The following is a 114,700-nucleotide window of genomic DNA, read 5'->3' as shown; positions in this document are numbered from 1 at the left end:
TCTTGTTACAAACCTCACTATCTACCTTAGAAAATTACAACTCAATAATATTTTTAAGTAGAACTCAAACACAAGAATTAACCTTCGAAAGAAAAACCTAACTCTAGTTCTTCTTCCTTCAATATTTTGCTCATGAAACGTTGTCTTTGCTTTTGCTTGAAAGAACTTGTGATCTTTGATTTCATATTTACAAAGTTCTCGACATCCTTTGTATGCATGTCTCCTTTTATAGCATTGGTTTTTGAAGACTTAGTTGAGTCCTTCATGAAAAGTACAACTTTAATTTTATTGTTTTTCCTTATAGGAGTCCTATTGTGTCGTCTTTCCTTATTTCTGTGTTTTTGATTTTGTATAAGGATTTGTCCAGTTTTTTCACGTCTGCCTACTGCACCGTCTAACAAGTGAACTTGGTTCTCATTTTGTCATTATCAAAACTTGCTTGAATGCTGTTACCTGCTTGAATGTTGTAAAGAAATTTTCCCTTTTTGATGATGACAAACCTTTATACTTTCTGCACCTGCACATATGCTTAATACAAAACCAACAAAAACCAACTTTTCCCTTTTTGACATCTCAAAAAGGAATCATGTAAGACAACAACATAACATAAACAACCACAAGAGCAAGGTCAGAAGGGACCAACAACCCAAGACTAAAATAGACCAAGGAAGACATCAAATCTACTAATATTAGCAATCCAAAAACATTCCATAACAAGGATAAACATATGACAACTAGTTTGTCTGAACAAGACAGTAAAGCACACATACGTCACAATATAGACAATATGTTCAAAAACAAGAATTAGTTATTTAAGCATCTTGCACATTCAGAACAAAAATAAACTCAGGAACTGGGAATGACACTAAGAAGAGAGAGGCTTGGCTGGTGAAGAAGTCGGAGCAGAAGTGGAGGGGATTGGGGAGATGAGTTGGAACAGCCTATTCATACGAGCATTATTATCCAATTGCTGCTGAATCATCTTTTCCTTCAAGGCAACCACCTCAGCCTGTGACCCGACCGGGTCTCTCCTTAAGGCATCATTATCTGTCTTCAAACCAGCATTCTGATCCTTCACTAGATTGAATTCTGTCAATAGTTGGGCAACTAGAGCTACAACCCGAGGAGTAGGTGTGCAAGGCTGATGCACTACAGGCAAGCATTCACACTCAGCGAGAGTATTTCGATGAATCATATTTTTTTTAGTGATCACCCTCCCTTTTTTGCAAAGGCACACTAAACGCAGCGAAGATCAAGGTAAGAAGATTTCAAATGCCAACTGATAAGGACTAGGTTTAAGGTCAGATACCTCTTTTATATGGCGAATAATCAGAATAGATCAGTTGATTGGTTCCTCCTGATCAAGGGCATAAGCAATGCCCATATCTAGGAAGGTAGCCTCATGCTTGCGTTCGCTCTTGGAACCACACCCTTGTGAACTACTTTATAAAGCAACTTATGAAAAGGCTGCATTTCCATCTTGAGTACCTTCTTGGGGCAATTTGTAACATGCCCCTGTGTGAATTTGGTAGTAAGCAGACAACCTTCATCCTTTTTCCAAACATACTTAGATAGGCCAGTGGTGGGAATCTTCAAAATTTCACCTAAGTGAATGTGATCAAAGACAAGATCCACTCCTTTTACTAGAAAAGTAACAACATTATCCTCAAGGACAGCGAGATTTATGTAAAATTCAACCACCTTAGTCTCCCGCCAAAAAAAATTAAACAGGAGAGAGAAAAACACAGTTGTCATCCCGCCAAAAAAAATGATAGAGAATAGAAGGGAACTAGATTCCTCAGGGTTTTTTTTTGAGAAAATTAAATGTGAGGGTACCAGTCATAAAATTATTCTCATAAATGCATATTATGAGTATGAGTGCTAACCTGAATTTATGCAGATATCCTGGTGCTGACATGTTTGACAGCCTTCATGTGTGATTCCTTTGGACATGATTGAAAGCGCGCACATAGTCCAACACTGAACACTATGTCTGGTCTACTAGCTGTGAGTTATAGTAGGGATCCAATTATGCCTCTGTATTTTGTGTCACCAACTGGGGAACCAGTTTCATCCTTGCCAAGTTTAGTGATGGAGGCAATATGTGTATTATGTACTTTGGCATCGTGCATGACAACTTTCTTCAGTAATTCTTTGATGTATTTTTGTTGATAAATCAGTGTTCCTGATGGTGACTGATGGATTTGGAGTCCAAGAAACCTATACCACCTAACAAATTCAAGAATCAGGTTCTTGAACAAGTAACACGAAAGTAAACAGTAAAGACAAGACACAAAATTTATTGTGGAAAACTTCCTTGCTCAAGGGAAGAAAAAATCACAACCTAAACTTGTAGGATTTTCATCAAACTTCACTAATCTTTCAAAGAGCAGTTTTAGATTACAACTCAATAATCAAGGTACTAACTCAAGCACCTAAACTCTAACGATTACCTATAATCGCAACTCAAACTCTCCAAGAAATTAAACTCACTTCTTGTTACAAACCTCACTATCTACCTTAGAAAATTACAGCTCAATAATATTTTTAAGTAGAACTCAAACACAAGAATTAACCTTCGAAAGAAAAACCTAACTCTAGTTCTTCTTCCTTCAATGTTTTGCTCATGAAACACTGCGTTTGCCTTTTGCTTGAAAGAACTTGTGATCTTTGATTTCAGATTTGCAAAGCTCTCGAAATCCTTTGTATGCCTGTTTTCTTTTATAGCATTGATTTTTGAAGACCTAGTTGAGTCCTTCGAGGAAAATGCAACTTTAATTTTATTATTTTTTCTTATAGAAGTCTTACTGTGTCGTCTTTCCTTATTTCTGCATTTTTGACTTTATATAAGAATTTGCCCAGTTATTCCACTTCTGCCTCAGCAAGTGAACCTGGTTCTCATTTTGTCATTATCAAAATCTGCTTGAATATTGTTAACAGATTGCATATCAATCAATGTTATTTCATACATATATACGCAATTATAGTATCTTTTAGGTGATTTAATTATGTAAATGTTTTTGGTTACATCCTATATGCATACAATTTAAAATCATTAATTATTCATCGTCCTGTTTTAGATAATATATAATAAACGACTGAATTCGGTTTATACAAACTAAATTGATTTAACATTTTCATTTTGAAGACTAACTAATCTAACTTTACAAATTAAATTCTAGAGATATGGCAATCGACAATATTGGAAAACATGAATTATAATTGTATTCTGAATGAAACCTATATATATTATGAACAGTAAGCATTGCATGATTGTTTAGAAAATTGAATGCTGCCAACAATAAATAACAGCGGAGACAATACAGGTGTAGTTATTGGAGTCCACCTGTCAGCTAATAAACTACTTAAATGATTTTAAATTGGCGGGGATCAAAGTGTTAGTAATAAGTAATAAGTTGTGTAGGGATTGACTAAGAGATGCTGCTCATTGGCAGACCACCAAATATCAAGGCTAATTAATTAATAATATTTTGTTCGTTTTATTTTATTTGACTTCTATAATAAAAATATATATTTATTTTAATAAATCAAAAAGAATTGTATTAGTCATTTTGAATAAAATAATTTTAAGAATTGTGTTAATTGGGATAAATAAAATGAAATGGAGGGAGTACTTAGTTAATTTGATAGGGGCAAATAAAACCAAAACTGAAGGTGAATGGTTGCATTTATGATATTGGAATTGATTGAAAGCTAATATAGTGCAGTGTAAGTAATGTAGGTGAGACTTTCTTGGCACAGTACAGGAAGCAAATTAAAGTTGCAAACTTGTCCTCTATAGTTAACGTACAAATGGAAAAAATATAATGGGGGGGAAGGTCTCTTTCTACTCATTATGGGTTTCCTTTTAAGATGAAAAAAATAAATAATGTTTGTCCCTTATGTGGTGTTCATGTGTAGGTTCAACAGAGTTGAAATAACCAGAGCTACTACTTCACGAATCAACTGACCTCAAAAAGTCAGATTGCAATTAAGTTGTGTACTTTAACCTTCTTTTTTTATGTACTAAAATCAGATTTTATTCATTGTAAAAATTAAGATGGCATGCAATATGTACAGTTTATAAAACCTGAATTAGATAAAACTTTCTGATTGAATAATTTACGTATCACTTGAATTATAGTATAATAAAGAGAATTTGTGGAAGAGTTTATAATGTAAGTATATATTTGCGAGAAATAGTGTGTAGTATAAAAAGAAGTCCATTAGAATTCCATAGGATACGTACGTGGTGAAAAACACTCCGCCGAAACACAAGTACAAAAAGTGTTAAATTAGCTCATACGCCTAACACACACTCCAAAAGTTAGCTCAAAGGAAGGAGGATTACTCAAGCCTTATAAGGAATACACTTATCTCATTAACCACCAATGTGGTTTGTCATTCTTTAATACTTCACCTCACGCCCAGTGCTTTGGCATCTGGTGCGTGGGCAATTTTAATTTCGGGAATTCAACATTGGGTGAGAAGGATTCTGCTCGGACACCATGTTAAATTAGGTTTTAGGTCTAATTTACACCAAAAGCTAGTTAAATAGAGAAGGCACCCATCTCATTAACTATCAATGTGAGACTTTTGTCATTTTTGAGAAAGTGTATTTGCATAGAGAGTCGTGACCGACCTAAAAATTAAGATCATAATTGCGTTGTTTAAGTTTCCAATTTAAGTAAGGCAGCAAATTAGAAAAATAAAACAATTAATTTACTCTCTACTTACTAGTTAAAACTGCCTAATATTGTAAAAGTTAATTCCTTAATTAATTTCATGTCATTGTCCTTCCTTTCCATCAAGTCATATCCATAGTGAGATTCAAATTCTTGACCATTCACCATTTATTCTTTTGTAGAATTCAAGGGCATACTACATTTTGAGTTGGTAATAGAATAAATTTTAGTATTATATATATCCTTTCGAAGGAGAGACCTTCATATTCCTAATTCGATAGGGTGGCTTTCTTTGCCCTAGCTAGGAAGTAGGCGAATTACATCCCACATAACAACACTCTTTCTTTTTCCAGCCTTCTACGAAGACTATCGCTACGCCATTTATCAAATTAAAATAATTCACATATGTTAGAAATATTATCTAATTAAAAGATTGTCTTCCATCATTAATTTATTTTTTAATTAAAACTAAGACATTAGTAGAGTTTCGACTATAGAAGCTTCTTCATATGATTATTATGTCGTTGAACGACTTGGAAATTATAGTAGTGCATGCATTTGGTCACGTATTAATTTGGTTTCTTGTAAAACTACAACATGTAAGGCTGTTAGCTAACTAGCTGAGGCACGCAATCCTCTTAATCTGCCTAATCACCTAATTAACAATTTGCTTTTCACAACTCTTGGTTTTTCTTTGACAATCCACATGGAAATATTTATATTTACCACTGTGCAGTTCCAGAATCACATTTTTATAGGTTCATTATTCGGGTTTTAAATACTAATTAATCAATCATCTTATTTTACTTGAGAATTGATCATATTTTCAATAATTTATTTAGAAAAATCATGTCTAGGATAAAAGTTACATATGAGTTTATTTGAAGTAATAACTATTATACTAGGTACGCCCCCATTTGAATGAACCCGTAAATAGTATACGCCTGTCAGGAAGCAGAACCATTGGTAGGTTGATTAGGATTGATTTATGGCAACTCATTTCAGGTGCTTATATTTACATATTTGCGTGCCAAGAAAATCTGAAAGAATCCCTCCGTAGGGATGTGTATCGATCGGTTCGCTTTGATTTACGTATTATCGGTTTGGTTTATCGATTTTTATTTTTTAAATATGCTAAACCGATAATAAAATCAATAAGATATCTTTTAGCGATTTTTGATTTGTTGATTTTTGGTTTTTAACAGTTCGGTTTCGATTTAACCAATAATAAAAAATACTTTCAAAACAAATATACAACTTCTTCAACAATTTGACGCAATACAGACATACATCGAAACAAGCAAATCGGACGTTCTTGTTGTAGATCAATGCATGTATGAACCCTAAAAAAATCCCGAAGGTCTAATCTAGAAAAAACCCGGATTTTGTTGGGTTAGCTTTTTGATAGGAAAGGTTGTCACAGGAAGAAATGCCCAACCCTAGACATTATACCTAACCCTTGCCCTTGTTGTTGTCGCTGCAAATCGTAGCCGTTGTCGTTCTTAGTTCTTTAGATTTTGATATTGTGAATCTAAAATAATACTCACGCCTAAAGGGTAAATACAGTGTGAACTGTGAATTGTGTAGGTTACTGATAATCTGATATAGTGATTATATTAATATTTTTTGTTTGATACTTTGATATTTATGTATGAATAAAAATTAAAATACTAAATTATTATAGTCTTAATAGATTATCGGTTTACCTAATAACCCATTGTTAAAAAATCAATACCGAACCGATAACCCAATAATTATTTTTTATAAAACCATTAAATAACTGTTAACCCAATAAGAGATTAAGAAAATATTTACCATTTATAGCAATAATTTTTTTTTCACTGGACACTTATAATACACTTTTAATGTATATTAGCGAGAATAATTTATAAAACTCATATAATACAAGTTTTATTCATGGATAATATATTTATCACACACTTTAATACATTTATAATACATTGTGTCAATTTATTATCAAATAAGTATAATATATTTTAAAACACTTATAATACATTTATATTGCATGCATAATTCACTTTAAATACATAGCAGATATATCATAATATTGTTATATGATAATAAATAAAAAGTACTACGTAGTAATTTTTTCTTTGAATAAAGTACGAATTAAGAAATTACTTAGGGAAGAAAACTACAAATCAAATCTCGGGTCGAACCAAAGACGAAGACAAATGGGTCGAAAAGAATGTGGCATATTGGGCTTTTCTGTGCATGTGTTGCTCCTAAACCGAAGAAATAAGGTTGGAAATTAGACATGCGAACACTTTGCCCTTGTCTACTCTTTTTGGGCTATAGCTAGTTTCCCTGTTCTAAGGACTAGTACCGAGAGTGTCAGCTACAAGTTTGGCTAAATTAGTAATTTTTATTATATACAAATTATTATCTTAGAATAAAATATATTTTTAAAAAAAAAATCAGAATTAATAAATTTTAAATCATGATTTCTATCCGACAAAGGGGAGTACTACAAAGCTTGAATTGAAGTGGATGAAAGGTGGAAGGCATTGGAAACAGCTGAAGAAATTAGATGTTGTGGCTGCAATATGGGTTGCTCTGATTTATTAATTGTACATGACTAGCAAGGATTGGAAGTTGTTTAAAGGGGTTATTGTAATTACACTCATTCTTCACCATGATTCAACATCAAATTATGTGCTATGCACTGTAGGAGCTATGGTAGGTTCACTTAATGTCATTATTACATGTTAGATTAGTTCATCTTGACCAAGTCAAATTTCAAATTCAAGATTTTTAGTTGATTTTGGCAAAATAATATCTCGAATTCTGAATTTGAGATAATAGATATTAAGTGATAGTGACTAATACAACAGGTTTTGCTTCAGTTAAGATGTTGTTCATGTCACGAAATTGAGACTATCTTATAGTTTGATCGTTTTATTCGTAAAGGTAGAAACAAATGCTATATTTGGAGGAATTTTTTTTTCTAAATACCATATAGAGATTAATTCAAGCACTTGATTTAATCTTGTAAATAATTAAACTAGAATTACTTCTAACAAACTAATAACCGTTATTTGATCTCAATAGTGTTCCCCTCATAATATCTCAAGTATCAAATTATTTTCTTTCAAAATAGAACAAAATTTTCAAAAATCCATAACCAAATTAATCATACGCACACTCCATTTTTCTTTTCTCTTAATGAGAAAACACACACTCTATATATATATATATATATATACGTAAAAAGAAAAATTATAAGCCGTTGCTTTATTTTCTTAAATATCACAACAAATCAAACTAAAACACATACATTAAAATAAGGAAATGAAAGTACTACTCTATTTTACTAGACTAGCAAAAAGGTTTGGCGTGCGCGCACTATCCAAATTTTATTCTGAAAGATACACTGAAACAAAATCACTCTTCTTGCCTCCTATTCTAAATTGCTACGTATCCAATATTGAATAAAGAGGAAGAAGCGGCGCAATATCATAATTCTCGATCTTCCCCATTCATTTCCCCGTGTGCCCTTCTTCTCCCAATTCTTACCATTCTACCAACAAATTCTCTATAATAATATGTAAATCTAAGTTAAGTTAAACTAATCAATAATATTTAAAGTACCGACCTTTAAAACAACGAAAAAGAGAAGAATGTATGGGGAAAAAAAGTAGCCGTAGGCGGCAAAACATTAATCATGACTTAACTTTGTGAGCATAACATATTTAAGGGCATCCTCATTAGTCACCAAATCAGGAACCCTAATCACAACATCTTGTAAACTCATGTCCTTCAAACTAGAAACACTTGCATGGCCAATTTGAAACTCCAACTCTCGCAACACGTTCATCAATCTCGTACATGGGAAGTTCACATTGGCCGATCCGAACTCGAACCATAGCTTCTGTTCCAATAAACTTGACCTCGACTTCCATTCCAAATGGTTCATTACCGCACCACGAATTAATATTATTCGCACCAACAACTACCGCAGACGATACCTTTTAAGCGCCATTAATTTCCATTACGTTATTATTTCTATTAGGTCTCTTGTACTGAAATTCTAATTCTTCAACTTTAGCCTTGAGCTCATTAATGTAAGTAACTGCATCATCTAGCAAAGAAGCTTTCTCCATTTTCAACACGTTAGGGAGAACGCTAGCTCCTTAGAGCGTAGAACCGATTATTCACCTTTTCCCTTCTCTGTCGCTCCACTTCAACACAATTTTTCGAGATAACTCGCTCTGTTGTGCTGCTGGAACATCATTTTCGTACTCGTTTTTTAAGTGAACTACTCCAATATTGTTCATCGCTGAGGAATTGGCTATGTCAAGCAGTGGACTGTTCGGTCCGAGAGTGGGTATTGTGATTTGTGGGTACTTATTGCATGGGGCCGAGCACTATTTTGAGCAGGCTGCGGAATTGGCTACGTCAAGAAGTAGACTGTTCGGCCCATGTAATGTCCAAAATGAAACGGAATATCTACTAATAGGACAACCAAAAACCTTGTACTTGTTTGCAGATTTAGAAAGTTTAGGCCTCATTTTAATGATGAATGAATCTATATCGTCACTTTCAAATAATAAAATATTGTTTTTGATTTTGAATATTGAATAATTAAGATCATTTGATTTTCTTATAATAGTTGAATGATGAATATGTATACTTAAAAAATTTATTAAATATAAATTCTAACAATTTAGTACATCAATAATATAATTGAAAAATATTAATATAACATAATAAGATCACTAAATGGATCAAATATGAAATATTTAATACCTATCCATCACAATTTGTTTGATCTAAATAAACATCGAAAACTAAATAAGAAGAGAGAGAGAGTATCAACTCTTTCAGAGTATACTAAATCTTACTAAATTCGACAAGGATGAGACTAGTTCCCCAGTCAGTGAAACAAAATCCAGAGGCATAATTGGATCCCTATTATACCTCACAGTCAGTAGACCAGACATAGTATTTAGTGTCGGACTATGTGCACGTTTTCAGTCATCTCCAAAAGAGTCACACATGAAGGCCGTCAAAAGAATACGACGATACCTTAAAGGAACTCAGAACCTGGTTCTCTGGTATCCTGCAGGAGACACCTTCAATCTAGTAGGATTTGGTGACGCAGACTATGCACGCTATCTTATAGATAGAAAAAGCACATCAGGTATGCCACATTTTCTTGGACCATGTCTAGTGTCATGGGCTACACGAAAACAAAACTCGGTTGCACTATCCACCGCTGAAGCGGAGGATGTGGTTGATGCGTCATGTTGTGCTCAACTTTTATGGATAAAACAATAACTCTTGGACTTTAGAATCATTGTAGGATGCATACCAATAAGATGTGACAATACCAGTGCAATGAAAATGGCTAAGAACCCTGTCCAACACAAACGAACCAAATATATTGATCTACGACATCACTTTCTTTGAGACAATATTGAAAAAGGATTCAGTGTCATGACGTGTTGTAAAATTGAAGATCAAGTGGCTGATATATTTACCAAAGCACTAGGAAGAGAACAATTTGAGAAAAACAGACTCGCCCTTGTTCTCATTTACCAGTCCAATTAACCATCTTCTCTCTTTCTCGGCAGATCAATTGATAAGTAGTGATTTGGTATTCCATATATAATGTGACCTACTGACTCACCTTTGTACTGTACCAAGTACACACTCATCTTCAGAGGAACACTACAGCTCAAGTCTGATGATATTACCCTTAGTTTTCTATAACAAGGCGAAGAAACAAATTGATTGCACATCTGAACGAGGTCATTCCCTTAATAGGTATGCACTCATCCTTCTAGTCTTTACTATTGCGACACCTCTTAAATGCATGATTCATGTATCTAACTGAACCTGGTCTCCTTCCATGTACTCTCCATTTCAAATGGGTGGGAAATTCATATTTCTTCTCTAAATATTAAATACCCAACACACTGATCTTGGGATATTAACCATCACTTCACCCACTAATCACTTGTCAAACTATTATCAGTTCCCATCAAATCACCCGTAGATCCCATCATTATCAGTTTTTATCACTTTCAAACCGCCAAACCCACTAATCTCCCTTCTCCACTACCATGCCCAAACTACATCCATGGTAGTCCCAACTTCTCCATCGACCACCTACCCAAAATCGACCATTTCCTACACCACAACTTCCCTCGTTTCAACCCTCGGCTATTACTCCGACGATGAGGACCCCACATCATCTCAAGGGGACTCACTAGCGATATCTACTCAGGGGGAAGATCAACCAAAATTGTTGACTAACACGTCACCACCCTCCCCTACTCAAACTCCTCCATCTCCTCCTTTACCACACACCACAACGGAATCCTTCTCCCTATCACCTTCATTGCCTCTCTCTGAAAACCCTAATCCCTCATCCAACCCTACCACCACTCAACCCTTCACCCTATCACCATCTCCACCAACCCTTGAAAACCTTAATTCTTCATCCATCCCTCTTTCTCCTATTGCAACCTCCAATGTGTCTTATACATATCCTACCGTACCAACTTCTCCGCCATCTTCCTCTCAGTCCCATTCTACCTCGAATGATAATGTTCCACTATCTCAGCTTTGTTAGTCTGCACACAAGAGACCTAGGAAACACATTGTTGTTAAAAGGGAAGCTCAAGAAAATAAATTAGAAGAAATGAGGAATAAAATTGAGTGTCAACAATCTGAATGATCGCAAAAATTGGCATGTTATCATGATTTCTCACATGGCTAGGTTGGTTGATCCTAAACCTAGTCCTCACCAGTTCGCCTATGGAAATTTGCTCACTCTTGTATTTCAGGCATTCAATGTGCCTCTGGGAGAAGGACGTAGGGCTACCAAGAAGGACATGATTGATAGAACCACTCTCACAGAGTGTGATTGCCTACCAGTTGTCAATCCTACTCCTGTACCTGGTCTAAGAGCGACCGGTCCAGTTGCCCAGCTGATGGCATCTCTCAATGCTACTCGAGACGAGAATAATGCTTTGCAAGCTAAGGTAAACACTTTGAGGGCTGACCTTGCTAGTGCACAAAGCGAAGTGGTTTTCCTAAAAGACTAATTGATTAGGCATCAACAGGAAAACAATGCTCGTATGGACAAGTTGCTTCTCCTTTTTGCTACCTCCCCTTCTTTATCTACTCCTCCATCCTAGCCTTCATAGCCTGTTCTTTGACTCTATCCTTGTTAGATTGTGAAAACTGTATTTTTGTTGTTTTTGCTTTGTAAAGACTATGTTGGTGCTCTTCTGGGATTAAATGCAGTGCTATCTTGCTATGTTTTTTGGCTCTGTTGCTTTGTGTTCTCTTTTGATATCTGATATTGTGTGGATGGCTAATATCCTCAGACTGTGAGTAGTTTATGTTTCCTCCAACAGGTGCTTGTGTTGCCATTTTTAGCTCTGATTCAGTATACTCTCATTTCCTTCTTCATGCAATCTTCACTTACTCTTCTTTTTAAGATGTCAAAATGGGGAAGTTAGTTTCTGTTTTTTGTTGGTTTTAACACATGTGCAGGTGCGAAAGAAAGGTACAAGGTTTGAGTTGCGATTATAGTTAATCGTTAGAGTTAGAAGTTTGAGTTAGTTCGTTGATCATACAGTTGTAATCTAAACTGTTCTTTGAAAGTTGGTGAAGTTTGGTGGAAATCCTACAAGGTGTAGGTTGTGGTTTTTCTTCCCTTAACCAAATAAGTTTTCCACACTAAGTTTTGTATCTTGTTTTTACTGTTTACATTCGTTTCATTAGTTCAAGAACTTGGTTCTTGAAATAGTTAGGTGGTATAAGTTTCTTCACAAAGAAAGTTGCTTTAATTTAAAAGGAGATTATATTTGATGCAACACGCACATGATCAACAAAATTTACAAAGGAGCACGTACGATGTCCTTCACACTTGCTAGAAAAACTTACTTGATATGAGAATTAAATTAAGCAAAGTAGGTGGCGACTTAATTTATTACTAACACTCAAGTAATGGATGCAGATACAATACTATTATGTACTATCAAATGTAAGCAACACTTAACTTTGTGACGATTATAGATTTGATAGCTTCCTCATTAGTCAAATTGTCCGGAACCCTAATCACAATATCTTGTAGCATCATGTCCTTCACACATGAAACACTTGCATAGTGAATTTGAAACTCCAACTCTCGCAATACGTTCATTAATCTGGAGCATGGGTAGTTCACATTGGGGGAACGGACCCGAACCGCAGCTTCTACTCCAATAATCTTGACCTCGACTTCCATTCCATATGCCCCATTACCGCACCCCGCGAACGATGAATTCGTACCATCAACTACTCCAGAAGATACATACATCTCCATAACATTATTAACATAATTTTTCTTAGGCTTTTGGTACTGATTTTTACTCGACTCTAATTCGTCAACTTTGGCTTTGAGCTCATTAATATAAGTAACGGCATCAGCTAACAAAGAAGCTTTATCCATTTTGGACACGTTAGGGACCACGCTCCTTAGAGCATAGAACCGATGATTCAGCTTTTCCCTCCTCTGTCTCTCCGCTTCAACATGATTTTTCGCGATTACTCGCTCTGTTGTGCTACTCGAACTTGATTTTCTTCCTCGTTTTTTAGATGAATTAGCATCCTTTATCGCCCAGGACTCATTATCATAGTCCGAGTTTCCTGAATCGGACGATTTGTTACCCATAATTATTTCCGGGTTATTTTTCGTATCCATTTCTCTCAAATCTCCCAAAGGAAATAAATTAAAACTCGAAAGACCTTGATGATTAATTTGTGACGGAGTATTATTATTATTGCTTAATCCAAATAAAGACTTTATTAATTGGACTAATTCCAAATTTTCTTGGAGAACTTGACAAGAACCCAATTCGACAACACCATGAGGAGTAGAAATACAAACCAGAGTCCGAATTCCGTGCAAGTGAGCTTCTTTAGCTCTATTGTAGTTGTAAAGTTGCAATTCATAATAATTGTTCAGCCAAACATAGGAACCGGAATTATAAGCGTGGACGATGAGGTCGTCCTCGGATACGAAACAATTCGGCGCTGACACCGCATAAAACATCTTCATATCGCTAAAGTTATTATCTACGTTAGCGATATGGACTTTGGCCGAAGCCAAATCTTTCGTGTCGCGGAAATGGCCGTCTCCCCAAGAGAAAATAAGACGGCCATTAGCGTCTTTCGATGCTTGCCAAAAGATGGCATAAACCCACCATTCTTGACGACTGTGGATTATATACTGAAGAAGTTTTTGAAGTTTATTAAGTAGTGAAGCTGAAGAAGAATTAGAAGAAGAAGTGGTTGAGATAATGTCTTGCATTATTACTAAAGTTTTAATATTGAGGAGAAGAAAGAATAATACTTTTTTGGTGAAAGTGCAATATGTCATATATACTACTTATAAAATATTAGGACTTTTCATACAAGATCTAAAATTTGGTGTCATTTTTCACGTGTTCTAAGTTATAGGCCTCAAATTTTAACAAACAACCTACGCAGGATTGACCCAAATTATACAGAGGTAAAGAAAGAAATGTGAAATGATTGAGTTCATATTAAATATCCATGGTGGACCCTCAATGAATGGACGGCTCAGTGACCATCTCAATGGTTCTGATTCATTAAATTCCAAATATAAGATTAAAAAACCCTACTCCTTTCTAAAGCCATTATAATGACATTTTTTTTCTCTATTTTAAATATTTGGACTGTTATGATAAATTTATGTTAAAAAAAGGACAAATGTCCATATTGGTGATTAGGGTGAATTCCTTATAAGGCTTAGGCAATCCTCCCCTTTGAGCTAATTTTTGAGGTGTGAGTTAGGCCTAAGACCTAATTTAATATGGTATCAGAGCAGGATCCGTCTCATTCAATGTTGAGACTCCGAAATTAAAATTGCCCAAATATCAGATGCTAAGCACTAGGCGTGAGGTGTGATGTTAAAGAATGACAAATGTTCCGCATTAATAATTAATAAGATGGATGGACTCCTTACAAGGTTTGACCAATCTCTTTTTTTTAAATTAACTTTTGAAATGTGAGTTAGGTTAGAGCTAATTTACTTTAAGACAAGTCAAATGTTGAAAAAATTACAGCTGATAAAAGTACCAAGTCATTTTTGATCTGCTCAAATTAATTCAACTCCACGCGCTTAATATATAACTTTTAGAACCCATATCTTGGATACTTGATGCATAGGACCAACTGTCATTTAAAGCAAGGCGGCGGAATTCTTGTACTATAGTACCAAATTGAGAACCAATAATCTTGTCAAATGTTCTCTGTCTGCAAATTTAGTAATTTTGTTCAACGTGCTGTAGGTTCAAATGAACGTAGCATTGTTATGAGAACGACATCATACAAAACAATACAACGAACCTCTACTCTTTCTAAAGACATCATACAAGAATTTGTTTTTTTTTTAATTTGTAATTGTTGGAAATAGTATCTACTCGAGATAAATATTTATTCACATCATGTGTGTGCTTAGTTAAGTGATTTAATAAAGTGAAGATATATGTTACTAAATCAATTATGGTTAAGTGCTAGAGGGCAATAGCCTATATATACATAAATATATACATTATGCATATATTGACTTGATATAAATATAAAGTACGAGTAAGGTTTATCACTCTTAAGTCTTAAGACCTATTAAAATAAATACAACAGTTTCAATAATTATTATTAATTTTAGTTACTCTTATATAAGTGTACTGGGTGTGATCAAAATATAAAGTAGTAAGCATACAATTGCAAGCTTTCACAACCCCTTCAACCATTGCACTAATTAACTCTTCACCTTGTGTCAAAAGATATCAACATTATTATAATGTAATTTTTCAATGAAGGGGTGTTACGTTGCTTGACACCCCTCAGACAAGGATAGCTCCGCTCCAGAATATACGTACGGTGTATGATTAACAATTTAACATAAAACTTTTTGGTGCTCTCTTCTCTATTGAATCAAAATTAGAGTTTAACTTATGATATAGGAAGATGCTCTTACATATCGTAAGAATTACCACAGACCAATAAAATTATAATCTCAGAGTAAATACGTTATATATACCAATGCAATGAACCTCTCAACTACAACAGAGAAAAAATAAAAATAAATTTTCTGTTTCATGTCAACTACATGAACAAAATAAAATATAAAATATAAAATATATGTATCATGGTACAGTATATCTGAGTGTATATATCCTAAAAAATCTAATAGATCAGACTCCATTTTTCTGTATTTGTAAAGTTGCATTTATCAGGCACAATCACATGGAAATCATGACCATTAATTTGAAAGACTTTTTTTTTACAAAAAAATAATAATAAAAACATATCTTTTGCGATTTCGTCCAAGTCAACTTCTCTAATAAGGATCGACTGACAATTTTTCAAAAAATAATTAGTGGTTTAGTTATATAAATCGAAAATTTGGCGATTAAAAATTTTCAATCATATTTTCATGCAGCTCCCTTTTTGCTTGCATCTCTTTGAAAAAACCTAATAAATGAAATTGATGAAGATATCCTTTTATATATATATATACATATATATGGTTAGGCCAGACTCAATTTTCTTAGGTTTTTACGAGTTCCAACCAAATATACTTATTTAATTGTCAAATATTAAGAGAAGGAAACGGACACAAATATATAACATTTTAATTCTTTGATTTCCATCAACTTTTTGTGCATTTAATATATTTGTCTAGGACCAAACTTCTTTCCTCTATTGCACTACTAAACGTTCAATGCCAACCTTGTTTGTTCATATTGACCTGACTTTATAATGATAGCTTCCTAGATGACACGAATCTACAATTTTAGAATTGAAGATGAGGGGTGCACTTAAATTAAAAATCCAGTTTGATTCAGTTGCATTTGATACAAATCGCGAGTAAAAAAAAGTATCAGCTATAAAGAAGTCATTAATTTCAAAATATCAAGCAATCGAAATGAGTTCTCTGAGTACAATTTTCAATCTTTAGAGAAAATAACTTGTCGAAGAAGTAGACAAATTTTGAATATGGTACACAACGTTAAACCTAAAGTCTTCAGTATCACGTGGAAATGTTCACAATGTTTTAATGTGAGTCACGGCGACCATTGAAATATATATATCTCTAATCATAGCGAATTATTTTAGTTAGACGGATCTAAAATTTTGATTTAATGGGCTCAAATTCAATCATTGGATTAACTCTTCATTTTGAAAAATTATGAATTTTAGAATTTAATATTTCTAAAAACATTATAAAATATATATTTATATTTATATCAAAAATTTATATTATTTCGCTGGACTCGTGTGATGCCCATTATGTGATCAAGATGCTGATTGACTTTGTTGAGTGCACGCTTGTCGTTTAATTGGAATTTGTCATTTATGTACACATGGTGTCCCCTGCTGTCTATATCAGCAATTTGTCATTATTAGCATATGAAAGACAAGGTTCAAATTTAAATTAATACAAAACCAGATCCCGGGTGAAAGATAAGAAATGAATTTTTTTTCCTCAAAATTTAATTCATTAAATGAAGAATATTGTTCATGATCATATAAAAACACAAATATTAACATCTTATTGATGTGAGACTAAATTCTCTCTAGCTCCCCTTTGATCCAAAGACTAAACACTTAGAATATGAACAATATAAATTAATACAAAACAATGAATTTAAATGAATCTGATATTCTAATATCATAACAAGAAGTACTTTTTAGATCCAACTCATCTTTAAAATCAGCCCATGATGTAAACATTGTCCAATAGCACTTACAGAGACAGGTCCCCCATCTTACCACTAATATGGGACCAGTAAGTAGTGTTTTATAAAACATAGTAATATTTTATCTATAGTACTACTGTCAATTATCACGAAAAAGAAAAGGGTGCATATACATTGTGATAACATGTATGATGAATAACTAGATCACTCTTCAAATTGAATCATCCTAAAATAGGAAGTCTTTTGGGGGTACCAAACTACTTGATTTGTAGTGGCGTAGTACATTAGATAGTTGAATAGTACGTACTATAGTTAAAAAGAAATTCGATGAATCTGGCCCTTCAACAGTTTGAACTATTGAGATTCATTCCAATATACGTAAAATATAATGTTTAGAAGAAGAAAAAAGTGAAGTATAATGTATATATGAAATAAGGAAATCAAGTTTCGAATGCGTGATGATGTGATGGATATGTGTATCTCAATTACTATCTCAGTTTCTTTATTTTTAGTGTGTTAAGATGAGATTAATCCCATCATTTCCACAGTTCATATGGTATCTTTAAGCGAATTTTATAACGAGAAAAGTTTTATTTTATAAATCCATGTGGTATGCATAATTTAGAGCTCGATAATGACATAATTCAATGATAAATTCGTCTGATCTAATGGGCAAAGGCGAACAATATTTATTGCCACTAAAAGTTGTTTTTGACGTTATAGCATTAATCAATTGTTAGATTGTAGTTTTGACGATTTGACAAACCGGGATCTGGTATGGGACTTGATCCCATGATAGAATCATTTTGTGCAAACTAAAAGTGACATATGTAAATAGTACACTGCCAGTAATTACCTTTTGTGAGTGCTCGGGATGTGCTAGTGTGGCACGCTTCTTGGCCAATAGAATTGCTCCAAAAGGACATCGTCATCCTATATTATGTTTAAAAAATATAGGCACAAACAAGCTTTTACACATCATCTCTTTCACAACCGAAGAAAGGCAGAATATTTACTCTCAAGAAATATTAACGAAGGAATAGCAATGTAGCACAAGATTGTCATTGTTTGCTGTTTCTAAGTTTTATTTCTTTGCTCATTTCATGTAAATTTCAAGTCCTGATCTATAAAGGAACTTGGAGTTTGAATCATTTTTCTCATTCTGTAATTCGTAGCTAGAGTTAGGGGTGTACATAGGCCGATTTGGTTTGGTTTTTCATTAAAAAATAATCAAACCAATTATGTCGGTTTATTAAACTTATAAACCAAATCAAACCAATCTAATATCAAATTGAAGAGGTTGTTCCCTTGATCGTTTAATTTAATGTCGCACTTGAAGTTCTTTTTTGAAGGTTGTTCCCTTGATCGTGTGATTATATTGCTTAAAGAGATCTCAAAGATACTTGAATAAATAAAATCGAAAAACATAAGATGTACAATGTCATTTTCAAGACATTGTCTTAGAAAAATATATCAAAAACTCACGAACAAACACAACACATGTCAGTTTTTTAAGTCATATTAGAAGCTCAAATATAAAATAATATATGTAAACATTGAAAGTTATAAACTAATTTTAAAAATACTTACAAAGCATATTATAATTAATATTTTTTTGTGTATAAAAAATATAAAATTATATATGTATTATGTCGGTTCGGTTTGGATTTGGTTTGACTTTTTCTCTATTAATACCAAACCAAACCAACAATGATCGATTTATTTTTTTCAACGCCAAATCAACTAAACCAAACCGTAAGTCAGTTTTTTTTGTCGGTTTGACTTGGTTCGTCGGTACGATTTGGCTTGTACACCCCTAGCCAGAATTAGCTAGGATGAGTTTTGAAGTCGAAATTTATCTGAGGGGATTAGTTTTAGTGGGCAACAGGGGTGTTGCTTAGTGGTTGAAGATTTCAGGTTATCATAATAAGGGGGAAGAGATTAAGAGTTTAATCCTTGGGATTGCATGAGTTTGTAATCAATGTTGCTCCTTGATGATGAGACAGGTCGTGATATTTCTTTCCTTGAGCAAGTTAGTTTCCATGAAAAATACTTGTGTTTTGATTTACTATTCTTTACTGTTATTGTTGTAGTAAGAGACCAAGTCAAGTGTTAGTCGTGAGAGCGTACAGACCATCATCAATTACATCGCACAACAAGATAACTTATTAGCCTTAATACTCAATAACGGATATATATATATATATATATGATTAATAAGTTACGGGTCTTCGAATCCAAGATTACTCATAAAAGCTCGTTTGATACGATTGATAAGAAATAATTAATGTAAAAATAAATTCATTCCATATTTAGTTAAATAAAATTGCGAGATAACTCATTTTGCGATTAATAATTTCAGAATTATATTATTATTTTTATCACACATAATAATAATTCTGAAATAATTAGTATGAAAATAAGTTGTTCTCCAGAGCCGTCCGTATGTATATATAAAAAGATTCACCAAGTACAGTGTGGCCGTAGCGACTTGTACATATGGGAACACATACAATTAAAGTGGACCAAAGCTAAGGCTTTAGACATACTTTGCATGTGGGCAGCTTGGCTTTTCTTATTATTATTATGCATTAAACGTGTTTAATCCCCAGTTACCTTAGTATTTCCTTTAGGCTCTGGTTGTAGGCTTCTAGAATGAGTAGACATTTATCCACATCAAAACGGCTGCTAAGTTAAATTGACATATAATATGTGACATCATTAAGATTTAAGATTGACATTCGGAAACAGACATATCTGTCAAACGGGTTGGACAGATATGTTTTCATAGGATAATAAAATTTCACAAACCAGGGCATTATATACCTGAACTATTTTCTATGCAATGAGACTTTAAATATTAACATAAATAGAGTAGCCTAGTTTCAAGACGGATACATTGTATGTCACGCGCTCGTATCTCTCCTCTATTTCTCTCGATCCCTCACATCTTTCCTCTCTAAATTTTTTAAATTTACCATTTACAAGTCCAGTTAGCCCAACATAAATGATATTGCAAACTGCAATGACACGGTCATATAGTCCAGAGGCTTTAATTGGGCCTAAAGGATTTTAATCAACTAGCGATATATCATGAAAAGAACTTATGTATTAAATCGCGATGTATCAACGTTATTCGTATGTATCAGAAATTTGTAAAAAGAGGAAATTCGGTTAATTACCATAAAAAGTCAAAATAAATTGTAATTGGACTTTTTCACTATACGATTTAAGTAAAATACCCTTCATTTAACATACAAAACGTGAGGTAAGACGTAACAAAAAAAAAATCAATTATTGTAAATTAAATAACTTCAATAAATCCAAAATTATTTATATCTTTGCCTTTCACAAGTTGTTGTAGACCAGACAAACTTTTATTTGTGTATGTTTGACCTAGTTTGATTTGCATAATATCATAATTAAACTCAAATATATAGATTGCAGATTGGACTATATTTATATGATTTGAGGTGTAATTGATTTTTTTTCATTACTTGCTTAGTTGACTAAATTTATTTATTTTGTTTTAAATAGCGGTAGTTTGCTTTCTCTAGCATATCCCAAATACAATCAGATCAAAAAATTCTACTCAATAATGAATTTAACAAAGATTGTAGTAGCATTATTTTTCATTGTGATTTTTGCAGCAAATGTTGAGGGGAAAATGTCTTGTAGAAAATTTTGTATCCCCAATAATTTTTGCAGGTATAAAAAATGCCTGAGACACTGTCATGATAATCCTCCTGTTTCTAGTAAGGAAAATCAATTGAATGTTGCTCCCAGTTCAATTGATCGGAAGCTGCTTCAATGAGCAATTTTATGCTCTTGTTCTTAATTTATTTATTTAACTAAAATATAAAGTATTGAAAACAAAACTATGGAAAACATGTTATCTTGATGACTCTAATTGTAATCAATATTTTATGCTTTTAATGAAGTAAAGTAATGTGTTTGTCATGACAACTCCATCTTTTCGTCTTCAACTTTCTTAATTTACGGTTTATTTGTCACCCCTAATAATTAAAGGGAAATTAGTCGTAAACAACCCCAAGGGAAGCGATGATCGATACAATATGTTTACATTTTGGTAAGCAAAACTCGATAGAGAGTTTGGGCTTGCTAGCTGTAAACTGACCCGTGAATTAATTTGCTTTCCTTTTTAGTAAACCAATGTCCAATTGGGCTTCCCAAAGTGGCCCAGTGTGCTCAACAGATTTACTTTCGTAAATTTTTCAAAAATCTACTTTTATATGTTTTTTTTAAAAAAAACTTCTAAAATTTGTCGGAGTAAATATAAGAATTTATAAATACTTGTTTGATTATTTAAGGGTAAAATAAAAAATAAAAAATAAAATTATTACTAAATATTTTTTATTATAACTAAAAAGAAAAGTGTCAAATTGTAGCGGAACAATAGTGGTTCTTGTTCTGCTGCCTGTTAGACTGTTAGTGATCGTGATTGCTTAGCTCTTGTCTATCAGTGCTCCGGCCTATCCACCGCTTCTCTGCCAGAGTTTTGCCAAATAGCAAATAAGTATAATTTATATCTTGATTTTTTTCTTTAGCGGAGTTTCTTCTTCGTTAAAATTTTATCCCACAAACGTCTCCTCTTCTTCTTGAACACTTAGGGGCGGCTCAAACAAATTAGTACCAAATTCGAACAAAGATTTTAAATTTTAATATATTTTTAATGAAGTTTATAATTATAGTCAACTCATTGAATCTTTCTTGAGACATAGTATTTTAGAGTTGTCAAACTTCTAATAATTATTTCCTCTTATATGAAACTTTAGATTTTCTACAAACAATATTTAATATTTATTTTTAAAAAAATATGATAACCTATTATTTCTTCTTAAATTAGGAGCTCTAAGGTTATTGCCTTTTTTATTAAATATAGCCGCCCCTGTGTACACTTGTATATCATTGTATTCTTTTAAATGAATGAGGATCATAACATATATCGGTTCAATCGGAAAGAAATTATTACACGGAAGCTTTGTAGAATTATCGTAAAGCTATCTAGCTAGAAATTAATCCCTTTTATGAAAGACGTTATTAGTTGGTTGAATTGTCAAGGTTGCATTTTCTACATGGATCTTATTTAAACTAGTTTCAAAAAGAATAGAAAAATGTACAGTAGTAAGCTAAGTAATTAAACTAGGTTGTGAATTTTTGTCTGGATTCTAGGAGAAAATTAGGGGCTACTCTAGGGATTGGAAAAGGCAAAGCACAGACATGCAGGACTCAGGCTGACATATTATGTAGGTACCATAAAAAGTGGCAGTGATTTTTGAAAACAATGAGAGGAATTAATTATTAAATTAGCCAGAAATATCATTGTGTAATTAAGTAGAGTCAAAAAACTCAGAGGGTAAAGTGAAAAATGTATTCATATATATTACTACTACTATACTACTACTTTAAAATTCATAGATACTATATGGGTGAATATTGATGTTGACTCTACTTGAATAGGAATTGCGTGATGAAAGAGAATGGTCTGACGATCTAGTAAAGCCAATAAATGTATATTGTGAGGAAAAATTAATGACACAATGAGAGAAGGCTTCACTATTTTCCAGGTTTGTCAGCTTTTTTATCGAGGGATAGGATGTATATGACTTCCCCTCTAATCAATTTATGGCGGCTTGTTATATGGTCTTGGACAATTCTCACTTCATAATTTAACTTTTAAGGTTGAGCGAGGTTCAAGTCAGAGTCAAACCCAATTCATGAATTTATTATATTTCATTGGATGTTGCGCTTATATTATATTGTTCATGCTTTAAATATTTAGTGCTTCAGATATTTAGTCTGCACATACGGAGGAGTGTTGAGTTCAACATCATGAGCATTAGGGCCATAAAGGCCTATATGAGATCCTAACAACGTGAGGGTGCGACGGTCAGTCTAGAGATTGAAAGAGGCAGCGCCTACCAAGCAAAGCTTTCTTGAAGAGGCAGGGTGTAGGGGGGCTGGGGCTTTTCCCCCACGACCCCTTTTAAAGGAGAACACTCCTTGGGCGAGGCCTTCTGTTCTATGAACACCCCACCACTGAATGATTCACTTTCAAGTTCTCGCCTCCGACCCGACCCGGGAGAATTAAACGAGTCAGCTTGTGTTTCAATGACGGATAAGGCGGTCAAGCTACCTGCGCCTGTCTGGTCCGATCGTTTAGCCGCTCTTTCTAAGTGTTGAACAATCCCTTCAACTAACTTTTAGAGTTAACTTAGTTCCAATGTTCATTACTTAATCAAATATTCATTCTTTTTCCATAGTCTTTTTTCAACAAAAAAATCTGGTTAAAATCTTGTTAAGACGATGACAATTCAATCCAGAGAGAAGGGTTACTGTAATTAATAAAAAGCATAGTAAAATCGGTGTATAATATATAAAAGCATCTCTTGTATGCTTATGAAGAAACGTCACAAGTCATCTAGCTTAGAGAACAAAAAAAGAGACGTTAATTAATTATCATTATGGTTCTTAGAATATTTTGGAAATAATCTCTCAATCTTCATGAAAAAAGATTTATAAAATCTATGTACACACTATCCTATGTAATTTCGCTTGTGAAAATACACGGGTATATATGTTGTTCTTCTTCATCATTTCTTGCATATGGACTTTTTCATAAATGTGCATACCCATTTTGTATGGTTTCTTAATTAGTTTTAATATTCTATTTAATTACTCGATGTCGCTATTGACAAGTACTTATTGAATCTATTTCTTAAGCTTACAATAAATTAAAAGTTGCTACTCAGCTAATGCTAACTCACAAGGATTTTGAACCAGTAAAATTCATCTTCTGAGTTCATAATAATCACTATTGATCAGTATTCTCCCAAGAAACAGCCTGAGCATTATACGTGATGTAAGAACAACGCATTACCTTCTGGATGAAATTGCGACAAAATGATCATTCTTCTTATCAAGAGAATTATTTAGTAACGCTACGAAAATTCGAAAAGTATTATAACATTATGATTTCAAGGTCCAGTACTCATTGTATTTATTTTGAATGCAATACAAAACGGCGATTAAGAATACATAAATGATTACCTTTTTAATTGAATTTCTACAATATTAGAATGATTCTTCTTAGCAATCGAATTTCCAATAGACTCCTTTTATTCGGTTTTCGTGTTGCTATCACTGAATTAGTTGAACTAATTTTGCAAAAGGTTGTATCACTTGAGTGAACATTTCAAAACTCAAATTTCCCAAAACAACAAATCCAAAGTCTTGTTTTCCTTTGTTATTTTTTTTCTTCATTTTTTATGGTGGGTGTTAGCACACAGTACAAAAGACATCCCATCAAACAAAAGGAGCAGATTACAAGAATGTAATAGAGCCAAGTAACGACAGAATTCAGCTTCAAATCCCAAAGTGCATATGCAATGTTGCATCCATGCCAGTTCATCCACAGATCCATTATGTAATTTCTACCATCTTATTGCTTCTTCTTTTCACATCAAAATATATCCAAGGTAATTGATATCGACAGTACAAATATTATTATCACCCAATTTTCGCTATCAATATGAAAGTTCAAGTAGTTACTGATAGTAAAAAAAAAATTACACTATTTTCAAGATTATCAATTTTACATTTTAAGGAAGCATACTAGAAGGGTAAATATATTTTGAATGACTGCTAATATAAAAAGAATTCTTAGACTAAAACAGCTTGTGTAACTTGAATTAGAACTCTGGTAAGCAATAGGTCATTGAAAAGATTATTCTCTGAAAGAAAAAGAAATCTTATGCCAACTTTACAAGAGCTTAGAATGAATTATATTCTTCCACAATTCCTATATTTTTAACCCAAAAGGTGAAACAAAAATGAGGAATGACTTCTTATTCATGTGAAGAGATTTATTAACAAATCTGTGTATGATGATGTCACAAGATCTAGTACACAATGCAAGTTAGGATATTATCTCAGATTTCAAGATTATTTTCCATATCCCTGTCATCAATAAAAACAGATATACATGAGAGAAAGATACATTAATGGAAAAGGAAAACAATAAATCACATGATGAACCAATACAAACAAATCTCTATATAATAACATTTTATGTCGATCAAGATATATATTTGTTTGTTCTTATAGCGAAATATTATTGTAGATCTAACATACAAACATAAAATGAAAAAGTAATTTCTAAAAAATATAGACTGTTGAAGTAAACCTTTACATTTTGATTTATGTGAAACCATTTGAATGGATAGTAGTAAGTTGATAAAGAATGAAGATTTGAAATGAATGTAAGGATTATGTCACATTATGGGAAGTAGGAAGTAAAACCCTAAATAAGAAATGATGAAAGTTAAAATTAAAGATAGTAGCAGAAAGAGACAGAAGAGATTCAAGAAGCCATCATGAGAAAAAAGAAGCTAATGATATGTAACACTAACTCAAAACAGAGAGAAAACTGACACAAGCATAGGAAAGTGGCAAATGGAGTCAAATATCTTCATCATTACACCAATCTGCTCTTGTCCACCAACAACACTGCCTAATAATGACCAAATCTCACAACCTACAAAATACAAATCCAAAAACTCCCCTCATATAAACCAAGATCTCACATTAAATTCGACAAAAAGAACGTACCTTTTTTCAAAATATGTGCATGTATATATATGCATATCCCACTATTTTTGTGACTAAAGTAATATAGTGACGGAGACAATATTTTTAACCAGAAAGTTCATCAAATGAACTCCTCTAGCTTGCCCCCCCTCTCCGAAAGAAGTAACAATTGGGGGGAATGAAGCCTGGTCCGAGAACACCAACATATGATCCATAAACCCTTTCCATATTTGAAAAGCATAAAATGGGACTAATGGATCTAGTTGGTGACCTCGAGCCAGACAACATTCCCCTCAACTGAGAGAACTTCCTCCATATGAATCTTGGGGATGAAGAGGAGGGATATTGTTGTAGTTAAGAAGGAATGAAGGAATGGGGGATAATAAATAAAGGATGGAGAAAGAAAGAGGGTAAGAAAAGGACAAACAAAGTCATAAAAGCATAGCAACAGACACTATGGGCCTTGACCCTACAATTTGCTCCACAAATACATCCCCACCCCCAGACAGACATATTATACCAATACCCACCCTTTCTTCATGTGTCACCATCTCTCCCCTTGACTTTAACCTAAGTATATATGCACAAGGTCATTCAACTTATAAGCATACACAAAATCATCAGTGAAACAACAACACATTCAATATAATCACAAAAATAAGTTTGGAAAGATAGTGTGTAGACATCTAAGACCCGGCTCATTTGGATCCCTTCGTACATTCAACATGTTATTAAGATGTATTCACATGCGATCAATACAGTTTCCGTTCAAAATTTTGGTACCATACACAAGAATCTGAGTATTCTAGGTCCAAATAAAACTTAAGATAAATGGGTGTAACCCTACAAAAATGTTTAATTAGATACCCTGATATATACTTAATGCCAAACATTCAGAACCTTAGCACTTAGCAAAGCGTAACATATATTGTAAAGTTGACCATAAAACAGTTGAATCACATGCTATTTTAGCATAATTGAAAGTTTTAAGTCAATTATTATGACTGCTTGTACCTAACATGTTATTTGACATTATTGGATTAATCGATCTATTTGATAAGCGCTATTGACAGCTTGCTTTTTTATAAAGGATGAAATAATTAATCTTGATTTTGATACGTATGTCGTAAACTTTTTGACGTGTGTAATATTGTCAAACCGAAAAAGTAGATAGTGAGGGAAAAAAAAAAGGGCGGGGGCGGTTCAAGGGAGACAATTATCAATACATGACCTAATATAAGCATCATGTAAACTTTTCTCAAAATAATACCCAGAAAGTCAGCAAAAAAAGGGGAAGGCAAAAGATGAAAAAAAGAATAAAAAAACATCTTATTCCAAAAACGAGGATATGGAAAGAAATAATGACAAAATAATAAGTAAATGTATATCACGAGATGTAAGATATATTATATAATATCATGAATAGGGTAAGCTTGACAGTGAAACAACAACACAGTATTTTGAACAAAAAAACTTGACAATTAGAAACGGGTCCAATTGAAGGATTTTGTTCAAGAAAAATAGAAAAAGGAATCTTTTACGTAGTTATGACAAATAAACATTTTTGTAGGGTTACATGTTCTTGTGTATAATACACTATAATTAAGAGTATACCAAAACCACATGCCACAATTTAAATTAGTTGAAATTGATGCTCAAGTCTTTGCTTTATTTTATTTGATATTTACAACTGAGTGATTAAGGAGTTGAAAAAAAAAACTGTGTTCACATACCAAAAGTAATAATAGAACTTGTGGCATAAAACATGACATTTTTATAGCTAATCATATCCAGACCCCATGTTGTGGGATTTCACTGGGTTGTTGTTGTTGTTGTTTTATAGCTAATCATTAAGAAAAAATAAAAGGTTTAAAATTAAAAAAAAAAACAAATTTAAAATGAAGCTAAAGGAGTAAAATTTTTAAAAATAATATTTCTCATTTATCTACGTTCAGAATCAGATTAATAAGTTTACAAAATAGGCACACATGAATAAAGAGTGGTTTTAAAGTTATATGGAACAATAATGTAATAAAATTTAATATTTTAAATTTAATTCAATTTGTCATAGCAGATTACTGTTACCTTTTATTATAGCTTGTAAAATGTAGGTCAAGAATCTACGTTTATCAAATGGAGTTTTTATCGTACGTTAATCTACATAACTTTAAGTCTTTTATATAGTCAATTATCTAAACTTATATTGTAAAATATTTTTACGTTATTTATGTAATTTAAGTTGGTGTAATAGATAACTTACCGTACTCTTTAAATAAAACTATTTTCATTTTTTATGAACAATTATAAATTGATAATTTATTTACTAAATAAGAGAAAACAAAAAACAATAAATGGAGTGACATGAAAAAAAAAAAAAGGGGACCCTCGTTCAGAGTGTAACTTCATTTTCTAAGCTTGCGGAGGACAGTCTTGGTCAGCCACAGTTTTATGGAATGACAGTATTACCCTTCCTTATTTTACTATTGCCACGTCACTCCAACTAATACTCAACTGGGATTAATTTCCTCATAAAACAACTCAAATCTCAACAAAAACTGATTACTTGCACCCGTTAATTACTTATATAATCAATAAATATATAACATGAGTAAGCATTTACAATTTATTTCGCTTATTCATTACATATTTTAATTTGATATAAACATGATTGATACATAAATTTTTAAAACAAGTCTCGGCTACTATATTTTATATTTCTTCTCTCCTAATATATGTTCGCTGAGAAAAATCTGTCACTGAGTGCACTTATAAACAAACATAAATAAATTAGTCATCTCTGCATAGAAGATTGTATTTCAAAAAAGAACTCCTCATGACTTGAAAATAAATCTTGAAGAGCTAAGATTATAGATTATTATTGATTATTGATGATCATTGAGCCGTTGGAATAGTGTTAATCTATTCATTTTGTTGTGGGACATATGTAACATTTTTAAAAGAGTCAACTTGAAAGGTTAAAAAGAGTAAAATCAATCAACTTTTAAGAAGAAAAAAATGTAGTAGTACAACATCTAGTGGTAGCCTTTTAAACATTTCTGGTTTTAAACTTTTTCTGTTCCCTAGCTTAATACTCAATTTTCTTTCTTCTGTATGCGTGAAATGGAAGAGACTTTTGTAGAAATTAATCCCTTTGGCTTATTATTGACAAGCACCTTTTTTGCTTTTTTGTTCTCTATTAAATTCAAATTTTCCATGGTAGTTCAACAACATTGCAGCTTTTTCTAAATTTTCTTAATTCCCTACCTAGAAGGTAATGTTAATGTGGTCCATTTTCCCTCATTTGCAAACAGTCTAGCTATTATCACCACAATCGTGATTTTTATGACATATATGTCTGTGTCTAAGAGCATATAAAGTTCATGTCCAAAGTAACACATAATTGGTTACTTTCGTTCTAGCTTTTTTCTACAATATGTATCGCCGTGTCTACCTAAGGGCATTATTATTTGTCCACAATATGGAAAAGAGTTACAAAATAATATAGATAACAAAATTGATTATTGTTTTTATACATTCTAGAGAAACTTACCAATTAATGCTATTCGAAAGGGTAATTTCTAAAAATGAAAAGATGTGTTTGACATTAAAAGAAAAAAATATAAACTATTATCCCGTCGTACATGTGACTTGACTTGATACTGAAATTTTTTCAAAGAGGCTGAAGAACTGATCAAAGATAAGACGGTCGACAATTTTTATATTTAATTTTAAAAAAAGTAGGGTTTGTCCCTAATAAAAGAAATAAAAAAGCATGAAATTACTTTTTCTCTTTTTCACGATTTGAATAGAATTGTATTTTTTTTTTCTTCATTGACTCGAGGTGCTGCACTGATTTTCACTATACCCTGCAGCAATTAATACTTGAATTTATTTTAGCAGTATATACATTCATTAATTACTTATTGAGCTGCTACTACTACATGAAAATCATGAATTGACAATGCTACTTTTTGACTTCATGTCTCCTATATTTCCATTTCATTTATTTATTGTGACCTACCAGCTCAGATTATACACAAACTCTGCCTTAATTTCCCCCCTTATTCTTTGCAAATTGCAACTACTAGCTAGCTAGCTACTAGATCTCCTCTTTCATATGTATGTGTATATAACTAGCTTTATATGTCTAAAGAATCCAAATTTGAATTATTTCAAATGCAAACTACTCCCACAGTTCATTTTAGTTATCATGCTTATTAGAAATAACTTGTTCAAAATAATTATTATTTTTAAAAAATAATAATATAATTAACTTGATTAAATCCGAATTTGATTTAAAAAGTTTCACATTAAAAGATAAAGTATTTTTTTAACAAAAGCGACTTGATTTCCAGAGTAACTAGAAGAAGTTGTTTAATACTCCCTCTGCGTTAGTTAAAAATACAAAAATCAACATTTGAGTGCTTTGTTACAAATTAAAAAATTAATTAATTTTGGACGTTTTTAATCATTCAGGGAATACCCTTGGGAAAAAATGGTGCATGGGAGTAGTTGGGAAAGTAGAGAAAAAGGTGGAGTCCTTTTTGATGCATGCTTTTTCACTACCCAAGATTTCACTTATTATAATAATTAAATTATATTACAAAGTGGGGGGATAGAAAGATTCGTTTGCATTATGTAACAAATGAGAAAAATCTAAGATAAAAAAATTTAAGATCCAAGTCTTTGATTTGGTAAACACAACTCTACCACGACACATTGATTTGTGTTTGTTTTTTTTCGTCCTTATATTAACAAAAATATTATGAATTGATATAAAAATACAAAAGATTCTAGTAAAAGTTATAATGAATGAATGCTCTTGATTCTTTTCCAAGAAGATACAAGAGTCAATTCCCTCCAACATTTCAACCAAAAATGGACTAACAGTGTCAACCTTTTACTTGCATTAGCTTTTGGCTTCACTAGCATTTTCGTACGTACTCAGAGATAATGATATTCCTCGTTGGAACACGATCACTTTATTACTTTTCTTTTTTGTTTAATCTAGCTTTTCATAATACACTAATTACTCCTTAAAATTGTATTTTTAGAACTTTTTGACCAAACACAAACTGTTTCTCATTAAAAGATATTTTTTTTAAGAAAATAAAAATTCAAAATAAGCTGATTTTAGAAATTTAACAAACATGCTATAAATATGTAATCCAAATTGATTAATATGAGAGAAAAAATGAAAACTTGGGTAGAGTTGAACGAGTTAGTTTATAACCCAATATTACCCATCTTGATCAAGCTCATCTCAACCCAATAAAATTGTTAATGACCAGCCAATTAATTGATTTTAACTTACTCAAATTTAACCCGACCTACTCTTTTAACATCTATAATTACCATTTTAAGGACTGTGACCTTTGATTGGTTGAGTGGAATTCCTTTTTCACTCTAATACTTAAGCTAAGCCTTTCAATGATGATATTTCATGACTCAATTCATACTTTTCTTTTGCATGGTAATTGTGGGCCGAAAGGATGGAAATGATGATACCGAAACTTACATAGATATGTTATATTAAGTCCAAATTTGCAAAATGGAGCGACAAACCCAGCAACTTATATAGGGGAAGCATGGAGTTGGTCCAGAATAATACTTGGTGGGCTTGACCCAATCATAACGTCCTTTGATACAAATTGTCTACTTGGTCTTGGCTTATACATCAAAGTGCCCAAGCAAGTTTAGTCCGACTATAGGAGTCTTTCATATTATCTAACTAATGTGCAGTATTTTGAAATTTTCTTAAAGTTAAACCACGTTTATGTTAGGTGATTTCGATTTTATATGTCTAAGCTTTGGTAGGCCGATACCAATGTCGGGCAGAAGGTAGCACACTACTAAAAAACCTTTCAAAATCGATCTCAAGAGGAGGGATCGAATCTCGATTGTGCATTTTATATTTGTGTAATTTTGAAACCAACCTCAGGGACCTAAGTTTATCTTTTTCAAATAAAAAAAATTAATTCAAAACACCAACCTCGTGAGGTCATTTTTCTTTTTCAAAATAATAATTATTTAAAAAGAAATAAATCAACCTCATGAGGCCTTCTTTTGCAACCTCCTGGGGTTATTTTCACATCGAAAAGCGATCATGCATTTTGCGACCAACGTTTGGAGTTGATATTTTATATTTTTATCTTTTGTTGTTTTTTAGTAATCACATATATCTGATAAAATAGCCGAAATGTGCGCAAAGTGGAATGAAAAAAATACCATTACGTTGATTGTTAACCTGCCTAAACTTTCTCCTTTACCAAATTATGGAACTATTCAACTAGCTATACTATGTAAAGATTTTAGAGAGGAATGGTAAAAATAAGGAAAAACAATAAGTTTGATAAATAGGAAAATGTAGTTCTTCATAATGGTGTCTGAATTTTAGAGAACAACATGAAAGAGTGGGGACCAATTGAAATATTGGGTAGAAAGAGGATAAAATTGTGACATACATATTTGGCAACTACCTCCTCCATAAATCTCTCTAATGCACAATTCATCACAAAAATAATACACATGTCCGAATCTTACTTCAATATTTCTACCTTTTCCTCTTATTCCTAATCAAGAGGAGGGCAACAATCACTTAATTGAGAGCTTACTTTTATTATTGGATTCCCTTGTAATAGTTTTTATATATTTTATGAATTTTTTAATTTATATATATGATCTATTAAAAAGTTACACGATTCTTTAAAACTCACACCCCAATCCCCTATCAGATATTTAGTATATGATTTATATGTATATATACATGCAAGTTTAAACTACGTAATTTGCACGCTTGCATTACGTCAATTAATATAAAACGATAAGAAGAAGAACCTTTTAAAAAATCTACTAACCTAATACTAAATGCATAACTTGTTCAAATAATGAAAATGAATGTTATAATAATAATACAACGATTGAATTCAATATATTTTGAACGTGTATGAATTAGTTATTGGAAAAATTATAGAGGAAGTAATTATGTGATATGTGTTGACTATACATAACTATAGTTTAAAAGAGTTATAATTTGCAGCTATAGTTAGGATTTTATAGCAAATCTCTCCTCACTCTCCCTCCCTTCCTCCCTCCCCTCTCTCCTCCACTCTCGCACGTCTCTCTAAAGATCTTCATGCTTTTAATAATATATAGATAGATAGATGTGCATGGCATGTATATATAGAGCAAATTAATAAAGAATATACATAACAAAAACATATATATTAAACTCGATTCACAACGAATAACGTACTTGATCCACCTTCAAATTTAATTAGTAAATCCCAAATTGATAGAGTCAATTATAAACCTAAATTTTTAGGTTCACATTCAAATAAAAATTCGGTTCATTATTCAAATAAAAGCTCTTGATATCAAGATTCAACACTAATTAACTATAACCTTGTATTTCTAATTTAACAAATAAATTTAAGTAAAAATTCAACTATAATACTAATGAATACTATACCAAAATATAGTTAAATGACATGATCAAAACTAAGTACCTATTTGGCTTAACTTTTTTTAAGCAGCTTATAGGCTAAAAAAAAATAAGTTGGATACTTCAATTTATTTTTTTCTTGCTTATAAGTTGTTTTCAGTTTATAAGCTGCTTTAAATAAGCTAAGTCAAATAGACTCAATTATTTTGGGGGGCTTATTTTAAGTACAAATTGATTTTAAGTTGGTCAGTCAAACACTCAAAAAAACCAAAAACAACTTTAAGCAACTTATAAGTCAATTCAAACGAGCTCTAAGTCACAATTAAACAAAGAAAGAAAAAAAAGGGATAAATTGTTAATTGTTTTTGGCTACTTCATTCTGCGATACCATACTTGTTTCATCCAATTTATTGATTAAAAAAATTAATTGAAAGAGAAACACGAGAAATTATCAAAAGAGGAGAATTCATTGTCAATTACTAATCATGTATAATTCATATACAATCTTTAAAACTATTAACTAAAAGAAATAAAGAAAGACTAAAAAGATGATAATAATGAATGCAACTTTAATCAAAATCAAAATAAGAAAAAAAAAAGAAATTGAAGAAGTTACGTTTCTTGTAAAATTTAATCCAAAATATTATTTAAATAGGATTATAGAATTTTTTTATATATATAAGATAAAATTTTAATTTATTTAGAAGTGTTAAATATTATGAATACTTACCTAAATTATATAACCAAACCTAAAGCAATTACAAAATTAAATTAATTGTAATTTTTTTAATTCAAAAAAACACATGAGAGACAAAAAGAAGCCTACTGTGAAACCTTTACCTACACATAATTTTTAGGATTTAATAATATATTTAAATACAATTAATTTTAGAGATCTCTACCTATAAACATGAAATCTTTAATCTTCTAAGTTTCCCAAACTGTTATACGTTTATTAGGAATGCTATTCTATTAGCTCACAACATAACTCAACCATAGATACGCATCTTTAAATATTTTTTTAAAAAAATTGTCTATTAACTTGGGAAGAAATTTCGAATAAACCCTTACCCCTTATAATTGCGTCCTGATTACATAATATTTGAAAAGGAGAAAAACACTAATGTCCAATCCATGTCATCCAACAAAATGAGTATTCAATAGTGTAGAAAACAACAAAACTCTTTAATTTGTTCACTCTAATTTGAACATCTGTCTCTTCACAAATTGATGTTCAATTACAAATGATGATGAGTAGAAATAACTAAAAGCAACAACACACGGGATTCACACTAGAAAGTCTTATTAGATATCTGAAAGATTTAGAGCCCGTTTGAATGACTTAAAAAAATAATTTTTATGTATAAAGTATTTTTAGAATTTTAAAATGTTGAAAGTTATTTTTATAAATAAATAGTTGAGTGTTTGGATAAAAATGCTTAAAAATAATGTGAATTTTAGGGTTAAAAGAATAAAAAGGATAGTTGGGAATTTAATTAAAATATAAGGGATATAAAAATAATTTCCATAGTCAAAGAAAATAGCTTTAAATTAATATTAGGCAAACACCACAATAAGCTAGCTAAAAAAAGATTTATAAATTAGTTTGACCAACTTATAAGTTCGTTTAGAAAATCAACTTATAAGTCCATCCAAACGAGCTCTTATTTATTTACTTTTATGAAAGATTAGTTCACCCAAAGAAAATGGAACGTATGAAAAAGCAAAGTTGGAATATTATAACTTAAAAACAAATTGATAAGACCACGTAAGTAGGTTTACGTGTTAATACAATTGTAAAGTGGCCTTACACCATTGGTTTTGGGACAGAATATCTTTGCTTATGTCCCACGCAATTATCCACAGCACTTTCATTTTCTAATCACTTTATAGAATGTGTCAAATATGGTCTTCCCATCTTCAACTAGACTCATCATTTCTAATTTATATCCTACGTGTGTGTTGGACCTTTCAACAAAATAATACATTTTTCAAAAATGGGTGCAACATATATAGATAAAAATAGGATTAGGCCTTCTGATTATAAGAATTGTATAACTTGATCCCAAGTAGAGAGTGTTAAAGAAAATCCACATTAACCAAGACTTGTCAGTGTCATCATCATACTACATACATGAAAAGTATGTTTTATCAACTGTTTAAAACTAGAAGAACTATGAAAAGGTAAAAAGAGAAATAGTACCTTAAAAAGGTTAAAGTTACTATTTCTGTTTTAACTTACTATTCAGAGTATCCTTATCCATTCTAAAAATATGCATACTATTACATCCTGGAGATTCAATTCACCTAATATACAAAAATCCATCTCTTTTTATTCTCAAGTGTTATTATGTTAAGAGGATAAAAAGAAAGAGATTAACAACAAGTGTACCATATAGGGAGATACTATACATTAACACATCAAAGATAGACACCTAGTCTTTATTTTGTCATTACTATAAAACATCTAACGGCCCACACACTCGTATATATATATTTTTATTTAATAAGCATCCATCTCATTATGAATGGTGCAACCTAGAAATTAATTAAAACCACAATAGAAAAGAGAGGAAAATGGAGATTTGGGGTGAATCTATGTCAAGTAGTATTAAGAAGTGCAACGAAAACATGAGAAGAAGGTTCAATGATGAGCAGATTAAGTCATTAGAAAACATGTTTGAGACAGAGTCGAGGCCTGAACTGAGGACAAAACAGCAATTGGCTAAAAGGCTTGGCCTGCAGCCAAGACAAGTAGCTATATGGTTTCAGAACAAGAGAGCTAGATCCAAATCCAAGCAACTTGAATTGGAGTATAGAATGCTTCAAATCAGTTATGACAACTTGGCTTCCAAGTATGAATTACTCAAGAAAGAGCATGAATCCTTGCTCATCCAGGTAATTTTCATTTACTTTGTTGTCCTTTTTCCTTTAGTCTTCAATTGAATTAACGCAGACAAGGGAAGATTTTGTTGAGCTGAAAGTGTTGAATTGTGTGAGCATCTCATAAAAAGCTTAACTTGTTAGAGAGAACATAATTTTACTTAATTATATTCTCAACAAAAACAATCCAATTAAAGGTTCTCTTAACATGGTGTGATATTGTCCATCTTAGGCCAAGCACAATCAGTTTTTCCCTCACACCATTAACGGGTCGTATGGTTGCTAGTTTGAGTTACATAGGTATTAGTAAAATAAGGATTAGTTACGTAGTGTTTAGTTATCCATGTGACCTAGTATTACATGTTTCATCTTTTATATTGCATAAATAATTTATAATTTCCCTCACAATTATACATATATTAGATATTATGTGGGATTGTAAACTAATAACCGAACACAATACTTGGTGTGCTGAATTTTATTCATAACTAAAATGCTATCAAACATGGTACTAGTTACGTTGGTTTTAATACATGAACAACTCACTTCCTAACCAACAACCAAACGATCCCTAAAAGTATTACTATACCTTGTATATATATATGTAGTTTCTTTTTCTTTTCAACAGCTACTTTAGATCACAAGTTTAAATGGACATTCTAGTATTATTATTTTTTGAATTTTCGCATATGAATCGCTAGAAAAGCTAGCTAATACTAGAATAGTCTTTATGTTTACAGTTGCAGAGACTTGGAAAATTAAGGGAAAAGGGTGAGAATGAAGAGATTGAGAAAGATGGCATTAAGTCAGAAACAGAGGTGAAAGAAGATGATTTTGTACCAGAAAATTGCAGCCCTGAATTTGTGTTACCTTTTAGTGAAGACAGCAGGGGAATTGACTACTTGGGACCAGAATCTGATATTTTAGACATGGCACAAATAGTTGATGGCCTATCGGAAATTGAAAAGGAATACAACTTTGGGTCAAGAACGTTTCTTGATAATTCTGGTTGTACATCACCATTGTGGGAATTTTAGTGCTGGCTGTTACAGAACCATTTTGTCAGTGAGAGTCTAAAATGATGATAAATAATGAGATGTAAACAATCATATATAGTGGAATCCATTACATCATTTCTTAATAGGTACTGCTAAAACTCATACTTTATCTACTAAATTAAAGGTGGTTTAACCAACCTAAACAGATAGGTCAAAAAACCTCTGCACTAAACAGGAAGCTTATAATGAAATCAGTAAAACTCCAACTAAGTTAAGCCAATTCGGGAAAATTTTCTGCAATGCAATGATCTTACACTACTCAAATTCCATTGAAGCAAAGCTCACACAACAACATGCCCAGCGTAATCCCACAAAGGAGGCTATGGGGAGAGTGGTATGTATGCAGCCTTACCCTCCTCGGCTCAAGCAAAGCATCAAAAATCACATATGTAAAGCAAAGAAAGTAGCGAAAAAGTCAATGATGAAAACAATTAAGTAGAGACAAGTAGCAAGCAACAAATAATACAGTAATGGCAGCAGAGGAAACAATGGGTAATACTTAAATCGAAGAGTAAAATATTACGAGAGTAATAATAATAATAATAATGAGGGAACTAGAAAAAAAACGTTTGACTACCTGCTAACATTCTACTATAGTCTTCATATTTTCTTTTATAGGGTTATATCCTAGGTAAGCTTAGGTGTGTCATATATTGTCTATTCACCACTCCCCACGACTTTTTAAGTCTATCTCGGTCACTCCTTTTACCTAACGTGTTCATATGGAAGAAAAACTCATGATATGTTCATATTCATAACTCATAAGTACTGCATGCTCGAAGATAGGGGTATATATTACATTCTTCAGAGAGAGATATTTGATCCTCGGATTCAAGATATCATATACTATAGGTAATATTAGATAAGCACGGATGATATTGACAATCGTTTAGCTTGGCAGACTTACTAAGAAAAGAGGTGTAGAAAGAAACTGTCCTAGATAGAAAATGGGAAAGATAAGTGATGTGCGATATATAAGACAATTGTATGTGCACTTTTTGGCTCAATCAATGGAAAGTGTGGATGTAATTTAGCTCAAACAAAATGAAAGCAGTAATATTATATTACCATTCAGTTCATGTAACAGACAAACACCAAAACAAACATTATGTATAATGTACTTGAGCTGGGACAAGAAAGTATGCACCTATGGTGAATGTTTGGTTACTTACCTCAGGTGAAATCGAACATAAACGTCTGGACAAGCAATATATGCAAAACGTATGTGACAGCCTATGCGTATTAATATGTTTTAAAACACATGACACCCACATTAAGTTGTCATTTAAATTAAAAATTTTGGCAAATAAAAATTTTCTTTCCTATGTGTCAACTCTGTACACATAACTACTGGTAAGGCAACCAAGCAGTCAGCAAGTTACTCAAATTAAGTTGTTATATTTAATGAAACCATTGAACGAATGTTTTTAAAGGTGAATGTTCAAAAAATACAACACATCCCATGCAGTTAGACAAGGGGATCTGAAAAATGTCAAACAATAATGAAGCAAATGGAATAGGAAACGGAAAAGGTGAATGATCAAAAATGCTTATTGAGCTGCAATAAGCATTTTGATTTTGCTTGTGATTACGATTAGGACATCAAACGGAATATCTATTTCATGTCTTGCGTAACCATAGTTGATGTTCTTGGCTCACTTCAGAAAATAAATCAGAGGAAAATACTCAAAACAGCTCAAAATCTTTGATATTGCTCAAACACAAATTCAGCAATGTTTTTAGGATAAAATTGAACAGGCAACACAACGATATATCTAATAATCAGTTTCTCAAGGATCTCAACATCAGCAACTACATGTTGACAGGAATTCAAATTCACCATCTACTTGATCTTCTTCTTAGGCCTCAACTGCAAAACCAAATAAATGATAAAAGTTAGTCAGAAGTGAACATATGAGAGTTATATAACGTGCCTTGAAGAGTGATGAAATGAACCTGGTTACTGTGCCCACACTTCTTCTTGCGGCAGTTGACAGCACGGGGATGCAGGCGAGCATAGCACCTTTAGAAATAAAGGAATAATTAGAAACAAACATGCATCACACAAAAACAGCTAACACATCTGCAAGTACATCCTGTCTACTTAATTTTGTTCGTCCAACTTAGACCATTGAATGTTTGAAATAACAATGTAAAATGGTGAAATATTTCATGGTTATAACTACATGAGACATGGCTACAGTTGTAGAAAATACTTCAATGTTCTATCAGAATTGACAAGGAGCTCAATAACCAAAACTTAGTACCAAACCAAAACCCAAACTTTAAGAGCACATATAAATATCCAGTAACCTTGAAAAGACTAGGTGGAGCTGTTAATTGCTATGATGTGTTATTCAGAGAACATATAGTTGATGATTTCCAAGGCTGAGGGGACCATGGATGCCCTAAAAATAAGAAGTAATAGAAATGAAAATGTAAGTTGAAAGTGGAGACCACAATGATTCACTACTACTACAGTACTAGGTAACACCCACCCAAGTCACTGATCCTATTAATTATAAATGCAGGCTCCATATGACTAAAGAGAAGTTCCTCAACAACGACTGTAGTGCTCATTAACATAAAGTGGCATGTGGACCTAGGATTTGTCATCTTAAATGGTAGCAATACTCAAGGATTTTATGTGAGAAAAGTAAGCAGAATTCAACAAGTGAGGTTGAGCCCAGTGCTCGGTGCAATCGGGACCTCTGGCCGGAGGTGAATTAGTCACTACCCCAAGACATTCACGAGTCAGAAAAAAAAAGGTTCTTTAAGGGACATGTTCAACCATATAATAGAGACTCACGATAACTAGTAAATAGGAGGGAGAGACATTCAGAAAAAAAAGGCAGTAAATACACATTGTATAGACCACCTAGTTTCTGGAAACTCTACAGAGCTTGAAACTGTTTAAAGTTTTCAGGGTGTTTCAATGTGCGCAACTCTACACTGATAATGTTCCAATTCAGAACAAAGTAATTCTCTATTATATCAGCTTTAACAAAATAGCATATTAGTAGTATCAAAAAAACTGCGGTAACACATATCAACATTAGTTCCATGAAGGACTTACTTGCGGCAAATCATCTTTTCCTGATTGTACTTCCTAGCCAAAGCCATCAATGAAGGTTCAATAATTCCTCCACGAAGCCTCAGCACCAAATGCAAAGTCGACTCTGCAATTTTTCACATCCAAACTCAGTATCCCATAAAAAAAAACATCAACTTTTAGCTAAATTAACAATAGCCAAAAAAAGGCATCAATTTTTACCTAAATACACAAGCATAATATCAACAACCAGGAGAAAGACTGAATCTTTTAACAATAGCACTTGCAAATACATATAGACCAATAAATTGAATTTTATACCTTTCTGGATGTTATAGTCAGCAAGAGTGCGGCCATCTTCAAGCTGCTTACCAGCAAAAATCAGCCTTTGCTGGTCAGGAGGAATTCCTATAACACCAAAAATCACATACAACAAATCATTATGCGATAAACATGAGTGTATTTTAAATTTAGTATAGAGAGAGAGTACAAAACAAACCTTCCTTGTCTTGAATCTTAGCCTTAACATTGTCAATAGTGTCACTGGATTCAACCTCTAGGGTTATGGTTTTACCAGTCAGAGTTTTCACAAAGATTTGCATTTTCTCTGCCTCTTACCAACAATCTTCAATCTTCAATCTTCTTCTCTGCTCTGCTGTTCCTTCTTCTGCTAATCTTTTTATAGCTAGGGTTTATAGTCGCATTACCGAAGCCCATTGGGCTTGGACTGGTTCTCCGCCACTGGGCTTTCTCGTGATGGCCCAGTTGGGACAATGCAGTTGGAGTCCAAAGGAGGACATTTGTCGGTAAATTAGTTTCTTTTTAAGAACCTAGACATCTATCAAATTTTGATTTTATGCAATAATAATTCTCACTATTTAAATTAAGAAGAATAAGGATTTAATAAATATTTCATAAAAGAATAACTCAGCAACAATTTAACCTTCAAAAATGTATTTCCAAAGTTAATCATTCATTTGAATTCTTTGTATCATTTGCAAAAATGACTACAAGTGATTGTGACGTTAATCAATATTTTTAGATTTATAGACGAATTCTTTTTAGGGATTATGACATGAAGATATTTTGATGTGAATTATTGTAACATGTCTATTTCGTATACAAGTACTCTTAAGCAAAGTTTGTCACACAGCAATGACATGTCCAATGTGATCTCGTAAAAGGGATCCGAAGGTGGCATGTATCTACACCCTATTTCTATCTTGTGCGAAGTGGATAAGTTGTTTCTGACATACTGGTATACTCGATTATATTAACCACAATATTGAAGACCCATTGGCAATAGGACTCAAGGTACATAAAATTGCACCTTTTTTTTAATAATCATAACTTATGCCTAGTGAAACATAAGTTATTAAGAAACTGTTGGCATACAGCCATCTCTGAAGCAAGATGAAGATGAAGAGAAAAAATGAAAGAAGAAGAAGAAGGAAATGAGGACCACAACTCTTCAGCTTCAGAAATGAACGGACACTTCAGAAAGCTCCAGAGTGAAGACTTCCAGAGTCTTCTTTTATGTGTCCAAGATAGTGGACACATTTCATCAGGACCATTGATTTCCAAAGTGTGCATCAAAGCCATTGAATATATGAGATTGCATCACAGCCATTCAATGTCCAAGATTGTATCACAGCCATTGAAAATAGTTTGATCAATTAAATCTGAGCCATACACCTCAGTCTAGTGAAACCTGTACATAGAAACAAAATTAGTTGGTTTGTTATCTATTTGACCAATAAGAAGAGCACAAATATGTATAGAATTTTATTTTTATTTAATAGTTTATTCATTAGGTATTTTGTATAAATAGGGACAGATATATTATGCAATGATACACAGAAAATTCCCAAAATTTCGTAGCTCTTCATTTTGATTTCTAACATGGTATCAGAGCATTAATCTCGATCCATCTCTAAATTTCTGTGTCACCGTCTTTATTACCATTGTCTCAGATTCATTTTGCCCACTAAAGGCTGAGCAGAAATGGGTGACAATGCTCCATCAGTAGCTGATACAGCCAATAACACCATGGTGACTTATGATGTAAGCCACCCATATCATCTCAATCCTTCAGATTCTCCTGGAATGAATCTCATTCACTCTATATTTGATGGAAGAGGCTTTCCATGATGGAGAAGATCAATCTTCATCGCCTTGTCTGCAAAGAAAAAGTTAGGATTCATTAATGGTTGCATTAAAGCACCAGAACCAACATCTAGAGATTATGAACAATGGAGCTGTGTAAATGATATGATAATAGCATGGCTTTTGAATGCACTATCTCTAGATATTAGAGATAGTGTTATCTATTCGAAAACAACTAAAGAGCTATGGGATAGTTTGGAACAAAGATTTGGAAAGCTAGATGGAACTAAACTCTATCAACTTCAGAAGGAATTATCAACTGCGGTGCAAGGTAACAACAACATAGCTGGGTATTTTACCAAGCTTAAAAGGATATGGGATCAGCTAGATTCTCTTAACCCTGTTTCACATTGCACCTGTGTCTGTGTATGTGATGGTAAGGCTAAGCTAATAAAGTCACTAGAAGATCAAAAGTTAATTCGCTTTCTTATGGGCCTCAATGATGCCTATGCTCAAGCTAGGAGTACTATTATCATGATGAATCCATTACCATCAATGGATGTTGCTTATTCTTTGCTACTTCAAGATGAAAATCAAAGAGAGGCTAGTGTTACTGCTTTCAGCAACCCAGCTGATTCTGGTTCCTTTATGGTTTCTGGGGAAATGAGGGAAAACTAAAAACCTGATAATCAGATTAACAAGGAAGGAAACAATCTTCATTTCAATGGACATAGTGCTGTTAAACCTACAAGAGGAGGAGTTAGCCAGAGGTTCAAACAGAGGAGAGCAAAATACAACTCTAATGTTTCTTGTACTTACTGTAAGAAGACAGGACATGTACATGATGACTGCTTCAGACTTCATGGTTTCCCTGAAGATTTTCAATTCACCAAGTCCAAAGAGTATGGACATAATATCAGAGGAAATGCTGCTATAGGAAATGAAGAAGCTGAGGACATGAGCCCCACACCTACTGCTCAATCAAGTCAATTCACCACTAACCAAGGAAACCAATTTAGCAAAGAACAATATAATGAAATAGTACAACAAGTACTAAAGGAAATGAAACTCAGTCAATCAAATTCATCAGGTTCAGCTCTCAATGCCAATGCCATGGCTGGTACTATTCTAAAATATTCAGGTTCATAATTTGCAGTATATAACACTAGCACCTGGATCATTGATTCAGGGGCTCAGAACATATGTGTTTTAATCCTAATTCCTTTCTAACTCTTAAGCTCTTGCCTGCACCATTGAATATAAGTTTGCCCAATTCTTTTAGAATTTCTGTCACACATATAGGAAGTGTTTCTGTTCTTCCTAATCTGACTCTGAACAATGTCTTGCTTGTCCGAGAATTTAAATACAACTTACTGTCAGTTCATAGATTATGTGTGCAACATCAATGTGATCTTTTATTCACTCTTGCTGGATGTATGTTACAGGACCATTTCCTGAGGAAGGAACAAGTTTTTGGTGAAGTAGGGGATGGACTCTATCTACTCAAGCCTACTAAATTAGAGCCAAGCCAAGTCAAGGAAGTCTTTTCTATTCAAAAAGGAGGAAACTCCACAGTTCCTAGGGAAGTAGTTTCAGTTTCAAAGGGAGTAGCTACCAAAATTGTTCCTAGTTCTATATTAGTGTCCAATACAGAATGTAATACTTCTTCTGTTGGTGTGCATGCAAACACTATTTCTAATGTAAGATTGTGGCACATCAGACTAGGGCACCTGCCTTTTCCAGCAATGAAGAATTTAAGTTTCATTCAATTTCCTTCTTGCTCAAATTATGTGTGTCCTATATGTCCTCAAGGTAGACAAAGTAGATTACCTTTCCCATTGAGTTTCATCAAAACACCAAGAATATTTGAATTAATTCACATTGACACTTGGGGTCCTTTTAAGGAAGCTACTTACAATGATTATTCCTATTTTTTAACCATAGTGGATGACTATAGCAGGGGGACATGGATTTTTCTCCTGAAAACTAAATCCAATGCATTTTCAGTTCTCAAGGATTTCTTGTCAATGGTGGAAAGACAATTTGAAGTAAAAGTTAAAAGGATAAGATCAGATAATGCCCTAGAGCTTGGAAAAGGATCACTGGAGTCTGCTTATCTCAAATCAACAGGGATCATTCATGAGACATCTTGTGTAGCAACACCTCAACAAAATGGAATTGTTGAGAGGAAGCATAGACATCTTTTGGAAATGGCAAGAGGGTTATATTTCCAGTCTAGAGTTCCTATTCAATACTGGGGTGAGTGTATACTCACTGCCACTCATATCATTAACAGATTGCCTACTAAGGTCTTGATGAACAAATCCCCATATCAAGTTCTTTTCAGTAGAGCACCATCCTACAACAATTTTAAGTGTTTTGGATGTTTATGTTTTGTTTTCAGTCTAGCACAAAACAGAGACAAATTCCAACCTAGAGCTAAAACATGTGTTTTTTGGGATATTCTCAGACTCAAAAAGGATATAAAGTTCTGGATATGGAAACCAGAAAAGTGTTTGTTTTTAGGAATGTAAAGTTTCATGAAGAGTACTACCCTTTTGCCAAAGTCCCTAATTCAAGTGGGACTCTTTTTCCACTTTTTGACCTTGCTACTGAGTCACCACAACCTATCTCTGTCTCACCACCTGTTACATCACCACCCTCACTCACACCCTCACCCAATACTCCTAGTTTTTCCTCAGATTCACTATCTACTTCTCAACTCTCTCCTCATAATGCATCTTCTGGCTCACCTTCTACTATTCATGACCTTCAACCATCCAATGCTATAATTCACCCTATTTCAACTAGACAATCAACCAGAATTAAATAGGCACCTGCTTACCTTCAAGACTTCATCTGCAACAGCATCCAGTTGACTGATGTTACAAGTTCTTGCTTCATTCATCCCACAACACCAACCTTTTTCTCCTTTGCTTCTCTATCTCTTTCCAACCAGACTCTCCTTCAATCTTTTTCACAAATTTCAGAGCCTACAAGTTATGCTGAGGCAAGCCAACACCCTAGTTGGATCAAAGCAATGGAAGATGAAATTCAAGCCCTACAAGACAATAAGACATGGTTAGTAATGGAATTGCCTGCAGGAAAGAAATCTTTGCCCTGTAAATAGGTATTTAAAGTGAAACATAAATCAGATGGTTCCATAGAAAGACTGAAAGCCAGGTTGGTAGTAAGGGGGGATGTTCAACAAGAAGGAGTAGATTTTACTGAAACCTTTTCCCCAGTGGTGAAAATGACCACTATTAGATGTCTACTCACAGTTGCTATAAAGAAGGGTTGGAGAGTGTCTCAACTTGATGTCAATAATGCTTTTCTACATGGAGAATTACAAGAGGAGGTATATATGAGATTCCCAGCAGGTTTGAAACCTCCTTCACCTAGGCATGTTTGCCTTCTCAAGAAGTCTCTGTATGGTCTTAAACAAGCATCTCGACAGTTGTATGCTAGGCTTGCTGGGGCTTTGAGTTTCAAAGGATATACTAGTTCTTTAAATGACTATTCTTTGTTTTTCAAGACTACTGGTGGTCTTATTTCCATTATTGCAGTCTATGTGAATGACATTTTACTCACAGGTGATGCTATTTCCGAAATCCTTGATGTTACTCATTTTCTTAATGCTGAATTTAAAGTCAAAATGTTGGGTGATATCAACTATTTCCTGGGTATGGAAATCATCAGGGAAGCCTCGGGTTTCATCATCAGTCAACGACAATTTACTATGAATCTTCTTAAGGATTTTGACTGTACTGGTTCAAGTGTAACCTCACCTCTTGACCCTTATATGAAGTTGCAAGCTGATGATGGCCCTTTACTGGACAACCCCACTGAATATTGGCATTTAGTTGGAAAATTAAACTATTTGACTCATACCAGACCTGATCTCTCCTATGCAGTTCTGTGTCTTAGTCAATACATGCAGCGGCCTTGTCTTTCACATTTCTCCGCTGCTCAGAGGGTGCTTCATTATCTTAGAGAAGATCCAGGCCAAGGTATTCTTCTATCATCTACACCTTCTTTTGATCTACTTGCTTTTTGCGACGCCGACTGGGCTTCCTGCAAGGACAGTCGGAGATCAGTTAGTGGTTTCTTTATTACACTAGGAGGTGCTCCTATTTCTTGGAAATCAAAGAAATAGATGTCTATTTCCCTCTCTTCTGCCGAAGCAGAGTATAGATCGATGCGACGAGTTACAGCGGAGCTTACCTGGTTAGTGCGCCTCCTGGATGACCTCTCCTCTCCTCCTTCTCTTCCTATTCCACTTCATTCCGATAGCTAGACAGCTATTCATATCGCTCGGAATCCTGTCTTCCACGAACGCACGAAACACGTTGATTTGGATTGTCGCTTCGTGCGTCAACAGTTTCTCTCCGGTCTGATTTCGCTCCATTTTGTTCCCTCTCACCATCAGCTTGCAGATCTATTTACCAAGCCTCTCTCTAGGGCTTCTCACCGTGAGCTAATGACCAAGTTGGGTGTTATGACTTTTCCCCCCCAACTTGAGGGGGGATGTTGGCATACATCCATCTCTGAAGCAAGATGAAGATGAAGAGAAAAAATGAAAGAAGAAGAAGAAGGAAATGAGGACCACAACTCTTCAGCTTCAGAAATGAACGGACACTTCAGAAAGCTCCAGAGTGAAGACTTCCAGAGTCTTCTTTTATGTGTCCAAGATAGTGGACACATTTCATCAGGACCATTGATTTCCAAAGTGTGCATCAAAGCCATTGAATATATAAGATTGCATCACAGTCATTCAATGTCCAAGATTGTATCACAGCCATTGAAAATAGTTTGATCAATTAAATCTGAGCCATACACCTCAGTCTAGTGAAACCTGTACATAGAAACAAAATTAGTTAGTTTGTTATCTATTTGACCAATAAGAAGAGCACAAATATGTATAGAATTTTATTTTTATTTAATAGTTTATTCATTAGGTATTTTGTATAAATAGGGACAGATACATTATGCAATGATACACAGAAAATTCCCAAAATTTCGTAGCTCTTCATTTTGATTTCTAACAGAAACTAAAGTTATGATGTGAAAATATAAACTTATACATTTATTTATTGCGGTGGACATAAATTTGAGACAAACATAAAATAGGGGCAAAATCAATTGCAAATGACACCTCAAGGCAACACACAGGTATGCTTAAAACATGCTTTACTGCAAGCACCATACTTGTAACACAAACATGGGCCGAAGGTACATAAAAAGTAGGATCCATCCCTTCACAAAATCACCTTAACAACTTAACAAAGTACAATATTTTTTTATTTTTGAGAAAGGTAACATAACAAAGTTCAATTTTTCAGATTCTAAAAGGCCATTTTCTCTTGCATTTTGGACAATGCCTTCTCAAGTTGGCTCCATTTTTGTTCCAACGATCCATTATACCCGATCGACATCCGCACCAATCCAGGTGAAATCCCGGCCAACTCCTTCTCTTCGTTGTTCAGCTCGCTGCTCGTGCTAGAGCCTGAGCACGACATGAGGGTCTCATAATAACCCAAACTCACAGCCATGAACCCAAATTGGGTAAAGTTTTGCAAGACATTCATCAAACGGTTAGCTCGGTCCTCAGTTTCCATGTCCACACAGAGAATTCCCCCATAACCATAGTCTTTATTAGCCAGGGACTTAAGAAGTGCATGATCTGGATGAACTTCTAGGCCTGGATAGATCACTTTGAGCCCAAGTTTGGTCATCCTAGTAGCATATTCCAAAGCTCGTTTACAGTGTTCTTTCATTCTCAGGCCCAAGTGAGGAAGTCTTTCTGCAATTTCAAAGGCCACTTTTGGGTTCATTGTTGGGCCCAATAGCATAAGAGACCCTTGATGAAGATCCATCATGGAGTTCACAAGACTTGCTGGCCCACAAACAGCACCTGTATAAATTTACCAAATTAAACAATATCCTAATTATGACCTTAACAATTATTTAATGAATTATGCTGGTCAGGTTATTATATTGAAATTGAATAACTCACTAACATGCAAGATTATAGGTACAATATAAACCCAAAGTATCTGGTATAAACGAAAAGAATGTTCGGCCCCACCTTTCTTTACTGTGTCTTTAAGTCCATAATACATTTAATAATGGTCTTTTGAGGATAGCTACACAATAAGTAGAAATAAAATAACCTTGAATACAATAAGATCACTATTAATTATTAAAATAGATTGAAGATAGGATAGGATAAGATTATTGAAGAATAATTTTAAATTTCACACTATTAAACTTAAAAAGTATTAGGTTACAATCACATCAAAAGCTCTATTCTTATTTTTCTTTCTCGTTATTTATCCAAATATCTTCAAATTTAAAAAAAATAATTGAAGATAAACCTTTTATAAGAATCTGAATCCAGTCATAATAATTTCTTTTTTGAAAAAAAAGATATGCATATTATAACGTACAATCAAAGATCAACCGAATCTACAATGTCTGATATAAAAATAGGAAGGAATATTCCAATGAGGATAGAGCTAAAATATAACAAGACAAGATTAAAACAATTATGAAGACCTCCATTTCTGGTGATCAGTTCACTTTGCTATTTGCAGAAGCCACGTGTTTAAAATTTTAAATAACCAAGCCAAAAATGTGACAACTACTGATAAGTAGGACCAGATTTAAAAGTTGGTGAGTTCATATAAACCACATAACTTTATCTAAAATTTATATATTACAAAATTTATTAAATATTTGAATATTAACGTAATTAATTATTATTGTAACGATAAGTTGAAGAATTCACAAATTTTCAATTTGGAACCTCCTATGTATGTTGACAGGAGCTTTTAACTCTGGGAGATGAAATAGTATTTTAAGGCTGTTCATGCCCTTTTCTTGACGAACAAGGCACAAATAAATACATGTGATCATCCTTCAACACCTAGTAGGTACATGTCATGTCAGTTTATATCATAGGTACATGCACAACTTTTGCGAACTAGTATTTCGGGCGGACGGGTCATCGTAAACTTATTGTTTTATTTTTAAAAATAATTTACGACCACAAATACACTAGTACTATACGTGTTTGTACCAAAAGCGAAATAAAAGAAGAAGAAAAAATCAAGGTAGCAATCCCAATTGAGAAAACACGTGAAATCTTATCTTTAAAGTCGGTTTAAAGAGTACTAACACCCAATAATGTAAAGACACCAAAAATCAACTAAGCACGTGTTAAAATACAGTCCCTAAAATTAATCTTTCCAACCTTTCAAACAATGTCAAAGAAGTTTACCACCTTTCACAATACTTCTTTATTTACGTGTCGATGAGCCTTAATTGGAAAAAAAATAAAAGGTGGAAATATGTTTACATTAATGGACTCTATCAATTATCACGACCACTAGTTCATCAAGTTAATATAATTTCAAGTATTATAAGAAAGAGAGAATTTTAGAATTGCCTTGATTAATATTAACTAATGCGTAATGAGTACCATCTTCTTTGAATTCCTAAAAAAAGTAAATTAAATTAAATTTTATAACAATATTAGCTAGGGGTAATAAAAGTTATCATGCCACTGTTACAAGCTTGAGTTACTCCTATAATTAAGGAATTTTACTGTGAGTCAAGCTATAGTTGTAGACTTGTAGCAGTATTATTCGTTCTCATCAAAAGTTCGTTAAAAGAACGAAATTTACAACCACAATAAATCACGTTGAGATTATCTACTATCCTTTTTCTATTTTTGTCTGGTCCAGTTAAATAACAGAACAGAGCCAGAATTCGAAACTTGCCTTCAAAATTCATTATTCGATTTTGATTTTTCATTGGTAATTAATGATTTTCTTTTAAAGTCGAAAAACTATAATTTTCTTTCACTAATTAAATATCGCCACATAAATTAAAACTACAATATTGATGACTTCAAGGCAGAGGAATGGCACGAGTGTGACGTCACTGAAATCAAAGGAAGGACAAAAAGAGAGTAAAATCAAACCTGCAATGATATCAGCTCCACCGCTAATGTACTTGGAAATACTATGAACAACAACATCAGCACCTAACTTCGCCGGCGACAGCACCATCGGAGCAAAAGTGTTGTCCACCACCACCGTCACACCTTTTTCATGCGCTATCCTGCTCAACACCGGCACGTTAGCCACCGTCAGCGTCGGGTTCGACACTGACTCAAAATACAGCACATTTGTTCTCCCTTCAACTATAGCTTCATTAACCATTTCCAAATCCCTTATGTCCACAAACGACGTCGTTATGTTACAAGCCCTCGGCAAAAAATGCGTGAGCAACGCATGGGTCCCACCATACAGCGTCTGCGAAGCCACCACGTGTCCACCTGCACACGCCGATCTAGCTTATTAGCTGGATTCAATATTTACAAATTCAATTGAATAAAAATATACTCCCTCACTCCTAGTTTTCGTAAATTTCGAAATATATATATATATATATATATATATATATATATATATATATATATATATTTAAAATATTTAATTTGTATTTGAGTGTGGATTTAATTATTTTTTAAAAAATTAAAATTTTGTGAGCGAAAATAAAAATCAACCCAATGTATAGCTATTGAAAAAAAGGGGGAAAATTATGGGCAAAGGCAGCAGGTGTCAACCTGAACTGCACAGCTGTAGCAACACCGATGATATCGCCGACATGCCGGAAGCCGTACAGTAAGCAGCTTCCGTTCCCTCAAGCGCCGCCATGAGGCGTCCGAGATTGAGCACCGTCGGATTGAAATGGCGGCTGTAGATGAAGAAATCACGGTCCGGACCAAGTTCCCCGGAGAACATGCGGCGCATCGTCTCCGGTTCCATGACGGTGAACGTGGCGGAGGCCTCGATGGACATGTTAACACCTCCGTGTTCGCCGAATTCGTGGCGAGCATTGGCTAACGCCGCGGCCGGATCCTCCCATACAAGCGATTTCGATTGTTTTTTGGTGACGAAAAAGGAATCGTCGTGATGGTCCCACTCATCGGAACCCGACGATCTCTTCTTGTTAGAAGAAACAACGATGTTGTTTTGGTTCAATGTATCTGCCATTTCTAAGTAGATTTTTTGTGGAGAGAAATGATTAGAGCCTTTTGATAAGTAGATTTGGGAAATTTAATTTGTGTGTGTGAGCAAAATAAGGGGAAAGAGCAGTCTATATATAATGGAGAAATATGAGAAGATAATTAAAGCTAGCATAGCAAATTATAATTAAAAAAATATTGACTAGAGTAATTAGGTTTTTCCTTTTTTACAGTAGGAATGCCGTGAGATCATAAAAGGAAACAAAGAATATTATTTTATTTTGACCAAACAAAGAATATTTATATTGTACATACTCTCTGTTCTAAAATACTTCCTCGGTCTAATTTTATTAGTTTATTATGCAAAAAATAGATATTCATTTTTTAACTTGTCAAATTTGAAAAATATTCAAAAAAAAATTATGATTTATCTATTTTATTCTTGTTATTAGTATTTTTATTATTTTCAATTATATTAGATAACTTATTATCACCAAATTGAAAAAAATATAACATAATATAATTAGGGATGGTATAGTAAAATTATCAGTTTATTTTTTATATGGGTGGAGGTACCAAGGGAGTATATGTTTTTTCCCTTTTTCTAGAATCAATCTTTGATGCTAAATTAGATTATATTAATTTAATATTTAAAAAATTATAATTCTTTTCATTATAATATTTTTATATTTTAAAATATTGATCAATAGTTTGAATCATTGTGAAATGGTGCCTATTTTAGGACAAAGAGGTGCATAGTCAATGCATTGACTAGTATATATTATATTATAGTGATCAGTAAGAAAATTGAATTGGTAGAACGAATCTACCCGTCCTTCCGACTATATTGGATAAAGGACGTATTTGGGAATAATATAGGAAGTATACCATGCAGAGAAAAGGTACATTCCAAATTTATTGATAGGATTCTGAATTAAATTTCCTCCATATTATAATCTGGTTGTAGGAGGAAGGAAGGGGAATGAAATTCACAATTGATAGACGGCCTTAACCAATTGAGTTCCCTCTCACCTCAATAATACGTTATTTAGAAACTCAACAATGAAGCTATTTTAATTTATTTCATTGTTGTTAGCCTTTCATCTTTAATATAAATATATAGAGAGAGAAAATAAGACTTAGGTGCACGAGAAACATGTGCCAATTGGAGAATATGTATTAGCACAGGAAATTGCACTCATGACACTAATTTGAATATATATAGATAACATTATTTTGAATAATGATTCCAATTTCCAACATCTGAGCCAAAATGCTAGCTTCTAGTTACAAGGTGTGATTTATTATTATTCGGGAAGATTATAAAAATGAAGAATTGGAAAGACTTTAACCATTCATAATAGAAGCGTGTTCTAGAATAGTATTTGAATGAAGAAATATTAGCAAGTGTATATTCTAATAATTTGAAGAAGAGAGATGGATAAAGAGCCCAGCTTGACCCGTATTTTTTATTTTTTTTTGGTTAATATATCTCTCTCTTTCTCAATAAACCACCATCCCAAGTAAAACATGTGATCAATATCAATTATTGGAAGTACAAGACAAATTAATTGCCTACTTTTTACATACATATATAGTAGTGAGAATATACAAAATTAGATATAGAAACAATTACTCAAGACAAGTAAAGCCAAAGGTTGTGTGGTCCTTTTATTGGGATATATATAGCCATGATTCATGAGAATTACATTACAAGATTACAAAGTCACTTTCATGATATGTGAAAACAATATAGTACGTACGTGCAGATTTTGCTTCTTTCTTTTTCATTCTAACAAATGGAGCAATGCAGATCCATTTTACTTAATTTCAGGCGGGGAATCAAGTAAAGATATGCTAATACATCATATAGATTATGTAGTTTCATGATCACATGCAGATAATCTCCTTTCTTTTTTTTCTTGTCGTTGATGCAAAAAAAAGAAGAAATAATTTTTAATGTTTTTATCAAAGATTCTTTAATCAAGAATGTTGCGAGATGAAAGGTAACAATTTCACATTAGAGAGAATGGATGAACTTAAGAAACATTCTCTTTAATGGGTCTTTACAACATGAATATAAGTTAGGGAAAGTTTTACACTAATTTGTATAAAATAGGTATATTTGTTTTTATATATTACTTTTTATCTAATTTACTAAACTATTATTTTGACAGACGGCCATACATTATAAGAATTTCAATAAATTGGTCAAAAACCATTGAGCTTCAAATCATCTTTTGATAAATATAACAAAAAAACTTTTATTAAATAAAATGAAAACATATCCGTAGAAGAGAATCATAATTACTGCCTGCAAGACCTTGGAAACATAGTGCCACTTGTCAATTAGCAGTCTCGCGGCATATGCTGATTAAAAATTTGAACTCTATAAATTTACTATTTAAATTTTTTAATATTAAATTTATTATATTTTTAAATTATGAATTCATATATATATGGAATAAGCCTAAATAAAATCAAATGCAAACATGGGATATATTGATGATTTGTTTATCAAATCAAAGGGATAAGTTATAAGTATATGATATTTGATGACTCTATTTTTTTAATTCGAATATCTAATCCTTTAGCTAGAGTCTTTTTGTCGTCCTCCAAATATATGATAAACTATATTTAATCTTATCGGCTCAGATGAATTATGCCAAAAGCACAGTCAATTAATAGTATATATCCAGCTAAAATATGTATATGTTTTAACCAAAAAACCATAATATAATGTGGAAATGAACATTACTTAACGTGCTAATTAGGATTTTTTAAAACTACTAATTAAGACACCCCTCATGATATTCTTCCATTAACAAAATTTAGCAATAAATTTAAACATGCTAATCACGTTTTTTTAACTATTAAGACACCCATGGACCATGTGGATGATATTTTTCCATTAATTAAATAACATATGGTTGTGGCATTTTTCTTTGGGTGCAACTGTGCTAGCAAGAAAAGAAAATTTCAAGGTTACGTTGACATAAGCTAGCAGATTTACAATAATTCTGATTAATTTTATAAAAAATTAAATACCATGCTTATGATATAATGCATATACTAATATGATAATAACAGCAATCAAATCGTAAAAGTAATCTGATCAAGTAGATGATTTTCTTTCATTCAGTGAACCAAAAAAATTATGTGAATAACGTGAAGAAAAAAATAATGTAGGACACATATTAAAAAATAATGTAGGACACATATTTTGAAACACATGAAACACACAATTGAGAATTACACGGATTAAAATATCTTGTATAGTACCAATGTATATAACTTAAATTCATAGTAAAAAGATAGAGATCGTACACTGTAAATATCTTCCGGTTATTTATGTGAATAATTATGTCTACATCTACGGACAAGGAAGAGAAATTTCACTGTCTAAGAAATGTCCTCCACATATATAATGATAAAAAGGAAAATATTAAACTGCAAACTATAATTATTTATCTGGACAAAAGTCCAAAAATATAAATTTGATTGAAACTTGAAAATTTGGGATATCGACAATATCTCTCAAATAAATTATTGTTAAATTGACTAATAGGAAAGAAAGAAAGAAAAAAAAAAGTGTACACCAGTTTTAAAAGGAAGCTAAAGAGTCGTTCCTCACAAAAATTTTCTTTTGATGAATATTAGTTTATTTTCTTGGGATTTCTTCTTTTTAAAATAGTACTCCCTCTGTCCATTTTTACTTGATACACACGATAAATAAAATAATAATTATATTCCATTTTTGAATATAATAAATTTAATATTTTGAAAAATAATGACTATAATTAATAATAAAGGTAAAATAAATATTAAGTGAGAAATTATATTTTGATTTTTTACACTAAACAAGAAAACATTATTTGAAAAGGCAATTGCACGTCTTTATTCTTAATATATGTTGTTTAAGACTAATATTGACACATCCAAGGAAACAATTCGATTTTCATACAATATCTTGTTTCTTGTACAATTTTTTGATGATCTACGAAACCTAGTTTGATATGTGAAATTAATTTCCACAAATTATTTACCTAAACGTTTTGACTTTAATGTGAAGGAAGAATTCATAAATACCACTAGCATACACCAACATAGATTGTGGTGCAGTGGTGAAACTGTTTTACCCTTAACCAGAGGTCTCGGGTTCGAGTTCTATGATTGAATTTTTTTTTGTTGAGAGCGCCACAACCGAATGGCCCTGCAGTGCGTCATCGGGATTAATCAGGGCTCCACGGGCTCCTGACACTGATTGATAATCGCCCCCCCCCCCCCAAAAAAAAGTACCACTAGCATACGTTCTTCTTTTTCTTTTTGTATTTGATTTTCTTATTATCAATGTGAAATGAATTTAAATAAAATTAAAGATTCCTATAGTCGATTCTAATTTCTAACTTATTTGGGGTGAAACGTTGTTATTATTTCTCATAATAATCTTATATATGTTTGTGTAGACACACATCATTAATATACTTTTTACCCTTTTCACCTAAGAACAAAAGAGTGAACTCAGTATATATTCATGGTCCCTCTACTTTTGAAGTGGGGAAAAGAATAGGAAAAAGAAAACAAAGAAAAGGAGAAAGAAATTAAATAAGCATGGATAAGCTCTATTGAATTAGCTGGAGGATTACAATAGGTTGTGTGTTTCCTTATCATGGCCAAGTCATCTAGTTTCTATCTATTTGAGGTCCAGCATTCAAATTAAATTTAAATAATTCTGAAGTGATTTTTTTTTTATATTAATTTAAATATAAAGAGTTATTTTTATCTATGTTCGTTTGTGGGAAATAATTACAAATACCCTATAAAATTAATCAAAATACCTGATCCGAACAGTATAATTATTATTAAAAAAACGAAAAGGTCACCTACCTTCTGGGAAGAACACGTTGTCCATGTAGCTTGGAACAAGGAAGAAAAGACACAACTGAAGAAAAGACAACAAATGGGGCGTCTATTAGTACAAAGAAGATGAACCTGAGCCATATAAAAGGGCACATGCTAATCTGAATTTTGCAAATGCTAAGGTTTTTGTCAGTATTGTGAGTTTAGTCTACCCCACTTGGATAAAATCTAATGACAACAATTAAGAATGGTCAACAACTATAATTAGGTGCTTCCCACTTCTCATTAATTCCCTAATTGATTAATTCCACCATCTTTATCTCTTCCACAACAAATATCCCTCTAATCGGCATTATCCATTAAATGGGTTTAAGAATGTTGTAGAATACAAGCAAGCACAAAATTAGTTGATGACTCCACGTAGGATTATTGTCCTAAAAACTCACTCATTTTTTTTTCTTACACGAAAGATGCTGTAAAGTGATATATTCGACAACGTTTTAATGACGTAACACCTGATTTTTAGAGGAAAAAAGAGTAGAAATTATTAAAACCCAACCCGTTTTAACCAAAAACCTCATATCCGATCCAACACCTGATCTGTAACGATATGCTAAACCTATGCCCCAAAAAAAAGTTGTCCATGTAAGTTAGATCACACATTGTGCGCACGTATAACAATGGCACAACACATATCTCCATATGTAGAATATAGTAGTATTTTAGTAAATTTGTAGTCTCAACTTGTGCAGAGTCAATTCCATCATCAATGAGGAGCATACAGTTACAGTTACTAGAGTTAACATCGACCACTTTGATGCAATCTATAAATAGAAAATTTCCTTAAGGGCTTCACCGAACAACACCATGACTTATACAATTCTTGGATGTGTGGAGAATAATCAAAGAATAGGCTCCATGTTGCTGAGCAAGAATACCAAGAACTCGCCAAAAATTTATGATTTATGATAAACTTCAATGTGCATATATTACTGTCTGTATCAACATGATTGAATATTTGAATTTGACACCTTGTTGCTATACCTCAAGGTGTTGGAATCTCTCTGTAACACCGTTGTTCATAGTCTCCTGATTACTAGCACATGCAGCAGAAGCAGATTTACCATGTTCAATATACTCCAAGAAGTCCATCACATGTGGATCAGTCCATGGACATCCCCGTGGTGCTTCAGGACCTGCTACCCAGCCAAGATGGCCTCCTTTTGGGGTTACAATCAACATACAGTTTGAGTTCTCCTGAGGGAACATCACAAAGATTAGCTGCAATGTATGTCTTCAAGCACAAACTTAATCATTGTGCATGCACTCCTACAATTGAGCCACAGGCGGATCAAGGATTTGAACTTTATGGATTCGCGATTTTCTGAACCAATATTTCATTTGATTATTTGTGTCAGAACATATTATTTGTACCTATCTACTGTTGTTTTAACACGAATATACAGGGGTCTCAGCAGAAGCTACTGGATTAGTTGAACCCGCTCACTATTTATACTGTAGAATCTTCCCCTTAGTTGAGCATCCTATACTGGTCTCAAGTATCATGTGATAGATTCTTTATGCCAACAAGCTAAAAGCACTAAAATACAACTCCCTCCGTCCAATTTATGTGGCACTGCTTGATTTGACATGAAGTTCAAGAAAAAAAAAACTTTTGAAATTTGTGATCCAAAACACTACTTGACCATTTGTGTGGAAGGGAATTTTAAAAGTTAAATTGTTTCGGACTACAGGAAGGTGACATTCTTTTTGGGACCGACTAGGAAAGAAAGTGTGCCACATAAATTGGGATAGACAGAGTAGTTACTTGGTAAATGAACTTCAATTTAGGGTATTGAACCCAAATCAGCTTTACTTTAGGAATGCATTTGTTTCAAGTGATGATTACGCTTTGTACTAGAGCATCTTTAACATCCTGGGGATCAAATGAACAATGCAAAGGTACACCTAGAACTCAATTCCACCAGCAATTTAGCAGACTATTTGAAAGGAAGAGATTCGTCAAACTTTTTAAGGAAAACAGAAAACGTAATTATCCTTAAACATAGGTTGCACTGTTACTACTGGTTTGTAACCCTCCTGCCAGCATCTTCTTATTGCTGGCTTATATCAATAAAATTTTACTCCCTGCCTATCTACAACAACAACATACCTATTGTAATTCCACAAGTGGGGTCGTAAATTAGAGTACAACAACAACAACCCAGTGAAATCCCACAACGTGAGGTCTGGGGAAGGTAAAGTGTACGCAGACCTTACTCCTACCAGGGTAGGATGGCTGTTTCCGAGAGACCCTCGGCTCAATAAAAGCATAAAAAGAACTCAGATAAGGCTAAGAAGTTCAAAGCGATCTGGAAAAGCAAATAACGAAAGAGACAAAGATAAAATAGAGTAATCAAAGTACAGAAAGTAATAAATAATAATAGAAATCAGAGCACAAGAAATTATAGTGCGCTAATGCGCCTACTAATACGAAAGAATAACGAGACTATGTACTAGCTTTCTACCCTAATATGGGTCCACCACACCCTCCTATCTAAGGTCATGTCCTCGATAAGCTGTAACTGCGCCATGTCCTGTCTAATCACCTCTTCTCAATATTTCTTCGGCCTACCCCTACCTCTTCTGAAAGCATCCATGGCCAACCTCTTACACCTCCACACTGGGGCATCTGTGTCTCTCCTCTTCACATGCCCAAACCATCTCAGTCGCATTTTCCGCATCTTGTTCTCCACCGAGGTCACTCCTACCTTGTTCCGAATAGCCTCATTTCTAATCTTATCGCTCCTGGTATGCCCACACATCCATCTCAACATTCTCATCTCGGCAACTTTCATCTTTTGAACGTGAGAGACCTTAACTAGCCAACACTCCATCCCATATAACATAGCCGGTCTAACCACCACTTTGTAGAACTTTGTGGTGGCACCTTCTTGTCACATAGCACACCGGAAGCGAGCCTCCATTTCATCCACCCTGCCCCACTACGATGTGTGACATCATCGTCAATCTCCCCGCTGCCTTGCATGATAGACCCAAGGTACTTGAAACTACTGTTCTTTTGGATGGCCTAGTCACCAAGCCTAACTTCCGCGCCAACCTCCTGAGGTGTCTCACTGAACTTGCACTCTAAGTATTCTGTCTTGGTCCTACTCAGCTTAAACTCTTTAGACTCCAAGGTATGTCTCCAATCCTGCAACTTAGCGTTAACTCCACTACGAGTCTCATCGATCAGAACTATGTCGTCTGCGAAAAGCATACACCATGGCACCTCACCTTGAATTTGTCGCGTCAATCCATCCATCACCAAGGCAAATAAAAACGGACTAAGCGTTGATCCTTGATGCAACCTCATCACAACTAGAAAGTGCTCTGAGCCCCTCCTACTGTCCTTACCCTGGTTTTGGCACCCTCATACATGTCCTTGATCACCTTAATGTACGCCACAGGTACACCTTTAGCCTCCAAACATAAACCTTTTCTAGGTCGATGAATACCATATGCAAGTCCCTCTTCCTCTCCCTATACTGCTCCATCAGTCTTCTCATAAGATGGATGGCTTCTGTAGTTGAGCATTCCGGCATAAATCCGAACTGATTCTCTGAAATAGACACGCCTCTCCTCACCCTCATCTCCACCACTCTTTCCCACACTTTCATAGTATGGCTTAGAAGTTTGATACCTCTATAGTTGTTGTAGCTCTGGATATCCCCTTTGTTTTTGTATAGAGGGATCATTACGCTCGACCTCCATTCTTCGGGCATCGTTGTCGTCTTAAAGATGACATTAAATAACCTAGTCAGCCACTCCAAACCTACCGAGCTCGCGCTCTTCCAAAATTTTGCAGAAATCTCGTCAGGTCCAGTCGCTCTTCCCCAATGCATCCTACGCAAGCACCCTTAACCTCTTCGACCGTAATACTCCTGCAACACCCAAAATCGTGACGCCTCCTTGTATGTTCCAAATCTCCCAACACAATCTCTCTGTCCTCTTCTTCATTCAAAAGTTTATGGAAGTATGACTGTCATCTCTGTTTAATGAGGGTCTCCTTTACCAATATTTTTCCATGCTCGTCCTTAATGCACTTCACTTGATCCACATCACGTGCCCTTCTCTCCCGCGCCCTGGCTAGCCTGAACAATTTCCTATCCCCACCTTTCCCTTCTAGTTCAACATAAAGGCGTTCAAAAGCTGCCGTTTTTGTTGTCGAAACCGCCGACTTGGCCTCCTTCCTCGCTATCTTATAAAGTTCCCTATTCATCCACTTCTCCACCTCACCCTTGCTTTCTATCAACTTCGCATACGCCATCTTTTTTGCTTCCACCTTCCCTTGCACTTCTCCATTCCACCACCAGTCCCTTCGATGCCGACCACGGCTACTTGTCGAGACTCCCAACACTTCCCTTGCTACAACCCTAATACAACTAGCCGTCCCATCCCACATACTGTTCGCATCCCCACTACTATCTCAGGCCCCCATATCCTTCAATGTCTCTCCCATCTCCAGGGCACTAGCCGTGGTCAAACTCCCCCATCTGATCCTAGGTCGTAAATTAGAGTATTCCGTAATAATTTAGCGGATCATAGTCCTTCGCCAATCCTTTTAGAGCATACTTAAATATTCTCCGTCCAAGAATATCCCATCCAGATACAAATTGATCCTTCTACATAAGAAAACCAATGAGTAACTACTGGATCCAACTAGCCTTTCCATATACCATTAAGATATAATTTTAAGCTCTTCTCTTGAGACACATGCCAAGAAAGAAGACCTCCAATTTGAGATGTAATATTATTGTATTAGATAAAAATGAGATGAAGTTGAGCATAGTTTACTTTGTTGCCAATGTTTTTCCTCTTCATACTTAAACATAATCCTTACAATTGTTTCTTTGAAGTGTTAAAGGTCTAAAAAAAAAATTGAATATTTTACTCTAATATGATTATCTAGCTTTTGCAATCTAGCAGGCTGAGGGTATAACAAACTATCAGTGCTTTGCCTGACTGATCCATATAAATTATAATGAATAAAGGGAGTCTGGATTACTACGAAGAAAACAAAATCTAAGGGACTATCCTTGCTTGGCTAAACAATAAGAAACTGCAAGGATAACAAGAAATAAAAATATCTTTGGCTGAATTACATATGCACATCAACAAACAATGAGAAAATATCAACAAAATAAAATGGGCTATGAGAATGAATAGTATCTACCTCAATATCTTTATGAGGGATTCCTCTGGATGGAGCAATTGGATCATTTGCAGCCTCCACAAATAAAGAAGAGTAAGTTAACTTTGCATTTTGTCTTAGTTACCACTTGCAGAATCTTAATAAGCATAGAAAAAGAACTGGAGTGCTTACATTTCCACCTTTCTTGCCCACTCCCCACAGCCTTTTCTTTTAAGTTAAAAAGATTAACAAAATACTTCTGAGATTCTATTGAAGTTACTTCATATTTACCACCAACACCAGGTCTTTTTTACTACTGTTTTAATAACAATATATACCATAGTGACCAGAAATCAACAACCACAGAGAACAGCAAAGAAAATGCAGTGAAATTTCAAACTGCAGAGACACAAAATCTAAATCATTCACGACTTATTCTTACGGATTATCAGTAAAGATTAAAAAGCGAAGCAACCGCCTGAGATTCAAAAAGGGAACACACTGTATTAATGAGAGGCATAACTTGTCTAACTTTTGGCAGAGGACTGAACAGGACAAGTCGCTTTTTGATAGGTTATGCAAGATTACTTATATATTATTTATCCCTCTCTTCCCCCTCCTTTCTCTCTTTTGCGTTTCCTCCTTTCTATTTTTGAGGAGAGACGCAAAGAGATGGAATGTTTCTCTTTAAATCACAATAAGATTTTTGATAACTACAAATGTGTATTGTCTAAAGGAAACACAAAGTTAAAACATATGTTCTCTCTCAAGTTTCAGCTTTTTTAAATGGAATTTTAACTTATATGATATGATGTTCAGATTTTGTCCAAGAAAAGTGTACATTTTAACTCTCCTGACCATGAACTCTAGACCTATAAATGGCATCTGCAGTACGATAAATAACAAACAAACAAAAACAAATAACAAACAAACAGAAACGGACAATGGAGAGTAAATGGCTGAAGCAAACTTACTTGGATACAAAGCAGAGGTGTACAGACATTTGTAATGGAATTTGAGCTGCTTGAGTTAGAATAGTAATCATCCACAGACTTGAATCCAAATGAAACTGCAAAAGTTGAAGGCACTTACTGATAAGTTCAGATGAAATCATATACGATTTTTTTGTTACTGCATACAAGCATAAACACCTCGTGTCAGTCCATCATCAAACTCTCTGACAGTTTTGGCATTGGCAGCTAATGATATCTTAAATTCGCCTTCCATATCTTCAAACAGTAGAGCATGCCTATAAACTAAGAGATCTAGTTAAAAAGAGGTAAAATGTACCCCAGGAAAAAAAAGGGGAAACTGAATTATGCAATTACTTTTTGAAAATTTTGCAGAGAGAATTTGCTAATGCTTTGTCATAAACATTGTTAAAACCCTTATGGAAATCTTCGTCTGCAATGACCAAATTGAAAGGATTGCACAAGGAAACAGCACCAGAGAGAAGGCAAGAATGAGATTCCTGCAATGGAAAGATAAAATATGAGAGATGGGCAGCACATGGATTCCTGCAGGTAGATAAGTTGAGATAACGACCTCAGAGCAATGAAATTGAAAGGTAAACACAAACCAAATAACAACTCAGTGAACGCCCACATACATGAGATCAATCAGTCAAGCACCCCCATCTTTATTGTGTTTAATTAAATTGACGATAAATGCACCATTAAACAAAACAATATTAAAAAGCAGTTTATAAGAATTCATGTACTCCAACCACTCCAATTTTATTTCATCATTTGCCCAAGATTAAAATCAGTTCATTACGGAACCAAAAGTTTATTGTCTTCGAAAATAGTCAAAATACAAATAGTGCAACTGATAGGCAATATTGTTGAAGACAAATACAGCAACTGGTAGTCAATTTTTTGCCAAAAGTTGTTCAAATTTGATCCAGAACAAAGAAAGCACAATGTTGACCCAGGACAAATGAATGGAGACAGCAGTGCTCAATTACCTAGCCAAGTATATAACCAGCTACCAGATTATAGCATAACAGTTCCTTATTTCAAACACATGACCATTCAACATTTACTGCCGACTCTGTCCGTAGAAATTGACTGTAGAGTGACTCCAAAGATAACTTTCAATATGATTAAAAAATAAAAATAAAAAAGCAATAAGAATTAAAGGGTTTTTTAATTTTAAAATAGAAATCCAGTTCAATGAGTGTTTATTGAGATGTCTCAAGGATCTATGTGGGATAAAAGAAGGTAATACATGTTACTGTACCATCCCCTTCTAATCAGTTTTCTTAAGCAGCAACATTGAATTCCTTTTTATGTAGACTTAAATCAGGCTACAGTGGAATAATCTCAATAACCTGAAGATAGAGATGAGGTTTTCAGCAGGTCGGTCTCACCTATCATTTGAATCAGTTGAACTACTTAAAACGCATTAAAAATATACAAGGGTTTGGGGTATTCAAAGAGAGAGATGAAGAATCATTTTGACGATCATAAGCCAGGTCGATGAAAACATGGAATACCAGTGCTAGACACTCGGGGGGTGGGGGTGGCCTAGCGGTCAATAAAGTGGAAAACCTTGGAGACCAAGGTTCAAATCCTAACAGAGACAAAAAAATGTTAGGTGATCTCAGTCTTACCATCTGCCTAAGCCTGCGTGGACAATGTTACCCATGCTTGTGCTAAATGGGAGGTAGCAAATATCCGAGGGAATAGTTAAGATGCGTGCATGCTGGCCAATATAAACGATCGTTATAAGAAAAATGGGACACCATCACTAGATGGTCTAATTATCCAAAATCTCATGAAACCCAATTCAACTGATAAACACCCGGCTATACTAAGCACCAGATATGATATTTTTTTTTTGAGAAATAAGCACCAGAAATGATTGAGAAAAAGAACGGGATACAGCTAAACATTTTTCCTCATTATACTCTCATGATGTAATTTTGCTAGGCGCTAGCATACATATACAGAGTCTTCACCTTCTCTAAATAAACTGAATGATGTTTGCCAGATCACTAAGACTCAGCAGAAGTTACAGTATCAAATTAAATATGCTAACAAGTTCACCATAGCATCATACCAGACAAATTCTTTAGAGCAGCTCGTACTGAAGATGCAAGGTAGATCAATACAAGGACAAATGGAGGAGGAACATTGATAAGCACAAAATGAATTGATTGAGTTACCTGTCCCAAGTAGCGAACAAGAATATTTGCTCCAAGAGACCAGCCTATTGCATATAAATTTGCCGCTGGATAGCGGTTGCTGACATGTGCCACCACTTCATACATATCACCAAGAAATGAAGCTGAATAGAACTGCATGAATTAGCTCATCAATAAAAATGAACAGATAACTCTTACATGTCAAAGATGATTGCATTTTGACATTACTTTGAAGAGGAAGAGTAATATCTTAAAATAATATGTTTCACCTTAATTTGATTGATTCATGACCAGTTGTATGGTTTCATCTTAACAAAATACCGAACTAAAAATTTCAGAATACTTTACCAGTACCATTTGAGAAATAAAGCTGATCAAGTTTGAGAATAATGGAGTTAATTATCTTTTTTTTCATAGGTGATAATGGGGATATAATATGGAGCTATAATAATAATAATGATAATGGAGTTAACTATCAGAAAATTCAAAAGTTCAATGAGGAGCTACAATGATACCAGACTTTGGAAAGTCTACAGTACACATCAAGAACTCTGGAACAGAGAACTCCTTTCGATGCCAAAAATGGAAATACACATTGATTTCCTACCTTGCCTAGGACAGCTTAAACGAAAGCTATGTCTGATACTCTGGTATGAGCCAGATTGCGAGTTTGAAGGTGTACAGATGAAGAAAAGTCCAGGACCAAAAGATACGGAAATTGGGTAGTTAGAGATTATTACTGGGAAGAACAACAAATATCTTCCTCCTTCTTAGGCTCTAATCAAGATATTTGTTACCATGAATGCCACGGAATTGTTATCATCTCTTTGCTTCTTCCCCTCCCCTACCCCAGGTGCACTCTAATTCCCTTAAAAGATATTTGCATTGAAATTAATTTCTAAAGGATCTTCATTGTATTCTTGAAGGTCGTGTCAATCATAAGATCTTGCCTTCTTGGACAATCATTAAATCATACAACAACCATGGCATCCATCCACTGCCTGTAAGTTTGATTTCAACTTGGCAAGGATATCTAGAATTAAAATGGCCACCAGATTTCATATAGTTTTCACATGACGGTCTTGGACCCTTTCCCAGAGCTATTAATCTAGTACTCCCTCCATCCCATATTAGTTGATCATTATACTAAAAATAGTTGACCCATATTAGTTGTCCACCTTACTAAATTAAGAAAGCATTAATTAACTTTTTTCTATATTACCCTTGCAATTAATTCTTTTTGAAAGTGTTCACATTTGTTTATAAAGTTCCCAAGAAGTTTTTAAAGGGGTGAATAAGTAAAATTATTTCTTATTTATGGTTTCTTAAGCACCGTGCAAAATAAAAAGTGATCAACTAATATAGAACGGAGAGAGTATTACCCATGACCGGTCTCAGCCAATTGAAGGTTGCATCCCCCCCCCCCCCAATTTTTTTTTATCTAGATGAAATATTGAAGAGAAAGGAGAAATCTTCCATATTTGAACTTGAACTACAGGGTAGACTTGAAACCTTTCTTACTTGTTTTCGTTCACTATGTTTTAAACCCTTTTTGAAATCACTTGGTGAAAGAGTCTGGATCATGTCAAGCAAGGGAAGGGTACCAACATTTTTGAGAAGATAAATTTTTGAGCCCTTCCGAAGACAAAAGTCCCGGTGAATATTATTTGCATAAACAATAGAATATAATCAGCTTTAAGAGTTCAATCTAATAATTGATGCAATGGAAGCATAAACTTATACTTGGTTCATAAAGATTATTCTTTTAACAAGCATATGAAAATCAGATAAAACAAAAGGCATCAATGCCCTGATGCCAGAAAAAATAAATACAGAAAAATATATTGAGCCGAAAAGAAGCAAAAAGGGCAATCATATAGATAATTGCTCTACTCGTTAGCTTTCTCCAGATATGCCTTCTTCTCTTCGTCAGTCATGAAAGCAGTTAAGGGAAACGACTTTCCAATTCCTATAGGAATCTTGAAGTGAATTTTGTTCTGAGCAGGATCCTCAATGCTCATCTCAACTATTGGCACCCACATAAATAGTTGCTTACTCTTAACTCCAGTCATTTTCTTCATTTTTCCTTTCTCCACGTAGGCAGTGACCTCTGTGGCATAGCTAACTAGAGTTTTTGTTGCAACGAAGTAATGCTCATACGGAGCCTTTTGTTTCATCCACACAAATCCAGTTTCGCGAACACAGCCACATTCTTCAAGGTCTTTAAGAGCAAGGACACCCATGGGAAATCCCAACTCTTTCAGGAGCTCAAGAGAATGATTATAGCACTCTTCAGCTCCATATACAATTTCCGCTCCTGCACGCTCATCTTGGCATGATGTTTTATCACTGGCCATTTTGCAGTGGTATAAGATCGAAAAGGCTCTGAATTGTAAGGTGCAGAATTCAGGTTGTGGTGTGGTGCTTAAATATACACAAAGCAGGAAGGAGAAAGAGAGGACAGATCAAGGTTGTTGACTGGCAGTTGTGCAGAAGGGATCTGGTTGATAGTGTTGTTCACCTAACTATTTGAACAAAAAACACTCAAAAAATGGAGTCAATATGGACAGCAAAAGATCAACCAATTGTGCACAACAAAGGCTGCCAATTCCCATGAACCACATCAACTAACCATACCAACAATTCTCTTCTAAACCAGAAAGTCTGATTAACAGATACAAACATTAGCCAAACTCCACCATAAATCACATCAAAACTAATAGCTGTATCAGTGGGGACGAAATTAAAGATCAAATCTTTATTGATAAATCAATCAACCAAAGTAATGAAAGAACAAAATGAGAGTACCTGGGGAGTTGTCACAGGACTATCTCCACATCCTCTACTATTGAACACCACAACTCTCCAACCCCTACTTCTAGCTCTCAGCAACATATGCCTCACGTACGAGTCATCGCTTCCCCCGGTCAGACCTGGCTGCAATTACTCTCATCAGTACAATTCCATTCTATAGAAAATTCCATTTATCATAATGAAGCAATGGAAAGAAGACTCACAAGCAAAATGAGCAGCGGGGAGTCGGGAGGTAAGCGTCGATCGTCGCCGGAGACCCAATCGAGGGCGACGGAGCCATTATCCTTAGTTCGAAAACACTCTCGCCGGAGACGAACGTCAGGAACGGACCTAAAGAAAGCTGCAAAAATAGTCTCTATATGGCGATTCCATGTGACGATGGGATAAGGACTGTATGGATTATGAAGGGATTTAAAAGCAGATAGAAACTTGTCTCGAGCTCCGCCTGTGACTTCCAGTGATGGATGAGGAACTTTGCCGGCCGACATTGCGGTGGCGCCGGTAGTTTTTGAACGGCGGAACGTGACGTGTAGGTGAGGGGAAGAATTAGAGAGGTTTTTGAGGTGGCGGAAGGAGGAGGAGAAAGGAGTGGCTGAGCCAATGGTGGCTCTAGCCATTGGTTGGTGGAAGTGTCCCCACTGCTCACTGTGCTCTTTTTTGAAGAAGATGGGTCGTGCTGACTGGTGCAACTATAACAAATAAGTAATATTATAACAACAAACAAATAATAAAAAGGCAAACAAAATAACACGCAATAAAAAATAACAAGATAATATGTCAATAATAATAATATATATGCGGACAGACAACATTCTAGTGCTTATAAATTTTCTATTTTAATCTTCAATCTTCGTATCTTATTTAGGGTCGTGTTCTCGATAAATTCCTAGTATGTCATGTTTATCTACCACTTTTGTTTTCAATACTTTTTCGATTTACATCTTCTCAAATTAATCGTGATCAATCTCTCACACCTTCTCACTCACTGAGACATTTATGCATCTCCTATTTACATGCTTAAATCTTCTCAATTTCGTTTCTCTCGTCTTGTCTACCATAGAGATCACTTTCACCTTATCCTTAATGTCTTTATTCTTAATCCTCTCTGGTATGCTCGCACATCCGTCTCAATATCCTCATCTCAATCACTTTAATTTTTTAATGTGCAAGTTTTTTATTGGTCAACACTACGACCCATTCACATATTTAATTTAACAATCATCTTATAAAATAAAAATAAAAATTTATGTGTCTTAATAACTCACATTCTTATCACACAAAACATCAAATACGGACCTCTATTTTCATACAATCTGATCAATTGAATTTACTTAAATACAATTACAAAAAAAAAAAAATTATAAGTTATTTTCAAATATAACTTCAAGTTTAGTTTTGGAATTTGATTGATATTTGCATATACCAGCTAAGAATACACAATATTGTCCGTGTGAGGAAGAAACTTAGCTGAACTAGAAGATAGGTCGTTCAGTATTTGAGGAAGCTTAAAGAAATATTTTGAGAACAATTTAAGAAGGAATTGACCACTGCAATAATGACTTATCATACATGAAAAATAATTTAGGGGGCTAGCTATAAATACAAAAATAGTTCATACACAAATCAAAAAGGAAATTACAAAAAAGGTGGAGTTTTAAAGATTATACTTAATACAGAAATTTTGTAACTAATTGTTTCTTTCTGTTTGAGATTTCAGAGTCACCATGCCTACAACTTACAAGGTGGTTAAATTCTCTAGAGTGCTTTTAAGTAGAGGTATTTACGGGTCGATTATTGATCAAAGTTAAAATTAAATTAATTTAAAATTATTAAAATCAAATTAAACCAAATAAAATATATATTCATCGATTTGGTTGTTATCGGTTTTGGTTTGATTTGATTCGCTTATTCGGTTATTAATAATACACAAAAATAAAAATAACGATTCATTCAAAAGAGAAAAAAAGACAATAATTGATTCAATAAATAAATAAATTATCTTCGAATCATTTTGGATCTTATAATTCTTATACCACAACTTTAATTATGTTTAACTTCCTACTTATATTGTTAGCTAATTCAATGTACTAAATAACCTAAACTTATTGAATAATGCATAAGCTAATGATTTATGTGTGCTGCATTTTTTGCATAACAAAGTGTTCATAAAAAATAATATATTATGTATATAAAATTATAAAAATATATGTATATAATTGTAGGTTTGGTTCGGTTATTTCTTCGATTTTCTTGAACAAAATCAAATATTATCGATTTTTAAAAATATAAAATCAAACCAACTAAAAAATTGATTTATTTACTTGATTTGATTTAATTTTTCGATTTGGATTGATTTTTACCAAACCATGAACACCCCTAAATTTAAGTGTAAATATTTGATTTGTCTATAATAATACTTAATTGTTTATTACCCAAAAAAATAATATCGGAAGCAAGATAAGGACACAATTGACATTTATCAGAAGTTATGGGTGAAAACGAATTTTGTTAGTGTTAGTATTATACATAAAAGTTCATCTTGCGAGTTACTCCATAGTCCATAATATTAGTATTTCCCTCCCTCTAAAGTTCTGTAAATTTGTTGTAAACCTCAAAAGTCTCTAGATTTGCTTCTTGTGCCCCACCATTTTTTGTTTTATGATTTACTAGTCCTTGTAATTTACATCTAAACCAATTTTGTCACATGTATTTCGTCATTAGCTCGGAGATTCACATTCAAACTGATTTTCGCCATTGTTAACTCCTCCTCTGCTTCATCACCATGTCCTCAACCGCCGACCAAACGGAATTGCAAAAAGAAGCAGAAGCTCCGGCCGCCGTCACAGACCCCGCGATCCTGTTGGGGGAAGCACCAGCAGTCGGCGCGGGAGATCCGAAACTCGAGGAATCCAAAGAATTTGCTGCGCAATCCGAAGATGTACAATCAAACGATGCAGAGGCCTCAAAATCTGACGAGATATTGACGAAATCCAACGAGGCAAGTGATGCAGATCCCAAGGCAAATGAGAGAGATATTTCTAGCCAGTCTGGAGATGTACAATTGAACAATGCAGAGGCCTCGGAATTGAACCCATCGAACAAGACAAGTGACTCAGATCCCAAAGCGGATGAGCCGAAGGATGATACTGTTGAATCTAATGAAACGGTGAGCAGCTCGAAGAAGCTAAAAAAGGATGAAGGTAGCCGAACATTTACAATGAGGGAGTTGTTGGATGAATTGAAGAATGGTGATGCCAATGAAGATTCTGAAGCTGAAAGACGAGAAGACGACACACCTCACAGGTTTGTGTTCGCTGGCTTCTCTATAAAATGCAATGCATCTTTCAATTGTAGAATTGAAAATATCATTAATATGTACTTATCAACTAAAAATATCATCAACATGTTAGATTGAATCAGATGCATTCTCCAATTTATAGCTTACTCATCCAAGTAAACTGTAGCTGACTGCTGATATGATCATGAATGAAGATAAATAAAAGACAACGAAAAGTTTACTACAAAACTAGTTAATTTAAGAAGGTGGTGTTTTGTGTGACATTAAAAGTGTATCCTTGATTGTAAAATATACTCGTCGAGTTAACTGTCATTGATGCTAACGCAACAAAGTTCAGTCAATGAAATTATCACGAACAAAAATATATGAAGCACAAGCAAATTTTGACCAAAAAAGTAGACAAGATTGAAGAAGATTATAATATAGCAGACACAAAGGCAAGAAAGCACACTCGCTTGGAGAAAATAATCATGAATGAAAGTAAACAAAGCACTAACAAAATTTGACAAGAAAATGGACATGATTGAAGATGATGATGACTGGTCTATGAGTTATGAGGATGCCAGCATCAGTAGATACCACACTCTGCTACCTTCTTGTCTTGACCACTGATATTGCTGTACATATAATGAAACACAAAAATAATGTCTAAAGCACAAAATGAATTTAAAGTATTTTAAGTGCCTAGATGGCATAGTCATGGGTTAAAAGCTGAAAGTTTGCCTCATGTGTAATTCATGCTTCAAATTAGTTGAGGCTTCTATTTTGATCCTCGAGATCGATTCAGACCTCATGGTGATTTAACATCAATCTAATTCCAAATTTGAATCTGAATTTAAGAGAGATAGAAGGATTACTAGTTCCATTTGATGTTAAAATAATAGCTCCCAATAGCTAAGTTTCTCCAGAGATGTAACATTTGAAGGCATTTTGATTGCTTTAACTATGCAATCAATTTATTTAATCTATCATCTTTTGAACAATCTCTGCTGTTTATTTTAAATCACTTCTACAACCACAAATACTTCGGCTTGACCTCAATACCTCATTACATCTACTGTTTTTCATTCTTTTCTTTTTCTGAACATTAAGAAGCCTATAACTTACATTTTCCTGTTACTTGTGAATTTGATTCTCCAGTCAACAGAGTAGTCAGCAGCTTGCAGAAAGTAATGCCGCCTTGGAGTTGATTAACAGTGTCACAGGTGCTGACGAGGAGGGCCGATCTCGCCAACGGATTCTAACATATGCTGCCCGGAGGTATATCTAATCTTTAGCACCATTTTAGTTATGTTGTCACATATCTTAATTGGGCTTAGGCTGTCATTCCAAATTCTAATTTCATGACAAGTTTTATGGTTTGTAAATCAAGAGGTCTCCAGACAATTCACTTTCTTCAAGAAGTTAGAGTTCTTTTTTTTTGTTATTTATTTGATAGGTAATGATTTTTTTTGTGATTTCTCGAATACTAAGTGGGTGCTGGGAGTGTACATTGCAAAAGGCAAAACTCAGTTCCTCTTCAATCCTGTAATAAAAGTAGAAGTCTAACGTGGTATCAATTTCGTTTCCAAAAAAACTTGACACAAAAGCAATTGTATTATCTGAGCATTCTTTCCTTGTTTTCTTCAGAATATTAATGATTTCTTTCACCGTAAATCATCCACCAGACAATTGCACTATGGTATTCAAATTTTGAACTTTACCAAATTCCTCCTCTGGTCCAGCTTACTAATATCTCCTTTATTGTCTTTGGCATGGTCAATTTCACCTCAAATATATCCAATAGCATGCTCCATATCCAATTGATTAATTTACAGTGAATGAAAAGATGATTTGCATCTTCGTATTACTGTCATACAAAACACACCTGTTATAGATATATAGTCCCCTTCTCTGTAGGTTGTGCTGGGTTAGGCAAGCCTCCTTATCCACCAACCAACTTAAACATGCCAATTTATGGGGAGTTCCGTTTTCCAAGACTTTCTCCATGGGTGATCGGAATGTGAGATAGTTACCCCTTTAAAGTAGTTCGTGACTGGATCTGATAGAGTATTCACTGAGTGCTCTCGTCGTTCATCTCAAAACATGAAAATTAATTGTATACTTTTGAAATGTTTCGCTAGGACCACAAAATGAACTGCTATCTTATGGGAGAAGAAGAAGAAGAAAAAAACTTTGAAGTATGAAACAATAGTTTCAGTATGTTCCATGCCATGTTGAGAATAGATTTCTCATTTCTGTCAATGTGGGATTTCTTGGTGACTTTGTTTAGTTTCTTTTTTTTTCTGGTTAATGCATTCCCCACTTGTGGGATTACAACGGGTAAATTGTTGTTGGTCTGGTTAGTGCATTTGCCCACAATTCTTGTGTATCTGTTTTCTGAACTGCATAGAAATCTTTCACATATTAAGCTTTGATATTTCATGCAGGCCTATCTGAGTTCTGATCTTTGTGCAGGTATGCTAGTGCACTAGAGCGAAATCAAGAAGATTATGATGCGCTTTATAATTGGGCACTGGTTCTTCAAGTAATTTGGTTTCTTAGTTTTCTGGATTGATTGTTTGCAATTTTCTTTTTGTCATCCTATGCAAGCTTTTTCTAGGAACGACCTATAGATATGGAAAAAGAAAACGAGAAAGAGAAATCCCATTATCTACGTATCAAAGGATCTGAATCTTCCTTCCATAGAAATTATTCTTGGTTCAATATTTCATAGTTTTGACTTTTCATGCAGGAAAGTGCAGATAATGTAAGCCCAGATTCCACTTCACCTTCAAAAGATTCTTTGCTCGAACAGGCATGCAAAAAGTATGAGGAGGCAACCCGTCTTTGTCCTACACTGAATGATGTATGTATTCAAAACCTTTTAATAGTCTTTTGATTTTTTTACAATTCGTATATTAAGATGTAAATTTGTGTAAATCTGGTCTAGGTTACATTGTGATGTTGGATTAAGTAATATTTACCTGAAGATCAGAGTACTTTAAATGAAAAGTCACTATTTATTGGCCTAGTTGTGATCTCCCGCTATTGTCATACATATTAGCTTTCTATCTGATGATTTTCTTTTTAATATGACCTTTTTATCATTTCCCGGCAGCAAACCCACGACCTTGTACCAAATTGCAAATTTAATACTGTATTGTCCCCTTTCCATTGAAGTGGATTCATTGACATTGAGTTGCAGGAGCAATTGGTATTGCTTGTAGAAGTTCCTACTCTTAATATTGACATGCACCCACACACATATAATATCAATATATAGTATTACAGTTAAAGTATTATAACACGATATGGAAGATTGGTAAAGATTCCTTCAGCTTCTGAACAAGGGCATTGCTTGTTTTATCTATGTCTTGTTCCTATTTATCTTAGGCTTACTACAATTGGGCCATTGCAATATCTGATCGAGCCAAAATCCGGGGTCGTACAAAAGAAGCTGAAGAACTTTGGAAGCAGGTATTGTCAATTCTATTATGTTATTTTCTCTCATTTCCTCATGGGCGAAAAGAGTGTCTGTTTGGTCCTTATAGATGAGAGACATCTTTCCTCATCTATGTTTCTATGTTCTGTCAATAGATGTATAACGTTTGCAAGATCCATGGATGAAGATATGTGAAGTTATTCTGATTATTTTTTGATAAGCAGAAGTTATTCTGAATTATTGTCACACTTGAACAACCACTTTGGTATCATTTGCCTTATTATTTCTTTGTTACCTAATTGAGGGGCTGTTTGGTAGCAAGAAATTGGTTTCTTGTTTTAAGTTTCAGAAGGTTGAGAAGAAAATTCAAACGATGGTGTTGTAATTGTTCCTGTTCTAGATACACCTTTCATGCGTGCACACAAACACAAGAAGAAAGAAAAAACGTGTCTCTGCTTTATTTGTTCCCTATTCTTCTCAACACCAAGCATCCCTTTCACCTTTACCCCCCATCGTCAATACTATCGCTCCCACCTCCTCCCCAACCCCAACCTCATTTTTGTCACCCTATTCATATGATTTCCTTCCCATATATTTTTTTCCTCTTCATCTGTTGCTGTCGCCCCTTTTATCCTCTATTGCTGTTCCACATCATTCCCTTCTCCCACCTCTGCACTACCTTTCCACGGCTCACTAGCATGTTCGTCCTTTTCTTCTTTCCAACTTTGTTCAAAAACTGCTTTTAATCCTTCCAAAGATCTTCTATTTGGTTGTGAAAACTTCATATAATTAGAGAAAATGTATTATTTTGATATTTCTAGAAACAGGATACAAACACATTTTTTTATGTTTTGATTGGCAACTTATGATTTCATCAATAACAATAAAACTTGTCCTTATTCAAAAAACTTTTCTTATTCTTTTATATTTTCAGGCAACAAAGAACTATGAAAAGGCTGTCCAGCTCAATTGGAACAGTCCACAGGTAATTTCTAATATAGTTTAGGTAACCGTAATAGTGGCTATTTGTCCCTGTTTTTTCCTTTCCAGACCATAGTTTTTTTGAATGCTATTTTTGTGAAGGCTGTATTATCACAAATAACAACGAAGATATTCTTCTGATTTTTCCAATTTGTTAGTACACAGGCCTTGTAATTTCTTTGGGTATACCAATTACCAGTATGTCATATAACTCTTTCTAAAGGATGCAGTTGTACTATATCTTTTATGATCAACATACCAGCTTATTAATCTCCTTTTGTTTTTTAATCTGGGGGTCGTGTAATTGATCTGCTTTTGTACTGGAGTTATTAAATGGTTTTTATGTTGAACTATTTTCTATATGTTATGCTTGTGAATTTCTGGTCAAGCAGACGTTGGCCTTCATTTCATATGTAATTTGTTGCTTTTCTCTGTCTGTATGAAAAAAGTTTGCTGCTTTTCTCCTGAGATGCATTATTTTACCTTATATTGATCTACCTTTGATCTCTTGTCCTTAAGAGTTTTTCCTACTCTAATTCCTTTGACTGTCATTCCAGGCATTGAACAACTGGGGACTTGCGCTGCAGGTATCTTTACTTGAAAAAACCTATTCTGGACAATTTTTTCCAGACTTTAAAATATTGACTTTAGTGTAGTTTATGTTGTTATAGTTCCTGAGTTTTGCTGTGTATTTCAGTTTGCCGAATCGAAATCTCACCTTATACTTTTCGAAATACATCCAGGAACTCAGTGCAATTGTTCCTGCCAGAGAAAAGCTAACAATTGTCAAAACAGCAATTAGTAAGGTACTGCTGTTATTTGACACAGTCGAAATATGAAGAACAAGCTGCAAAGTCATATAGGTCCAGCAGTTTGATAGAATCCTAAAAAACATCGCTTGTCTGATTTTTGTTTATGCTCACACATCACTCATCAATTCTTATGAACTTGCAGTTTCGCGCAGCAATCCAACTTCAATTTGATTTCCATAGGGCAATCTACAACCTTGGAACTGTTCTGGTGGGTTTAACATATTTGCTCTTTCTGGCTTCTGTACTTGGGAGAGTGATGATCATTTACAGCAACCTCCTCCTTTTTCAAGTGAAAATTGAAAAAACTTAAAACAATGTGAAAGGAGTCTTAACTCATAGTGATCGTTGACTCTGGTTATCAAATGATGGAACAACTGGGAGCAATTTACTTACGATACAAAGTGGAAATGATGATAACCTTCTTTTTGCACCATTCTCTTGCAGTATGGATTAGCAGAGGATATGTCAAGAACAGGGGGAACTGTTAATGCTAAAGAGATTTCTCCTAATGAGTTGTACAGCCAGTCTGCAATTTACATTGCTGCTGCACATGCACTTAAACCAAATTACTCGGTATGTCATTTATATTTGAAATATATTATTCCATTTATCTCCATTATATTTCTGTTTGTATAAAAATTGGTTTTGATGAAAAGGGAAGGAGTGAAGTGGAAACATTGAGTGAAGTTAGAAATGCATTATCTTTAATCCATGCCTTCCCTTCCAATTTCTTCAAACTAATCTACCACTGACATGGTAACTGTTGGTGCTGGTGTCATTATTGCTTATTAACTCTATAATCTGGTTTGGCTAGCCGTTATAATCTGGTTTGGCTAGCCGTATCAAAAGAGATTATTAACCTTGTACCCTGGTGATACACATTCCAAGGGAAGGGAATTCAAGATTTTAATCATAATTCTGCTGCCTAGCGAAGGAAAGTTGTGATCGGCAAGCCAGTGGCTATTCTTCTGTTTTAACTTGTTGTGCAGTTCCCACCTTCTCTGTTGTCCTCATTTCAGCTGGCTGTTGTTCTGCAGGTTTATACAAGTGCCTTGAAGCTTGTGCGATCTATGGTATGTATTTTTGCTTGGATCCTGTAGTTTCTGAAATAGCCCCCCTTCTTATTTTGTTGTATTTGTTTTATTACGCATGTAACTCAGGAGTATATTTGAAATTATATGCAGCTAAAGAGAAGTGAACTCAAACAGGAGATAGAGCCTATTTTTTGATAGATTTGAAATCTTAGAAGAATCAAAATGAGAGTTTCGTACATTTTCTTAACAATATAAATGAGGGAGAAGGTTTCCGTTCAAAAGAAGTGGACAGCATTTTGGCATAGCATGGAACATTAATTTTACATTATGATGGTCAAAATTCAAAATGGTTGAGAGCTTTTATATGAACTAGAAAATACTCGTTTTATTTATTAGTATATTCGGTGGAGCTGTTTAGTACGGCAAAAGGAGAAGGGTCAATGTGAAGTCGGTTTCACCTGTTAAACTAATCTCTCTCTCTCTCTCTCTCTCTCTTGCTCGCTCTCTCCGGTCAGTAAGAAAATAGAAAATAGAGAACATGTTTTTATTTTGCAACTACATAGGATAATCTTGTAATTCTAATTTTAATCATTACTAGGTTGGATCCCTTCCCTTTTTTATTAAAAAAAAGCTTATTGCTTTGCCGTCAAATATCATTTGCAGTAGTCTAGTGAAACAAGTGCTTTTATTATGTAATATTTTGATTATTGAGATAAGCATGTGGTGAAGCTTTTTTAATTTTGGGCATATTTGATCTTACTGGGCATGTAAGTTTGTCAAGTCAAATCATGCAATCAAGCTCTAAAAGCACTTCTCTGTTTCAGCTACCTCTGCCCTACCTAAAGGTCGGATATCTCACTTCACCACCTGCTGGTAATCCACTCGCACCACACAGTGACTGGAAGCGTTCTCAGTTTGTTTTGAATCACGAAGGACTTCAACAGGTGAAAACACTCCATGCCTCAGTTTGTTAGCAATAAATACACAATATGTTATGGACACGAGCCTGGTTCTTTTTTTCTTCACAGGGAGTTTAATAGTCTACCTTCATATGGAAACATGTCTTGCATTCAAAATTTTCATGCTATGAGGTTTCACTACAATTATAATGGCACAACTAAATTAAGCTAGTGTTTGGCCATAGATTCCCAAATAATTTTGGGAGACCAGATTTGGGTAAAGTTTGGATTGAAATTTCAAAATGTTTTTGGCCATAGTTTTTGGAAACATATGTCACCTTTTTTTTTGAAAAACATGAAACATGACTTATACCGAATAAGTTCTAAAAACTATCAATAATACTGATAAGTTTGGCACAAAATTATTTTTAACTAGATAATACATTATCCTAAAATCATAACACAATATTTTGATAAAAACTACTAATAACACAATAACTAGCTACTACAATTCGTCAAATTACAATTAGTTACGAAGATCCATTAGTGAAAAAATAAATAATAACAATGGTACTAACTAGCTATTTTTTAATATAATCTTCCCACATTCTACCAACAATCTCTTCATGGTGAGCATGTATTTCCACGTCAGATAACTGAAAAGGGTAGAGAGGAATTAGTTGCAGTTATAAATATATGGACTTTTTTTATAAAATATAAAAGTTTAGGGTAAGTTTTAAAATTTTAAAAGAAATCAATAGCTATATTTTTGCCCCAAAACAAGATTTTAGGATTTGGTTTTCAAAATTTCACAAAAACTAGACAAATTCTATGGTCAAACAGATTTTGCCAAAAGAATTCCCAAAAAATACTTGCAAAATTTATGGCCAAACGGGTCCTTATTGTTTTCAACTCTGGAAAAGTATGACCAGATCACGTGGTCGGACCTTACTATTGCTTATCATTATATGCATGATCCTTTTGAACTTCTAGTCTTGCATATCAGTTATGTAAAGCCTACCATGTTACAGTTTTGTGACTATTTTGCATTTGCTATTTTCTCTTTGTCATCAAGTTCTAGTCTCCCACTTGAACTGGAGAATGCTCTATTTCCCTTAAGGTCAACATTAAATTCATTTGATGTGCACAAAGTGATATATTCTTCTGTTAGATCGATCAAGTAGATGACAAGACATATTTGCCTTTTAGTAGTGATGACATATGTGACCGTTTCATCTAAAAGCTTAAGTTGTTAGAAAGAACACATTTTCATTTTCTTAGTTATGACTTCAACACGTTCCTTCACATGCAAACTTGTTTTTGTTTCATGGCCAAACACATGGAAATTCTATTTGATAATAGTTGGCAGTGAGACTGGAACATAGGAGATCAACCCGCTTTTATATCATGTTGAAGTGTGTGACCATCTCATTTAAAAAGTTTAAGCCATTAGAAAGAGCACACACTTATCCTCTTAATTATGACTTCAACATGATGGATCTGAATGTTCTTGCATGTTTTATTTGATACATAATTCTAGTTTCCTTACTAGTAATTTACTAATTTCTTTTCCTGCTTGGACAGATCAGCAAAGTTGATCAAAGACACATGTCAGGAAGCCTTTCATCAAATTCAGCAGATATGAGTCCTAGTAGACAAGCAATTAAAGTTGATGTGCCGGATATCATCTCTGTATCAGCATGTGCAGATCTTACATTACCACCTGGTGCAGGCCTTTGTATTGATACGATTCATGGGCCAGTTTACATGGTAATTCTTCATGCTTTCTCAACTCACATTTTCCACTTATGATGTCTCCTGCGGTTACTTCTGATAGTTATTTGAGCTCATGGATGAAATATGCCTTAGAGAACAGTAGTAGTTTGAGTGCTATATCCTCTAACTTGATGATAGTCAGTGTCAGATCCAGTCCTATACAAACCTATAAACTGGAGACAGCAATACATATGTTTCTTAATTAGTTGAGAGTTATATTCTTTGACAACATGGCCAATGAGAATTACAAGTCATCTATGGATTATTTTAAAAGGACGGTGACTAGTTGTAATTCATCAACAAAAGCTAATTTTTTCTGCGTAGGGTGTTTTGATTGCTTCCTTTAGCAGATGATTTGATATTCTTAAAGTCATTGCCTCCTTTGCAAAATGGGTCCATCCTTTCATAGTGCCTTAAGCCTATGTGTTTGGAATTTTATGGAATATTATTGACATCAAGCTCGAACCTACCCTTTACTGTCCTTGACCATTTGTTGTGGTGACCAACTCACCTTTCTTCATCTTGTGATGGAAATTTGGTTATTCTTTAGACACGAGTTGACTTTTATGAGCTATCTATGTCTACTTTGATTATGTTAAATCTACTTTTCATTCTCTGTGGTCATAGTGAAAAACCTTCCATGATTGTAATGCCCTCCTTCCCTCTCTTACTCCCGTGCCACAAAAAGGCCTGCTTTGGTAACATCTGAAAACTGCATTTGGGTTGTCTTCAGATATTACCTACTCTTTGAACAGACCCATTTATCATATCTTTATCAGTTTATCTTACATCTAGCCCACTCAATTACATTCACTCTGGACTTTTCGAGCTGAAGATTATTACCTTTAGATAGGACTTGTTTTCAGGTTTGTACAAAGATGTCGTGGTAATTTCACTAACTTTAAGCTACCTTTACAAATGATGCTATCTACATTTGATCTGTTCTGAAAACATAAAAAATGGTTCCCAGAGGTGAGCATGAACATTATGTGCAGATCATCATTCTTTTTATTCATGAAACATTACTCATTAGTTTTATGTTTTCCATGAGTTCCTTCTTGTAGGTGAAGGGGTGAGTGGGAAAACAAAGTTTTAAATATGTTCATTTTAAGATTACTCTTTTGATTGGAACACCTCCTAAATTTTACATTCTTCAGTTTTGGAGTTAATAGTATTTTACATACACTGGAAAATTTCATTTTGCATGATCTTGTGACATTCTTCTATTTCTCAGATAGCTGATTCATGGGAATCTTTGGACTGGTGGCTTGATGCAATTCGTTTGGTTTACACGATAGGTGCAAGGGGCAAGAGTGATGTTTTGGCAGGCATCATCACTTCATAAGTTTTTTGCCAGTAACTAGTTATATGATCAACCTCAAATGTGGGATTCCTGCTCGAGAAAAGCCTGATTTATTAGCCTCTGGAGTCTGTTGCTATTGTACACTTGTATATTATTTGATTTTTCACATGAAATGAGGTTCATTGAAGTTCCTCTTTTAAGCGGATGTACGTCACAGGACTACAGATATTTGAGCTTGGACTGATGTTTCATAGATGTGGAATAAGGAAGAGACTTTGTTGAATTAAATTCTTGGTTCTTATTGTGATTGTCTATCGAGTTTATTTGCTTATTTAAATTGAAAGAGGAAATGCTGCATAGCTATTTTAGTTATGCATTTGGTAAGGATTTAAGATATATTCAGAGACATTGTAAAGAAGATTGATCCTAATCATAGCAAGTTACTTGGCATTTCTCAGGTTATTCGTGTTCTTTACTGTAGACACCTGCAATTAACTTTTAATTAATCTGATAGACAACAAAATACACTAATTGTTTAAAAATTAATCCTGCGTGTTTACTCTAAAACTAATGAATGCAAGACACACATACTTATGCCTAAATCATGATTAATTGATGTGTATTTTCAAAGTAATTTTTAACTGCCAAGGTTAAATTGTTTTGTTGGGGTAAACACGCCGTCACCTCTCTTTCTAATATCTCATTCTTTTCTCATCTCTCTAGAAACAAAGGATCCAGATAGCAAGTGAGGACTTACTACAGTATGGTTTGTTTTAATGGATTTTAGGAATTATGGTCTTGGTGAATGTAGAATGCTTACAGAAAACTGGTACTAATATTTTGCGAAATTTATTGTAAATGAATGCCACCCATTCTCATTGTAAATTTCATATGTGAGGTACAACTTTATCAATTCCTAAGGTAAGAACTCAGCTAAAACGAAACGGAACGAGCTGTGGGTGACTTCAAAATTCTCTTCTGTAAATCAGTACATTAGTTTTTTCTTTTTCTTTTTATGGACCATTTGGACACTCAAATTCTTCAAGAAGCCAAGAATTTCATGCAGATTGGAGGAGTTACTTTGGCCAAAGCAAGTATAGATGCAGGAAGAATCCATAGACCTTCTCCACAGATCAAACCAGAAGCAACTGCTGGAACCATCACCTTAGCTTTCTTAGAGTTAAGTTTATGCCACACAAACACAACCAAACTCCCTATACACATATCAATACCAAAATAACCACCAATTAGAAAAGGCACCGCCATCGCCATAGGCAATGGCATCCACTTCCCTATCTTCTCTGGAGAAAGATCTTTCACCAAATTTATCGCTACAGCAAATGCAAAGAATCCATAACATAGCTGCAAGCAATGTTGAGGCAAAGCCGAAACACCTTGCACACTGAGAATCGCCATGTTTCGATAGATCAATGCATAAGGTGCCTTGAATTCACCATTTGGATTGCCAATATCAAATGCATTGTAGAACAAAAAGAAGCATAGTGGACCTATCACACAGCCTAAAGCTGTCCCAATAGCCTGGCTAAGAAACATAGTTTTTGGAGATGTCAATGTTAAATGCCCTGTCTTAAAATCTTGCATTAAAATGCAAGAAATGTTAACTACTGACTTTATCAAACCACAACCAGCTAAACCAGCAATGACACCATGCTCTTTACCAGCCAATGCAGCCATCATGAAAAGTCCCACTTTACCATAGTTATACGCCATGTTTATGTCAGTCAAACCTGAGCCATACGCGTTGCAGAAAGCTAAAGATGGAGCAAAAAGATAAGCTATGATCACCCAATACCATCTGATCTCATGGAAAATCAATGGAATCATAATCGCAGCAATAGTCCCCAATGCTAAATACCCTACACCTCCAATCCACATTGGAATTCTCTCTCTAACAAATGCTTCATCGTTTTTCATATCCTCTGTTTTCTTGTTCTGCCTCACCCCTGCTGCTGATATATCTAGTAATCCAAGTATTTGATTAATCATCATACACATCAGTAATTACAATAAAGCTAAATTGATCTTTACCTGGACTTAGATTTTTGCGTTTGAACCTCTCATGAACACTGGACAGTGTGAAATACAATATCTTGACAAAATTGTAGAGCCCATCACCAAGGAGGAGCGCGATGGAGATGAAGACCTGTATGTCAAGAAACATATAGTACTAGAAAATGAAAAAATCTGTAGCACATTCAGATTAAAATTTGGAGAAAGAGAGCTGATTATTAATTAATTAACCTTGTAACCATTAAGGCTTTTCATACTGGATTCTGATATATCAGCAGGGAACCATTCTCCTTTAAGTTTTGCAATGAGAGGCCACATTACACCCCATGAAAGAATTGCCCCAAGAAGCAATGATATGTTTACTATATGTGGACATATCATTCCAGTTCCCACATAAGTCAAGCTAAAATCAAAGTAAAATCTACACCACAAAAGAATCTATATGTTAGGCCATGATCAAGTGAAAAAAAACAATCTAAAATACATCGACAACCCATAGCAAATTTCATTTAGACACTCAAAGTACGCCTTGTTCTATATGAGCACCTGATAAAGTGTTCCTATCAAGACACTTTCAAGCGCTCATTACGTAAATAAATTAGACATGGGTTGTCGATGTATTCAGCCAAAAGGAAAAAGACATACGTTTGTTTCCAAGCTTTTAATCCAAAAGTAGGGAACTGTTGAAATCCACAATCCTGTTTGCCAGTATAAAACCACTGAAAGAAAGCCCAGCTAAAACTATAGGAACAAAACTTGAGGAAACCTTTCACTTGCTTTCTGCAAAATAATCAACAACTTCCATTATGCACTTTTTAATAATTTGAAATTAATTAAAAGGAACCCCCCCTTTTTTTTATAGTAATTTTACCTAGCTTTCTTATCATTCTTGCCATGAAATCCATTAATTAAAACAGCAGTTGCCATTCCAGTTGGAAAAGTCAACTTGTAATCCACTATCAAAACCTGTGTATAATTGTAAAACAATGTTTGATTTCATCAATTAATAATGTAAATTCAAATAATTAAAAAAAATTTAAGAATTTAACTTACCTTTCTAAGAGGAACTAATACAAAAAGTCCAATAAAACAAACTACAAGAAGATATCCAATCATCCAACCAATTTCAAGTTTCTTATAACTGTCTGATGTATTTCCAACTGTTCCAACCCCTGCTAGTTCATAAGTTTTCTTGTCCATTCCCAATAAATAAGATCCTAGTCCACCTGAAAATTCAAATAACATAATCACAAAAAATTAATAAAAATCGCGAAATACATAATTAAAACAAGACATTAGTACATTATGATAATACCTCCAAGAGCAATGCTGTAACAGGCGACAGAACATGTTTGTATCATGGTATTTTCCTGTCTTGTAAAAGGAACAGAGACGAACCCAAGCTTTTTAAGGATCTTAGTCCATGCCTGAATGAATACATAGGCAAGAAGTGCAGCTGATACATTGAGATTAGGATTAATCCCAGTTGTGAGGTTCATTTTCATTTGTATCACACTGTAAATGCAACCAATAATTGTACTAGCAATTACTCCTCTTAACGTGATCTGTTTAGTCCATGGCTGAATTCTCATCGCGCTCTCTGACAACGCTTCCTCCTCCTCCTCCTCCTTCACGCGTTCCTCCATAGCTAAATCGCGAATTTGCTCTAGCTCTGTGTTGTTATTATTCATGACTTCAACTACTACAATTCAAAAAAAGAACAATTTAAGCATAGTACATACACTAATTTTATTTTTTTGGATAGATAAATTAATACCTTGAGGAAGAGCTAGCTCTAGCTGAAATGTTAGCTTCAAAGTTACAAAAAAAAGGGGAATATAATGAACTACAGCTGCTAATAATTCTTGGGAATATTTTTACCAAAAAAAAAAAAAAAGATATTAAACTGAAAGAATGAAACTTTTTTATAGTGAAGTTGAGTAGTGAACAATTCCTAGAACTTCTTCATATATGATTTGTCTTCAACTTTACTTCCTTATGGTTATGGATCTGGTCCCAGAATTTTGGATTTTGTATCTTTTCTCATATAATATTACCTCCATACCGTAAGTTGACTATTTTATTTTTTAGTCATATCGAATACAACTTTCTATCTCATAAAAATACGATTAAAGTATTTTATTCAGATCCAAATTATGATATTATACTAGTTATGTTGTTGTCCGTAGAATTGTAGTGAAGTTGACTAATATTACGATGAATATTAAGTCTTTTCTCATTGTACTAACAAAGAAAATTATATATTTATGTATGTACACACTACACACACAAAAAGGAAGAAAAAATAACCACTATATATGGAGGGAGTTTATTTAACGAGTATCTTGCTGGCATGCAGATCATCATCATTGACCTCCACATGTATTATAGGGATCACAGATAAAGCTGGAATTTAAAGTTTGTGTGTTTGAGATTCTAATTTTTATAAATTACTAGATTATGAATTAATAATTTATATATGTTTAATGATTTTTAAAACACAAATACAAAATTTAGACGAAAATTATTGAGTTCGGCTTAGCTAACCCGCAAACAATACTCTACCTCTACACCTAATTAGGATATAATTTAAATTCTATGCACAAATATGATCAGTGAAGCTATGACAGAACTGTAATTTTTACTTTTAAGAAAACATAAAAAAAGGCAATGGGATTCAATATCACTTATATAAGAAGCCAAGCTTAGCAGCTTGACCTGTGTGGTAACTATCCAACAAAATTAAGAGGAGTTAGCTGCTCAAGCAGGCAGCAGGTCGATATGTCTGCTTGAGCAGTTTGGAGGTATATTTGTAATTTTTTGGTGATTCTTTCGTTTTAATTTGTTTATATTATTTTTTATATTTTTTTATATATTTAAAATTGTTAAAAAAAACTATACATCATTGATAATTGGCATTTTAAAAATATTTTTTAAAAATTCGATTGATTCTTGAAATTATCTATTGATGTCACATAAAATGGGATAAAAGGAGTAACATGTATTATTCAATTTGGAAACTACAAAACTTGTGCTTTCCAATGCTCAAGCAGGCTGCAGATTGACATGCTTGCTTGATTAGTTTAATGGTATATGTATAATTTTTTTATGGTTCTTCCGTTTTAATTTTTGTCTTATTTAATCATTGATAATTGGTAACTTAAAATATTTTTAAAAACTTTTTAAAAAATTTGATTGATTCTTGAAATTAATATATCGGTGTCACATAAAATGGGAGAAAAGGAGTAACATGTATAATCTCAATAATTAACAACATTTGATTGACTCTTGAAAGTCTATCTGTGCTACATACATTGAGACAAAAGGAGTAATATATATTATTTTAAAATTATGTAAAAAATACTATAAATCACAATAATTGACTCTCTAAATTCTATCTATGTCATATAAATTGAGACAAAAAAAATAAATATTGAGCCCATATTAGCACGGACACATGTGTCTAGTATTTATATATGCAACGATAATGTTTAGAAGAAACTCTGTCAATTCGACAAATTAAAGATGACTCTGCTATATATGGAATATGATGTGGATCATATAAAATTATCTTATAATTACAAGAACAAGCTTAATATGGTAACATAAAAGAGTAATATAACATTTTATATGCGATTAAAGTTATACTTATAGTGTAATATTTTTTAATTGTTTTAATGTAAAAAAGAAAAAAGTATGAATCCATAAGGATAATGTACTAGTAGAGGAGGTTCTTCCTTCATAAAGTAACCCAACTTTTGGCATTTTTTGTCTTTGTTTTATTTTATTTATTATTTATAATTTTGGAATCTACAAATAAATTGAATTTGAGCTGTTTATAAATCAATCTTTTTAACATTTTTGGACAAAGACGTGTATTAACGTGTAGTTCTCAAAATGGCTATATAAATATATTCGAATATTATGATTGAGAGTTCTTTCTCGAATATTATGATTGAAATGCCAATTATATATATAAATAAAATAAAAGATGAATAAGAGAGGTGGACAGTGGAAAATTCATTCATCCATCTTTATCTGATTGTCTAAAAGGGTCAAAGAGATTCTTCCTGTTGGTTGCTTGACAAATGACAACTTAATATTATACAGAAATTGAAAATGCGTGTTTGGAAAATATGAAAATTAAATTTAAATTAATACTATAACGTTTTCTCTATCAAACAATTGTATTCAGTAGTAGTTAATAATTATTTGATTATTATTACTACTTAACTAGTACTAGTATAGTATATAATAAGAAGTTTAATTAGTATGCATGTGTACATAGTTAAATAATAGTGTTGTATAATAAATAGTTCTTTATTTTTAATTAGATACATTCTACATATTTTTAATTGAAGATCATAAGATTTAAAAATATTTTTAAATTCCGTATCAAACTTTTTATCACTTGAAAGACAAAAGTAAAAGATTAAATGTCTTGCAGTATATCTAAAACGTCATACAAAGTTCAGCCTAGCTAACTAGCAGAATCCAAACAAATAATTGGAATATAAAAATAATTAATTAATGTTGTTCCAATTTTAACTGATAATTCAAACAAGTGGGCTATATAAATATCTATAGGTATGGCCCCAAATTGGATTTTTTGTAGTTGTCAATTTGATTAATAAAACATTGTTTAATGAAATAATAAGTGTTTAAACAATTGCTTAGGAAACATGTAGCTGAAAATAAGGCATAAGAAAGAGAGGAAGACGTGGGGATTGACACCCTAGCTACTTAATTATCCTCCTTTCTTTATTCTTGGTCAATTACATAGTTGCTTTTTAATTACTACAAATTAATTGGGTTTTGTAGTATAAAATTTGTACTAATCCACTTTAGTCAGGCTTTTGTTTTCCTTCATTTTTGCATATAACATACCTTTATTTTATGCACAAAAGATTTTAAAAAATAATTTATCTTTAATTCAATCTATGAGCAGCCAAGAGATCTCATTTTCTCATATCCATCTTGTTCCGTTAAATATTCAGATGATCTGTTTACTTTGTTACCTTTTAGTTGTTCAATATTTTTCATGATCAAATCAAAAGAAATACTCTATTTATTATTTTCTCCAATTTTATCTTTATTCTTAAGTAACTATTTCTCAAACGTATTAAAATACGTCTAATCAAACTTAGATTTTCATAATATAGTAAAAATATATTTGAATAGATGATTTCTTAAGAAAAATGTAAAATACATATCGAACAAGTTTTTTTTTTTTAAAAAAAATAGAATACAATTTTAGGGTGATTGTCAAGTTACAATAATTGGTGAATGACATAGACAGAATCTGTGAAAATGGTATATATCGTCTTTGTTATGGCAAATCAACTTATATGCTTTGCAAAGCTCGCAAAGGTAGAGTTGATTTTTTCCATACTTTATTATTAATCTTGTAATTAGGGTGTCAAGTAGCTTCTAATTACAGTTAAAATTAGTAAATTATTATATAATGGATCGATTATCTTTTTATTTGTGCCTACCTCCACTACTTTTAGTGGAGTATCATCATCATCATCATCTCCTCGTTGAAAGCAACAAGAATAAGGACTAAAAAAATCTGAAAAGATGATAGTACACAACCAAACTGTGATCAAATGCAGTTAAGATTATAATTGTACTTTATAGTTTGAATAATGGATGTTTCAGTTATGGGTATGGGACATGGTGCCATATATATTTATATACTATATAGCCATATACGCTTAATATATATATATATATATATATACACACACCCTCTCTCGTTTAGTTTTACCATGTTCGTCTGTGATGTGAATTTCGAATTTCCCCGTTTTTACTTTTTTTTTTATCTTACCCTGTTCATCTCTCTCTCAACCTTTGTTTTTAACAACTTTTTCTTTAACCACACCCCGGATATTTTATCTGGCAACAACTATGTCCTTTGGTCATGAGGCAGGGACTCAAGATACAAAGGTTTAAAGGTGTTTCATTTTCTTTCTCAAAAAGAATTTCCATATTTCTCAACTTCACATGTTTAATGATATGATGAATGAGGATGAATGCATCAAAACACATATGCATGAAAGTAATAATCAACTCACATGTGGTATAAGGTTCAAAGTTCTCAAAACTTAACCTACACATGATATTCACCCTCAATAAATAGTAACGGGAAGAACACACTTTCATTTAAATATTCACCCATTTCTCAACAATATTTCGATACTCAAGTATGCTCAAAATCCCTAACTCAATCTCTCAGGCGGCATCACAAGTCAAATAATATATTCAAGCCTCTCTCTTAGGCAAATCATAATTCACATGCTCTCAAAGCAAATAAGATAATAAATAAGGCCCCCACACGGACTATGTAATACAAATAAACCCCGTCACGGCAACACATTAATAAATAAGCCTCCACACGAACATCACAATATATATAACATTCTCAACTCATACTACAACCCCATCCTAAAGTCTATAACATATGAGTGACTAATTACCCCATCTCAATCTCAAAGAAAGATAGCCAAACCTACCTCAATTGCCGAAATCGCACTCGAATACCTCCACCGGACAAGCAACTCTCAAATTCAGCGCCCGGAATGACAACCCACTATCAACAATGAAACATACACGTCACAAGGAGTTCAATGACACCCATATTGATAGGTTTCGGAACCGGGGGTAAAATGGTCCAAAAATTAATTATTTTCGAAAAGGATCAAATCTGGAAATTTATTGAACAATCCCATTCTATTGGTAATAAGGAACTCATGGTTGAAAAACCCATAAAAATAGAGCTCAAAACGAGTTGGAAATCACAATTTTCCTTAAATTCGGATTAGGGAAGAAACAAAGATTTTTGGGGTTTGAAACTAAAATTTAAGAGTTAAAATCGTCAAAAACTTAATGAGAAAGGAAGGTTTTAGGTCAAAAATCACTTACCCAACACTTTGCCTCGAAAATCTCTTCTCAAATCACCTCAAGGAGTTCAAGAACTCAAACAAATGATGAAAAATATTGAAATGGGAAGAAAGGGACATTTTCTGCCCAAAAAGTTACTGTTCACGCGTGTTACTGTTCACACGTGTTACTGTTCACGCGTTTTTGTACAAATTTTTTGAAAATCACCCTCAAGGTTATTACAGAAATTTTGTTTAAATGCTTCTCATACTGTCTTACATGATTCTTCTAGAAAGGTTTCTAAGTATTTATACATTGTTTCTGCGTCTGTTTCATGATAATTTTTTTATAAAGTCTGCTACTACTATTCTTTTTCATAAATCAATAATTGTATTCCATATTTGCGGGTTATGAGCCGCTATATTAAGTATTTTTCATTTATTTCCCCCCTTTTGTAATCTAATGGGTTCTTCTATCGGCATTCTTCATCCTGCGGGTTTAATATTGTCTTTTATTTGTGTCTAGATTATATATATATATATATATATATATTCTTTTTCTAAGTAGATTTTCGGTATTATAACTAATCGTTTGTGCTGGAGTCGTTTTGGAAAGGGCTAGCACTAGTTGAACTAGTTGCCTCCATTAACTCTTTATGACTGATTATAAATACGACAACTTCATTTTCTTCATATTCTGATTCCTCTGTTCTATATGCTAAATTATCATTTCTATCTTTACATTCCTTAAAATATTTTATGATTTTTATTATATACATTTTACCCTTTTATACCCTTTGCATTTGAAGACTGTGTAATTATTTTCTTTGTATAGCCTTTTTGCTTCTTCTATAGCGTTATCCACTTCATAACCTTTTTGTATTATTTCTATGTTCATCAATTCTTCTTGTTCTGTTTCTATGTTACTTTATGTTTCACTAGCATCTAGTTTTTTTTAATTGTATAATTATAATCAGTGAATCCAATTGAAGTTTCTCCTCTAGAACTAGTATACAGTAAATGGCCTCTGGTGCAAATACCTTTGGCTTGCTAAATTTCTATGGTAATCTTACTAATTGTCCAAACCGTTGGAGGTAAGTTAGGATGGAGAGCCATTCTAAAGGCCAGACCTAATAAATATAACAATAAAAATAAAGAAAAAATATGTGCATACCAGAGTGGTCAATATAAAGAAAAAGGAAATATGAGTAGTATAGACACAAAAGTATTAGCAATTATATACGGATTAAACAGTTTCAATATATACATTTAAAATAAAAATAAAGTACTAGTAAGAACAGATTGTGAAGCCAGATGTAAAATTTCACCAAAAGATAAATGATAAAGCTAGTAGTACGAGAAGGTGGCTTAATTTTATGGATATTATATCGGTATATAATAATATTGTTTTTGAAAAAGAAAAGGATAATGATCTAGCAGACTCCATAGAGATGATGGAAGAATTTACTTTGGTAAGTTCAACTTATTTCCTATCCTCAGTGTAATTTATCATTTAGAATAAGATTGTACTTTAAAAAAATCAAAAAAGTGTTTAGTAGACAATTTATGGATAGCATACAACAAAAAAGACACCAAACATTTTATTGCTGCAACAAACGCTTTATGCCAATACTTTTCAAATAAAAGTAGAGAAAATAAATTTAAATATTATGTTGTTATACATAGAAAGACAAATAGTATTTTTCAGACATGGATTAAAGTAGTAGACTCTTAAAACGGTGTAAAAATCCACTTTTTAAATAAAAATTTTAATAATTTTACTGAAGCTTTAGACTACGCCAGAGAAATGCTTGAACCAAACTATTATATTTCTCCAGCACTCAGACAAAGCCCAACTCAAATTCCACAATACAATATCCAAAAAGATTCAGACAAAATAATTTTCTGTGACCATTGTTCTTCCATGACTGAGACTTTAAAAGACTTAATGAAAAAAATGAAGCCCTCCTTCTAGAGAATGCTAAGCTTACAGAACAAATAAAAATACTCAGGAGCAAGTTTGTCGCTCAGACAGATGCTAGTACTCAGACCCTAGAAATGATTTTTCCATCTTAAGAGAAAATGGATGAGAAGGGTGTGCATTCTCCTCTGAATGCTAAGAAATCCACTATACCGGATGTAGGTACAACTAATTCGGCTCAAACGATAGCCAGTAAAGACTCATCAAATCTGTTAATGGCTGTCACTTTGCCAAAAAATCATAGGTATTTGCACTAGAAGTAAGTTAGGATGTCCAAACCGATGAAAATAAGTTAGGATAGAGAGTCATTCTAAAGGCTAGACCTAATAAATATAGTAATAAAAATGAAGAGAAAATATGTGCATACCAGAGTGGTCAATATAAAAAAAAAAAGGAAATATGAGTAGTATAGATGTAGACCTAATTCTTAATATATATATATAAATGGGGGTAAGCCGTGAGGCCGACCCAATCCAACCCTTGAATTAAGTGGGGTTGGGCTAACATTTTTCAACCCATTTAAAAATGAGACTTTTTAGCCCAACTTCATTTGGCCCGCCGGCCTCATCGGCTTAACCCGCGAGTCTCAGAAGCCAGTCCATGAGACGTGAATTTTAAAAATATTTATTATATATATTTTAAGTAGTGTTTTATTTTGTCAAATCTTCAGCAACTAGGCAACTAAAGTTATTGTAACTATGGATCTTTGACCTCTTTTACTTTTATGTTTATGCCTAATTTTTCGTTTCTCCTTACTTGACTAGTTTATGAAAAAAATGATCATGTAATGTATGTTGTTATGATGAATCATATGAATGTTGACTGTTGTATCTTTCTTTATTCTATTATTTTGTAAGTATTCCACTAAAGTGTATGTAACTCATGGACATGTAAATTTTTGATGTATTGATGTTGTGTTCGTCAATGTTCGATAGTCTTTCTAACAGGCCAATGTTGTCAATCTTTTGATTGAAGGATCAACCTGTCTCAACCCGTAGCCTGCTTAGGGCTGAGTTGGACTGCTATTCTATAGGTCATTTAATTAAAAGAGTCAGCCCGTCCTAGCCCATTTAACTCACTAGCCATTTATGGTTGGATTGGGTTGGGTTGGGTTAGCCCATTTTGACGGTTATATATATATATATATATATATATATATATATATATATATATATATATATATATAACCAACTTGTCAGCATATTCCATATAGATATTCGAACTAAACTTTATTTCAATTAAATATCGTAATTGATCCTAATAAGGTGTTTCAATTAGATATTTTTAATTCAAATTTTGAAGAAAAAAATTGTACTTCCTCTGTTTAAAAAAGAATGACCTAGTTTGATTTAGCATGGAGTTTAAGAAAACAAAGAAGACTTTTCCATCTTGTAGTCCTAAATGAAAGTTATGTCAAATGTACCAAAATACCCTTTAATCTTTTGACTTAAACATGCCATGTGGAAAGTTGAAATTAAAGTTTTACAAAAAAAAAAATGGTTTATTCCTTTTGAAACAGATTAAAAAAGAAAGGAAGTCATTCTTTTTGAAATGGATGGAGTATGTATTTTCATTTGTCTATTAAATAGTTAAATTAACCACACAAAATATGTTATCTCCTTAAGTATATGCATCAACCTCAAGTAGAAAATGTCTTGATTTTATGATTTGTTGAGGTGAATGCGTATAATCAAAGGAAATAATATATTTAATGTGATAACTTAACTGCCTAATAAATTTGATAATTGATAACGGTTATTGAAATTAATTATATATGGTCCAAGTTGTAAACGCCCGCAAAGACACCCAACATGCATGTGTTAGCCATGAACTAAAGAAAAAAAAAGAGTTGAAAACATCCACTATCAGTTAACTAGCAGATCCCTATAGTAGTGTGGGGTTAAATTTTGACTCCACATTTTAAAAGCATTTACCATGTCGAGAAACTACTGACTCGATTAATCGCATCAAATTTATTATAAGAAAATTTTAATATTATATATTCTCAAAATTTGATCAATCACAAATTTCTAATTGAGAGCGAAAAATTGTAAATTTTTACCATTTCATCATATCTTATGCATTTGCTTCTTCGACTTACCTAAAGAGAAACACTTATTAAGTATTCGATCGAGCCATGTCAATTTGTTAAATGAGTGAGAATTAATAGTACACATCCTTGTTGCGTCTAGTAAAAATTATTCTCATAATTTGTACATTAACTTGTATGGTTAAAAGAAAATGTATAGAAGAATATATGTAAAGGAACAAAAATAAAAGTTTTTTATCTTGCATTTGAACATTTGTATAAAATGCCTACCTTAGAAATAGAATAAAAAGAAAAAAAGGAATATGATAGTTGATAATTGATGGTTGATTGATTGGTAAGAGAGGCAAACACACGCCACTTGATGGATGCTTCCAGATCCGAAAGGGACAATATTGCTCTCTTTAAGCCAATGGTTTATATCAATTTGAATGAATTATTTTATCTATAATAATAATAATAATTGTGGAGGCATTGATTAGAAAATAGTTTTCTTATCTATGGGTGTGATATAGTCAATGAAATTGATTAAAAAACATGCATACTTGTCCCAGTAAATCCTCTTTTCACACGTTTTAAGAAATCAAAAGGCTTATTGACCCTTTTTGCTATTTTCTCTTTTTCTTGCTTGGTAGCAGTCCTTGAAGAAGCCGTCAACCAGTTATTAATTGATACTACATGATATATCCCCAAAAAGAACAATGGAAGATACAAGAAAACATAATGAATAATTTTAGGTAAGGCTATAGGATACTTTTAAAATTTGATGGGGATCAGTGATATTCACATTTAACGGTAGACTAAGTTCTTTTTTATTTAATCATTTGGAATTTAGAATTTCCTAACTCAACTAGTCCAAATTTGGAAGGGGAGCCTTGGAGTAACTGGTAAAGTTACTGCCATGTGAGCAGGAGGTCACGGGTTCAAGCCTTGGAAACAACCTCTGGCAGAAATGCAAGGTAAGGCTGCGTACAACAGACCCTTGTGGTCGGGCCCTTCCCCGGACCCTGCGCATAGCGGGAGCTTAAGTGCACCGGGCTGCCCTTTTTTTTTTTAACTAGTCCAAATTTGAGTTGTATATTTTCCATTTTAGGGGAAACTGCCCATCAAGAATTTATGGATTTCAACGGCGTGAATTTAAAATTCTAGCTAAGAATGAAAGAATCTCATGCATCCCACTAGATGATGATGATGTTAAAATTAGAGATATCTATCTCACTGTACAAGTTGGTTGGGGTTGGGGGAAGGGGGATTCCCTCACCTCTCCACTATTCATAAAAAAATGGCATACCAACTTTATATGTGTCCAATTTCTCCCATTGAGCCAAAAATAATGTCATGTAACCTTACTATACAAAATCAAACAAATCTTACGTATAATTTGTTGTGTTCCTCCCTAAGCCTCAACATATGTGTCTAAAAATAAAAAAGAGATTTAAGACAACTTAAGTTGATAACTCTCTTGTGATTTTTCAATAACTTGGATTTACTATTTTTATCCAATTTCAGTCCACATTTCTGGCATTTCCAGACAAAAGATATTTAAAATAAAAAATTCGAAGGTAACTATGAGTAAATTCAAGGACTAAGTAATCCATTTCACAGAAGGATGGCCCAATATACATTTAGAAGCGGATCTGGTACCCACAACTTCAAACAGGCCCAAAGTGAAACTATGCAATTGCCCAAACCAAATGTTTCTATTAATTAGCAAATCGGAAGCAACACATCAAAATTGATAAAAGTGAAATGACATGAGTAACCACAATTTTCAGTAATGATATTCAAAATATAAACACAAGAAGAAGATTCAATATCTATTATAAATATATAAAATAGTATTTTTGATAAAAAGAGGTTTGGATAGATCATTGCCTAATCCTTTTAATCATTGCTGAAAAATCAAAAAGACAACTGCAGACAACGAGTACAATGTATTTGGCTACTTTTTGCGACTACTGTTTAAGGAACAACAAAGAAAAAGCCTTAGCAGTTAGCACGCGGCATATCAAAATTCTGTTGGCCAATCCGCCTTCCTACCTTGTCGTCTTCTATTCTCTTTTTAGTTTCAATTTATTATTTAGAGAAGATAATAGATTAAAATCCTCCAAAAACTATTACATTTTTACTATTTTCATACAAATTGTGCTTACATTACCTTATAAACTATAAATATCAGGTACTAAACCCTTTAAACTATCGCATTTTTATTAGTTTCAAATTCAAATTAAGAATAAAACATAAAACACACGTAATTGTACAATAATATTTTAATAGACACGACAGGTTTAACACAAATATTAATGCAATTTTGACTATTAATTTCAAGGGGTTAATGAAACTCTCAAATAGTTTAAAGCGGCAAATAGTAAGAAAAAATAAAGTCTAAAGCAAACCTGCTCTATTTCAAATAGTTTAAGGCAAATTTAACCCATTTTTCCTTTATTTTGAAGCAACAACGAGTATTTTTGAATTAGAGCCCGTTTGGATGAGCTTAAAAAAAATAATTTTTTATGTATGAAGTGTTTTTAGAATTTTGAAGTGCTAAAAGTTATTTTTATAAATAAGCAATTGAGTATTTGGGTAAAAGTGCTTATGTTGAAAATAAGTGTTTGAATTTTATGATTAAAAGAATAAAAAAAAGGTAGTTTGAAAATTTAGTTAAAATATAAGGAATATAAAAGTAATTTTCATAGTCAAACAAAATAGTTCTAAACACTTAGGAAAAAAAGTTAGAAATCCTAACTTTTTATTTTTGACTGATTTTAAGAACTTTATGGCTTAAAGTTAGTATTAAATAAATACGTCTAAAAATTAAAAAGGAACTTATAAGTTGATTTGGCTCTTATCGTAAAATATATTAAAAGTAGGTCTTAATTTACATAATATTTAATTGGGTAAAATTTGTCGTTATGTCAAGTCCACCGTCCACGTCCCTCTGCTGACACTATGAAATTTGTCAAAACCGTGTGCTTTCCAGACTCCAGCCCCAAGATTCCTTCCAAAACAAACGTCGCCTACTTCTTTAGCCCCTCATAAAAACCTCAAACCTCATAACAATTCATGCTTCATTCCGATCAACAAAACAAAATTCGTGGAAAATGTGTAAAGGGTTTCAGCCAAACGAGATAGATCGCCTGAAAATCAAAGGCTTCTACCTCCATTTATCATTTTCATCACCGACCGAATATGTCTTACCCGATTCACTAACTCTGCATTATCTGCCCCGCATAAGTGAGAGTCCATTACAGATAAACGACTCCAACATCCGATCCAATTCCCCCGCTTTCGTTACGCTACACCGGGTCGTATCAGTAACAACAAAAGGGGTTATTTACGGAAACAGAGACAGAGTTAAAGCGAGTGAAGGAGTAAAATTCGAAATATTCATGGCTCATGTTAAGCTCATAAAGGGTATTTTCATGAATCAAGAGAATTGGAGAATCGATTGCAAGTGGGCTTTGGAAAACGACGATTTACGAGTGAAAGGGGCAGAGGTGTGTGTAGCGGTGGAAGGACGCGCCGCCCCTGAAGTGATTACTGAGAAGGTGGAGATGACGGTGAGGAAGAGGAGCTGTACTTTTCAGAAGCTGGAGGAGATTCCTGAGCAAAAAGAAGTTGAAAATGAGCTTGATGAGGGGTCCACTTGTTGCTGCTCGGAGTGTGAAGGTGAAGAAGAGGATTCGGACGGCGGCGGCGACACGGCGGAGGGAGTTGGGTGGGCAGTAGATGTAGGGATATGGGTGATGTGCCTTGGGGTGGGGGTGGGGTATTTAGTCTCTAGAGCTTCTTCAAAGAGCTTAAGAAGAAGGAGATTCATATAAAACTATTTTTCTGCTACTAATTTCTAACAAATAGGATGTAGCACAAAGTTTTGTACAAGTAATTCGAGTCATCTTCATATTGTTAATAAACACAATTTTCCGATCATTATTTACACTAGTCTCACTGTGACTCTGCTTTAATTTACTAATTTGAACCTTGAAATATATAACAAACATATCCCTTTACAGTGTATATGCATATTTCTATCTCCATAATAAACAAGTGATTTCATACTTAGAAGGCATGGGAATATTAAAATGAAACAGCAACAATAATGAAATATATATATAAAAGAATATTACACAACAAACAATGAAATAATACAAAAAATATATAAATAGCAATACTGAAATAGAAAAACACAAGTAATAATTGAAATCAAAAAATAAAAAATTATAAAAAATAGAGAAACTATAAGATAGTGTATCCCGTAAAAATAGCGATAACGAAATAAAAGGTACCAATTCCAATATAATCTATCCCACAAAAACAACGATATGAGATCGAAGAATTAAAAACTACAACAAAGAAAAAATATTAAAAAGTAGAAACTATAAAAATAGTGCGGTATGAAAAGTAGGTAGATGTACGATTACCAAACTCAACTTTACCCATTATATTATATTCAAATTAATAAACACAATTTTCGGGCCATTATTGCACTAATTCACTGTGCTTTAATTTACTTTTAGGTTCGTTTATCCGCAAAACAAATTTTCCCAAAATTAATTATCCTAAAATTGTTATCTCACCTGTTTTTTGACCACTTTGCTTTTGAATGATTACAAACTTACCAATTAATTGTCAATCACTCAATTGTTTCACCATTTAGTTAGTATAACATATTTTTCACATGAAGGGATGAAAATACACTCTTGATTAGGTTAATAACAATTTGGCCAAAAATCATGATAAGAATTTTTTGGCATGAAGAATGCTTACAAGTTCAGAAGGAAAATCGCTAGAGGTGGATGGGGAGATGATGTAATTCAAATTTGGTAGAGTATTGTCATGCTTCCATTGCACGGTCAACGCTTATTAATTCGAAAAAAGTGTTGACCTTTATATTTACTATAATTAGTAGTATAATTCTCTTTACACTGCCAAATTATTTAGAAATTGATCATAGATAATATTTATAATAAGTGAAACTAATTTAGTTAGTAGTAAACTAAAGGCGAACCTAGTTGAACTTATACTATAACAATAATATTAATCAGCATGCAGTATATGGATTTCTATTTCTTTATTTGAATTCATACAAATTACAAATACGATCTTTGCAATTAAATAAAAAATGGTCAATGAGATTAATAGAGATTGATATAATCTGAATGCATTTGAAGTGCCTATGAGATGTAAAAGAAATTAAGCTGACGAATAAGTCTTAATATACATATTCAGGTGAGCTTACTTACTTCGTTTGATTCCAAATTAGAGATAATATAAGCTTGCTTAGTTTGTTGATTCCAAGTTGAGATAAATGAGGATTACTACATGTACTAGATTGACAACAAATATAAACCTTCACATATATCAAAATTGTTACAATATACTTACTTAATTATTAGTATTATCAACATTCAACTAAATAAAAAATAAGCGTAAATGAGGAATCGATCTCTTGTTTCTCTTACAGAATATCACCTACTGCGTCAACTCAATCAATTTTGATTATTATTATTGCCTATCTATCTATACGTGATGAATCTTGATAGTGAACAAGGGAATAATTCACTACTCCTATTACAATTTGAATTTTTATTTATTTTTACTTTTGCGTTTTGTTGCTATAAATAAATTGAAACGCGATTAATTACATCACATGGCAAGTACCTACGTGTCATCACGGAGATGCATGTATCCACGTCAGCGTCTCTACACCATCCAACTTATGATCCGGAACCCAGACCCGAATTACCCGTATCGATATGCTGGTTGGCACCTCCTTCCTTCCTTCCCTTCATACATATTATTTCTTTCTTTTTCTATTTCATTTCTCATGGTAGTCAACAGATCCCCTGATGATAAAATAAAAGTAAAAGCACTTTCAGTAAATTATTTATCGCCTAAAATTTATAGAAAAAAATAAAAAAATATAAAATAGTAACAAATTCTGAAAAATATTATCGATAATTTTTTGTCATAGTAGCTCATTTGTGAGCTACATTCAACTGTCAATACTTTCTCCGATGCTTTTCCGACAACTTCAACGGCCATTTCCATAATCGGCGACTTATAATTCAGTTTTCTAACACGCGATTTTTGCTTATTCGGTCGGAGCGGCGATGGGCGGCGGCGGTCCGAGAAACTATTCGGCGAATCCAAACGATTACAAGCTTCTCGAAGAAGTCGGTTACGGAGCGAGTGCAACTGTTTATAGAGCGATCTATCTTCCTTTCAATGAAGTAATTGCAGTCAAGTGCTTGGATCTCGATCGCTGTAATAGCAATCTGGTGTGTCTCTATTTCTTCTGCTTTTGTATCTATGTGCTCTTTGAGTTTTACTGATGGAAATTTGACTTTGACTTGATTTGACTTGCGGATTGGTTGATATTTTGCTTTGAGAAGTTTAGTTTAGATGCATTTTTAGTTTATCTTAGTCGATATATGTGGTTAGAATTGCAAATTGGCGATAGAGATCATAGAGTTAAAAAGGACGAGGCTTCAATTGTGATTTTTTTGTTTGCTTTGATTTGTCATACATCCGTGTTTTTACTCCTTGTATTTTGTCAGCGGCCAATATAACAAGACTCATTTTCTGGTGGCTCCAAGTGATGTTGATTGAACGAAGTCACTGATTTTGTATTTGTGTTGACCCTTTTGTATTAATTTTACACTGTTGGAGTTCATTGGCGAGCCAAGGTCTTTTTGAAATAGTCTCTCTTCAGACCCCAATTTGTCGGATTTCACGGGATATGTCGTTGTTGTTGTTGGAGTTCATTGACACTAAACATTAATGCACGGATAGATATATGGGAACTAGAGTTAATTTGTGTGTAATCAGATAACAAAGTATAATCGATTAACTAGGGTTACGTCTTAAGAGATAGCTGGTTTTACCTACCGGTAACAATAATCAGGTTTGGAAGCTTTAAATTCTTTTCTTGAACTCCTTTTGGATTGTGCTTTTATGTCAAAGATTCGGTTTGCTAGGTGTTCCGATGATGATGTATGCATATGAAGTTCTCTTCAAGGGCATAAAAAGAACATATACGATCTTTGGCTATTTTGAAATGCAATTTGTTTTTTTGATAATGGTAACTATTTTGAAATGCAATTTGTTCCATGTCTATGGCAAGTCATTTCCTAATTTTACTTTTCTTTGTTGTTGCTGTTGGGGATCTTTTCAAATAGAAATAATATGCTACAAAACTATTTAGCAGGGCAAAAGAAAAACCATACACACACTAAATGGAAATTTTAGTTGGATCAGATAAAGAAAGATAGAAAATGACAGCAACTTGTTTTGAGTGATAGGTTGGTCGACAATGAAACGGACTACAAAACCTTAAAATAGTTTTTTCTTAAAATACATCTTTGATGGACATTATCTCAGAAGCCCGTGGATTCGCTCGACAAATACCATCATATTCCAGTATGCAACATAAAATCACATTATCCCTGTCACCACTCACCACTAATCCTATTTTATCGGGGGATTCTAGTTATCAAAATTCAAAGACGTTTTCTTTTTTTGTTGGCAGATTTCTCATTAAGTTCTTGTTTGATTTGTCGCTAGTAGAACCCCACGATATACATCTGCTTGCAGTTTTTAATTTCAGTAGTGAATTGATCTTTGAAGATCTTTTCCTTCTTAATAAGGTAAATACAGATTTGGTAAGCAATTAATAGACCCCTTACTATAATCAGCCCGAGGAAAATATTTAAGAGGAAGTATCCCTGAAAGTTACCATGACCAGCTGTGCTTGGTCTATTTTTGTGCCACCCAGCATTTCTGTGCTTCTTTGCACTTGTGATAGTAGTTCATTTTGGTAGGTTGATCAATGCATTCAATGTAAGCACCCACTAAAATTTATTAGGTCAGTGTTATTAAAGGCAAAAAATGTAGAAAACTGCCAAGTGTTTGCTGGTGTTTTAGCTTTTAACTAAAGCATGAGCTTTAGTGTAGTCTCCGACGAGAAAAAGTATAATACGAGATAATTAACTTAAACTATAAAGAATAGTCATATTGGCCAAAGAAGTGAAAGACTACGATTACATAGAATATACAGAGTAAAAGCCATATCAACAAGTTCAAATCTATTACATAGAATATTTAATGACTAGTTTGTCATATTTCATAGAATAGTTAAGGAGTAAGACTAGCTTGTCATATTGTAACTTCTACCAACAATTTTGGATTGAAATTCTGATAGGGGGAACTGGTTGTGGATGTCGCTAGATAATTTCATTTCCATGTTATTAGGGAACAATATATTTAGTTGGTGTATGTTCATTTCGTGTTATAATAGCCTGCTAAACTAATTGCCTCTGAAACTCTCTCCACTCCTATCCAAAAGAAAGAAAAGATCCTCATATATTCTCTAATTGGGATATTATATTTTCACTTATTGATTCCTTAATGTTTCAGGGGGGCCCAATCCTCCTCCATTAACAACGGCATGAATTAAAGAGTAACAAATTTAAATATCAATTAATGAATCCCAAACTAGTTGGCATCAATTATATGAATCCTCTTTGCTCGTTCAACTCTATTCCGGCTAATTTTTTAATTTCATTTTAAAGATAAATTAGAGGTTATCTTAAACTAGTTATTTTATAAATCTCACATTTTTCACTCGTACACGTCTCTACAACAAAAAAGAGAAGTGAGACAGTAACAATTAAACCTTAATCGCAGTATTTAGATCTTTTACGTCCATAGGGTTCTGTTTTCAGCAAAGTTGCATGCTTCCGAGAAAGTTTAAGTCTTTTGAGAAAATTGCTCTCAAGGTGATTTTTGGTCAGCGTCAGCTCCTTTTCTAGGAGTAGAAGTGTCAAGGAAGGCTTCTTATAGTTACAAATTGAGATGTCATGTTATAAAGACTGTATTTTGTAATTTCATTTTTATTTGGGTAGGATCATGCTGCTATTTTGTATTAGGCAGTTGAAAGAATTTTATTTCTCCACAGGATGACATACGCAGGGAAGCTCAAACGATGAGTTTGATAGACCATCCTAATGTAATAAAGTCATTCTGTTCATTTGTTGTTGAGAACTACCTCTGGGTAGTGATGCCCTTCATGGCTGAGGGTTCTTGTCTACATCTCATAAAAATAGCATATCCAGATGGATTTGAAGAATCTGCTATTTGTTCTATGTTGAAGGAAACTCTCAAGGCGTTGGAATATCTCCATCGACATGGGCACATCCATCGAGATGTTAAGGTTTGTTAAAGCTGATATTCCCTTGTTTCTGACCCTCAAATTGTGATATTTGTGGTTTCTCTACCACTTTTCTCATCCCAGGCTGGGAATATATTGCTGGACACTAATGGGGCAGTAAAGCTGGGCGATTTTGGTGTTTCAGCATGCATGTTTGACAGTGGTGATAGACAGCGAAGGAAAACCTTTGTAGGAACTCCGTGCTGGTGAGCATATAGGCATCCTTTCAGTCAATTTCCATCAATAATTGTTTCTATGCAAGTTTTTTCGTGTCCTACATGTCCATCAAGTTATCCACTACTTTTATTTTGTAGGATGGCGCCAGAAGTTCTGCAGCCTGAAACTGGATATGATTTCAAGTGAGTTTTCTCTGTCGCGGTGTAAAATCTTGATGGTTTCATATGTTATGATGTAAATTTCCGTTTAATGGTTGACTGAGAGCTATTTGAGAAAGCTGAAGTCTGAATTCCATTTGAAATTGTATCATTGAATTACGTTAATGAACTTTTAGTGCTGAAAGGTATTAAGTTTATGCATTTTAATCCTGTCACTGAATTCAACTATGAATTATCCTCTTTAGTATTTGTTTGAATGGAAGTATATTAATTTGTCACTAGATAATGCTAGCTTCTTAGACTTATTCAGGTTGTAATGATTAAGCTTCTATCATTCATGACGACATATTCTAAGCATTTTAATTCATGTACTAAGCAACTATGGTTGATTAGAAACTTGTTTTTAGGATATGTGGTCTTTCAGACTTCAGTGATAACTAATTTTGGTTTATTTGAAGTTGGTAAAGCAACTTAAGTGGTACATGATTTTTAGTTTATGTATAAACAAGTCTAAATTTTTAATGACTTAATCTGGTAATTTTAAGTGCTTAAAAGAGTTATCAAACACGCTCTAAGATGAGAATTCTGAATTTTGACATAAAGGTCTACATTTTCTTCTTGTCTAAGTGATATGCTTGTGTACTTATACAGGGTCTCTGAGACTATTTATATTATCGATGCTATGGACACTAATTTTCTTCCTTCTACAGGGCTGACATTTGGTCATTTGGAATAACTGCACTGGAGTTGGCTCATGGTCATGCACCATTTTCAAAGTACCCTCCAATGAAGGTATCTATTCATTTCCAAGAGGGGTTAACAACAATACTTTACTTGGTGCTTGAGTATGCATTTTTTAAGTTGCCTTCTGTTCTCTTGCCACAGGTACTACTGATGACAATTCAAAATGCCCCTCCTGGACTTGATTATGACAGAGACAAAAAATTCTCTAAGGTATTAATTCCATTTTTTTGTAAGTAGGTATTAAATTCCAGTTTCATTCAACTGTACCCAAAAAAAAGTAAGCTGTTTCATTTGCATTTGTACATGGAGATATTTGTATATGTTGATCTTCTTTGTGCTTCAATCTTTATCTTGTGTCATGTATGGAGAACAAAATGGTTTTTACTTGTCATAACAGTCATTCAAGGAAATGGTTGCAATGTGTTTGGTGAAAGATCAAACTAAAAGGCCAACCGCTGAGAAGTTGTTGAAGCATTCTTTTTTCAAAAATGCCAAGCCCCCAGAGCTTGCTGTAAAAAAACTCTTTGCGGACCTGCCACCACTTTGGAATCGAGTTAAAGCCCTACAGGTATTTCATAGTATCGTTGTTCTAAGGGTTGCTTAGTTTTCCTACTTAGCATTGTCTAGTGTTGATTGATGAAATTATTGCAGCTTAAAGATGCTGCCCAACTAGCTTTGAAGAGAATGCCTTCTTCTGAGCAGGAAGCATTATCACAGGTTTGTGGCATTTGTTCTATCGATGACATTGTTCATTAGTGCTCAATGGTTATGCCATCTAAGCTCGCGTGCATTTATTTGTTCCAGTAGCTGCAATGCTAGTTTTCTGTGCACAAAAAAGCCATTTTGCTCTTAGACTAGTTTTTCATCATTGATGAGAAAATGTAATCAGCCTCTCAATTATGAATTCCAGATCTTTGGATCTCCATTTTGCTCTGTTGAACTTTGTGCATTCCATGAAAATCGGAGATATCAAATTGGTTAGTGTATAATTGCTAATTATAACTGTCAAATTCATTCTGCTGGTTCTTTTTATTCTTTTAAAGAATGTTGTGCTTTCTCTTCGTGTCCACTTTCAAACCTTTGGACATGGGGATGTGATGTTGATGATGTACCTCTGGTTTCAAAAAGAAAAAGCAATAAGGATGGTGATGATGTACTCAAATAATGGTTTTATGTTCTCATCCGAAAGGATTACTTCTCGCATTGTGTCTATGGCCCTGTTTTTAAGCAAGTAAAAGCATTTTCCGTCATCTTTTTCCCTTTTGCAAGTGTTTACTTTGTGCCTTACGCCAATCTTTCTCTTTTCATGTTTCTTTATCTGTGGCATGTGAGAGTGAACAAGGTGTGGAGTTGCCTTCTTTAAAAACTTCCTTCTGTTTTAACATTTTTTTGTTCTTCACAGAGTGAATACCAACGGGGAGTTAGCGCCTGGAACTTTGATTTGGAGGACTTAAAGCTTCAGGCTTCACTGGTATGTATATGAGAGGCGTCTCTTTATGTCTGATAAAGATGCTCTTTCATTTTTGCTCCATGAATTTTGCCATCCTAAATTTAATAGTCTCGTTTTCTGTGGCAGGTACAGGACGATGATGAAATACAAGAAATTAAGGAAGAAGATGATACCATGAAAGCTTATATGAACTACAAGGTCTTTGCCAGTCTTTTTCTGTGGTGCTTTAGAGCCCGTTTGGATGGGCTTTAAGTTGGTCAAACCAACTTATAAGCCCTTTTTAGCTTTTGAACGTGTTTGCCTAATGCTAACTTTAAGCCATAAAGTTCTTAAAGTCAGTCAAAAATGAAAAGTTAGGATTTCTAACTTTTTTTTTCTAAGTGCTTAAAGCCATTTTGTTTGACCATAGAAATTACTTTTATATCCCTTATATTTTAACTAAATTCCCAAACTACCCTTTTTATTCTTTTAACCCTAAAATTCAAACACTTATTTTCAACATAAGTACTTTTATCCAAACACTCAACTGCTTATTTATAAAAATAACTTTCAGCACTTCAAAGTTCTAAAAGCACTTCATACATAAAAGTTACTTTTTTTAAGCCCATCCAAACGGGCTCTTAGTCTGTTTTCAAGTTATTCACATCGGCCTTGAACTGTTCTCCTATTTGCAGGAGAAATCTATTGCCCTACAATATGCTGGAAAATCAACCCCTAGAAAAGATTCTATTGCCAGGTATATTCCTTTTTCATTTTGATCAGGCACATAGAATTAGTCATGGAAAGATATCAAATTAGTAGCTGTTAGTTTGCAAGGGGGAATTGACACCTTGTTTGAATTTTGAACTTTTTATGAGCTTGAATCCCGTGTTCTTTTAGGTGTTAGAATTAGTTAAATCATTTTTGGGCCAACTATTATACTCCCACCATTTCATTCTAAAAAGTTGTATTTTTTTGGATGAAGAGTTTAAGGGAATAAATATTAAAGTAATGATTGAAAATTAGCATGATACTGAAAATATCATGTTGAAGTTCAAAAGTTGGATACCTAAACGAATCTTTATCATAGGAAGTTGGGAAAGACTTATAAACTATATTAAGGGATGGTGTTAATATCCCACAATACTAGTGTGTCGTACAAATTGAGGCGCAGGATGTCTGGGCTTTCATGTTAAATATTGTTCTTAGAATCCATAATGATTATTTAAGTTAAGTTTGTCCATATTTACGTTAAGGGTAGAAGGGTAGAGGGGTGATCCATTATCCACTAAGTTTCGAACCATGCGTCACTTCCCTCGGGTGCTTTTTGGTTAGAAGTTAGTTTATCCATTATATCCTCTCTTCTGGAGCATATATTTTTTCCTGTGGAATCAAGTACAAAACAGGTATTCTCAATGTAATTTTTAGATAAAAAAACATCTAGTTTCAAAAAGAAGATAAAAAACATCAGCATATTTTCTGAGGACTAACTGCTCTCTCCTGGGGAGGATATTAATAATTGTTTTGTCATCACCACCAAAATATGATAGTTTAGGTAATGGTTATGCATGGGCTAGATTATGTGAGCCGTTAGTTAAATTATTTTTGGTCAAGGTAGGCCTTGGATTATTATCATCTCACTTTTAGTTTTTGTTGATACATCTTGTTCCCAGTGAGCAAGAAAGTGTTGGTGAAGTGCCAGTAGCTGAATATGAGATCAAGAAGGGAAAAGATTTGGAAAGTAGTCCACTAGATTCTGATCATTGGGAGAAAAATGGACTGAAGAAGAATGCATCAAAAACAGAGTTGCCACCCCTAACCTCAGACAGGGATGCCTTACCGGCCAAGAGTAGAACTCAAACACCAAAAGCTCGTCAAAGTCAGAGCGGACCACTTATGGCAGGCGCTGTACTTAGTCACTCGGCATCAGAAAGAGCTCGAAACTCCGAAAGGTTCTGTACGACTCATTGCTTATTCTACTGTATCTTACATTGCACCAAGACAAATTATCAAAAGAAAAACATTGCACCAAAGCTTTAACTATGAAGCTTTATTAATATTCAGGAATCAAATAGCCTTCTTTTCATATCATTTTCAACGGTAATAGGGTGAAAGGAAATTAATCAGAACTGAATGGTGAAATGTGGTCTCTCTACCAATAGGGCAGGTCCCCGATTTTTTTTAAGAATGTTTCTTCGTTGGAACAAAAAAGATTTTCATGGGAGAAGGAATTCTCACAGGCATTTTCTTTAAAATTAGTGTGTTGGATACATTTTATAGAGACTAAAATCGGTGTGTAACTTATGCTGCTCTTGCAGAAGTGAGATTGAAAACCAACAACCAGGAGATAAAACTCATCCAGTGCGAAGAGCACCCAGCTTTAGTGGCCCTTTAATGCTTCCAAACCGAGCTTCAGGAAATAGTTTATCAGCTCCGATTAAATCATCTGGGGGTATTAATGCTTTCAACACAAGTTCATTTTTTTGCTATTGTGTGTAAGACTGACAATGGTTAATAGGAAAAATCTAGGTGGCATGCTACTAAAGGCAGACTTCTCTTTTCAGTAATGATAATTTTTATCTGTTCAGGATTCAAAGATTCTTTGGATGACAAGTCGAAGCCGAACTTGGTCCAAATAAAAGGCCGTTTCTCTGTAACATCAGAAAATGTAGATCTTGTAAAGGTAAATCATATTTTTTCATTCTCTTTCTTTTAGATGACTATTTGCTAACTTATATATGTATGTTAGGATATTCCATTATGTACAGTTCCTCGACGATCTTCCCAAGTAAGTGGTGTGGTGTTGCCTTCTCAAAACAACTCAAGTATTTCATTCCTGCTGTATCTTTGACACAAGATTTCTGTGATTCACAGGGATCACCACTTAGGAAGTCTGCTAGTGTTGGAGAATGGCTGGTCGAATCTAAACAAATGGTGTGTGTATTGCCCCTTTCTTTACTGCTGTAGTTAAATGATGTAATATGTTAAAACTTGAGATCCACCCTAATGGTGCTATTTTTTCTTAACCATGTGAAAAAGCAAAGAACTTATTGACATAATAATACTGCATTTTTCATAAATTTTCAGCCACCCTGTCAACCGCCCAAGGAACTTGGCCTTAATAATGTTCCTGCTTCAGTTCTCATGCCCCACTTACAAAATCTCTTTCAACAGACATCTATTCAACAGGTAAGGCATCAGTGTATGGTAGGGATGCAAGATCTGTGTAACCCCCCCTACACACAAAAAAAAAAAACAGAGAAACAAAAACAAGAAAGGAAATGTTAAATTCAGGATTTACTAATCCATTTTTATTTCTCTGGTTGTTCTAACTCTTTATTTCTACTGCATTTGTTATCAGGATCTCATTGTAAATCTATTGAGTAGCTTGCAACTATCTGAGGCAGGAGATTGTAAGTATGAGGAAGAAATGTCTGATGTCCTTATGTAAAGAAATGTGTTTACCAATAGTAACATGGATTCAGGTTTACTTAGATTGAAATTTCTTGTTCTGTCTCAGCTTCTCAAAATGGGAAGTTATCTCCCCTACAGCGCCTAGAGAACAATGGAACTGTAAGTACATGTCTTTGCTTTGAAAATTTGCTTAGCTTTAAGACTTTAGAAACTGCAAATGTTTACATGGAGCTATATAAACATTTGTCTCTTATTGGGAACTTTTATCACATGGCAACCATTCATTTTGATAAAGACACTTGCGTTTTTCAGGTTGAAGTAGCCGCTTCTGAGAGGGAGAAGCTATTGTTGGTCAAAATATCTGAGCTTCAGGCTAGGTCAGTCCACTGTGGACACAAATCAACTGTGGTGCATTTTTCCCACAGTTCTATGTAGAATTCTTAGTTAAAGAACTGATCTTCCCTCTACTTTGCAGGATGATTAATTTGACGGATGAATTAACTGCAGAAAAATTAAAATACTGGCAGGTGAGTGCATACTCGTTTCTTTGATGCAAAGGTCTATGTAATATTAATTGAATTGAAGAAAAAAAAAAGAATGAAGAGATAATAATAGAAGACCAATTGTGTGGAGATATCTCTCTTCTGTGATGAAGTTTAAAAAACTAGGCCTGAAGTTAAAACAATGGAGGGGATGAACTGGAGAGGTTTATTAATTGCATCCAAGTGTTATGCTAACAATGGTTTTTCATCTGCTACCAGTTGCAACAGCGGTTAAATGCCACGTCAAGTTGCGGAGAGGATGGGGACAGAAGAGAATTGGAATCCTGATGAGAAATGATACTTTTCATGTGTAAACACCGTGTATATTCAGGTGTGTATTTGATGTTGCTAGAGCAGATAGATTTGAGTTCTTCACTCACATGTAAATGCCTTGAATGGACTTTTATCAGCTTCATTTGCTTTTGCAGGTTGAAGTATAGGAAGAGGCAGAGTGTAATTATTCTTATGTGGCTGAATCATGCACTTGTCCTTGTTGAATAGCTCGTCTGGGAAGAATCCTCCAAGTAGCAATATAAACAAAACAATCAGCGCATAGATAATTTCTTCATTTGTTTGACGAGTACGAGCTGAAAACAAGCTTCTTGTGCAGATTCACGCCAAGGGAATTATTATTTATTTAGATATAGAAGATTGTGGAGGAAGGGCTCAGCGGGAAGAAGGCGGCAGAGGGTGGGTGGGGGGGATTCAATTCCCAATTTCATTTGTAGATCCTTAGTTTATGTTGTAGTCATATTAAGTTGTAATTTTGTAACATATATGAGAAACCAATATGACGATGAGATGTGTTCAATAAAGCTTTTAGCTTCACAAGTATCCCTCTACCTGGTCGATGCCTAACATATTTGTGGCTGTTGCCAAATTGCCAATTGATTTTGTGAATAAGGTCTATGTATACTTTTCAGGTATAGGATTACACCGGTATGTTGATATTAGTTCGTATTGCATTTAATGAAAATGAATAAGTTAATTTAGGTGGTAATGTTTGTTTGGCAGTGGAACCCGCTTTCGAAAATGAAAAGCGCCAAACAAGAGCCATAAGATATTCCTTTTCTTAAGGGGCACTGTTTTCGTGTTCACGAATCTTTTTCTAATAATAACTAATAATAATTCCATAATCCTAACCTAATCCGACTACCAAACACTTCGCCGGCAGAGATTAGATGCTGCCGTCGCCGTTCTCTTATCTCTGGCGATGAAATCTCTCACTTCCACTTCAGCTCTACTTCTTTCTACTTCTCCGTCGTCTTTACGATCTTCTCTCTTACCAACTCTCCGACCTCTTTATCGAGCTCGCCTCCGTAACAAGCTTAATCTGGTGATTAAATTAATTACTACTTGTTCTAATCTCATTTTTAACTTAAATACCTACTTGTATTGGAATGAAAATGAGCTGAAATATGTTAATTGTTATTGATTTTGTAGAGAAGATTGAGAAATGGAACTTGCAGGGCAGAGTTTGTAAACGATGTGCCTTACGCCGCTGCTATCGGTGCTTGCATTTTGAGCTCGTGGGTTTTCCCGACTACTTACTCGGAGGATGATGATGGTGAATCCACGATTGATTCTGCTGATGCAAGGTTTGCTGTCATGGGAATTATCAGCATCATTCCGTATTTTAATTGGATGGTGAGGTTTTTCTTATTGCATATTCATCATCTTTTGTTCTACATTGGAATTTTGGGTTTAGAGTTGAGGAAGGTGAAGGGTTGTGGTAGTTTGAAACCATTTAGGGACTGAGCCCAACTAACTTGGGAATTGGGATTAAGGTGTGATTGATTGATTGATTGATTTCCTGGTTTATTTTGTAGAGTTGGGTTTTCGCATGGTTGGATACTGGGAAACCGCGTTATGCTGTTTATGCTCTTGTGTATTTGGCTCCATATTTAAGGTACGGAGCTCTCAAAACTTTAGTTTTCTAGGTGATGTTTTAATATAATGGCCTGTCACCACCCTAAATGTGTTTTAAGGAATGTATTGAAGTTTGAACAAGAAGAAAGAAAGAAAACACAGAGTTCTATCTTGTCATCTATATTACACGGATCCTTCACAAATCATGGTAAATGAAGGATTTTACTCTCTAATTCCATGAATGACTTTGTCCCTCTTGATTTCCATGTAAGCTTCCAACTTTGATATGATTGTAAGCTTTAAAGTTTATAATCGGAAGACCAACACTTGTATCATTTTAAAGTTCACTAACTAGTCTCAGGGTTGGGCCTAGGATTTTCACCAAGGAACTTGAAAAAATGCAATGAAATGGTGCTAATGAAGCTTGCATGTGGGAACCCCTACAAATTTTGGATCTTCTTAACCATTGCTCCTTTGACATTCCTATGTCAAGGGAGATTCAGTTACACACACAAACACACACACACACATATCTAAATGTGATTTACCTATAAAACAATGAAGTTATCTGATGAAGGAGAGTGGAATCCTCGTGGACCAAGGTAGGTCCATTTCTGACTAGTCTTTTGACTTGTTAAGCCACTTTATGCTGAAGGCTGTGAAGCATACGCCTGATTACATATGACTTAAACAGTTTGCACTAAGATTGTCCCCTGAACATATTGAAAATCATGCAGGGCTAAAACCAAAAGTGAGACCCTTGTTTTGGGTTTTCTTCCCCTAGACTTCTTCAAGGCCACTAAATTCAAAAGGGCAATTTAGCGGTCACCCTTCTTGCGTATTGTTTGAAACAGCCTTTCAACACCTTCTGGCGCTATTATCTATAACCAGTACTCAATGCTGTTATATGACTGAAACGATGGTTAATAGCTTTTCTGAGAATAATCCCTTGAATAGTGAAAGGTCTGACTTGCTCTTTTTGTCCTTTCTTGATAACATCAGATTCTCTAGGAAGCTGATATTCCCTGCTGCTGTAAATTTAGGCAAAGGCACTATCAGCATTTTTTGATGTTTAATTGAGTCATTTTGCCTTGATATTTATAACCAAGCATTTCATTATGATGCTCTTTTATCGTATGCAGCACCAATCTGTCTCTATCTCCTGAAGATAGCTTGCTACCCATTGCTAGCATCCTCTTGTGCATCTTCCACATTCAGGTAATATATTTACAGTCTATCTCAAACTCTATAAATCAATTATGCCTAGGTTCTCTGATACGATCCTGGGTAGCCTGGCTCACACATAGTTTATTGTGAGGAGACTAGAGCATCTCAACCGTAATTTTGTTTCCTTCCAAAAGTGGGAGTTCTTGAATTCTATTTCCTTTCCTTTGTTGGTTTAGTATTTCTTTCCAAGAAGGGACATCTTGTTTCCTTTTCTTTGTAGATTCTGCTTACCATATTGTTTAGTAGAATGGGGATTTTGCTTTTTCCTTGTTTGTACTTATTTCCTTTGTTGATTCGAATAGGGATGTAGTAGTTATAAATACTTGCTAGACTCATACTTTAGGGGGAGATTGACTATTGTGACTACAAACAAAATTGTGAAGTTGGAAACCTTATAGTTCGGATTGAACTTGAAAATTACTTTCAAGCTTGAAGTCTTCATGGTAATTCTTTTCTTCCTTTGATCTTTATATCTTTGGTTATGTCTTGTCGTTCTGCTAGGGGTGATTGATTTCAGATATCAATTGTTATCATAACGTTTGGTTTGGTTCAAAGATTCATTTTGTTCTTCAATTCCTTCAGTAATTTCTATAATTCCGTTTCATTATTTAGTTTATTACTCCGCTTTGTGTATCCCGAATGGTAGCATCCTCATTGAAAGTTTCATCTTGTTGCAGCTGGAAGCATTCCAAAAAGATGGAAACTTTCAGGTGTTGGATAAATTTACCGAGACTGGAACTTCAATTGATAGGAAGAAAGATGTGAGAATGATAGAAAAGGTATAGACCACGTGAAGCACTTATTAACATGTAAATGATTTAGAAGTTTATCATTCGTATCTAATCTTTCAAATTGGTACGAAGGAGGAAACATACGATCTTAAGAAGCTGCCTTCACCAGATGAGAAAAGGAGGCAGGAAATTTCTAAAAGACCTGAAAATCCTGAGCATTTTAATGAAGATGAAGAAGATCCTAGTTCAAGGAAGCATTAAATTTGCCTGTTTAAGGCTGAGTTTTGACGGGTCTAACACCAATCCTTGGAAAGAGCACAATCATATGCTGAAGTGTAACTCTGTAGGTAGTTCACTGACCAAACAATAAGCATCTTCTGTACTCGACGGATTGATCTTAACGTGCTATGATTCAACTCTGCACCAAATATCTGAATGGTCTCTTATCAAGATTGGACCAGGGCCTACTATCTTTTCACAGCTATCTTTTCACAGTCGTAGAATGACTGCCTTATCTGTACTGTGGGTTCCCCCCCTCATGCTGTTTCTCTTCCTGAGTTATATGTATCAAGGGAAGCTTGTATTCTTAGTATCTTTATGTTGAACAGAGGTTCATGCTGTATTGGCAGGTCTGAGCTCATAAATTATGTACCGTCCTCGTGAAGAATTTGTTTAGGTGTTTTTGATCTGCAATTCTAAATTCCAGTGTAGGCAGAACATTATTTATCACAATTTCATAGTTATAAATAAGCCTCAAGTGTGATACGTGATGGTGTTACTGAAAGGATGTTATTTATGCTAGGTTAATAGATGAGTTAGAAATAAGGGCAAGAGTTGTGGCAGGATCCCTCTAGATATCTCGATTTTGAGCTTTGGATATGAAAATAAATCTTATTATGGAGCGTTTCTCCTTTAAACGAGCTAATACTAAATCATGAGCATCTTTGAATTGTCGTCTAACTTTCTTATGGAGAATATTTTCTTATTATTGATCTAACTAAATTAATTTAAACAAATAGAAATCAAAATATTCCTATCCCATCTTTCATGATTTACTTCTTCCTCTTTTGAAGCCAACTAAAATTGTTTAA

General features: G+C 33.7%; 11 protein-coding genes and 1 long non-coding RNA gene across 14 annotated transcripts; 5 read left to right on the top strand and 7 right to left on the bottom strand.

Annotated features, from left to right (window-relative positions):
• Nucleotides 1–12,524: 12,524 nt before the first annotated feature.
• LOC129888619 (transcription factor MYC1-like) lies at nt 12,525–14,085 on the bottom strand. The gene has a single exon (XM_055963568.1). The coding sequence runs from the start codon at nt 14,083–14,085 to the stop codon at nt 12,703–12,705; it is 1,383 nt and encodes a 460-aa protein (XP_055819543.1). The 3' UTR covers nt 12,525–12,702.
• A 10,999-nt stretch (nt 14,086–25,084) lies between these two features.
• On the bottom strand, nt 25,085–26,384 carry LOC129888618 (uncharacterized). Its single transcript, XR_008766692.1, has 2 exons — nt 25,889–26,384; nt 25,085–25,414 (listed from the first exon to the last, which is right to left on the bottom strand). It is a non-coding gene; the product is annotated as an uncharacterized LOC129888618 (long non-coding RNA).
• A 9,286-nt stretch (nt 26,385–35,670) lies between these two features.
• LOC129888617 (homeobox-leucine zipper protein ATHB-7-like) lies at nt 35,671–37,514 on the top strand. Its single transcript, XM_055963566.1, has 2 exons — nt 35,671–36,386; nt 37,112–37,514. The coding sequence occupies exons 1-2, from the start codon at nt 36,066–36,068 to the stop codon at nt 37,406–37,408; spliced, it is 618 nt and encodes a 205-aa protein (XP_055819541.1). The 5' UTR covers nt 35,671–36,065; the 3' UTR covers nt 37,409–37,514.
• Nucleotides 37,515–39,112: 1,598 nt separating this feature from the next.
• LOC129890237 (ubiquitin-60S ribosomal protein L40) lies at nt 39,113–41,153 on the bottom strand. Its single transcript, XM_055965806.1, has 5 exons — nt 40,981–41,153; nt 40,803–40,889; nt 40,506–40,608; nt 39,386–39,452; nt 39,113–39,299 (listed from the first exon to the last, which is right to left on the bottom strand). Exons 1-5 carry the CDS (start codon nt 41,081–41,083, stop codon nt 39,273–39,275), a joined length of 387 nt encoding a protein of 128 aa, XP_055821781.1. The 5' UTR covers nt 41,084–41,153; the 3' UTR covers nt 39,113–39,272.
• Nucleotides 41,154–47,760: 6,607 nt separating this feature from the next.
• Nucleotides 47,761–51,750, bottom strand: LOC129890236 (methionine gamma-lyase-like). Its single transcript, XM_055965804.1, has 3 exons — nt 51,223–51,750; nt 50,575–50,931; nt 47,761–48,501 (listed from the first exon to the last, which is right to left on the bottom strand). The coding sequence occupies exons 1-3, from the start codon at nt 51,650–51,652 to the stop codon at nt 47,933–47,935; spliced, it is 1,356 nt and encodes a 451-aa protein (XP_055821779.1). The 5' UTR covers nt 51,653–51,750; the 3' UTR covers nt 47,761–47,932.
• Nucleotides 51,751–57,309: 5,559 nt separating this feature from the next.
• Nucleotides 57,310–68,353, bottom strand: LOC129890234 (embryogenesis-associated protein EMB8). Its single transcript, XM_055965802.1, has 8 exons — nt 67,844–68,353; nt 67,635–67,763; nt 64,848–64,979; nt 63,007–63,149; nt 62,830–62,927; nt 62,653–62,747; nt 61,721–61,774; nt 57,310–57,741 (listed from the first exon to the last, which is right to left on the bottom strand). The coding sequence occupies exons 1-8, from the start codon at nt 68,255–68,257 to the stop codon at nt 57,523–57,525; spliced, it is 1,284 nt and encodes a 427-aa protein (XP_055821777.1). The 5' UTR covers nt 68,258–68,353; the 3' UTR covers nt 57,310–57,522.
• On the bottom strand, nt 66,570–67,626 carry LOC129890235 (uncharacterized). The gene has a single exon (XM_055965803.1). The coding sequence runs from the start codon at nt 67,181–67,183 to the stop codon at nt 66,716–66,718; it is 468 nt and encodes a 155-aa protein (XP_055821778.1). The 5' UTR covers nt 67,184–67,626; the 3' UTR covers nt 66,570–66,715.
• A 1,932-nt stretch (nt 68,354–70,285) lies between the features above and the next one.
• Nucleotides 70,286–81,474, top strand: LOC129890232 (protein HLB1). The gene is made up of 14 exons (XM_055965801.1): nt 70,286–70,943; nt 72,079–72,198; nt 73,396–73,465; nt 73,673–73,786; nt 74,314–74,397; nt 75,297–75,347; nt 75,901–75,930; nt 76,087–76,149; nt 76,298–76,363; nt 76,600–76,728; nt 77,193–77,228; nt 78,014–78,133; nt 79,673–79,858; nt 81,099–81,474. Exons 1-14 carry the CDS (start codon nt 70,423–70,425, stop codon nt 81,207–81,209), a joined length of 1,701 nt encoding a protein of 566 aa, XP_055821776.1. The 5' UTR covers nt 70,286–70,422; the 3' UTR covers nt 81,210–81,474.
• Nucleotides 81,475–82,015: 541 nt separating this feature from the next.
• On the bottom strand, nt 82,016–85,220 carry LOC129890231 (metal-nicotianamine transporter YSL1). Of its 2 annotated transcripts, none has more exons than XM_055965799.1 (8): nt 84,976–85,220; nt 84,514–84,900; nt 84,252–84,424; nt 84,070–84,164; nt 83,844–83,978; nt 83,430–83,619; nt 83,217–83,331; nt 82,016–83,146 (listed from the first exon to the last, which is right to left on the bottom strand). In XM_055965799.1, exons 2-8 carry the CDS (start codon nt 84,887–84,889, stop codon nt 82,209–82,211), a joined length of 2,022 nt encoding a protein of 673 aa, XP_055821774.1. In that variant the 5' UTR covers nt 84,890–84,900; nt 84,976–85,220; the 3' UTR covers nt 82,016–82,208. The 2 variants fall into 2 exon arrangements, with proteins under 2 accessions (XP_055821774.1, XP_055821775.1); XM_055965800.1 differs by having other exon boundaries at nt 84,514–84,897.
• An 11,819-nt stretch (nt 85,221–97,039) lies between these two features.
• LOC129888616 (uncharacterized) lies at nt 97,040–98,040 on the top strand. Its single transcript, XM_055963565.1, has one exon. The coding sequence runs from the start codon at nt 97,209–97,211 to the stop codon at nt 97,929–97,931; it is 723 nt and encodes a 240-aa protein (XP_055819540.1). The 5' UTR covers nt 97,040–97,208; the 3' UTR covers nt 97,932–98,040.
• A 1,905-nt stretch (nt 98,041–99,945) lies between these two features.
• LOC129890229 (serine/threonine-protein kinase BLUS1-like) lies at nt 99,946–110,613 on the top strand. 2 transcript variants are annotated; one of them, XM_055965796.1, is made up of 23 exons: nt 99,946–100,388; nt 103,067–103,321; nt 103,403–103,524; nt 103,633–103,677; nt 104,364–104,445; nt 104,539–104,607; nt 104,795–104,965; nt 105,049–105,114; nt 105,800–105,868; nt 105,974–106,045; nt 106,522–106,583; nt 107,500–107,778; nt 108,145–108,278; nt 108,415–108,509; nt 108,576–108,614; nt 108,701–108,760; nt 108,914–109,015; nt 109,188–109,239; nt 109,347–109,399; nt 109,553–109,617; nt 109,716–109,767; nt 110,002–110,113; nt 110,211–110,613. In XM_055965796.1, exons 1-22 carry the CDS (start codon nt 100,221–100,223, stop codon nt 110,068–110,070), a joined length of 2,181 nt encoding a protein of 726 aa, XP_055821771.1. In that variant the 5' UTR covers nt 99,946–100,220; the 3' UTR covers nt 110,071–110,113; nt 110,211–110,613. The 2 variants fall into 2 exon arrangements, with proteins under 2 accessions (XP_055821771.1, XP_055821772.1); XM_055965797.1 differs by lacking the exon at nt 108,576–108,614.
• A 230-nt stretch (nt 110,614–110,843) lies between these two features.
• On the top strand, nt 110,844–114,302 carry LOC129890230 (uncharacterized). Its single transcript, XM_055965798.1, has 6 exons — nt 110,844–111,118; nt 111,226–111,429; nt 111,612–111,691; nt 112,794–112,869; nt 113,556–113,657; nt 113,742–114,302. The coding sequence occupies exons 1-6, from the start codon at nt 110,996–110,998 to the stop codon at nt 113,868–113,870; spliced, it is 714 nt and encodes a 237-aa protein (XP_055821773.1). The 5' UTR covers nt 110,844–110,995; the 3' UTR covers nt 113,871–114,302.
• The last annotated feature ends 398 nt before the right edge of the window (nt 114,303–114,700 follow it).

The sequence above is a fragment of the Solanum dulcamara genome, chromosome 5, assembly GCF_947179165.1.
Source record: "Solanum dulcamara chromosome 5, daSolDulc1.2, whole genome shotgun sequence".
Classification (NCBI taxonomy): Eukaryota; Viridiplantae; Streptophyta; class Magnoliopsida; order Solanales; family Solanaceae; genus Solanum; species Solanum dulcamara.
Note: the sequence above shows the minus strand (reverse complement) of the source record. Positions and strands in the feature narration are given on the sequence as shown.

Bases quoted from the DNA above. Each gene is read 5' to 3' on its own strand.
- LOC129890235 (XM_055965803.1), bottom strand. From the start codon at position 67,183: ATGGCCAGTGATAAAACATCATGCCAAGATGAGCGTGCAGGAGCGGAA.
- LOC129890232 (XM_055965801.1), top strand. From the start codon at position 70,423: ATGTCCTCAACCGCCGACCAAACGGAATTGCAAAAAGAAGCAGAAGCT. The intron at 70,944-72,078 runs GTTTGTGTTCGC...TTGATTCTCCAG, and splicing joins GAAGACGACACACCTCACAG to TCAACAGAGTAGTCAGCAGC. The intron at 73,787-74,313 runs GTATGTATTCAA...TATTTATCTTAG, and splicing joins TTTGTCCTACACTGAATGAT to GCTTACTACAATTGGGCCAT.
- LOC129890229 (XM_055965796.1), top strand. From the start codon at position 100,221: ATGGGCGGCGGCGGTCCGAGAAACTATTCGGCGAATCCAAACGATTAC. The intron at 106,046-106,521 runs GTCTTTGCCAGT...TCCTATTTGCAG, and splicing joins AAGCTTATATGAACTACAAG to GAGAAATCTATTGCCCTACA. The intron at 108,615-108,700 runs GTAAGTGGTGTG...TGTGATTCACAG, and splicing joins TTCCTCGACGATCTTCCCAA to GGATCACCACTTAGGAAGTC.
- LOC129890231 (XM_055965799.1), bottom strand. From the start codon at position 84,889: ATGAATAATAACAACACAGAGCTAGAGCAAATTCGCGATTTAGCTATG. The intron at 83,979-84,069 runs GTAAAATTACTA...ATTATTTTGCAG, and splicing joins AAGAATGATAAGAAAGCTAG to AAAGCAAGTGAAAGGTTTCC. The intron at 83,620-83,843 runs GTATGTCTTTTT...TTTGTGGTGTAG, and splicing joins TTAAAAGCTTGGAAACAAAC to ATTTTACTTTGATTTTAGCT.
- LOC129890237 (XM_055965806.1), bottom strand. From the start codon at position 41,083: ATGCAAATCTTTGTGAAAACTCTGACTGGTAAAACCATAACCCTAGAG. The intron at 40,890-40,980 runs GTTTGTTTTGTA...TTGGTGTTATAG, and splicing joins TAAGATTCAAGACAAGGAAG to GAATTCCTCCTGACCAGCAA. The intron at 40,609-40,802 runs GTATAAAATTCA...GAAAAATTGCAG, and splicing joins TGACTATAACATCCAGAAAG to AGTCGACTTTGCATTTGGTG.
- LOC129888619 (XM_055963568.1), bottom strand. From the start codon at position 14,085: ATGACATATTGCACTTTCACCAAAAAAGTATTATTCTTTCTTCTCCTC.
- LOC129890236 (XM_055965804.1), bottom strand. From the start codon at position 51,652: ATGGCAGATACATTGAACCAAAACAACATCGTTGTTTCTTCTAACAAG. The intron at 50,932-51,222 runs GTTGACACCTGC...CGGCGTGTGCAG, and splicing joins GCTACAGCTGTGCAGTTCAG to GTGGACACGTGGTGGCTTCG. The intron at 48,502-50,574 runs GTTTGATTTTAC...AAATTTATACAG, and splicing joins TGGAGCTGATATCATTGCAG to GTGCTGTTTGTGGGCCAGCA.
- LOC129890230 (XM_055965798.1), top strand. From the start codon at position 110,996: ATGAAATCTCTCACTTCCACTTCAGCTCTACTTCTTTCTACTTCTCCG. The intron at 111,692-112,793 runs GTACGGAGCTCT...TATCGTATGCAG, and splicing joins TATTTGGCTCCATATTTAAG to CACCAATCTGTCTCTATCTC. The intron at 113,658-113,741 runs GTATAGACCACG...ATTGGTACGAAG, and splicing joins ATGTGAGAATGATAGAAAAG to GAGGAAACATACGATCTTAA.
- LOC129888617 (XM_055963566.1), top strand. From the start codon at position 36,066: ATGGAGATTTGGGGTGAATCTATGTCAAGTAGTATTAAGAAGTGCAAC. The intron at 36,387-37,111 runs GTAATTTTCATT...TTATGTTTACAG, and splicing joins ATGAATCCTTGCTCATCCAG to TTGCAGAGACTTGGAAAATT.
- LOC129888616 (XM_055963565.1), top strand. From the start codon at position 97,209: ATGTGTAAAGGGTTTCAGCCAAACGAGATAGATCGCCTGAAAATCAAA.
- LOC129890234 (XM_055965802.1), bottom strand. From the start codon at position 68,257: ATGGCTAGAGCCACCATTGGCTCAGCCACTCCTTTCTCCTCCTCCTTC. The intron at 62,748-62,829 runs GTGTTTATGCTT...CAACTTTTGCAG, and splicing joins TGATGATGGACTGACACGAG to TTTCATTTGGATTCAAGTCT. The intron at 57,742-61,720 runs GTAGATACTATT...ATGTTCCCTCAG, and splicing joins TCCCTCATAAAGATATTGAG to GAGAACTCAAACTGTATGTT.